Here is a 144,179-nt window from a genome sequence, read left to right as displayed (position 1 = left end):
AGCAAGAGATAACGTCTTATCTCATTTGAATATTTAAAAAGTCTGTATAAATCTTATCATATAAATAACAGATTATGTACAAGTTTACTCTATAAATAGAAGTCCAACATCCACCAAATTGAGTGAGACAATTACACTGAAACCAGTTTGCAATATTTTTCTTATATGCTACCAGAGCTACTCGACATTTGTCCACAGATCCTAATGGCCTCCCCTTCCTCAACCACATCTTCTTCCTCTCCCAACACTCAACCCTCTTCCCTTACCAATCTTTAGCATCTTCTCACACTCAAGTTCACACGTGAAAACTATCTCCTATGGAGAGCTCAAGTTGTCCCCTACTTCAAAGGGCAACAACTTTTTAGTTATTTTGATGGGAGTATTTCCTGCCCACCACCTCTTACCACCATTATTTCTTGAACTAGTCAAACCGATGTTATATCCAATCCTGCCTATAGTCACTAGTGCTAGCAAGATCAAATCATCCTATCTGCTCTTATATCTTCCCTTTCTGAAACTGTTCTCACCCAAGTAATTGGCAAAGAAACCTCCCGTGATGTCTGGCTCCAACTTGAAACACAATATTTTGTCACCTCTCGTGCTCGTATCACTCGTATCTGCATCCAACTTGCCTCCCTTAAAAAGGCAAATCTCTTTATTGCGAACTATTTTCAGCAAATTAAAAATCTTGCTAATATTCTTGCTGCCTGTGGTGAACCACTAAGTGATGATCACATCACCTCCTATATTCTCGTTGGTCTAGGCCTTGAATATGATTCCATCATTACCTCTATCTCAACTCGAGTAGAACCTATGTCTCTTGATGTTGTCTATGGTCATCTCCTTACACATGAACTCTGACTTGCTCATCAACAAAGTTCTTTAGACCTCAGCAATGCAACTCCACCAATGGAGCTCCTCGTTCCATCTGTCAAGTATGCTGAAAAGTGGGCCATGCTGCTGCCAAATGCTACAATCGATATGATCCCTCATACCAAGGATCCTCCACTTCAGATGCTCTTGCTCAAGCCTACACTGCCTTGCATTCCACACATTCTAATCCCACTTGGTATCCCTACACAGGGGCAACCAACCACTTCACTCCAGAATTCAACAATCTCTCACTCTAGTCAAAGTAGTACCCTGGCACAAATTAGATGCAAGTCGGCAATAGTTAGCCCCACCATCTCCATCCAAGCATCCCACCACTGTTTTTCCTTTAGCTTTTGGTGCTTTGCCTCTTCCGCCTGCCAATCATCTCTCATGGCGCTTTAGAAGTGGTTTGGACTGGCTCGCTTGGGTGGCAATGCGATAAGGTTGGGCTTTCGTGGTGGAGAAGACGTTTAGCTAGCGGACAGCTGCTTGGTGTTTCACGATGCACATGGTCAAGTTTTGGAGGTAGTTGTCATGCATGGAGATGACCTCAATGGCTGGTTCCCTCTATGAGGTGGTCTTGGTTTCGTCGACTTGGATATATTATAGAGTTGACATACGGTGGTGTTACTAGTGATGGACGACCATGCAAGGTGGAGCTTCACAGTGTGGGAGAGAATGGTTAGGGTGTATTAAGACTTAGTGCTTTATATTTTGCACACGTCTATAGAAAGTTCGTTACATTATTTCTATTAATGTATTAGCCAATTAGAGTTAAGTAAGGATATGTATATAAAGCAACTTTGTACACATTCTGAAAACAATCTTCTTATGAATGAAATACATCTTTCTAGAAATTAGAGGTCTCAACATTCTTGATAGTGCTTTGCTTCAGATTCTTAAAACAGAGGCGTTTGTGGTTTGCAGTGGCTGTTTGTGGAGGTCGATTTCGTGGTGCACTTCGGCTGGGTCACAGTGGAGGGGAGCCTACAGCTACAATGGCTTCATGGCTTAGGGAGGTGGTCCTATGGTTGTTAACACAATGACTGAACTTGGGAGGAGCTGAGGAGGTGTCGCACTATAGTTTCACATCATATGATGATTTCGACATGGGCTAGAGTGAAACAAATGGTGGCATACGGAGGAGTTGATGGCTGAAAAATTGGTTGCACTTGTGGTTGGTCTTCATGGTTTGTTGTTGCATTTTAGGTCTCCATGAAATGTACGGCAACATGAGGGCTGCTATATGGCATGTTTTGTTGTTGTTGGTGGTGGCATCGTAGCTTTATGGTGGCGTCAATTAGATTGAGCAAGTAGTGAATCGCGGCTTGCAACCAAGAGAGGAGTTGAGAAAGCTTGCACACAGGGCCAGCTGAATGGTAACGCCGTTTAGGCCATTGCCTAAGGCTCCACCTTATGTAAAGCCTCTAAAAATAAAAGTGAGGTATATTTTAATTTTTTTTAAAAATAAAAACTATTTCATTAAATAAATTTTTAAATCATTTTTATATTTTTTAATGTGTGCAAACCCTATAATACTAAATTCAATATTTAATGCAATAAATTATTTATATTTTTAAATAACTTTTTAAAGATCTTGATAAATTGAAGTATAAAATTTACATTGAGGCCTCATTTTAAATTGTTGTAGTAAATATAAATTCAAAAAAAATTATTTAAAGACTTAATAAAATCTTATTTTATTGAAAATTTTAATAATATTTCCTGTAATAATTTATATTTTATTGTATTATAATTACGAATGACTCATATAAATTTTACCCAAGGCTTCAATTTATAATATTTAGCCGGTCCGACTTGCACAACGAGAGGAAATCAACGCTGGTGGTTTTCTTTTCTTTTTGGTGGCTCACATGATCTTGATGTTGTGGGTTGCTATATTGGTGGCTGGTGGTGTGCTTATGGTGCAGCAATGGCTGTGGGAAACGTGAGGGAGAGAGAGAAGTCATGAGAGAGAAAAGAGATGGTGAATAGAGAGATAGTGTTAGGGACCCCGGTCTTGTCCCTAACACTAAGGTCCACTAGCTTACCTTGGTAAAGATGATGACTGAGTGATCTTGCTATCTTGCTTGGCTTTCACCAAAGGAATGGTGTTTGAGTAAGGGAATGATGAAGATGATGCACTTGGGTAGGTTAAGTGTTTAGGCTAAGGCAAATCAATGTGGGTGGCTAGACTTGTTTTTGAGTGAGGTGCCAAGATGATGGAGGCTAGGGTTGAATGGAAGAGATGAGGTTAGGGTTTGTTCTTGGAGAGTGGTGCCAAGTTGAAGGAGTGGTAGTGTTCTAAGAGTTGATTAGGGTTGTTTGATGCAATGGGATGGCTTGGGGGTTGCCCTTGATGTTTAGGCCACTTGGAGGGTGATTAGGGCTGGTAAGGTGAAGTGTAACTAGGGTTTTGTGAGGTGGCTAGGGTGGATTTCGAGATTTAGAAGAGTTGGCTTAGGGTTGGAGTTTAAGATGATGCTAGGGTTTGAGAATGGGATGGAAGAGTGAGGCTAGGGTTTGGTGGCTAAGATGGGTGGATTGAGATTGACTTGGTCTTAGGAAGATTGACTAGATTTGATTAGTTTAGGAGTAGATATGGGAAGTTTGTAAGATGGAAGGAATCTTTGAGTGAAGAGGAGAATTTGAATTTGAATTAAGATGACAAGTCAATAGTTGACTTAGAGAGATTGTAAGAAGAGTGATTTAAGGAATTGAAGAGGATTTGCAATTCCTTAAATTAAGGGATCTGAATTGAGATTTGAATTTGAATTGGAGTTTGAATTTGAATTTGAATTGGGGGGAGTCAAGACTCCTAAACGGAATGAGTTTCCTTATGGAATTTTGAGGTGGACGACTAGGGCTTATGTGGATGATGGATGATTTAAGGATGGCCGAATTTGGTAAGTGGATGGTATGGCTAGGGTTTTATAGATGGGTGACTTTGGTGTGGTTGGATTTGGAAAGTGGAATGGGCGGCTAGGGCAAACTCAAATAAGGCAAGTGATTGCCGAAATTTGAATTTGAATTATCAAGGATCGTGTGTTTCGACTAGGGCATAGTTTGATGAGGCAAACCAATTATGGACAGTGACAAACTTATGGAAAGGATGACAAACAATATGGTAGTCGAGTATGTGGTATGGAATGGATGAACACCAAGAACAAATGAAGAACACGATGAACAAGTGATAAATAATCAAGAACAGAGTGAACAAAAGATAGCCAATTCAACTATGATTCACGAATTGCACATAGATGAAATAAACCTCTTTATTGATGAACTAAAAATAACAAAGAGAACAACAACTTGGATTCACGAATTGCACCAAGTTGCAATAACAAGATAGATTGAACCACACCTATTCACAAATTGTAAGGTGTGATTCTCTTTTAAGGGATTCACGTATTGCACCCCAAAGAGCCCAAGTGCCTTAGCACCGAATGGTGATCTCAAGAACAAATAGTCTACCCACTAGGGAATTTGTCAAAAGATGTAAATGCAAAGACTAAGGGTCCTATTTATAAGGATTACAACTTGGAAACCCTCAATAGGTCCCTTGGAAAATAAATAATTAAATAAAAATAAATAATAAAAAATAATATAGTTGGCATGGGCCAAGTTGACCCATGGCATGCATGAGCCCATGGGTGGGCTAGCCTAGCCCATGGCATGGGCTATGGGCATGGCTAGTAGCTTGGCCATGGGGCACAACACATGCGTTCCTACCAGACGGGCGACTGTCAAAGTTTGATAGTATAAAGGGAGATCCAACCGTATGGCCATGGGCCACTATGTTATTGGGTTATTTTCATTACTGTTGGGTTGAGTTTATATTAATTTAGACTTTAGACTGTAGTTGTAGCTGGCTAATGGGTTTAGGCCATTTAGTACATTTTCATTACCATTGTTCTAATGTTTTTCTTTAGCCCAATGCACATGTGAGGGATAACTAGTATATGTACTAAGTCAAGAGACTTTACGGGGTATGTAAAAAATTAATAGAATTCTCATTTTTCAAGTTTACTTTCTTCTTCCTCTCTATTGTTATGGAGGTTTCTCACCATCGAAGTGAGATTGTTCATTCAACTCTCAGGGATGTGTTAAAATGGTATCTAGACGGACTTTTCTTGGCATCGATTTCCTCAATCCATGGAAATAGAAAAAAATTATTTCATCCTTACTCAACATCAGAGAGTAAGTCGAACAATCACAGCAACGTTTCGATGTTATTTCATAGACATTTAAATATGTCAAGAACAACCTTAAAAATTTTCAGAACAACTTTAACAGAGTTTTCTCAAATCTGAAAGACAACTTTATGCTCTGCAAGAAGAGGAGAAATACACAGTTTCCATAAATCCCGTTAGAAACCAAAAAACCATTTCCACCATTCTCATATCTCCCTTGCAAACAAAATAGCCTCTCTCCGATTTAGAAAACCCGGATTCATGAGGTGAAAATTATGAAATATGACCTCGACATTTTCAAGCACGATTTCCAAGCTGGCATTTCCAAAATCAGGGATAGAGATAGAGAATGGCAAAAGAGAAAAATGAGATGTGATGCAGTTTTGAGAATTTCTCAGAGTTGGAATAGAGCATCACTACTGCTTCAACCTCAAGTTTCACACTCAGATTTTCAGATTCGGGAGTTTGACTTAGGTGGTATCGATTTTCAATGTCTCCATTCCTCACCCTCCTTCTTTCTTTCCCATGAGAGCCAATTTTTGTCCTTACCCCAAAGATCCAGCTATACCATTCTCCAACCCATAAATCTATCAACCTATTCTATGCTTCCACATCCACACCAATCCCATTCATTCATGGTGGACAAGGCAATCCTGTCTGTCTCTCAGTCACCTTCGTCGATGTCGTCGACCGCGCTGCTGGGCCAATCGGGGAGTTACAGAGCCCTACCTATGGGGAAAGAAGTAGCAGCAGCGGCTTCGGCTTCTGCACAAAAGACCCGAGTCTTCAACGGCTGTAACAGAAGACCCAAAATCTGCTGCGTAGAAGATCCAAAAATCTGCAGCAACAACTTCGGTCTTGGGTTCTTGAAATCATTTTTTAATAGGGTAAATGCTTGTGATTGGTGCTCCGTGATTGCAATTCTAGTTGGAGCTCAATCCAGGTGGGAACAAAAGCTTCAGACTTCTTACTTGCCAGAGATGGTTTTTGGGGAGAGTTCCTTGGTTCTTAAACATGTGAATAGTGGCATCAAAATCCATTTTAATGCATTTGATGCTCTAAATGGCTGGAAGCAGGAGGCGTTGCCACCAGTTGAAGTCCCTGCGGCAGTGAAATGGAAATTCATAAGTAAACCCCTCTAGCAGGTGATACTGGACTATGACTATACATTCACGACGCCATATTGTGGAAGTGAAACAATTGGGATAGACACATATTAAGAAAGAGGGAGAATCAGGGCCACCGTTCTAATCAAAACATTGATTGTGTTTCTTTTCTTTTCCTTTGAAATTTTCTTTGACATTGATTGTGTTGTTCTTCTGGGACATGTTTTCATGGGAGGCTCCCCGTGAATTTTGAGAGAATTGTATGAAGGATCTGATCTTGCCTTCATGCTCTACATGGAAGAAGCATTTCACCTTGCGCCTCAGTTGTTTGTGGAAATTTCAATGAAGGCTGAATGTTGTAGTTCAAGTCACTTTTAGTCCATTGTAAAATATGGAGAATCTAGTTTTGTCATAAGCTTTTCCTTACGACCAAAAGGCTCTTGGTGCCTCACAGGAAATGGGCAGAAATTACCCCTCAGTTGTTCATGGAAATGTTAGTTAGGGGTTATGTGGTTTTTATCTTTGGGAAGTTGGTGAGTGAACTCCAAAGAACCGAGGGGATTGATTTTTCCAAGGACAAGCTTGCTTTGCAGAGGCTTCGTGAAGCAACCGAGAGACCTTTATCATGGAGTCACTTTACTTCTGAAGGCAATGTTGAGTTCAAAGCAGTTTGGTTCATGCCACCCAAGGTGCCTCATGATCTATACGAGAATTATTATAAAGTCAACAAATCCAACTTGAATATAATTGATAGGCGCGTCTTCATCCCAAATGAAGTTGATGAGCCTTTGTCGAGGTATCTAAATTTTTTAAAGGGACTTGTTGCTTTTGACAGTTTGCCACCCAACGTAACACGTGAAATGCTTCAACAAAACAGTAGTTTGAAAACAATTAAGAAGAAGCTACTGATTTTATCTTTGGAAACATCTATCATTACTATTCTCTTATTTGGGTTACCGGGTATTTTTTATACGGTAGATGTCATCAATGAGTATGATGTGGGTCAGCTCAAATAAATTGAAGGCTAGAAGCGTGCCTTAGCTAAAAAGAACGGGTTGAAGTATAACCACACCTTGTTGGCAAGGTCTTTTAAAGGGAGAGTATTTGTCACAGTTCGATAGTATCAAGGGAGATCCAACCGTATGGTCATGGGCCACTATGTTATTGGGTTCTTTTCATTACTGTTGGGTTGAGTTTATATTAATTTAGACTTTAGACTGTGAGTTTTGCTACATAACCTCCACCACACTCCACACACCATATTTTTTAAAATTTTTAAATTTTTAATTTAAATTTTTATTTTTTTTTTGAGTTTATTCTTTTTAAATTATTTCAAATTTTCTATTCATTATTCATATAATAAATATTTGATAAAAGAAAAAAAAATAATAATTAAAAAAAATGTGGACTGTAGAGTGTGAGGAGGTTGTGAAGATTTATTCTTAGACCATAGTTATAGATAGCTAATGGGCTTAGGCCATTTAGTACATTTTCATTATCATTGTCCTATAACTATATTATTCAAGTTCCTACAACTATTATTATATTTTTTATTTTTAAATGATATTAAATTATTGAAAGATAAATAATAAATAAAATAATGTTTCAATAATTTGATATTATATCAAAAAAAGTGAAATGATTATATCTGACGCCGCACGCGGACCAGTTCAAGAAAAGCCCATAGTTCTACTTCTACGGGTCGGAACGTCTCTCGGGTTACAAATCGATCGGGCGTTCAAAACTTCAAAGAATCAAAACCGACCTTTTAGCAACCACTATATAACTCACCGACGCCGTATTGCAAGCGGCGACTTTTCTATTCATTTTTCTTCTTGGTGGGCTTGGAGGACGACGTGCCTATTAAGTTGCCACTACCGGCGGCCACACCACTCCGGAGATCCTATCGCGATTGTTTCGCTCTTTCAGGTTTGTTTCTTCCTCGAGTTTCTTTTAGCTGTTAGACCGTTTAGCCGTCGTCTTCAACAAGCTATTGTCGCACCGAGAGTGGTATGACCATGATGGTGATTGAATCCAAGATCATTGGTTGTTGCTGGGGGTGGATTTCTAGGGCTTATCTTTTCGGTTTAATTTCGACATCGTGTGCTGGGTTGGCCGATGGATCGGCGATTAGGTTCTGGAATTTCTCGTCTATTTGATCAGGGATTTGAGGATCGGAATTTTGTGGGGGCTTTCACCACCTTTATTGCTGAAGCTTTCAATGATCGCGATTATCCAAATCCGATCATGATTGGATGCTCGGCCATTAATAGAATTCCAGATTCCTGGGGTGTTCTTTTTCAATTTTTCAAGGACATATCTAGGATTTACTCAAGAATTAGTGGATTATTTGGATTTATAAATTCATGGGATCGATGGTTAATCTTTGTTAAGAATTTTTTTTTATAACCGTGAGTATCCGGGCTAGCTTGCGTGCACCTCGACTAATCCCATGGGGCCCTGAAGTTAACGACTAGGTAAACCTCCAGTGGCCCTAAAGGGACTCGAACTGGTGACCATTGGGGAGCAAACCCAAGGCTGGACGAGCTGAGCTACCCCTCAGGGTTAAGCATTGTTAAGAATTATCCAACTTTATGTGCTTTTGCTCAAGCATCGGTGGCATCGGTGGGATTGTAAATTCAGGGAATCAGTGATCAAGGTTTTATAATCTTAGTCATGGGTTTTTTTGGCTTTATTTGTGATTTTGGTCGATGCTCGTGTTCATGCTATTCAAGAAATTCCGGTTTTTTTGGAATTGCTAGAACAGAGTATGCGCTTATCTGGGATTTTAAAGATTTGGGGTTTCTGATTTGGATCTTGGTTGAAGGTAGAGTCATTTGATTTTGGCTGCTTCCCATGGATTGCTTGTTTCATTTTTGTCCTATTTTTGTTTATAGTATGGTGATTAAGACTGCTAGGAGAGATTCAGAGACAATGGAAAGATCCGGTTTTTTCAAACTCCATGGAGATCCTTCAAACAGCAACAGTATGTGCATCTTTTGGCTTAAAGGTAGATGCCACAGAAACCCATGTCGGTTTGCTCATGGTGAAATGCCACACGAAACCACCATTCCCAGTTTTGGAAAGCAATCCCATGCATTACCTGCAGATCATCCCAGGAAGAGGTCTTACTACCAGACATCCAAGTATACCCTGGTTTTGAGGAATGGAGGAAAGCTCTTAGGCAGTAATGTTGCTGAGATGTCACCAGAAAATCTTCATAAGAAATCCCCTAAAAGTGTTCCTAGGAAATCCCCGGAGAAGGTTATTAAAAAGTCTTCAGAAAATGTTCATAAAGAGTCTCCCAAAGATGATTCAGAGAAGTCCTTGGGAAATGTCGTTGAGAAGTCCTCATCAAAAACTGTTGTTGAAAAGTCTTCACAAAATGATCCAAAGAAGTCCTTGGAAAGGGTCTGTCAGTTTTGGGTACAGGGTAACTGTATATATGGTGATCAGTGCCATAACCTGCACTCTTGGTTTCATGGTGATGGATTTATGATGTTGGCAAAGCTCCAAGGGCACGAGAAGGTACGTGTTAGGTGACTTTGACTCGTCCTTTGTGGTAGGATAAATTATCAGAATCTGGAATTTGATTGAATGTGAACTTAACTCAGTTATGCCTAAGTGAGGCTTGGCTTTGTTTAATTGTTTCATTGTTTGGATAAAATAAACTAGACATGTTGCAAGGTCTTTCCCCACCAGAAAGTTGAGGGTTATATATTCATTGTGTGATATATTCTATGAAATTTTCAGTATAGAGAATGATGGTTTATGGAAAATACATCTTAGAAAAAACAAGTTTTTTGCACTGTGAAACTCTTTCCCTGTCCCAATCTAAACTCTTGAAGGTTTGCGTCTTCCTTTGATATTGACCAACTCAGACAACAAACCAGTAGAGATTCTGTCAGGAGTAGGAAAGTCAAGTCATGCAAGTTTTACTTTATTTTACAATAAGTTGTGTGATATGCGTATATTTTGTTTTATATATATTTATGATCTTACGAATCCTTTTATATGGGTTTTTTTTGGACAGGCTGTCACTGGGATTGTGCTTCCTGAAAGAAGCAACAAGCTTTATTCAGGTAGTAGTGATGGAACTGTTCGGCTTTGGGACTGCCATTCTGGTCAATGTGCTAGTGTGATTAACCTTGGTGGCGAAGTTCGGTCTATTATTTGTGAGGGTCCATGGGTCTTTGTCGGCATGTTAAATGTTGTAAAGGTAAGTGTTATTCTGAATTATGTTTCTATTTTCTCATTGTCTTATTGCTGTCATTTAATATTGGTTTGCTTGGTTTGAGATATGAGCTAGATTTGGCATCTTGGGGTGTTGCAGGTCTGGAATACTGATTCAGCTGCTGGATACTGTCTCAATGAACCTACTGGACAAGTCAATGCCTTGGAAGTTGTTAAGGATTTGCTTTTTGCAGGAGCAGAGGTAAACTACTTTGCTAACAGTTTAAAATTCTTGGGTTCCATAACTAGCTTTGTTCTTTCAAGTGGTCTAACGTGGGCAATGATATTTAGGGTTTTTCTAATAAATTTTTTTAGCTGTTTGAGAATGAACTTATCTCTTGTGAATTTGAAAATAATTTGATGTTTTAAGTGAGATACATGTGCTATTTCATCAATGTTTATGTCTACTTGCTTTTTGCATTATTGTTCTGCATGATGCTCATAGTCTTACAATGCTTATCTGAAGGACGGTGTTATTTACGCATGGAAAGGTAGTTATGAAGCTAATCTGACTCTTCAATTGGCTGCTACCCTTAAAGGCCACACACTTGGCGTAACATCTTTAGTTGTTGGAGGCAAGAGCCTGTACTCTGGTTCTCTGGACCATACAATAAGGGTAAGTGTGTGGCTTACAACCTATTCTATCTGTTAAATCTCCTTTGTTGTAAGTAGTGATTTGAGAAGACAAGCCATTATTGGTTAAGATTCATTGATATTTTCTGTTATATTCACTTCTATTGCATGGATTGCAGACTGTACAAGTTTGATGAGGCCTATGTGTTGGAAACACTTGGTTGGATCCTTATATGGTGGTGTAAACTGTTTTTTATTAAAAAAAAAAAAAAAAAGTCTTGCATAGAACCAATATGTTATATTCTCCCCCATTTTCTTTTGCAAGCAGCCCTGCCATTTTGTTTTTTAGACATGGTTGACTGCATGATTCTGTAACTTTTTTTTAAGGTTATTTGATCAATTAAGTTTTAGTATTTAAAAGAGTCCTTTGCAAGCCAGAATGTATTGCCGTGATGCTGATACAGTTATAATTGCTTGACTATGCGTTCTATAACTTCTTTTCTTCTGTGTGCGCAAGGGTCATATATGATTTTTTTTTATGAAGACAAAAAAAAAAAATCACTAGTTCTTTTCTTTGTTCTTTTTTATTGCAGGTTTGGGATCATGAGACTTTACAGTGTATCATGACACTGAACGGCCATAATGATGTTATAACATCGTTTCTTTGCTGGGACCAATATTTGTTTTCTTCTTCACTGGACTGCACAGTAAAGGTTTGGGCTGCTACTGAAGAAGGCAGCTTGGAAGTTGTCTACACACACAATGAAGAACATGTATGCTCTATAATCACTATTACTTATAAAAAAAAAAATAATCACTATTATTTTAGTTCTTTGTGTGCTTCACTTTTTCGGCTCTCTGCTCTATGATATGGATACATATTTGGCTCTCTCATTCATTAATCTAAAAACACTCATGTTCTCTCATATGCACCTTCATTGAGTAACTGCCAACTCTTCTATTATGAAGGATTATATTGGTGGCCTAAATTCTGTTTCTCATAATTCTGTTTCACCGTCAATAACTGCTCCATTGGGCAGCTTCTATAGATTTTAATGGGCTGAGTTGCATGATTCGTTTCTCTTTTTATATTTCTAGTTAGGTGTTCCTCGTCTTCTCATTTATTTAGGCATTACTTCGATTACTTAAAAAAAAGGTTTCACCTTCAATGCCTTACTTAGCTGTTACTTTAGAAGTCAATTTTATTTATTTATTTATGTAGAGAGTGAACCTTTGTTGGCTCTGATTAATGTTTCCAGAATTTTGCTTTTAATATGTCACATCCTTTGAATAACTTTATTACTCTTAGGTATTGCTCTTGTATATGTCCCGTGTACTTGGACCATGCCTACTTATCTCATCATTAAAATTCTTCGGTTAAAAAAAACCTTTATTAGCCCTTAACCTCTTTTATGCTCTAAGGATAAGGTTTGAGACCATTTTGGGCCTCCAAATTTTCCAGAAAGAAAATACAGAGAAGAAAACTCTATGGGCCTCATTGCCCCCAATAAGTATATCTGAATTAACATTGTTATTAGCAAAACATAGTATGTAGTTGAATATTTGAGATTCCATTAATGGATCCAGTAATGATGATTGTTTTATTACGTCAAAAGTTCAATAAAATATCGAGTTTGAAGCCTTATGTTGCAGTACCTGTATGGATACACTGTTTTTAGGGTAACTTCATAGACCAAATTGGTTGACATGATTTTGTGTATTACAGGGTGTTCTTGCACTTAATGGGATGACTGATACAGATGACAAACCGATAATGTATTGCTCTTGTGCTGACAGTTCTGTGCACCTATATGAACTGCCATCGTGAGTACGCTTTTCCCTTGCAACAATGTCCTCCCTACCCTCCTGGCTTCAACTAATATCTGTTGCTTTAGATTCGTTGACAGGGGCAGACTCTTTGCAAAAGAAGAAGTTGGAACAGTTCAAATAGGTCCAGGGGGCCTCTTTTCACCGGGGATCGGACGGGTTTGTTGACAGTGTGGAAATGGTCAGCGGCGCCCAGAGTTGCAGTGACTGGAAGTTGAGACATGTTGAAGACTAGTCAAGCATTCTTTTTATTAATTTGTGCGAGGATATGGTGAGATGGTGACATGATTTGAATAGTTTTTTGAGGGAAAAAATGTATTGGTGTCTGTGGGCTTTTTGAACTCAGGTTATTATGTAGGAATTTTCATCTTCTGTAAATTGATAGAGGATCCATTCACGAGTTGAAACTGACACAGTGAGAGAATGATATAATATGTATGTGTGGTTTAAGTAGGAGATTCTCTCTACTTGGTCTCATCGTTTTGAATTTAAATGCCTCACTTCTGAGTCGTGCAACTGCCTATAAACTTCTTCAAGATATGATATCGGTTTGATTCCTTAATGGGCTTCTTTGATGAACCAGATAATAATACATACTATAAAATCTATAATTCCAAGCCCCGTTCTGAAACAAAAAGAATTCAGATACTAAAGAGGACAGTGTAAAACGACAGGTGGATAACTCTAGACTTAAGGCACACATTCATGCGTACCGGTGAGAAATTCCATATATAGGCTCGTTGACAACAGTGACAAAACACAAAACTTTGAGAATCATGGGCATTAATTCCATATATAGGTTCCCCATATTTTTCAACATCAAATCTTGCCCTATATAGGGTCATTTTGTTTTCCATTTTTAGTTTCAGAGTGAAGTAAATTAGAGTTACTATGTTGTGAACAGATTAAGATCGCCCTTTGCCAGTTATTTGTTAGATCAGAGAATAACCAGAATCTGGTTCGTGCTCGCAATATGAGAATACTCATGTGGTTGTGCCAATAGAAATGTAGTTTGAAAAATGTATTTGTTAATATTCTTGGAAGCATGATTAATATAATATTGATTTGCTTCTTCGCAATAAAGGAAATGTGGAATTGTCCGTACTCCAAAGATTTCTTTGCCAAATTCGCTGAGGACTTTGACAATGATGATGCATCCCCAACATTTTCTTTGTTATCCGAAGCTGCTTCTTGCCATGGAATCACGATTGTTGGTGGGTGATCTGTGCCTGAATGGAGTAATGGTCGCTTGTATAATACTAGTTGTGTGTTTGGACCTGATGGAAAGCTGAGGGCAAAGCATAGGAAAGTGAGCACTTTAGACATCTAATTGAATTGAGATAATAAAGAGAAGCACGTGTTTCCTACATTGAAATTCTTCAATCACATTCAGAATTCTTGACGGAGAAAGTATATGCTCTTTGCAGATGCATCTGTTTGATGTTGACATTCCGGGAGATATAACATTCAAGGAATCTGACATATTCACTGCAGGAGATAAGCCTACCATCGTGGACACAGGTAGACATCGGGACTCAAACCTCAAATAACAATTCATACACCACAGATGCATATCATCCCCACTTCTGGGAGGATTGACTCTCTACTTTCCTGCCTATCCACCCCAAGTGAATGTGGCTCGGTAAGTAGACATTAAGTGCCACACTAAGAGTTCTTCAAGTTGTACATGGTGTGAGAGTTTGTGATGTAACAAACAAGATTTGACAAGAATACTGTAAAAGCTTACCTATCTATCATTAAGTTCAGCCAGATGATGATCAATGCAGATGCTGGTTGTGTTGGAGTAGGAATTTGTCATGATATACGCTTCCCCGAACTTGCTATGCTATATGCAGCAAAAGGTAAAATCCTTCTGTTGAATTATATGCAGCATGTGATATATACAATAAAGTCGTGGTTGGTATAAATGGCATGCATGCAGGTGCTCGCAATATGAGAAATTATATCCAAATCTCAGGGCAGCAGATAACCAGGTAGGTACTAAAAAATTCATATCTCATCAAAATTCTCTTTATAGATTGATTGCATGCAATTTCCTCTTAAATCGTGAGCTCTCTTTTTACTTTTGTTGTAGTTATTTGTAGCTACTTGCTCACCCTCCAGAGATTCTTGTAGTGGCTATGCAATATGGGGCCAGTACTCTACCCTTGTTGGACCGGTATCAAAGTTTTTAGACTCAAATTACTTAGTTTTTATGAATAATGAGGATGGTAAGGTAAATCAATCACATGCAGTCTGGTGAGATAATTGCTACCTCGGGGCATGAAGAGAATGTGATAGTTGCTGAGACCGATTATTCCAAGATTGAACTCCAAAGGTGGTATATTTCATTTGCTATAATATATTCTAAACTTTAAACTCAGATCCATTTTTCTTTTTTTCTTTTTTTAACAAGGTTATGGATATATGCAGGAAAAGCCTTCCACTTGACAAGCAAAAGCGGGGAGATATTTACCAGTTTGTTGATGAATGTGAAGAACAAAAGCATCAGAAGAATGAGCCATATGAAGAGGAGATCCACTCGCAATAATAGCATTCCTTTGTAAAACCTCCTACTTGGATCTTGGATCTAACTCGCACGATAATTACTCTCTAATGTTTCTGAAACGTTGGTCCTCGGACACCTCATCCACGTTCCTTTGTACTTGCCTTGAAGCATTTGTGCAAGCAGTCGTCATCTCATTACGGGTATCATCTGAATCAACTTAATTTGTATGAAATAAGTTATTTTGTAAGAAAGAATTAAAACTTTATATATTGTAAATAAAGTTTTGTTAAATCAGTGTGGATGATGTCTTACACACTCGCTAGTAAATATACTCGTATATAACATATTAAAGTGACTCTAGCCGACATCATTAAGCTGTGTTTGAATATTAAACTGAGTTGAGTTGAGTTGAATTGAGTTGAGATGATAAAATGTTGTTAGAATATTATTTTTTAATATTATTATTATTTTGAAATTTGAAAAAATTGAATTGTTTATTATATTTTGTATTAAGATTTTAAAAAGTTGAGATGAATTGAGATATGTTTAGTAACCAAACGAAGTAAGGTGTCGTTTAGATAGTGAATTGAGATTAAAGTTGAAAGTTATAATGATGAGATGAGACACTTTTACTATCCAAACGAAATCCAGAGTCATTGTTTATGAATTTAAACTAATTGTATTTTTAAACTAATTAGTTTAAAATTTTAAAAAGGCATGAGTTGAGAAAATTAATAGACATGTGTGAGTCTCCGTCTCACTCCCGCTCCGCCTCTCCAATATATAAAAAATAAAATTTTAAATATTTATTAAATAAATATATTGTATATAGATATATACAATTTGTTGTAAACTTATAGATTGTCTTGGTCTCCTATACCAACTTTTATATAGGAGGTTCAGGTAATACAATAGTCTTACTTAAACAATATAAGACTTCATATATAAAGGTTGGTCTAGGAGGTCAAGACTATACAAAATACAATTCTAATGAATTTAAATTTTTTTTGTATTTATAAATTTTAATAATATTATAATTTGAGTCCAAAATTTTTTTTTTAGAACAAAAATAAGTTTTTAGACCTAATAAGACGGTGGCTTGGACGGAAGGTGGGACGGGGTGCGGTTTCGATCACATCCCCGGCACCGGGGTGGGGGGCCCGCCCCGCCCCTCGGGACGGGTTGAAAACTCTTATTCCGCATTGTGCGAGGTGGGGTGGGTGCTGCAACTAAACACATGCGGGTATCACCCCTTGATACGCGTCAACCTAAACACATATACGTTCATGATAGAAGACGACGACCGGGAAGAAACAGAAACAAAACCCACTGAATATGTTGTCATCTCCGGTCGGACTCCTGAGAGACATTGATAGAAGTTCATGTTACCCACTCGTACTGCAAACCTCCGCTCATATTACGACAGTCCAGGATTCATCACCCACTTCATTCGCGCGAGCAAAACCGTTGGCCAACTGAAACAAACCCACACCGTCTTACTCAAAACCCTAATTAAGACCCACCATTACAACCACCTCTTAACTAGGTTTCTCATCCAACTCCTCCAGTTTCCCGGTGACAACCTCAGCTACGCATGCCTCCTGTTCGATCAAATACCCCACTGTAAAAGCCAGTTCCTTTGGACCTCCCTAATTCGCTCCCATGTCTTCCACGATCATTTTAGCCGATCCCTCTCTATTTACGCTAGAATGCACCGGGTGGGTATCTCGCCAACTGGGTTCACCTTCTCTTCGGTGCTAAATGCTTCCGCTCGCATCCCGGAAATCTCTGCAGGAAAACAGATCCATGCTAGAGTTTTGCGATCGGGTTTCTTGGGAAACAAGTTCGTACAAACTGCGCTTCTTGATGTGTATGCGAAAAGTGGGTTCATCTCGTGCGCGCGGGATTTGTTCGATAAAATGGATGATAAAGATGTTGTGACTTGGACGGCCATGATATGTGGGTATACGAAGGTGGGTATGATGGATGAGGCTCGGTTGTTGTTTGATAATATGGGGCAACGCAATGAAGTTTCTTGGACCACAATGGTGGCTGGGTACGCAAATTATGGTGACATGAATGCAGCCAGGAAACTGTATGATAGCATGCAAGAGAAAAATCCGGTAGCATCGATTGCAATGATAGCTGGCTATGGGAAATGCGGCAATGTAGTCGAGTCCCAAAAAATGTTTGATGAGATAACGGTGCCAGGTGTGTCATGTTGGGCAGCAATGGTGGCTTGTTATGCACAGAATGGATATGCTACAGAAGCCATTGAAATGTATAAGAAAATGAAGGAAGAGAATGTAAAAATCAATGAGGTGGCGATGGTGGGGGCTATCTCAGCGTGTACGCAATTAAGTGACATTGAAATGGCGAACATATTAGCCAAGCATATGGAGGAAGGGTGCTGCAGTAAGTTATTGTGATGATTCTGCTGTCGTTATGAGTTTCAATTTCACATATTGTTATTTGTTTGCGAACGATTGTTTTTTTTTTTTTTTTCTCATCTGTTGAATAATCGCAGATCGGACACTCTTTGTATCCAACGCATTCATCCACATGCATTCAAAATTTGGAAGGATAGACAAAGCAAGGGATGAATTTAACAGAATGAGCGACAGAGATGTGATATCTTACAGTGCATTGCTCACAGCCCTTGCTGACCATGGGAAGGCCCAAGAAGCTTTGGATGTTTTTTCAGAGATGCAGAAAGAAGGAATAAAGCCAAATCAGGTCACATTTATTAGTGTCCTCAATACATGTAGCCATGCAGGACTAATTGAAGAAGGGTGCAAGTATTTTAAGCTGATGACTGAAGTGTATTCCATTGAGCCATTAAATGAGCACTATGCTTGCATGGTTGACCTCCTTGGAAGGGCCGGGCAGCTTGAAAAGGCATATAATCTTATAGCGGGCAATGTAGGTAATGCGGATGCAACTATTTGGGGTGCATTTTTATCAGCGTGTAAGGTTCATGGTAATGCTGAATTGGGTGAGATTGCAGCCAGGCATCTGTTTGAAATAGAGCGCGAAAATACAGGAAATTATGTGCTTTTGGCAAATACTTATGCATCAATGAATAAATGGGATGATGCAGAGAGACTGAGGCAGATGATGAGGGAAAAAGAAATGAGAAAAATTCCTGGGTGTAGCTGGATTTAGAAACTTCCTGCAAACTTATGGTATCAATATAATGAAACATGTGAAGTGTCTTTACCAAGCGATTTGCCTCTTTGATTTCCTTTTGCATAAATCATAGAAGTTACTAGGGCACACTGTAGTGATAGCTTGTCTTTAAACTGAAAACATGTCATTGAGATAACGAAATTATATGAGAGCCCATCAGAATTTGTCAAGCACTGCACATTCTATCATTCATGAAAAAAAGGGCAAGTCATTTTCAAAACTCGTTTCCCTTTGTTTGCCCATATGTTGGACCTCCTTATAATCGATGCTGCGACAAGGGGCGTGGGGATTAGAAATACTCAAAACGGCTAAACCCCAACAGATGATAAAAGAATATAATTTGGAGCTCTTACAAATTACACTGACTTCAACAATTCGAAACAATTAAATCGTGTTCTAATGTAACACGTATTTTAGTTGAGATCAGCTCCTCAATGACGACAGATAATTAAATGGAATTATATATCCATTTTCATTACAATTAACTGATAAAAACCAGGGGTATAGAACCGGGCCCCATTTTTTCCCGATCCTATCCGAAACCTGGAATCTGGGTGTATCCAGCGGTTGAGAGAAATCCGGATCCAGTTTTATGACCCGCTTATCCGTGATCGGGTCCCTTTTTTAAAAAATAAAATAAAAATAAAAATAAATCTGCTTCCATTTAGTTATGATGTGAAGAGTAGTAGCATTGTATTAGTCTAATTAGTTATGATGTATTATTATTTATTTTGTTCTTTGTAAATTAATATTTTACATTGTAATTTAACAACAATATTATTTATTTTGCATTGTTATTTATTTTATTTTAAAAAAAATTAAAAAGTGTTTAAATTATTTTTAAAAAAAAAATTGAGCAATTTAAACATGGTATCATAATTTTTTTGAAAAAAGTGCTATAAAAATATTTTTTAAAGTTTAAACAGTTTTTTTTCAAATAGTAATAAAGCTGATTATAATCCGGATATCAGGATTTATAGCCAAAAAAAGATAAAACAATCCAGATATCCAGATTGAATTCGGTTATCCTCCCGGATTAATGTAGACGGCCCAATTTTTAGAATCCGGATCCAGTTACCCACCCCTAAATTAAAAAGAACAATGGAGATAATCAATGGATAGTGCCAGGATTGAGTCCATCCAAAGCACGACTTTAACGGCCATTTTTTAGTTTCGATGGTTTTGTATTGTGGTGCAAAATATACTCCCAAACAATATAAAATAAAAACTTTTTATGCACAATACGTGGCATTGGCAACAATTAGGAATAATGACTCTAAAAAAGGGGAAAAAAATACTGGGAATTTCGATGGGCATTTCAATGTAGCATAGATGAGAAAGGTGCCATTTAACTCAAAAATGGCTGTAGTCGAACAGTTGTACATCTCACCCAACACAAGAATTTCATCGCAGGGGCTGGCATCAGGTATAAACTTATAAAATGTATTCAGATTCTCACCACGAGGGTGAATGCAGCCGGTTTTTCACCCATAGGATCTGAAAAAATCAAATTCTAAAATAAATTGAATTGTTATTTTCAACCCAAGATTCTCGTTTCCTTTCCCTTGTTTTGAAGATCCAATAAAAACCTTATGAATACAAAATCTGCTAGACTAAGATTGTCATTATAACCAACTGAGAATGGTCTGACGTACAGATTTGAGAACTTCATCATAAACACCTCAAAAATATATCTTCCATGCCATCAATGTAATTATGTCTTCAATGGAGCTTTTTTCTCCCTATCAGATATCCGAGCAGGCGCTGTAGAATGTGACTTAAACCGACCTCTTCCTCCCTCTTCCGTTTCCTGGTTAATGCAAATCACAAATGATTAGTTTCTTTATTTAAACCACACGAGTAATGCTATATACTAAACTTGAATCCCACTTTCATCCCTCTTAGTAATGTGACAATTTCCATCACCCTTGGATCATCTCTTAATCTTTTTTCTTTTAAATAATTCATTGATCCGCAATGTCACCTCATCATAGTGAGATAATGGTGTAAATAAGAAAAATCATGAAAACTGTGGGAGCAGTATTTATTAAAGAATCTCGGGTCCAAGTCCAATGATAAAGCAGCCATGAAGAGTTCGCAAGTAAATATACCTCCCCATCAGACTGCTAACCAAAAGAAATAGCTTTACATATACCTTTTTCTTAACAATCTGAACTACATCCTCATCTTGAAGAACATGACTAAGGCCACAATGCTGTGGGTAGTGCCTCGCACTTGTACCCCAAGCCAGCACATACTTCACATCCTTAACCAAACTTCTGTGTATGTGGTTACAAAAGTCTTCAACAGTGCAGCCACCTCGATCCTGAAATTGCATACCAAGAGTGATGAATTAAAAAAAAAAGGATGAAAAAAAAGAAACTCCAATACATAGATAAATCCACCTATTAAGAGAGATCTGAACAGAGGAGGGTGCAACATACAGCAGAAAGAACAACAGGATCCGCAAAATCAGGTTGCTGGCCTTGTGGCTTTGTGTAAACTCTTACAAGCCCCATTTCATCCCACATTTTTGCAAGTAGTCTGTCGAAGTTGAGCTGCATAAGCAATTAGATGAGCTGTATCGGTTATTAAACCATTCACATAAAATGAAAACCAATATGTAATATAATGCAAAAACTAACTAGGCCTTATATCATTCGTTTGGGCGTGCATTAGATGAGGGGTAAGATGTGTTTTGCAGGTATTGAACAAAATGGGAACAAAAACACATTTTGTAAGGAGAAAATCCACTAATCCACTCAATATCATCGCTGCTGGTATTAGGAATTGATATGCTTGCTCCAAAGTTCCATACTTAAACCACTCAAAACTTAGCATATATTAGAAGCGTAAAACCTACCTTCAGATTGCAACTAATGACAACAGAATTAGGTTGCCGGGCTAATTTGTCAACATCATCGATACCGATAACGTCTATCTTGTTGTAAACATATATACACTTCATGTATTTACGGTTTCCCTCAATGACATCTATAAGATCATCCACTGTGGCATCCTCACGAAATAGCAGCTGCAACAAAATCAGTGAAGAACTTAAAACTTTAAGGTGTGGAGACTTAGTGGATAAAAAGTAATATGCAAGAGAAACAATCATTCTAAACACAAGAAGATCAGACTAAGCTAGACATGTAAACAACGTTGTATCTGGTAACCCCCACCTGCTAACTAGTTCACAATCCAGTCTTCCTCGTTTTTTTTGTTTGGTTAGTACAATCCAGTCTTCCTCTGTGAGGTTTAGAACCACAACCCTTATCTTCTTTCTACATTTTTTTCAATTTTTCCTTCTTTGTTTACTTATTTCTACTTACATATTTGCATATGAGTTACGTGGGATCCAAGAATGGATAGTTCAAAACCGGTCTTTAGACAAAACCTGACAAGTGTGAATCAGACAATTTTTATGGGTAAATTAAACATGCTGAGATAAAAGTAAAGGATGCAAGCAGAAAATCAGAAGAGGAAGTTATATGCGAAGGTGAAATTAGAAGTTGCCATCAACGATAACTTTTTCTCAAGACATGAAGATGCTATAAAAGATACTCCACACTAAAGCAGTTACTCAATTAAGCAATAAAATTCTCCTAAAAATCATTTTTAACACCATTGATGGTGCAAAAGCATGAACATAATTGATCCAAGTTCAAAATGAGTACCTCTGCATTGTGGATTTTGTATTCGTGCAAAATTTGATAACAAAGCTTTTCATCCACATGAGTTAAAGGAAGAGTGCTGTTGAATGAAATGCCTCCAGTTTTTTTCTTTTTGAAGTATATCTGCCAATAAAAGCCAGCCAAGGTTCCAGTAGATGGACAAACAAATCGAAGAGAAGAATCAATGCAGGTGAAAAGCTTCAAATAAAAACTCTTGAGAATGTTGATATTTCATAAACATCCTTTTTTTATCGGTAAGAGAGAGATATTCCATAAACATTCTTGAAAATAACATACTTGAGGAGGTCTCTTGTTAAGACGCAAGCCCACAGCTTCCAGTTCCTTAGTCAATATCTGCCGATGTCCCTCACTCTGAAACATTTTTTTTTTTTTACAGAAAATCAAAATAACATAATCCAAAATTCAAAAGTGCAAAATAGTATAACTAATAGCAGCACAAGGTAGAGAAAAGAAACGAATTTAAATGGAGAAAATTAATGGGAAAAGGTTTAATTTAGACAGTAAAACTAAAGCTGGGAAACTGCAACAGTACAGGAATAAGTACCAAATAGCTGAGTCATATATGTGAACAGGTAACACACAAAAAAAAAGTATATTGGACCCAGTAGAATACCCATGGGTAACCAGTAGATCCCCAAGTTCTGGCAGTATATCTATGGATTCCTCCCACGTTCATAATAGATGGTTTTGAATATCCCAACTGGGGACAAACTTTCACGACTGAACCATATAGGTCGGTCTGCTAGGTGACCTAATCACTAGCACTAGAAAGATACTGACCTTCGAGGCATCAAGAACCATCAACACAATGTCTGAAGACTTGGAAACAGCAATAACCTGAGAGAAACAGTCATCAAATTATTTAATCTTCATGACACCAAGATATATTAAGAAGATTGTAAATGAAAGAATCAAGTGCCCATTAAAAATGTCATCTATATTTGATTTAAGACAAAAAGACAATCACACAAAGCTTATCAAACATCCTTTTCTAGTAGCTTATAAGATTACTTGCATATACAAATGATTCATAATTATCCAAGATAAAAAGCAGTTGAAGGATTTTACCTGCCTCCCACGTCCCTTGCCTTCAGATGCACCTTCAATAATACCAGGAAGATCAAGCAACTGAATTTTAGTGTCATTGTAGTGTATAATCCCAGGAATGCAAGTAAGTGTTGTGAACTCATAAGAAGCAGCTTCTGAATGAGTGCCCGTTAACATGGTTAAAAGTGTCGACTTCCCCACACTGCAAACATATTAGGAACAGAAAGTTCTTCAGACATATTGTTTTTTGATAAGTTCAGAAAGAAATGTCTGTTGAATGTTGTCAGATCCACTAGAAGCATTTGGTGATAAAAACATAGCAAAAAGTTCGCTATCTTCTGCATACATGCATTTGGTGACTTATAGAAAGTTCTGCATACAGGTACGTGAGAGAAAGGGGGAGGGGGGTGACTTAGCTTTTGGCCAAAAATCACAACGAAAAAAGTTGGTCCTACATTACTTTTACGACATTTATTAAAAGATTATATGCATGCCCAGTTCATGAGATGGCAAACCTTGGAAATCCTATTAGCGCAACACGTCCATGTCCAAACTTGGTAACTTCAAAACCCTCTCCACCACCACTAGAACCCTGTTTCATAGTTCAAACTAACAATAAAAACTGCACCTTGAACTTGTTAACAAGCCTACACTGATGGGAAGGCCATAAAAAGTACATGAAATTTAAAATATGAAAGAAACAAAAGAATTAAGGGTAGCAAACACTAAATCTTAAAATTACAAGATGCCACACATGCTAGCATTTCTTCCTCGAACAAGCACAAGAATATAGAATTAAGTGATAATTAATCTGGATTCAACCGCTAACATAGGAAACTATGGGCTTGTTTGAGTGTATTTAAAAAAAAAATTATTAAAAGCTATTTTAAAAGGGAAAAAAAACTTACAATTATGATGTTTTTACTGGTTTTGTTAAATAAAAAACAAAATTTTTCTTCAAAAGCGTTTTGTTTTCAAGAATTATTCTCATAAACAGTTTCTGAAAAGCACACGTATACCGCATTTTGGAAATATTTCTGTTGCCTTTTCTTTTCTTTCTTTTTTTGAGAATTTAGAAACAGGAACCAACCACTAGCATACCTTTGGAGGCTCCAACAATTGCGTCCTTAGCTTTGCTATCTTCGCTTTGAGCTGACCAAGATGATACTCTGCATATTGAAAATTGACCAAAATACATTTTACCCACTAAGTAAAAACATCTTACTAAGAATCTCAATAAGGGTAGGCATAATTAAAGAAAAAAATTATATCAAAGACTGAGATTTGGACAATAGTAATTAAACAAAACGAAACTGGGAAAGACAGACTAACATAACATTAAAGCATGCCCGAATAAAAATCTCAGACTCAATAGTCACTAAGCATTCAATTAATAGTACCCGTGGCTTTGTTTTTTTGGGTCCGAGCCATCTCGGCTTCGATTTCTCGGATCTTTTCAATGATACCCATTTTTCCTGATCACTTCAGCTGTAACCACAAAAATCAATATATAAAAAAAAAATGGTTTAACTTTTAGGGGTACAAAATTACAAATATTCTAGTAGTACTTTCGATAACCAGTCAAGTATAAGTTCACATAAAGTAGTGCTGAGAAATCATCGGAAGGAACAAAAAAAGAAAGAGAAAAAGGCAGCGTTAGAAACAATAGAAGAAGCCAATTCAATTCAATCCTCTTGTTCTTTTCTTGCGATTTCTCAGCAACCAAAGGAACCGTAAATCCTATGGATAAAAAGGAGGCTGATTGGTTTTTCTAAGCAGCTTATGTTAGTTGCATCATCTGGAGCACAAATGAATCGCAGATAGAGAGTGAATAAATTATCACGTTTGGTGGATGACTCACCGTGACTCAGTCGCCGGCGATCTCAGGAGTGGATCGGAGAGGAGATATTTGCAAAATTGCAGTGACACGGGGGAGAAGTGGAAGAGTAGGTCTTGGATTATATGGAAGGGAAAGGAATTGCATGTGGCTATATTAGAGGCCCAATCTTTGGGGCTCAATAACCAATTTCTACTGGGAACATTTTTTAAACCTACCCAATTAATTAAAATAAAAATCCACTCACAGAATTCACACACTAAGTTATTAACGCGAAGATAAATGCTTTAATTATATAAAGATTTTATAAAAATAAATTCTGGATTGTCTTGATATAATATATTTGATTGTAAAATTAATTTTATTATAAAGTATATTTAACGTGTCATATAAAGTCCTGTCAATTTGTATATTTATTTTTATGAAATCTTTTTATAAATGTAAGACTTATATAATATGAAAACTTTATCTTATCAATTTATAAGTAAAACTTATATTTTAATTTTTTTTTTTTATAATTATTCGGATCTTACTACAAGTGATGAGTTTATATATTAGCTTACAAGTAATAGTTATTGTTGGAATGTGTTTCGGGCTCCTATCGTCTTCGGAAACCTACAACCAGAAGATAAAGGTGGCTTGGGTGGTAATTCCGACCGGTATGGGCCTGAAAAGAAGGGAGTTGATGGGAGGCATGGTAGTGGAGGAAAGAAGGCCCAACATTCAAACGGTATCTATTTTGGCTACAAATGGGCAAAACAAAATGGAGGCGAGCCCAAATGTAGTTGGGCCCAACAAAATAGGAGAAACTCAAACTAATGGAAGCCCACGTAAACTAGACTGCTCATTTGGGCCTCAAGTCATGGGGCAGAAAGAAACTGAGAGGCCACCGACCCAGCCTGTGTGGAGAATGCGCAAGGGGAGAGACCCGTGGCCCCCCAATGGCAAGAGCACCGTACCTATGCAGGCAAATAGTGCGCGACCCTTGTGGACAGTGGAGGAACCATCGACGATGGCACAGAAGTTGACGACAATGGTGGATGAGCAGACCGTAGGGGCCCCCGTAAGGGATCTGGGTGTTTCTCGATCACCGTGAGTCAAATCTCCGATGCATGATGGTCAGACACAACTGACGAATTATGGGCAAGCTGGGCCTCTTTCTACGGTGGCACAGAAGTCGACAACGATGGTGGATGTGCATATAGAAAGGACTCCGATAACGGATGTGGATGTTTATCGACCACTGCGTGCTGGATCCTTAGTGTATGGTGGCCAAACGCTGCTGACGAGCCACAGGGAAGGTGTTGCTCCTTCAGCGAAGGCACAAAAACATCCAGATGAGGATCTTGAGAAGGATGAGAACTTGGATACCCACTCTGAAGATTCCCTCCTATCTGGAAGTGGCGATCTTTCGCTCTCTAATGAAGGGCCATCACAGAGGCTCGTTCCGCCAGGGGTGCTACCCACACCATATGGTGCCCCCCTCCCGTTCAACCCAATGACCCATTGGGTCTATAAATTTTTTTTAGACTCAAATTATAATATAATTAAAATTTATACATTCAAAAAAAAATATAAACTTATTATAGTTTTATTTTGGATTGTCTTGACCTCCTAGGCCAACTTTTATATAGGAGATCAATGTAATACAATAATCATACTTAAGCAATGTGAGACTTATACATCATTAACTTGAATTCAACTTCAAGTTTTTAACAAATTGTATATATCTATATACAATATATTTATATAAAGTATTTATATAAATATTAAAAATATTATTTTTTTATATTAAATAAAGGGATGCAAAGGGGGGGCCCGCTGGGGTCAGCCCGCACCCCGCCCCGCTAGGGATCTCCCATGCGGGGGGCCCCACCCCACGGTGCTGGGTAGCCCGCCCACCCACCCATGCTGGGGCGAGGCGGACGAGAGTGAGGTAGCTGGATGAAGGCCCCCTCTACCCACCCCTACGTTCTGGTGCACAGTGAGTCTGTTTGGGAGGGCATAAATCTTTTTGGAGGAGGCGAGGGAGCCTATACCTCTGAATTACATGTTGCCAGACAAGTATAATATTTGGGACTGGGTTCTACACAAGGTGAAGGAAATTTAACATTGTGTGGGAATGGAATGTGAAGACTTTGAGGAACAATTTATGGCTTTACTTATTACAGCCATAGAAGTGGAGCATATTCAGCTCAAGAAAGCCGAATAAAAAAAATAGAGGGAGTTGAAGAGGCTAACATGGTCACTAAATTATGAGGGCAGTTCTAGCCGGGATAGATCCAAAGGGAAAAGGCAAGTATTCCCCTTATGAAGCCTAAAGTTGTGTCATGGAATGTCTACGGGCTTAATGAGGGCAATAAGCGTCTCCAAATAAAAAATTTGCTTCGTGAGTGGAAGGCGAATATAGTATGCTTGCAGGAGACAAAACTGAGATTTATTTCTAGAAGAATTGTGCGAAGTATTTGGAGCTGCGAGCATATCGATTGGGTGTACTTGGCATCAAATGGGGCGTTAGGAGGTGTATTGGTGATGTAAGATAGAAGGGTGGTAGAGAAAATGAAAGAATTCATAGGAGAGTTTACAGTGGCATGTTACTTTGTCTCCTTGTGGGCTTTTGTAGGTATTTATGGGTCGAATTTAGATAGTACCCGAAGAGAATTGTGGGAAGAATTAGCTGGAATACACAATTGGTGGGACCTTCCATGTGTATAGGTGGTGACTTTAATGTCGTAAGATTTCCAAGTGAATGTTCGGGAGATAGTAGATTGTGACCAATAATGATGGACTTCTCTGAGTATATATTTGACTTGAACCTAGTGGACCTTCCTCTCATGGGGGGTACTTTCACGTGGTCTAATAACCATACATGGTCTCGACTGGATAGATTTTTTATCTCACCAGAATGAAAAATTCATTATTAGGATGTAGGTTAAAAGATATTGCCCCATCTTTGCTCGAATCATTTCCCTATTTTGCTAGATTGTAGAGTTATTCAACGATGCCATTGATACTTTAAGTTTGAGGATATGTGGCTAAAAACTGAAGGCTTCATTGACAGAGTCAAACAAGCTGAAAGCTCTAAAAATAAACGGTACCCCTAGCTTCATTTTTATAGGCAAGCTGAAAGCTCTAAAAATAGACTTAAAACTTTAGAATACTCAATCTTTCGATGACATAAGGGAACCTAAAAAGATCAAGTTGGAGGAGATTCAGGAGTTAGAGAGGATACAAGAGGATCGGGTCCTCTCCACGAAAGAGTTATCCCGGAAGACAAAGTTGGTTGCATATTTAGAAAGGATTATCCTATTAGAAGAGATTTCATAGCATAAAAAATTAAGAGCATTGTGGTTGAAAGAAAGGGATCGAAGCATGAAGTTCTTTCATAGAATTGCTAACTCTCATAGGCAAACCAATGCCATTGAAATGCTAAAAATTGATGGAGTGGAATGTAGGGAGGGTGAGGTGATTCAAGAGCATGTTGTGGATTTTTTTGAACAGTTGTTTATTGAACAATAGGGGTGGAGACCAAAGCTTGATGGCCTCAGTTTTGAATCTATTGAGCCACATGATGTATCTTGGTTGGAGAGGCCTTTTGAGGACGCGAAAGTTCATGATGTGGTGAGGAGAATGGTCAAAGACAAGGGCACTCAGTCCTAACGGCTTTTCTATAGGCTTCTTTCAAACATGCTGGGACGTAGTGAAGGAGGATCTAATGAATGTGTTCCATGAACTGTTCTTGACTGAAAATTTTGAGAAAATCCTTAATGCTACTTTTATTGCATTGATACCAAAGAAGGTTGGGGCTTCGGAGGTAAAGGAGTTTCAGCCTATTAGCCTTGTGAATATAAGATAATTTCCAAGATGCTTGCAAATCGCCTTGGAGAGGTTTTGGGAAAGATTATTACAAAACCCCCAAATGCATTTGTAAGGGGTAGACAAATCTTAGATGTGATGCTCATTACCAATGAATGCCTGGACCACAGATTAAAAGATAACACTACAAGGATCCTTTCCAAGTTAGATATGGAAAAGACATACGATCATGTTAACTGTAAATTCTTACTGTACCTACTTGGGAGATGTGGATTTTAGGAGAGATGGAGGTCATGGATCATATGGTGTATATCAACATCAAAATTTTCAATTTTGATCAATGACAACCAAGTTGGCTTTTTCAAAAGCACCCGAGGTTTAAGGCAAGGAAATCCACTATCCTCACTTCTTTTTGTTATTGTAATGGAGGCGCTTAGCAGAATGATCTCGACATTAGTTAATAATAATTTTATGGATGGCTTCTTGATTGGTGACCTCAATATGGGTATTATTAATATTTCTCATTTGTTGTCTGTAGATGATACGTTAATCTTTTGTGAGGCAAACCAAAATCAGGTTCGGGCATTGAAGGCTCTTATACTCTGTTTTGGAGCAGCATCCAGTTTAAAAGTGAATTTTGACAAATCAAACATGGTACCAGTTGGAAAAGTCAACAACATAAGCCAATTGGCTAGCACACTAGGATGTAAGGTTTTTTCTCTTCCCTTGAACTACCTTGGCCTTCCATTGGGGGCTACCTCAAGAGCTATTCCAATATAGGACACGGTGATTGAGAGGATAGAAAGGAGATTGACAAGATGGAAGAGACTATATATGTCGAAAAGTTGCAGGATCACCTTAATTAAGAGTACGCTGTCTAATTTGCCAACTTATTTCTTATCTCTATTCCTTATTCCAACAGGTGTGGCATATTGGATTGAGAAACTTCAGCGTGATTTATTGTGGAGTGGTGTGAGAGATGAATTCAAATTCCATCTAGTTGGTTAGGACAATGTATGCTCCCCAATCTCCTCTGATGGATTGGATATTAGAAATCTGAGAATTTTAAATCAGGCGTTACTTGAAAAATGAAGGTGGATATATAATTTGGAACCGAAAACCCTGTGGAAGTCGGTGATTGAATGCAAATATAGAGGTTTGTTAGGGGGTTGGTGCACTATAGAGGTGAGTGGAGCTCACAGAGTGGGAGTATGGAAGCATATTAGGCGCAAATGGGGGCTTTTACTCAAAACAGAAAATTCGTTTTGGGTGAGGGCTCTAGGATTAAATTCTGGAGCGACTTATGGTGTGCAAACGATGCTCTAAAGGACCTATTCCCTTATATTTACCGAGTTGCATGCAAAAAAGAAGCTTCAATTACTGATCTCATGGTGATATCAGGAAAGCAAGTTCAATGGAACATCAATTTCAATAGGGCGGCTTAAGATTGAGAAATGGACAGCTTTGAGGATTTTTTTTAGTCTATTGTATTCCACAAAACCGAGCAACCATTGAGTTGATATGTTGTGGTGGATACCTGCAGACAAAGGTACATTCTCGGTTCGCTCCTTCTATAAGGCTCTCGCACACTTGGCGAATAATCAGTTTCCATGGAGAATGATTTGGCGACATAAGGCGCCTCTCAAAGCGACATTTTTCATACGGACAACTTCTTTGGATAAGATCCTGACAACAAATAACTTGAGGAAATGGAGGGTGATCATAACGAATTGGTGCTGCATATGTAAGAACTCCGATGAGATTGTGGATCATCTCTTACTACACTGCGAGATTGCTAGAGTATTATGGAATGAAGTGTTCAGCAAATTAGACTTAGCTTGGGTTATGCCCACTACAGTGGATGCACTTTTGGCCAGGTGGACAAATTTAAGAGGCATTAGACAAATCAAAGTGGTGTGGAAAATGATCCTTATCTGTATTCTGTGGTGTCTGTGGTGTCTATGGCGGGAGCGCAATGCACAGACATTCGAAGACAATAAGCGCTCAATAGAGGAACTAAGAGCTTTTTTTATTAGAACCTTATGTACATGGGCCACAGCTATAGGCTTTAATGGCCTCGATTTGCAGGACTTCTTTGTCTCTATTGATTTCATATAGATAGAGCGTACATTTATATATCTTCTTGTGTACTTGGGTTATGCCTATCATTATTTAATAAAATCGTTTATTTATATATATATAAAAAAAAAAAAATTATACAAGATAAATGTCTCCGTTTTGTGGGATTAGATTTCCTGCACGGTTCCTTGCCATCTTTCCTGGGATGTAGTTTATTAGGAATCAATGCTGAAGATCACTGACCTCGTTGTTCGTTACGTCGTTAAATTTTCATTAACACAGCTATTTATGGGTTTCTTACCCTTGCGAATAGAATTTCCATGTTCTTAGCTTTCGCTCGTCAGGCTCATGATTCTCAGGTCCACGGGACTCTGGTTCTTGCAGTCCGGCCCAATTCTTTTGGGGAATATGCGGTCCAACAGGCAACAGTTATACTGTTTTATAAATCCATGTATAAATATAAATATAATTTATTAGCGGATTCATTAAGAGTCCTACAAAAGAAAGTCAAAGTACAAATACGTTTTCATGTTAATTGAAACATGAAAATGAAGCTCGGCATTGATGCGATAGACTTCCATATGAACAATGTGATTAATGTGTTACTAAGAAAGCTTTTATAATTAAAATCATAATAAAACAAAATTATTTCTATGTTCGTTATATATATAAAAGGTTATTTTTTTTTTTACAACCAACCATCCATGCAAAGCATCATGAAAATATGTATCAAGGAACCAATTTTAGAATGCCTACAGATAAAAAGTAACTTTATTTTCACTCTGGAATACTAAAACGGTATCATTTACAAATGTTACAAGTATCCAGACATTGTATCCTGCGAATTTCTACTACCCACAGTCGGTTTGCTTGTGCCAAGATTTGGAGGAACCCGTGCATTCGTCTCAGCAAGCTCTCTCACCCGTTCCAAAATCGGCTCAGGAATGGGCATTGAAGTGGGCTTCCGCGAGTTCATCTATTATTCGACCACACAAACTACATCAGCTAAACTAGCCACAGAGAAACAAGAATAACAACTGCAATGATTCGAGAACTTCAACCCAGACATCCGAATTATATGTCGAAATAATTTTGGTATCAGGTTTTCCTTCAATGAAGTAATTTCAGATCGTTAATTGCGGTGCATTGTATAATGGTCAAGCGCATTCTATCATACAAGAGAGTAAAGTGATATATATATATATATATATATATATATATATATATATATTGACGAGTAAAGTGCATTGTTAACCATGACCCTCTAAATTGCAGTCCTTGGAAGAGGACATCAGCTTCAACACCCACCCACAGCCACAAGCCACTTGGATGAAAGAAAGCATGCGAGAAAAATATGTGTGAATGCTTACCACATCATCTGGAGGTGCCTGTGCGAAGCTAGCTTTTAGCAGGTTCCTCCACTTGTCCTACACGTTAAAATCTGTAGTAAGCCTTGAAAGTATTTGTAAAGGGTAACATTAATTGCCGATCATATCAAGATAACAATGTCAAATAAGTGTTAATTGGGTAGAACAAAATTAAAAAGACAAATTGTACTTTAAGATCAACGGATGTGCGGTATGAATAGGATGCAAAAGCAAGTCGTTTGATGTCAGACCACCTTCCAGCTCCACACTCAGATACACCCTCAACCAATTTCATAACCTCAACAATAGTCCAAGCTCGATGATGCTTCCTTCTCATTCCACCTTTTGCAGTGGGAACAGTTACTACATTATCATCTGACTTATCTCCGGAAGAATTTGCCTGTGTCCTCCTCAAATTCTCTTCCAGTTCACTTCTGCTCATTATAGAATGCTGCCTATCTTTCTCTAGTTCAGCAAAGAACTACATAGGAAAAATAATTATTGTTAACCATAAAAATAAAAATGCAACTGCTTGCAAGAACAAAGATAACATAGCACTCAATTGCTCAAAAGAAATGTCATACCAGGAGATCATAGCAAAATAATCATTTTAAAAAATGCTGCACCAAACTTAATTGATATAGTTAGACCATCTCAATTAATCTCACCTACATATCAAATCCTTTAGTAGATACAAGATATATATCCCCCTTAATGCAGCTGATAGTTGGGGGAGGTTAAAGAAACCATATCGGCTGCTTTATCTCATTATCCACAGAGATTGCTGCCATTACTACAGACTATTTTAACTCGCCTGGAAGGCCTGTAACATCATCCAAAGTCACAGACACCAGAGCACTATACCGTACTTCTATCTCAATACGAGAAACAGAAGACCACGGACACGAGACTTTCTTCTAGACAGAAATTCTCACAACTCCATCAGTAAGTACTTATTATCCAATCAAATTGACAACAAAGATGAAAACATCACGATGTGATAAACTCAAATGTGATCTTACTGGCTGCCGAATCTGATCCACAAAAGATTTCCTTTTCAAAACTTTGCTCCCAATATCCTCATCTGTTTGAGAACTGCGTACACCAAGGGCTTTCTTTACCAGTTTAGTTGCCATGCCCATGCCACTTGGATTGAACTTCTACCGATTGAAATTTAAATCGAATTAGTTTTGTAGTAAGAATATTTTAGTGTGAAAAAATAAAATCCAACTATACCAACAAATTGGATTAAACATAGTTGCATGCTGTTAGTTCTCCAGTCAGCTTAGCCAAATCTAACCCATGTTTTGGTTTAGTATCGGAATCTAAATGTTTAAATTTCCTCATGCAAGTAAACAAACTACAACACACACCCCAAGGTTTGTGCAGTTCTATCACATCCCATGTATATGATATTCAATTGTTGTTGAAATGTTTCTTGTTCTGACACAAGGAAGCACCAGTCAGAGATACTGATAAGTTTCCAAATCGATTCTGTTACATCACTTATAATTATTCCTAGGCTAATTAAGGAAAGCAATGTGTTGCTTAATCATCGCTTGTTTGTTATCAAGGCAAAAGTATGACTTCATATTAGCTAGAAGGTTTGCATGTAGCTCAATTCCTCAAAAAGTTTATGGTTAAGCAAGCACAGAATTTAAATATCAGCAAAAAAATTTAAGACCCAATAGCCAAAAAATAAAGAAAACCCATAGTAAATAATAAAAAAAAATTAATATAGCACAAGATAGCCAAACGAGGTAAAACTTGAGCACATCAGCAGTTAATGCGACATGCTATGTTCTGATTGCTTTCCTCGCAATGCTAAAAAATATTTCATATTCTTTTATGATACTTTAAATACAAGTTCACCTGCTCGTTATATACTTCAAATATAATTGCACCTGCTAGTTGAAAACAAACCCTAAAGTTGACATCCAACAAATCCATTAGGCAACTCATCCGTTGGGTTGTCTTAAATGGAATTTTGGTGAGTAATCTATAAGCAATCTATGCCTGAGCATGATAGTAATATTGTTTCAAGTATGCTAATGTGCTGACCATGAAATTAACTGAAATGAGATCCTTCTAGGTGGCGTCCAATTACCAGCAAATTTATTCAATTTTATTTTTTTTTGATAAGTAATAATTTTTATTGATGTGAATGAAATTAGGCGATGCCCAAGTACACAGGAAGTATACAAAGTGAGACACCTATGATCATTGGGACTGACATGTCTTGAAGGTTATGTCCGTGTTAAGCATATTTAGATGGAATTAGTGACTCCAATCTCAGGGTGTGCTGCGGATACATGAATTGGCTAACACAGAGCTCCTCCAAACTAGTTTCTATTTCCAATTTGCATTGGCTGCTCTTGTTATTATTTAGATTTTTGCTTTCCCTGTTCTGTAAGTCAGTCCAATCATTCTTGTAGTCCTATTTCTTGTACAAAAGCTCCCATAGTATTTCTTTGTTCATGGTAATGGCATCATACAGCACAATGCCCCAGTGGAATTACACAACTTAAAAGTTATTCGAGAGAAAGAAAAAAGCCCTTTGTCATCAACCTAGCTCCAAAATGAATAAAAATATTGATCATTGAAGTATAAGGAAACTATTAAATGACTACCATTTTTACAGAATTAAGTGCAGTACATTTTTTTTTTCTTTTTTTGTTAAAAAAACATCTATAAGCAAAAAATGAACGAAAGTGTGATAAACATGCCAACAGTACTAAATCACAAATCTTCTAATCAGAATTATATAACACGCTCCTTCAAAGAGAACACACTAAAGTTGACACGGGCAAAGAGTCAGAAACTACAGAATGGAATCTGCGATCATTAGCCCATGTTACATGCAGATGCTTTAAGTTCCCTCAATAATCAAGTGGGAGGCATTAGAGATCAGATAATGGAACAAACCAACATAAAAATTGCAGTTTTTCAAAGGAATAGATCATGAGAAGAATAATGAAAATAAAACAGAACAAATAAAAAAAGTGTCAGTGGGGGGGGGGGGGAGAGAGAGAGAGAGAGAGAGAGAGAGAGAGAGAGAGAGCAGAGTAAGCATAAAATATTGCACCTGGAATTTTAAATTACAACTGCACTGTGCACAGAGTGAAGCAATGCCTGACTCATTTGACATCTAGCAGGGAAGGAGTGCTATGAAAGGACTACAATATGCTTAATAAACAAAAACCCAAAAATATAAAATCCAGATAAACAAAGCCATATGTATAGCTCTGGTATAAAAGGTACCACATACCATAAGAGCCATGACATTTTTCCTTGGACGGCTTCTTCGAACCCGAGAAACGTATGGAACATGAACACCAGATCCGCCAAGAGAGTCCAACCGAGTGACAACAGTTCTCCCATCTGACAGCACATTTCTAACAGGCCTAGCAAAAGATCTTGGGGCGATCTGGCCAAGTCCAGCATTCTTAGGTGAACTCATCAACCTTTGGCTATAATCTCTGGAATCTACTTCTGATAGTTCTTCTATATATCGCTTGGTGGGCTTCCGAATTCTTTTCGCTGTTCTCTGTTCTGTATGAAGCTGCTCACTTCCACTATCAAGTTCCACACTATGATTTCTTAATTTCTTGCCAGAACCAATTTGATGATCTTCAGATTGGCTGCCATGGCTACTTGGTGAACCTTTACAGTTTACATCAATTGTTCCAACTGATGGATCATGGGTGAATGAACCATCCACATCCTTGTTGCCTTCATCGTCACCGTTCTTCACCAATTTGTTATCTTTAATCGCGAACATTGTGGTTGATATGTCACAAGAGTTAGTCAATCCCATGGATATCCTCCTCTTAAGCCAAAGCTTGTCTTTGACAGTAGTTTCTCGCCCAAATGTTGCTTTAAACACTTCATGAAGCTCTCTAATTGATAGTTTATCCAAGCAAATCTCCCCCTTTAACTTGGAAAAATCAGGGTTCAAACCAGCACAGACAGCAGCAACTGATGATCCACTTTCCATCATTTTATCCGGAGGCTTTGGGCACCCTCCAATGTCTCCAAATTGATTGATATGGTTGTCTTTCAAACTTAAAGTTGATGAAGGAAAGCATTCCTGCAAGGAAATTCCAAATTGAAGCTTCTCATCAGTACCAAGCAAATTAAAATGCTGAATTGGACATAACATTGTGAACATGCACATTGTGTGTGTCAGTGAGTGTGCGTGGGTGAGCGGATCAGAACATGCACATGGTGTGTGTGCATGTGCAGGTGTGGAGGTGTAAATAACAACAAGAGGAAGTAACTTACAAAGCAGAGTTAATTTCTTCAACAACCTTTGGTGCTAAAAAAAAATGAACAAAATGCGCACAGTTCCTAGTCCGAGCATGTCCATCTACTACACTCCAAAATGTTAGATATTTTCCTATGCATTCACTATAACATTATTTTTCATCTCATCAAATCCCATTGAAAACACAAGCACTCCAATATATTGATTTTTTACCTCAAGGGTAACACGTGAGTTGGTGCCATGAATGCAATAACACACATGAAGATAAGTATTGACAAAGCAGAATGATTAAGCATATCCTTGTAGCATGATTTTTTTTTTTTATATGTCATTGTTGCATAATAACACAAGCTTGCACATAAATTACTTCAATCATCGCTATTTTACTACATTAAAATATTAAAAATAAAATTCAAACAATAAAAAAAGATATGTGTAACGTAGCAGCATTAATGCAGGAATATTCAACAAGTGCTTATGCAAAAAATCATGTGAGTAATGACAGCTAATCAATAACCCAATCAGTTCTCAAACAGAGGAGGAAGCTATATAACTTAAAAAAAAGGCAACCAATACCTCAAGCCGTGCATTTAGCTTACAAGCATCAGCTTCTGAGTTCTTCGACTTCAATAAACCTGGCATATATTGCTTATTCAGATATGAAAGTTACATGGAACTAGAAACATAATATCAAAAACACGTGTCCAATGACTTATCAAACCAAGTTGCTAATCAGGCAATCCAGTACTGAGCTTCCGGTAAGTTGGAAAAATCCATTCGATGTTGTAATTAATTAACAGAACATCTAAGAACTCAAATTCCTATTTTTGTTATATGTAGGGAGTATAATACTCTAATCAACTTAAAATATTTATAAGAAAAAAAAAAAAAAGTATAGATGAACTTCCAAAAATTTAGCCCCTATATACCCAACCCTCTTGTGCCTGCCTAAACATTATCTAAAAACTCAAATTATTATTTTCTTAAATGTAGTGAGCATGGCATTCTAAAACCCAAAAACTTAAATCAGCGAACTTAAATCCAGAATGTTGTAACATTAAGACGCAATTGATCCAAACAGTTTACAAAGTGCACATAATCTGTATCTATCTGCTTTAAGTCGTCGAAACAAATGATGGGTATTAATAAAGTAAAATTGGAAGAATTAGTAAAATGATAACATGAGCAGACCTTCTGAGCTTTCTATCAGAGTCTTCTCAGAGGACAACCCTTCGTTGCACATGCAGCCCAATATCTGCACAGTGTCAGCAACATCATGCATTTCACTCTTGTCATCTTCAAGAAAATCCCCAACCTCCATTAATTCATCATCGGTTGCTGGCACTAATCTCCCATCTCCTTCAACCTGGATATCAATTAAGACTTCAGGTCTTTTTTTTTTTTTTTTGGCCCTTAAGCTGCGTCTAGTTGCATTCATCAGAACACCACATAAATACAAGCCTTTAATATCCGACAATAGTTTCTCATATAAAACAAGAAACAAAGTGCTCTTCTGTATCTACATCTCAACCAACAGCAGTTCAACATTTTTCATGCCAGAAAAGAGAAACCGGTTTCTCATTTTAATTTATATCTAAACAAAAGCAACAGCATCGACAAGATGAATATAAATATATTTACACGTGGAATGCAACTTATACAAGGAAAAAAATGTACCCGGACAAGCTTGTAGATAACCGGATCGGCAATCTGCTTTGGTGAAGACAGAGCAGAGCTACTTTTCTCAACCCCGTTCTCTTCATCCTTCCCTTCATCATTCCACTCAACTCCAACCACTGTTTCCATGGAAAATCCACCACATGCAACTCAAATACACAAACTGAACATCCAAAACAAATGAACAGTAAAAATAAACAAATGATTCAAAGTGATTTTTTTTTTCTTTATTAAAACTTCATCCACGTGCAACTCAAGCATACAAGAATATATATAACAATAAAAAACACAATAATACTATCAATTTCAGTTTTCTATATCCACACAAAAAAATATATATATATATATCCAACGTTACTGAAAACTACTAAGCTTTGCTTTAGATGCTACTGAATCTCAGTGCATAAGTCCACAAAAAACACTTTAAATTATAAAAAATTTGAACAAAAAATTCAATGAAATAGTACCAAAAAAAAGAAGCTGAGAATTACTCGAAAATGTGGAATTTAGAAGCATAATTTGAATTGACAATTTAAATAAAAAAGAGAAACATGGCGGTTTGGGCTTACCATAGGAGTAAGTGGTGACTCTATCAGTTCAACTGAAACGTACTGACTGCTAGTAAGTCGGAAAAGAGCGTCCAGTTGAGAAAACGAGTTGTCGAATACAGCGAGAGGGAGATAGATTAGGCTGACTTCGAGGAGAGAAACTTCTTAAATACGAAAAGGAACTCGAGAATGAATGGATGAGCAAATAATCAGAGAGACAGAGAGAGAAAGAGAGAGAAGAGTCTCTTTAGACCTCGCTTTTCCAGTACGCTGTGTTTCCTCCCCTTTACGGATACGGGTTCGGAATCAGATAAAAAAAATATTCTGATCTGAAATTCAGGGTGGGTTTGGAGTCCGGACAGTGATTGCTGAGGCACGCGAGTTCTGACTACGACTGCCACGTCATGTTAATTTTAATGTAATAAGATGAACATTTATGTAATAAGAAATGTCATGAAATGTAAAGAGACCGCAAGATACGTGTAGTTAAAAATGATGTGCCCCATGATTTTACGTAAGAGCTAGGCAATCTAATTGCTATTGATTTTGGATGGTCGTTTTTCAAGTGCATAAAAGATCCGGACCTAAAAAATAAAAAAAATAGCTAAATAAAAAAGGAGTACAAAAGGCTCTGACCAGTCACCAGCCAAACTGGGTGACTAGCACTCAGGCTGGGCAGTGGGCACCTATCTCCTCTCCTGCACTCATTACACGTGTCTCGACACAAAAAATGCATGCCCCCAAGTCTAATGCCTTCACTTTTGCAAAGTTTCCGTCCTCCAAATGCTTGGTCAGATTCTCCCGGAAGGTGAATTATATCTTCCAGCTTTTCATTTTTGAATGCATCTTTAGCATATTCAGTTTGAAACCATGACAAGTACAGCTACCCTGAATGTTATCACTTCATGGCCCAAAAACACAACAGTCAGCTCTCAGGCCCATCTGTCTCCCCACTTTGCTTCGGCTAACCCACACTTCGACCTTGACCAAGTGGCTTTCAAGCTAGGGGAGCCCTACCGTTACCAAGAAAGAGCCAAGGAAAAAGAAGAAAAAAAAAAAGGAATCCAACTTCTCAAGGCAAAACTGCAATTAAGATACCAAGCTCCAAACAAAGGCAAAACAGTCCGCAGAGAGTCACCAACCCGTAGTAAATGAACAGAACGGACGCACTACTTCCAAAGAAAAAACCATATCTCGAGTAAAATTAGGCAGCAGGCATCTCAAAATGCCTCTCTCTTGTTCTGAACACTACAAAGTTAAAAAAGACTACCAAAATGGGAGGTCCTAATTTAAGCTGCTGCAACCTCTATATCAGTTGACGCCAATGAGGCCCTGATGCTGTAGTCCTCTTCCTCCTTCGGTATGTGGATGGTAACCAGATCAGGCAAGGGTGTTGTGGGGCCTACCTTGCCCTTAGGATCCCAATCAAGCATTATCTTCACCTTGATGCCAAGAACACCCTGCAACAAATTGTGAGCACAAAAACATCAACTGGCAGAAAACTTCCATACCTAAGCATGTTGCTGGCATGCAAATCGCATTTTTCAGTTTTTGAATCAATGCCAAGGGCAAATAAGCTGACCTGTCTAAGAAGCACATGCCTCACAGCGGAGTCGATATATTCCTTGACAGGCTGACCAGAGGATATCATGTATCCATCCTTGAACTTCATAGATTTGGCACTTGAGCCCTGAGTTTACCGCTTATTATAACCTGAAGAGTGTCATAGAAGCTCTAATTACAAAGAAAACAGGATAACATTGTTCATTCATCTCAGAAAATGCAGGCCATGGGCCAACAACAACTTTCTTCACATACCTCACATCCTTTTGCTCCATTCTCCATGACACAAATCTAAGAACACCATAGCAGACCCTAAACACAAGAAGATGAAGAGCAATTCATAATAAGTACACAAACCGTGATGAAGGACAGATATGGTCCCAAGACATCTTCAAGAACTAAGATTATGGTAGCTCAATAATATGTGCCAGTGTTCGTGGTTTTCTAAACTATACATGAATACTATATGCAAAACCGTCGTACAAAAATAAATTTTCACCCATCCCAACTGTTCTGGTTCAGGCTGTGAAGAAGACTTCACAGCCAGTTCAAACTGAAGATTTAAGGTTCAAATACTTTGATATATTTTGGCCTTTCCCAACACTTCGCTAACCAAATTCCACACCCACAATATGTCAAGGCACATGTATGCCTGTGTATGGGGCTGAGGGTGAGGGAAAAATAACAAGAACAAGTCTAGCTGATTCACGAGGCAATAGATTCCCTGAATTTCAGAGAGTGACAGGAATACCAAGAAATTTAGGAGTTCCCGAACTCCAAGAACTAAATAACAGTTCAAAGAGACTAACAAACTCCATATTTAATGTGAGCATTGTGAGGATCCCCTTGACCCTTTATTGTTGGGAAAAGGGAGGAGTATAAACAAATGCTGATTCAGGTTGACATACTGTACTAAGATATCATTTATCCACCATTTAAACATATGATAAATATGAAGAAAAATAAGGCCATTACACTTCAACAAAAGACCCACAGAAAAGTTTCAAAGCCTTGGGTCCCCTATCCCCCAGATCATGATTTGCCTACCCCTAGGGTGAAATGCCCTCACCTTTTTGGTTGATTGTGGAAGAGAAGGGATTTAAAACCAAGACGCTAGGGTTTACAACCATGTTATCTAATCCTCTGAGCTACAAGCCCTACCCTATTTCCCCTAGATCATGTTGAATACTAAATGCAAAAACTGCATACAAAAGTCACTTTTCCCCAATCCCCCAACTGTTCTGGTTCAAGCCGTAAAGAAGACTTGCCCGCTAGTTATCTCACTAATTATTTAAGGTTTAAATACTTCTGATCCATTTTAATCTTTTCCAATACTTTGCTTACAAATTCCAAGCCTACAATATGTCAAGGCACATGCAAAGATGCGTGTGAGCTTGAAGGAGAGGAGAGAGAGAGATAGAGAAAGAACAAATCTTGCTGATTGATGAGGCAATAGATATTCTGAATTTTTTTTTATAAGTAATGATCTTTATTGATAGCAATAGATACTCTGAATTTCTCAGAGAATAACATTAATACCATGAAATTTAGGAGTTCCTGAACTCCAAGAACTATATAACAGTTCAAAGAGACTAACAAACTCAAAATATTTAATGTAAACATTGTTGAGGAATCTCTAAACCCATTCTTTGTTGGGAAGGGGAGGAATAGAATCAATGCTAACCACAAGATATACATTCCAAAAAACATTGTTTTTTTTTTTATGGGTAACATTCCATGAAACATTTTTCTGCAAACCGAGAAGCAATTGACGTACAAGGTTCCACAGATAACACCTCAAATATTATGAAAGAATGGAGCATGCAAACTCCAACCACTAACAGTTCAATGATCTTACAAACTCCAAAAATCCAATGCAAGCATTGTTGATGGTCCTCTCAATTCAACCAAGAAACATGATATAAGTTATCCAATCTTTCTTCCCAAGATTTTCAAGATTGTCAGCCACAAAACGGACATCAGCAGGACTTTCAGGGAATAACATGACAATTTATGTCGTATATGCACTAAATTAGTTTATCAACAAGAAGTGATTTCGTCGAGTCTGAATTCCTAAAGGTGATAAAACTACAACTTTGTACTTGCAAAAATGTTCAACTTTGTGGTATACAGATTAACTGCCCAACCACACTTCATCAATTACAGAAAGAAAATAAAAACATTGCCCCAGTTTCAGAGAGAATAACATTAATATCATGAAATTTAGGAGTTCCCGAACTCCAAGAACTATATAACAGTTCAAAGAAACTAAAAAACTCCAAATATTTAATGTAAGCATTGTTGAGGAATCTCTTAACCCATTATTTGTTGGGAAAGGGAGGAATAGAATCAATGCTAACCACAAGATATACATTCCATGAAACATTGGTTTTTTTTATGCGTAACATTCCATGTAACATTTTTTCAGCAAATCAGCAACTGACGTACAAGATTCAACAGATCACACCTTGAATATTATGAAACAATGGAGCATGCAAACTCTAACCACTAATAGTTCATATATGCACTAAATTAGTTTATCAAAAAGAGGTGATTTCATCAAGTCTGAATTCCTAAAGGTGATAAAACTTCGACTTTGTACTTGTAAAAGAAAAGTTCAACTTTGTTGTACACACATTAACTGCCCAACCACACTTCATCAATTACAGAAAGAAAATAAAAATATTGCCCCAGTTTTAGAGAGAATAACATTAATATCATGAAATTTTGGAGTTCCCGAACTCCAAGAACTATATAACAATTCAAAGAGACTAACAAACTCCAAATATTTAATGTAAGCATTGTTGAGGAATCTCTTAACCCATTCTTTGTTGGGAAAGGGAGGAATAGAATCAATGCTAATCACAAGATATACATTCCATGAAACATTGTTTTTTTTTTATGGGTAACACTCCATGTAACATTTTTCCTGCAAATCGTGAAGCAACTGACGTACAAGGTTCCACAGATAACACCTCAAATATTATAAAAGAATGGAGCATGCAAACTCTAACCACTAACAGTTCAATGATCTTACAAACGCCAAAAATCCAATGCAAGCATTGTTGATGGACCCTCAATTCAACCAAGGAACATGATATAAGTTATCTAAACTTTCTTTCCATGATTTTCAAGATTGTCAGCCACAAAATGGACATCAGCAGGACTTTCAGGGAATAACATGACAATTTATGCCGTATATGCACTAAAATAGTTTATAAAAAAGAGGTGATTTCGTCAAGTCTGAATTCCTAAAGGTGATAAAACTTCAACTTTGTACTTGTAAAAATGTTCAACTTCGTGGTACACAGATTAACTGCCCAACACACTTCATCAATAACAGAAAGAAAATAAAAACATTGCCCCAGTTTCAGAGAGAATAACATTAATACTATGAAATTTAGGAGTTCCCGAACTCCAAGAACTATATAACAGTTCAAAGAAACTAACAAACTCCAAATATTTAATGTAAGCATTGTTGAGGAATCTCTTAACCCATTCTTTGTTGGGAAAGGGAGGAATAGAATCAATGCTAATCACAAGATATACATTCCATGAAACATTGTTTTTTTTTATGGGTAACACTCCATGTAACATTTTTCCTGCAAATCGTGAAGCAACTGACGTACAAGGTTCCACAGATAACACCTCAAATATTATGAAAGAATGGAGCATGCAAACTCTAACCACTAACAGTTCAATGATCTTACAAACGCCAAAAATCCAATGCAAGCATTGTTGATGGACCCTCAATTCAACCAAGGAACATGATATAAGTTATCTAAACTTTCTTTCCATGATTTTCAAGATTGTCAGCCACAAAATGGACATCAGCAGGACTTTCAGGGAATAACATGACAATTTATGCCGTATATGCACTAAAATAGTTTATAAAAAAGAGGTGATTTCGTCAAGTCTGAATTCCTAAAGGGGATAAAACTACAACTTTGTACTTGTAAAAATGTTCAACTTTGTGGTACACAGATTAACTGCCCAACCACACTTCATCAATTACAGAAAGAAAATAAAAACATTGCCCCAGTTTCAGAGAGAATAACATCAATACCATGAAATTTAGGAGTTCCCGAACTCCAAGAACCATATAACAGTTCAAAGAAACTAACAAACTCCAAATATTTAATGTAAGCATTGTTGAGGAATCTCTTAACCCATTCTTTGCTGGGAAAGGGAGGAATAGAATCAATGCTAACCACAAGATATACATTCCATGAAACATTGTTTTTTTATGGGTAACACTCTGTGTAACATTTTTCTGCAAATCGTGAAGCAACTGACGTACAAGGTTCCACAGATCACACCTTGAATATTATGAAAGAATGGAGCATGCAAACTCCAACCGCTAATAGTTCATATATGCACTAAATTAGTTTATCAAAAAGAGGTGATTTCGTCAAGTCTGAATTCCTAAAGGTGATAAAACTACAACTTTGTACTTGTAAAAGAAAAGTTCAACTTTGTGGTACACAGATTAACTGCCCAACCACACTTCATCAATTACAGAAAGAAAATAAAAACATTGCCCCAGTTTCAGAGAGAATAACATTAATACCATGAAATTTAGGAGTTCCCGAACTCCAAGAACTATATAACAGTTCAAAGAAACTAACAAACTCCAAATATTTAATGTAAGCATTGTTGAGGAATCTCTTAACCCATTCTTTGTTGGGAAAGGGAGGAATAGAATCAATGCTAACCACGAGATATACATTCCACGAAACATTATTTTTTTATCGGTAACACTCCGTGTAACATTTTTCTGTAAATCGTGAAGCAACTGACGTACAAGGTTCCACAGATCACACCTTGAATATTATGAAAGAATGGAGCATGCAACCTCCAACCGCTAATTGTTGATATATGCACTAAATTAGTTTATCAAAAAGAGGTGATTTCATCAAGTCTGAATTCCTAAAGGTGATAAAACTTCAACTTTGTACTTGTAAAAGAAAAGTTCAACTTTGTGGTACACAGATTAACTGCCCAACCACACTTCATCGATTACAGAAAGAAAATAAAAACATTGCCCCAGTTTCAGAGAGAATATCATCAATACCATGAAAGTTTGGAGTTCCCGAACTCCAAGAACTATATAACAATTCAAAGAGACTAACAAACTCCAAATATTTAATGTAAGCATTGTTGAGGAATCTCTTAACCCATTCTTTGTTGGCAAAGGGAGGAATAGAATCAATGCTAACAACAAGATATACATTCCATGAAACATTGTTTTTTTATGGGTAACACTCAATGTGACATTTTTCTGCAAATCGTGAAGCAACTGACGTACAAGGTTCCACAGATAACACCTCGAATATTATGAATGAATGGAGCATGCAAACTCTAACCACTAACAGTTCAATGATCTTACAAACGCCAAAAATCCAATGCAAGCATTGTTGATGGACCCCTCAATTCAACCGAGGAACATGATATAAGTTATCCAAACTTTCTTTTCATGATTTTGAAGATTGTCAGCCACAAAACGGACATCAACAGGACTTTCAGGGAATAACATGACAATTTATGTCGTATATGCACTAAATTAGTTTATCAAAAAGAGGTGATTTCGTCAAGTCTGAATTCCTAAAGGTGAAAAAACTTCAACTTTGTACTTGTAAAAATGTTCAACTTTGTGGTACACAGATTAACTGCCCAACCACACTTCATCAATTACAGAAAGAAAATAAAAACATTGCCCCAGTTTCAGAGAGAATAACATTAATACCATGAAGTTTAGGAGTTCCCGAACTCCAAGAACTATATAACAGTTCAAAGAAACTAACAAACTCCAAATATTTAATGTAAGCATTGTTGAGGAATCTCTTAACCCATTCTTTGTTGGGAAAGGGAGGAATAGAATCAATGCTAACCACAAGATATACATTCCATGAAACATTGTTTTTTTTTATGGGTAACATTCCATGTGACATTTTTTCTGCAAATCGTGAAGCAACTGGTGTACAAGGTTCCACAGATCACACCTTGAATATTATGAAAGAATGGAGCATGCAAACTCCAACCACTAATAGTTCATATATGCACTAAATTAGTTTATCAAAAAGAGATGATTTCATCAAGTCTGAATTCCTAAAGGTGATAAAACTTCGACTTTGTACTTGTAAAAGAAAAGTTCAACTTTGTGGTACACAGATTAACTGCCCAACCACACTTCATCAATTACAGAAAGAAAATAAAAACATTGCCCCAGTTTCAGAGAGAATAACATTAATACTATGAAATTTAGGAGTTCCCGAACTCCAAGAACTATATAACAATTCAAAGAGACTAACAAACTCCAAATATTTAATGTAAGCATTGTTGAGGAATCTCTTAACCCATTCTTTGTTGGGAAAGGGAGGAATAGAATCAATGCTAAGCACAAGATATACATTCCATGAAACATTGTTTTTTTTTATGGGTAACACTCCATGTAACATTTTTCTGCAAATTGTGAAGCAACTGACATACAAGGTTCCACAGATAACACCTCGAATATTATGAATGAATGGAGCATGCAAACTCTAACCACTAACAATTCAATGATCTTACAAACGCCAAAAATCCAATGCAAGCATTGCTGATGGTCCCCTCAATTTAACCAAGGAACATGATATAAGTTATCCAAACTTTCTTTTCATGATTTTCAAGATTGTCAGCCACAAAACGGACATCAGCAGGACTTTTAGGGAATAACCTGACAATTATGTCGCATATGCACTAAATTAGTTTATCAAAAAGAGGTGATTTCGTCAAGTCTGAATTCCTAAAGGTGAAAAAACTTCAACTTTGTACTTGTAAAAATGTTCAACTTCGTGGTACACAGATTAATTGCCCAACCACACTTCATCAATTACAGAAAGAAAATAAAAACATTGCCCCAGTTTCAGAGAGAATAACATTAATACCATGAAATTTAGGAGTTCCCGAACTCCAAGAACTATATAACAGTTCAAAGAAACTAACAAACTCCAAATATTTAATGTAAGCATTGTTGAGGAATCTCTTAACCCATTCTTTGTTGGGAAAGGGAGGAATAGAATCAATGCTAACCACAAGAGATACATTCCATGAAACATTGTTTTTTTATGGGTAACACTCCGTGTAACATTTTTCTGCAAATCGTGAAGCAACTGACGTACAAGGTTCCACAGATCACACCTTGAATATTATGAAAGAATGGAGCATGCAAACTCCAACCGCTAATAGCTCATATATGCACTAAATTAGTTTATCAAGAAGAGGTGATTTCGTCAAGTCTGAATTCCTAAAGGCGATAAAACTTCGACTTTGTACTTGTAAAAGAAAAGTTCAACTTTGTGGTACACAAATTAACTGCCCAACCACACCATCAATTACAGAAGGAAAATAAAAACATTGCCCCAGTTCCAGAAAAACAGATGTTTATTGTTCAATTCAAATTTCAAGTTATTTTCAACACAAAATCTATCTGCACAAATATGACACTGGAACTCATCCATAGTTTGGAGACAAAACACCCTGAAAAATGAAGACAACTTCCGTTATGTTTAAGATATACCTCCGAACAGCAAGCCCTCCAAGAAGCTTGTAACACAAAGACTCTGCCTGAGCAATGGCACAGAGCCCTCTGTTGTTCACTTTCTCAGCATAAAGCTCAACACTGTTCTCGGGAAACTTGAAATGCTTCTGAACAATAGATGTGAGTTCCCTAATTCTTTGTCCCTTCTCACCTAAACCACCAATTAAAAGCATAATCAGATAGCTTAACCTCTAAATTGAAATTAACCCTATGTAGCAAACTACACGAAGTACAATCTTTTCCTCTCAACTATTTTCAGCAACCACATGCAGCTTATCAGCGCACACATTTTTACATTTCTAAAAATGTAGCTTATCACCAACTAAAACAGATCGGCTCCATCAATCACATAAAATTCATTGTTTTGTTACACAAACGTTTGATTACTTCGCTATGAAGACATTTTTTCTGATAAGTGCTATCAACACAATGACTTATCGACCAAACAGAGTGGGATATGGATCTACGGTTTTTTCTGATATGTCAACAAATACAGCCCCTCAAAAGAGTTGCAGGAAAAATTTTGGCCAAGCATGAAGCTCAATCAATCACACTCCTTCAACATTCCCAGAATCTTTAACTAAACCAAATAAAAAAGTAGTACCTTTTCTAGCCCATACAGAACCATGACAATCTAACGATGCTCTCTCTGTCTTATAACCTCAAGTACAATATAACCAAACTTCAAAAAAGAAGTTGCGTTATTTTCCGACACCTTCTCGGAAGCCAAACATATACAGAGTAAAAACATTGCATTACCAAGAACGTTCTGAGTCCGAGTGGCCCTAATAACAATCTCGGTTCGCATCGGTGTAACCCTAACTTCGACGCCGGAGTACCCATCCTCCACAAGCTCTCTCGTCAAGACCTCATTCAACTCCGCATAGAACACTCTGTCAGCGACAAACTATGGAAAACCAAAAATAACAACATAATTCAATCCCGAGAAAACGTCAAAATAAATAATAGTCTGTATGGTTGACGAGAAATAGCGGGGAAAGAAAAATAACGGAGCTACCTTTCGCTTTTTGCTGATTTGAGTCGCCATTTTGTTTTCAAGCGAATCGGGTCCAAAAAAGTACTGAACTGCCGCGCCTTCTCTTTCCTTTGTGGTTTTCTTCGGTCTGAAAAGCCCTAGGAAGAAAGTGAGAGAGTAAGAAAGTAATTAGTAATCAAGGAGAGCATTGATCCTACGGTCAATGGCCCAGGGTTAATTTTTTAACGGTTTTGATTAAAAGTTATTAAAAGCGTGCTTTTTCCCGCTTTAAATGGCATTATATGTAAATATCTAGTCTTTTTAGTGTGAAAAAGGAAATGAGCTAAAAGTTATCTTCTAGTTATTCTGGTTATTGCGGGAAGGAGATGGTTGGATGAGATCAACGGAAGAGTCTATCAATGGCGAGCACGACTACTACTACTGTCATTATTCCTTCCTCTCTCTTTCTCAAAACCAGGTCTCTATTTCACCATTATCAAAGCTCATGTTCTTCTTTCAAATTCGACATCGAAAAGCGTGCTCTCGGTCTTTGCTCGGCCAAGAAGAAACCCGGTTTTATGGATCAAATTCTTGATTACATCGAAGGTACTCTTTCTATGAGCTCCTATCTATCTTACGAATCAAAAAACATGGTTAACACTCACCTTTGTGATGCCTGCCTGTGTGTTTGTATAGGGGGTCCCAAGTTAAGGAAATGGTATGGAGCACCCGAGATTCTCCCAAAAGATGCATCCATTGTTGAAGACGATGATCAATCAGGTAGTCTATAAATAGTATTTTTTGAGTTTTTGTCTCTGTGATTTGAAAGAAAACTCAATTATTTATTTGAAAGACAGAAGAAGAAGAAGAAGTTAGAGATGCGGTTTTGGTTACTGATGGAGATAGCGAAATAGGCCAGGTGTGTTTTGCTATGAATGGTATAAAGAACGTTATCTATTTGGAAGAATTTAGGAGGTTCAAAATACCACTTGAAAAAGGCCATCTTATCTGCATTTTAGGTTGTGTTTGGATGTTGAAGTGAGTTGAGTTGAGTTGAGTTGAGATGATAAAATATTGTTAGAATATTATTTTTTAATATTATTATTATTTTGAAATTTGAAAAAGTTGAATTGTTTATTATATTTTGTATTGGAATTTGAAAAAATTATAATGATGAGTTGAGATGAGTTGAGATAGGTTGATGATATTTTCTTTTTTTGGAAATGCCATCATAGGAGTAGTTTCTTGCTTGCTAGTGTACAGAGCTCTTAATAGGCTTACAGTAAATGAATTCTGAGCCTTGTGCTATCTAGCTTCTATAGATGGTAATATTGTCCTTGATTGTCAAAAGAACTCGGGTTAGAGCACTAGTGAAGGATAAGCGGGCTGCTCTTGAAGCCTTTGGAACTTATGTTGAGGTGGGTGGATTCTTTTTTGGTAATTTGGCAGTCACTTTTCTTAATCTTTCTTTTATTTTTCCTATGAAGAATACCGGTTCTCGTTTTTGGTGTTGTGTGCAGTCAATGTCTGGAGATGCAAGTGACAGACCATTTCTAAAGAAAGCTCTAAGAGGAGTTCGCACAATAATATGCCCGAATGTATGCATATCTCGATTGTATCTTCAACAGTTTGATTATGCATAGCTATTTGCTTCTAAATTAATTTGTTTTGGGGCATTCCTAGTTATCTAAGGTCATCTTGCCTATCTACATCTTCTCAAGTATTATTTTTCAATGTTTTTTCAGGAAGGTTTCTTATCAAATGTTGGGGGCTTGAAAGGGGTTGAACATGTAATTCTCTTATCTCAGGTATCTCTCTATGTCTCAGGCGTGCTTGTGTAAATAAGAAACGGTCACCATTCAAGTAAATGCTTGTTTATTATCGTGGTTTTACAAGGTTGCAGTTGTCTGCTTATGGAGGTGCTAGTGGCGTTCAAGCTCTCATGAAAAGCAATGCGCGGAAATTGGCTGAGCAAGATGAATCGATGCTGAGGACCTCAGGAATCCCTTACACCATCATTAGGGCCGGGTCCTTACAAAGCACTCCAGGTGGACAGCAAGGTTTTAGCTTTGAAGAGGTATTATTACTCCTCTCCTTTCTCAATTTACAATATAGAATCAAACCTATGGTACTCAGCTTCAGTGTACTTAAATTGACCAATTGATTGGAAAATAAATAATATGACTGATTCAGGAAGAAAGCTTGCATATTGTAGGCAAACTTAATACTTCTTACCATGCTGTTTCTTGTTTTAGAACGGCATTATATTTACTTTTTGTGCTCAAATGATGAATGTTAAGATTCATGAGAGCGTCTAGTTTCTAAACAAAAAACTGATTGTATGTGTCAAAGTAATTTAGTATCAACGTCCAAAAGTATTTTAGCTCGTCCATAAGCAAGCGGGCAAAACATTCTCATATTAGATGCAAAGATAACGAATTATACAGCGTGTTCTTCTTTTTCTGGTTTGAATATAGTCTCATTTTGATGCATGGAAACAAATTCTATAATCATCTTATCAAACCTGTTTGTTCAGTATTATCTCATGGGCCGGCGAAGTTGTAATTGTGACTGAGAATTTTACGGAATTGACAAGCATTGAAGGATAGAAACAAAAATACCCTACAAGGATAACAATAAGGTCTGATTTCTTTAGTACCAAACTTCATTTACTACTCTTCATGACAGGGTAGTGCTGCGAGGGGAAATCTTAGCAAGGAGGATGCGGCCTTTATTTGTGTGGAAGCTGTTGAGGCAGTCCCACAAAGAGGATTCATGTTTGAGGTTGGTAAACATATACACATCCAACTCCATTCAGTGAAGCTGATTTGTTGGCGATTTTCTTTTGGCATATGAACTAGTTGAATTAATCCTGCCTACCATGTTGCATGAAGTGAACCAACAGTTTCGTCCTAGGTTCCTGCCTAACGCACGCTAACTTTAGAAGTACACTGAGAAACAAAAAAAATGGAGTCATTGCCATGGAATAAAAAAAACCACCACCAAGTTGGCATATAAAACAAGATATATGAACTGCAGAATACGAGATTGACCCATTTCTAAACAACCCCATATTGGTTTATTTTAAGCATATCATTTTCTTGGTCATTTCTCTTTAACTTAGTTTTCAAGTACTGTTCTCTGATTCTTGTGGCAATAGGTGGTCAATGGAGACGAGAAGGTTTCAGATTGGCAAAATCGTTTGGCTAAATTGATAGAGAAAGCAGACCAGAAGCTTCAGTAATCACACCCAAACAACGTACAAAGAGGTGCCACTCGTTTATTTTGACTTCTCTGGTAATGCTCTCGTGGAGTGGTATGCATGTGATGAGAATAAAAGGGTGTAAAAGCGAGTTTGTTTTGAACAGAGCTGCTTACCTATTCATTCACGATAGGTAAGAGTGACGATTCAGAAAACACCACAAGGACTTGTGCTAAATTTCTGGTTTCAAGTAGCTGTCAAAGCCCACCGCACAAGATCTAGCAGGCTACGTCAACCATTTCTTTTTCTTATTTAAACTTAAATGCGTCCCTCTTGTGTCTGAGAAATCATGAATCATGATCTTGTTATCGAGTTTCTTTACGTTCTTTATCATCATCACATGACAGTCCTAAAAACGAAAGCACGAGACTCGAGAGGTAATCTCTTGCAACTATAAGTTGTGTATATATATATATATATATAAGTTGCAACTATAATCATGTCTGAATTCTGATGCTTTCTTTCTTTCTTCTGCTGCTGCTTCTTCTTCTCCTTCTTCTTCTTCTTTTGCGATGATTTATACAATACTTGGTTCCTGAAAATTTTAATCGTAAATAACTAACATTGAGTAGTGATAAGAAGTAGCTCCAATGTGGGTAAGATTAACGTCCCCAGAATTTCCAGCATTTTCTCAGAAATGTGGATGATGAACTTTGGATGGAGACACCCACATGCTCTTCCAATAATCAACAGTGTAGAAGGGAAAAGAAACATGGAAGAAAAAGTGTGTCCGGAAACAAGAGTTACATTTCTTGTCGGATTCCAGCACTTCGTGTGGTCACGATTTGAAACTACATCTTCTTTCCCATCCTTATCAACAAGAGTTGAGATTCCCCAGATTTCTGTCACTTCCAATATCTTAATTCTTTCCAAATAAAACGATCTTTGCTTACTAATTTTGTCGCAAAGTTGTGAAGTAAAACGGATTTAAGCACACGTGATGCTATTGCTATACTATATATACTATTGTTGGAAGAGCAAGTGGCGAATTAAAAAGATTTATCTCTTTTCCCCATTCTCTAGCACCCCAACAAATTTTCAAACTTCAGAGATTACATTAACCAAAGCATACTCATTAAGCCGACAATTCATCAAACCTTCGTGCTTCTGCGATCCGTCGAGTTGAACTGCATTTCAATGTTAGGCTTTGTTTGTTTTGCTTTAAAAACGAATTTTGTAAATAATTTTAATGGTTTAGAACTTATTTAGATAGTGAGATGAGATGAGATAGTTTTATATGAGTTTAATGAAATTAGATGATTTTTGTATTCAAACTACCCTTAATGTTGGATTTGTTGAAAAATATGTCAACAAAAATCAATTTCGGTTAATAAAAAATCCAAATACTTATTTTAGAAATTAAAACGCAAATCTTGCTCAATAGTCATCGAGTCTCAAATAATACAGCATTTTCTCTCTACCCGATCACCTCCCACTCGGGTTTCCTTTATCTCTTTCCCATCCGTTTTTTATTTAATATTTTTAAATCGTTCATATTTATTTTTATTTTTTCAAGTTATAAGTTTTTATGACATTTTTTCTTTTTCTTTTTCTTTTTTTTTAATTGTTTTAATGTGTTTTTAACTTTCAAAATATATTTCTAAATTTTCTTTCATGTGGCATGTTATGTTATTGTATGTAATAGTTTATTAATAGTTTATTAACAAATGTCTGACAAATGGATCAATTTGATCGATCTTAGAATCACAAGGAATAAAGAGACAAGCATTAAAAATCACGCGAATTTGATTTTAAGACAAACTATGGGAACTAATTTTATATTTAACTTTGTAGATACAAAAGTCTAGTTATACTAGGTGACTTAAGTTGATAAGTTCGGATAAGATTAATTGACTAAGATGATAAATTTTATCTTATTTTTTATTTTGTAATTTGGACGAATGTAAAATACTTTGACTTTATCTATAAATATTTTAAATTTATCTATAAGTTATTAGGAAGTGTTTTAGATAAGTCAAGAATGTGAAAATCGAGTTCCAATGGTTCTATAATTGTAACACCCTGCATTTTAGTGTATTTTTACTAAATGATTATTTTTATTTATTTAAATTTTATTCTCGTATTTTAAAATTGATTGGATTTTTAATGAGTTTATTTCTATGATTTTAATTGGTGAAAATTAATTTTTATGTGCTTTCTTAATATTTATTTATTGTTGTGCATTTAAATTGTTTTTCATATTTAATTAATTACTGTGGGATTTAATTATTTCAATTTGACTTTACCATTACGTTTAAATTATTTTATTTAACTTGAGGTTTTGAAATCGTTTCCGTTGGATCATTTTTGTGACCCAAGTTATGAGGATTGGACCTCATTTCTTTTCCCTCTATTTTTCTTTCCTCTCATTTTCTTTTTTTTTTTTTTCTTTTTTTCTTTTCTTTCCTCCTTATTTCTCCTCCCCGCGCGCGGACCCAACTCCCTCTCCCTCCCTCTCTCTCCGTCCGTTCTTCCTCTCCCCAGCCCGCCGCCGTGCGCCTGCGGTGGTCGACACCGCCCGGCTCCCCAGCTCCCCCAGCCACCGGCGACGCCACACCTCCGTTTCCAGCTCCATTCGCGCCGCCGTTAGCCACCACGAGCCCATTGAAGCCGCGACACTCTTTCCGCCGCTGCGCCGCCATCACACCACCATTGGCCACCATCTTCTTACCACATCATCATCGACCTCTTGGCAATCCATTGGACCCAATCCCACCTCCGATCCGCCACCGGTGAAGCTCCACCATCCACATTTCCGATTGGGTGTTTTTGGTCTTCTACCGCCCATTTCGCCGCCACCCACGGCAAACCACCACCACCACTAGCTTCACCGACCTCCCTAGGCCCTACCCTATCAATCTTGGGTCTTCGTTTGCCTCCGTTTGAAAGTTGGTATTTGTGACCCACGGCCACAGTGTATTTTACACTGTGGTGTTGCTCAAACGTCGCCTTTTTCAACTTCGTGATCCTTTGGAAATTGTTATATTGCACTGTAAGTATTTCTCCAAAGAACTTTCGTAATTTAAATGTATTTCTGCACTAACCCATTTCACTGTATTTTTTGGCATGCCGGACTGAGTCCGAGGAGTTCGAGGGTCGGATGGATTTGTGATTGGAGTTGTTTGGTTGAATTTGATTGGATTGGTAATTGTTGGTTTGGATATTGTGTTGGTTCATGTGCATTTCATTATTTCATGCATGATCATGTTTGTAAAAGAAAACTGGGTTTTCGTGTATTGCATTCATGTTCATGTGTTTATGAAAACTGGATTTTCATGTGAGAATGGATTTTTGGTGCGTGTGTATCACGACCCCAAGCCGAGATGGGGCATTAACTCGGTGGAGCTCCTCTGGTTACTCGGGAGCGGAATATACTAAGTAACGTCTCCTGGATTGTCGCCGAACGACAATTGGATCGGACGAGATGGTCTCGTGTCGACTCCGTGGTCCTTCTGCTGGCGGGGACTAGAGGATGTCTGGCCACGTACGCGCTGGGCGCGGAACTGGGCATCGCTCGTTGCGTAGTGTGGGTGCTTGGCCATGTACGCGCTGGGTGCGGAACTGAGCACCGCTACGAAGTCAAGACGTGCGGATGGTCCATAGGGGAGGCCATGGTGCATATGGAAATAATGCATGGTGCATTTGAAATTATTTCACTATTTTCTGGAAAAATAGTGCGAGTTGGATTTCTGGGTAAATCATTTTCTGGGAAAATGTTTTACGGATATTTTGGGCCAAAATGGGATTTTGGCGTGTGTTGGAAAATTATCATTTTCGGGAAAAATGATGTTTTGTGGAAAAATGCATATTTCATCATGTGCATGCATGTTAGTTGCATTTAATGCATTTTATATTACGTTGTTATTTGATGTCATACTTACATGCGATACCATTTTGTGGTAACGCAGATTTTGATGCAGATGAGGAGAAGGAGGGCGAGCCTGAGGAGACGGCTCCGCCTGAGGAGTGATCTGGGATCACTCGTTTGTTTATTTGAAAACTATTGTATTATATTTTTATGGATGACTGTATAACTGCTATTTAAATTTTTACTGATGTTTGATTGTAAATAAATTTTGGTACTTAGTTGACTATCCGCTGCGTTATTTTATTTGTACACTGTTGCATGTACACACACTGGCACTTCGTTGGGATGTGTAACCGTGTTGTCACCATCCTGGCGTCTCGATCCCTGTGTATTTATATAAGGGGGATTGGGGGCGCCACAATAATTATCCAAATAAGAGTTTGAATGGGAAACTATTAATGCTGAGAAGATTGTGTCAGGTGTCAACACCCTGTCAAAAGAGTTCCTCGCGACAAAGTCGCTTCGTCAGTAAAATTTTACTGCAGTTTAAACTGCTTTTAGATTGTTTATTTAATGGACCCTATTGGTTATGATGGGTAAAGATTCAGTTCTGGATATTTTATAGAGCACTTTCCAATAGGGGTGTACACCGATGGTTTCAGCATCGGTTTCGGCTCCAAACCGAGACCCCATTGACGTCTGCCATGAAAGTTCAACACCGGCCGAAACCATTTGATTGGGGGAGAGAAAACCAATACTATCAGCCTCGACGCGGTGCAGTTCGGTTCTTTGGTCTGCCATCGACATCTTTGTGACGGAGGAGGGATGCCGTGTCCATTGTCGAGTGAGAGTAGAAGCTTAGGGTTTAGGGTTGCAAAGGAAGAAGAAGATGCGAGAAATAAGAAGGAGAGGGGGGGTTAATGAAACCTAATTCAAAATGGTGCCGTTTGGTTTAAAGATAAACGTTGTTCTATATATTTTTTTTTAACTTCCACTTGGAAAAAATACACCGTTTTACTAATTTAAGTGAAACAACGCCGTTTTATATACATATATTTTTAAAAAAGAAAGGATCGGCCAGTTCAACGGTTTCCTATGGGTTCAAACCGACGCCTGATCGCCGACGTCGGTTTTCCCTCAAATCCTCTTACCCGCCAACCGGTTCTTCACCGGTTTCGGCTGGTTCCTGAATCAGACTATCGATCCGTGTCAGAGACAGTTGATCCAGCCGGTTCCTGTACAACCATGCTTTCCAGTGCATATTTTGGTAAGAAAATTCTTTGAAAATTTTTCATATTGTTTCTCTCAAAGAGTGTAATTGTTGATCTAAGATTAAGATAGTGTGATCATAATTCAGCCACTGTAATTCTAAGAGAAAAGTTAATGTTTGAAGATCGTCAGAGGTTCTAGTTGCTATTGCAGTAGAGACAAACGAGTCATTTATTTGGTAAAGTAAGAGTGTCAATTGACAAAGATTTTATAATTGAAACTTGCTAGTAACTAATTTTCAAATAATAAAATTGAGGTTTTACCTTTAGAGAATTATTTGAAGAGTTTCATTTCGTTACCAATCTTGATGTTATACAATTTATTTATTTTATGTTATTGCTTTATTATTAACTAATTGCATAGTTGAATTGGTAGATATTTGCATTTCAATATCGGGACATCTACGTAATTTTAAACTTTATTTTAATAAAACAACTTCTATCATAAAACATGGATACATCCAAGCACAATGCATAAACCACCTGTTTCCATTTGATTTACATTACTCATTCCACTTAAGCTATACTAATTGTGGAAAGAGAACCAGGTGGTCAAAGAGTAAAGCTATATACAGTTTAAGGATATACAAGTTTCGTATGCTTCTATTGAAAAAAATGAGATTCACCATTAAAAAAATATTTTTTTCATATAGATCTCTAATTTAACTATTGTTTTCAAATAAAATGTACAGAAGTTGCAGACCTAAATATAGCAAATATAATTTCTTATGGTCAAATTCTGAATAAGAAAGGCCAGTACACACGGAAAGCAATCACGCACATGGGTCGCTCAACCATATCTCAAAGCAAATAAAATGTTTAAAAGAAAAAAAAAAAAAAAATCAGGAAGGGGAGTGATTTGAAGTTTCTAGGTCCACCAACAAAAAGCAGAATCAAATTCTGTGTGGAGATAAGCGTGATGGGGGAGAAAATGCAATGTTAAAGGCATTTCCACAACATTAAAAACTTGGGAGGATGTCAAATCAGTGTGTATGAAGGAAGCAAAGAATCTAAATAAAAGACAAGCAAGTTCTACCAATTCAATCTCTTCAAAAAATCACTCGGCCTTGCTTTCTTTTAAACTAACCAAGCTACCACTTTCCTTTGTAATATTTCAATCCCTTAATCCATCGTTTTCAGATTAAGAATATCCCAAGAAAATGCCATTAAGTAGGACAAAATATTAGTCAAGAAAATACCAATCCACTACATGAGATTCCAAACTAAAGACATTTGGATACAAACAAATACATATCATCCAAATTTCTTTCTTCAATTGCCTCTTAAACCCAAAATCTAAAAATTCTCAGCATCACTGCAGAATTGCATGCTATTAGTACTAATTACTGAGATCTTGCCATTTTGGGGGGTAAAAGTAAAAGTATATACCAACCCTCCACCACAATCCTCAACCAGGTAAGGGTACTACAAGGAGTTCCTTTTGACAAACATGGGAAAAGAATAAAGTGGGCCATTCAAAGTCTCCATCAGAAACAGATTGGATCAGAAAATGATGATGAAAACAATTTACTAATACCAAAATCAGAAGGCAGCCATTCATTCAGATAATCTAAAAGATAAGTGGAAGCTTTATGCCCCAAAATTAGCCACTTTTTAGCAATCAAACTAGGTTCTACTGATCAATGATTGATGTCACACGGTACAGATCCAATTAACCTAACAATAAACAACTAAAAAATGGAGCAAGTGAAGAAAGAAATATTAAAACTACCCAGCATATCATACCCAAACAATCAGTGATTCAGTATAGGCACCAAACTTGAAGATTTAATAACAGAATACTGGTTTAATCCAATGAATTAAAGATGTTACATAGAATATTAGTTGCAAATTTGGCACGTTCTTATTGAAGTGATCCTTCTATCAAAACTACAGAAAATGTAATTTCAAAGAAAATTGTGAGAATTAAACTGAAGCAAAAAGTCTCAAACACATTTTAAATCACATAGAACCATAGAAGAGTAAGACAATCTCATCATATCCTTTTCCTTTTTTTTTGATAAGTTCATCATATCCTTTCCTTCTGGTACTGAAATACTCATTCTTGTTCCACAATGAAAGCGTGAAGCACTGATACAAAGCTCAACAAAAACAATTATCCGGACCTAATTCTCTTCTGACTGGCTTTGCCATTGGATTTAAAGCTCCCACCTGATTCTCCTTCTGATGAAGCATCAACTGACTTGGTAAAAGAGCTCGAAAGATCGGCATAGAGATCCACAACCCTTCTGATATTGTTATTTAGCTCTCTAATCAAGCCCACGTTTCGGCTCAAGTTATCAGGGATCTTTGACTCATGGTTTTGGTTGATTTCATTGATTAGCAACCTGTTCTGGTCCAAAATGTCCTGGACTTGCACAAAGTTCTTCTGAAATGCCTGCAAAACCTTGCTATCTACTTGGGTTCCATTTCCTATGCCTGAAGATATATCACCTTCCATTTCAATTACACTTAAATTCAATCGAAACCAACCCCGGGCCTGCATCAGACAACAGCCAAGTGAAAACAGAAAAAGAATAAAGCAAGAGACAAGCTCAAACGACTTTGAAATTTAATGGATTACCATATTTGTATTTGGTTTCTGCATAATTTTTAGGGGAGAGAAAAGAAGTAAAAAGCAAACGTGGGATAATTGTTTAGCCTCTCATTGGTTGGAATAAAATAAAATAAAATTTCCGCTACTCAGAATCCCATTGAAACTAAATCCCAAACCCAGTTATGCCTAGGAAGAATGTGGCTTTATCTCATCTGTGTAATATATAATACCAGGGAAACCTACAGAAACCATAACATTCAAAATTTATTTCTAAACTTAATTTCCTCCGTTTTCTCCGCAACCAAACAGTAGCTTAGAAAAGTGGAGCACAAGAGATCATGTAAAAAGAAGAAAATCAGACATGGGCATTAGTTTGGTACGTAAAAGCAGACCTCTTTTTCCACAAAAAGCAGTCTTTTCTTTTTGTTTCTCCAGAAAAAAATTCCCATGCTATGATTTTTAAAGTGGAAAAGAATTTGAACGACCCCAAATACCAAGTCAATGCCACACAGCTTAGAAGAGAAGTCCTCTCAAAGAATTTTTTAAAGGGATTAAATTACGTCAAAACTACGGAAAAACAAAATGTTGCAGAAAAGCTTCCTGTTTTCTGCAGAAAACAACGTTAAAAAGGGACGAAATTGATAACCAGAATTGCAAATCGTACACTGCAAAACAAGCATTTTTTTTTTTAATAGAGAGATTTTTAAAGTCGTGTCCTTTTTTCTCGGTAAGAGGCAAAAAAGCCAGTATCCTTTGAGGCAGATAAGGAAGATATCTCCATAGAAATCTAAATTGTAAAATAAAAACACACCAAAATCATTGGAATTCACAGAAGAACAAAGGGAGGTCTTTCTTAACCCAGGTAGACAGAAGCGCAAGCATAAATCTACATAAAAAAAATTCCACATTGAAAAGAAAAAAACAACATCATACGCATTCTCTTCCTCTTACCTTGAAAGCATGTAACGTTTCAGGAGGGAGAGACAGATAAAAGATTTTCTCAAGAAAACGGCTCTTTTTCTCTCGAGAAAAGTATAAATGGGAAAGGAATCAAATCCCGTTCTGGAGCCGCTCGAAGGAGGCCCTGAAATCATGGAAGAAACATAAGAGAGTCTGTGCCGAGATTTTATTGACAGTACACGACGCAGGCACTGCACGCCAATAACGTCTCTCTCTCTCTCTCTCCCTCCTAAGCTTAGAGGAGTAGATAATCAGATATTTCTACGTCCTCGTTTGTGAATCCTCGTTTGCTTCACAGATGCAGTACTTGCGGTTTATTCATTGTCTGAATGAGGAGAAGATTTGTATGTTGTGCAGAACAGAACATGTTTTCTTGTGTACTGTATATGATGATACATACATACATACATGGGAGGGCCCAGTTATAAGTATTTGGAGATGATCCTGGCTGTTCATGTGCAGTCATTTGTCATACTAGAAGCGTTGGATCTGGAGTCCGTACTTGGTAAGTGGACATGGTATTACCAAATTGACCCTAGTGTATTTATTTTCCAGAGATTTAGAACTTAAATTATAGGTATGTCAGGTGGGCTACTAACTTTGCTTGATCAGTTGATCTGTAAAGAAAATTTGCTATATTCGTGGGAATTCTTGTTTGAATCTTATAATTTAGATGAAAAGAGAGGTAGATGCTTCAAAATAAATTTAAGTATTTAATGCATTTATATAAATTGTATCATATGTATTTTTTAGTAAATTGAAGTTTTTTAAAAGTTTTTTATCAATTTTTTTTTATTATTTTCAATAATTGACGATTACATAAATAAAATTATAAACATAATATTGTAAATCTGCGATTCTGCTAAAAAAAAGAAAAAGAAAAATGCTAGTTGAATCTATAAAAGTGACTGATGAAAATGATCAATTGATTTTTTTATTTTTATTTTTTTTATTTAATGCTTAAGAAAGTAAATATTAATGAATTGATATTTTTTTTATTTTTAAAAATATTTAAAGATATATAAAAAATATTAAAAAAAATATATATTTATACTTATAAATTGTAATTTTCGATTGAATTATCGGTTCAACAAATGAATGAGTGAAGAAAGGATTCGAATTCGTTGAAATCACAACCAAAACCACGTGACGTCGTGACTACAAACTCTGAAACAGCTTTGCCAAAGAAAGGCCCAATTCCGAAACCATCCCCACCAAAAGACAAGCCCAAGCTCGTCTCACCCACAAACACCCCCGCTCTTCCTCTCTCTTCTTCCTCTGCTCAGCCTGAACAAGCCCCTGTCCCGCCATGGCCACCCCCAAGAATCAACCTTAATTCTCAACATATATATCCCATATAGAAACACTCACGCGCGCACACAAAAATCAAGCATCTTGAATACATAATCTACTTTCGAATAAAATCCATCTTCTTACTATGCTTTTCCATGGACTCGATCATCAACTCAGCGCTCGAGGAAATATGTTCACAGGGCCAAAACGGCATCGCTTTACCGACCCTCTGGACCCGCCTTCAACCTCTCCTCTCGTCCTCGAACCTAGACCTTTCCCCGGGCGTCAAGAAGGCCATCTGGGCCGGACTATTAAGCGTCCCGTCCCTCCAATTCCAAGCCCCGAATGCCTCATACAGTCCCTCTGACCTTTCAATTCAGTCTTTGGAGGATGCCCAGAATCTGAACTTGAAAATAGTTGCCAAAGAGCATTTGAGGGACAACTTTGTTGGGCTCTACAATGTCCAGTCTGCCAATGCCAACATGTCTTCCCCACAAAGGCGTGCCCTTGAACGTCTCGCCATCGCTAGGTAAGGTCTAGTTCCCTAAACCTTTGTGTGTGTATACGAGTAAAGATGGTCACTTTGTTGTATTTATGCTTGTGTATGTACTATGAAGTGAGTTTTCTGGATGTCGATATATTAGACAATGCGTGTTTGTAATGAAACAGCTGTTTTTTTCCCCTTTGCTAATTGAGTTGAATGGAAGTTAGTTTCTCTGGTGTGGTTCCGGTGCCAAATTTGTGGCGAATCTTCCTGAAAATACCACGTTTCAATTATCAGAATTTTGCATAGGATCGAGTTGAAGTGTAACCAAGACTCTGTGTGCTAGCCTGTTCCTTTTTCCTTAAAATGAAAAACTTTGAGACCCGTGGTTGTAGTTGATTTTTCATTTGTTTTTATTAAAAGGGAGGATAGGGAGGAAAACATTGGTTGGCTAATTAGGTTGAAGAACGAACATTAACACCTTGGGTACCTGCAGAACAAATGGAATTACCCAAAGTCAACTTGGCAAGGAATTTGGCATTGAAGGGAAGAACTTGTTTTATGTAGTGAGGAACCTTGAATGTCAAGGGTTGATTGTGAGGCAATCTGCAGTTGTGAGGACGAAAGAGGCTTGCAATGAAGGGGAGCAAAAAAAACTGTCCAAGTGTGACTACCAATTTAATGTACTTGTATCGCTATGCAAAAGCATTGGGGTCTGAACAAAAAATTGAGATTACTAAGGAAGAACGGGCAATAGAGAGTCTTGGTAATGTGGATGAAAGTGCTACAAATGGAGATGGTTCTTCAGGAAAATGTGTGAAAGAGGATGTGTATGTAAAGGATTATCTTCCAGCAATGAAAGCTGTTTGTGATAAACTTGAAGAATCCAATGACAAGGTCAATTGTATTCAAATTTGGTTGTCTTCTCCATTCACGTTATTCCTCTTAATGCTGATTTTGTCTCATGCTATTCTTTTATTGAAGGTTCTTGTTGTCTCAGATGTAAAAAAGGATCTTGGCTACTGTGGATCTCCTTCAGGGCATAAAGATTGGAGAAAAGTAAAGTTTAACTAAACTAGTATAAACCTAAGTATTATTTCTATTTTATTTTGGACCTGTGATTGCTTTTACCATATTGTATCCTGCACAATGTGCTACCAGATTTGTGTCAGGTTGAAAGATGCCCATATTGTGGAGCAGTTTGACGCCAAAGTGAATGGAAAGGTAGGCTTAAAATTTTCTTTTCAAATATTGTACTTACTTGATTTCCTGTTCAAATAGTCTTACCTTGAATTTACCTTGGCCTTTTTTCTTGCTTTTAGACCTATCTATGAAAGTAGTTTATGCATCCTTTGCTGATTAAAATTAATTTCTCTCTCTCTCCCCTTTTTTATAACAGTCATTGTTGTGTTTAGGTGCAAAATCTTCGTATTTAACTATTGGACTTCAGACTGTTATGCTCTGGTTTGAATATACTCACTGTTTTTTTGTTTGTCAGGTTGAGTCTTGCTTGCGTTTGCTGAAAAGGTTTTCTCCTAAGAATTTTGAGCCAAAAACTCTTGGACATGGAGATGATGATCTTGAGGAAGAACAGCAACTGAACTTTGGAAAGAAACATCAAATCACTGATCAACTTGTAGAGCTTCCAATTGAGCATCAAATTTATGATATGATCGATGCAGCTGGATCAGAGGGCCTGACTGTGATGGAGGTGTGTGCATTAATTTCTTGTCTTCACTTGGTTCCTGTTGGTGTTGCTTCTACGTTTATATGAGCTTTCTATTTCATAATATTTCTTCGATTTCTTTTTTTTTTTGACATTTTCCTATGCAGTAATTTTCTAATCCTGCCTTGCAGTTAAAATTGTGTATTGCTTTGATATTTGTACGGATTGCTTGTTTGCTAAGAGGTTTTGTAGAGAATAACTGAAATGAGATGCTTATTCCTTACTTGCTAGGGTACATAGAGACAATTACTTCTATTGTGGTGATCGAGAAAAGTTGGTTAGTGATATTTTAGATACGGGTCTCCTAGTTTTGGGATTCGATGAATATGATACCTAAACAACCACCCAAATCCGTGGATACTTGCTTGATACATATACCATACCCCATACTCCAGTTAATCCAGTTATGCCTCATTGTCCCACGATGTTAAGTTGCAAGTTTAAAACTGCATTCATAATTTTAATGTCTGTTTGCTATTAGTAGTGGCATGAGTGAATTTTGTAAACTAATTCTGTTGGAGTACATATACTTCTTTTGGTTTGCTTTCATAGCTCCTCTTTTAATGGTGCTTTTATAGAGCTTTTTGCATGCGATGCATTCTTACAAATAAATGTTGCACTCCAACTATTAATTCTCTTGCATATTCATATTTGTTCACTCAGCTATGCAAGAAGCTTGGGATTGACAACAAAAAGAACTACAACCGGCTGGTTAATATGTTCTCTAGATTTGGAATGGAGCTGCAGGCAGAAAATCACAAAAAATGTGTGGTATATCGGGTTTGGACGTCGGGGAATTTCAGTTCTGGACCTGCTAATGCTTTTTTGAATAAATCAACAAATGTTTTTGATGAAAATAAAGTGTCCAATCTCCATGTTGGCAATCTAGATGCTCCTAAGAGATCTGCTCATACCTTTTCAGAGTATGATCCATCAACTTCAGAAAGTGTTGCTTGTCCTGGAAAAATGATAAATATAGAAGTTGATACCGAACTCTCTCAGCAATCCCCGAGGGATGTTGATGCTGACCAAATGCTTCTCTGTCTTGGCAACCCGCTTGATGAACCAAGAACAGTTTCCAATGCAGAACTTAAGATGGTGAGCACAGGGATGGAAACGAGTGTTGCTTCATTAGAAACACCACCTCCCTCTGTCGTGAAGCCTCTGAATTCTGGATCATATCAGAGATATCCATGCCTGACTTTGACTGTGGATGGCGCTCGAAGAGAGCAAAGAATACTTGAGCGGTTACAGGTTTTTATCACCATCCACTTCTTAAGGCTTTCTTTTTGAGGGGAGGGATGGAGTGGGTGACTTATTTTTATTTGTTATTTACTTTCTACATTTTAATACCTATAACCAAGGTGTCATTGCTCTTGTTCAGGATGAGAAGTTCATTTTGAGAGGTGAGCTGTATAAGTGGCTTGTGAGTCTTGAGAAGGACAAGTGCACAACAACAGATAGGAAGACCATTGACCGAATTCTAAACAAACTTCAGCAACAAGGGCACTGCAAATGCATACACATTAATGCCCCTGTTGTCACAAATTTTGGCCGTAGCCGTATCACTCAGGTGGTTCTGCACCCATCTATTCAAAATTTATCTCCCGAACTACTTGGCGAAATTCATGATAGATATAGGTCCTTTGAAATGCAAAGTCGTGGCCAGGGTTCTTCTCGAGGAAAGCATGAGAGACCAGTTCCCGTATTGAAGGGTGTTCAGAGGACTCAGAATCATGTAGGTTCTGATGTCCAAGCTATTAGATCAGAAGCCATGCGTGCTAATGGATTTATATTGGCAAAAATGGTTCGTGCAAAGCTACTCCATTGCTTTCTGTGGGATTACCAGAATGGTTCAGATGGTTCTACTGATGCTTTATCATATGAGAAACGTGTCTATGAGCTGACTAGCCCTCAAAGTAGTAGCAAATTGTTTTCACTAGAAGCATCAATTAAGGACATTCCAGTTGAGCTGTTCTTACAAGTTGTGGGGTCTACTCAAAAGTTTGATGATATGATTGAGAAGTGTAAGAGGGGATTGCTTCTCTCTGATCTTCCTAATCAGGAGTACAAAAATCTAATGGATACACATGCTACTGGAAGGCTTTCATTAATTATTGACATTTTACGACGGTTGAAGGTATATATCTTGACTGTTTTTAATATAGTTTCTTCATGTAATTTATACCTATCCTTTCAAAATGTCTGCTGCATTTATCCTTTAAATTGAACGACCATTATATGCTTGATTTCGAATTTCTTGCTATGGTAATGCTATAGAAACTAAGAAGTTGGGATATGTTCCCTGCAAATCCTGCAACTGACATATTAGTGTCATGTTGTGTGGAATCTTTGTTTGATTGGGATTCCTGTTTGCCAAACACTCTCACCCATTTGTATTTGTTTTTAAATATTAGGTGAATGATGTTGCAAGCTGATCATTATGAAATTTTTACATAGCATCATTCATTTGTCTGTGGTCAGTAGTTATCTTAGTTAGGCGTATAAGGACTATTGTAGTAATTATCTCTGCAGTTTATGCGACTATTTAGGGTTATAAAGAGGTAGAATGCTGATTCAGCAAGATCCAAATATTTAAATGAGTATCTGGATTTGGATTCAATTAAATATTCAAAAATCAACTTTCAGTCTGGTTGAATTCAGATAATTTCCAATTTTTCAGCTCTAGCTGCCATAGATGTAGTTTTGAACAACTTCTTCCACATTCCCCTTGTGGATTAGAGTTTCCTTTGTAAAACAATATTTTTAAGCTCCTGTATTGTAGGGTGATTATGCCATCTTGTGTAACAGCTTATTTTTTTTGATGCAGTTGATTCGGATGATAACTGATGGACATTTAAAGGGAGTTGGGATTCCACAAGCCAGTTTTACGCATGCAATGGAGCTTAAGCCTTACATCGAGGAACCACTTTCAAAATATGCAACGTCTTTAAGTTTTAGAGCTCTTGATCTTCGCCCACGAATGAGACATGACTTTATCCTGTCAAGTAGAGCAGCTGTTGATGAGTATTGGCAAACTTTGGAGTATTGCTATGCTGCTGCTGATCTTAGATCTGCTTTACTTGCATTCCCTGGATCTGCTGTTCCTGAGGTATGCGTTGTGCACCCAGGGTAGTGTTTTTTGCCATTTCTCTGTAGTATCACTTTCTAGCTCCTAACTTGTAACTAGGTGTTCTCTGATGTATACTTCCTGTGTACTTGGGCTTTGCTTATTTACTTGTTTCAATTAAATTTTACACTACTTGTAAAAAAAAAAAAAAAATTGTCTACATAGAGTAGTGTGTTTTACCTATCAAAAATAAATTGTCTACATAGAGTGATTTCAAACTTTCTTCACTGTAAACTTTGAAATGCATGCTATCATCTTTGAGCTAAAATATGTCACTGACTGGTTTAGTAATATATGATTATATCTTTTAATTTGTTCAGCCTGCTTGTGTTTGTAGTTTTTAGGAATTTGCAAGGTATATATTACCTATCAAATGGACTGCTGTCATATCGGTTCAGGGTCAAGATGGTTCTAATTGTTTTAAACTTTATTTCACAGGTTTTCCTTTTTCGGTCTTGGGCCTCAGTTCGGGTTATGACAGCTGAACAGCGTGCTGAGCTCATAAAGCGGGTGGTACAGGATGACCTAAGTGAAAAACTTTCTTATAAAGAGTGTGAGAAGATTGCAAAGGATCTTAATCTAACCTTAGAGCAGGTTAGTTTATCTTCTAGTTTGCTCGAATGACTCCAAACATTTTCTTCCCTATATCATTTCCAAATTTTAAAAAAAGAAGATAGAGGGAGAGCATAAGATTTAGTTGTTTGATTTCAATGCATAAAACTTTGTAAATTGGATAAGATCACATTTACTTGTAAAAAAATGCATAATATATTTTTTTCAAAGTTTGAGTTGATTGATGCCATCGATTATAAGATTTTGACCAGAGACCTACGCCCTCCATTTGAATTCCCTTCCTGTTGTGCTAGCTAACTGAAGCAAAATGTGGCTCTATCTGCCATCTATTATCATTCAATGAAATTTGTTCTTTAATCTGGATTTATGATATGCTGTTTTGGTCAATGATGGGTATTTGTCAAGCGGGATCTAATGCAGTCACACCTGCCTGATAACTTTAAGGCCTGGTTTGTATTCGCAAGTCATCTCAACTCATTTCAACTCATCTCAACTCATCTCACTACTATTCATTATTATTCATCAACTTTAACTCACAAATCTCACAATTATTCACAACTCATCTCACTACTATTCACAATCCATCTTAACTCATCTCAACTCATCTTCGAATCCAAACGATACCTAAGTTAGATGGAGAGGCCATAATCTTTTTTGGTTTACATTTCGAGCACATACTAGGTATTCATATGACATTAATGATATTCTGCTACCTTTAATTATTCAGACAAGACACACACACACACATATGTATATGCATATTTATACTTATACATATACTACATCCATGTGTGCATGTTGGGTATATAACTATATCTATTCTAATAATAAAAGCGCGCATCTCTCAATGAACAGTGTGAACAGTAAATTTCGTTTGACGTAGAGAATTACATTTTACCCTTTTCCCTTTGGTTGGTGTGTTGATGGCACTATGCACGTACGTAAAGGGTGCACGGTAATGTGCACCTAGGGGGCTTACGGGGGCAGGCATGTAAGCCTGCCACCCCGGCAGACGGCCAGGTAGTGGTAGAGATGGCAGGACCTTTCCCACCGTCCCTCATCTCTGCGTGCGACAAGAGCTGGCGGGAGGACCCCGCCAGTAGGTCCACCACCACCCAAAGAAGACCGTGGGCAAGCGCTGCGTAGCTCGCCACTCATCGTGGCGGGAAATGAAAAGGAAACGGCGGGCAAGCTTCGTGGCCCACCATAGCTTGCCACCACTGTGGCGGGCAACTATCCCACCAACCGAGAACGCCTCGCCATGGCATGCAACGAGCCCTCCACCAAAGGAAGACAGTGGGCAAGCACTGGGCAACAAACCCACCGTGTATTGACCAATGCGTATGGGATGAGCTTACTTTAGGAGATGAGTGACCGACCTTGGCGTTGAAGCCCATTTAGGTCTCAAGGTCGCGGTGGTTGTGGCCACCAGACGGAGAGAGAGCCGTCGAGGTGGGTCTGAGGAATCTCTCAAAGATGGCCATGACCAAGAACATGGAGATGAGAACGGCGGTAGCAACGAAGACAAACGACACAACATTGACCGAATTGTTAAAGTGCCTCCAATGCTCCTTTCTCTGCACATTGTTCAAAGGAGCCCCTATTGGTGCCCATGCATAGCCTTGTTCCGCCATTTCCTTACTTCTTTTTCTCTTTTTTTGATTTTTTCTTCTCAACTCCCAACTCTAGAAGGGTTTCCCCATGTTTACGTGGTTCTTCTAAAGTCTTGGCAGTGCAGTTTCAGAATGAGGGGTTTGGACAGAAGTGAAAGTTGTGGTGGTACTTCAGGCTTTACATCGTTACCAAGACTTTCGTTGTTGGAGTACTTAAAAAACTTGTGATTTAGGCCTCCAAAAAGAGAACTGTGCTCAGAGAGAGAGACTGATGTGTGTGTGTGTGTGTGTGTGAGAGAGAGAGAGAGAGAGAGAGAGAGAGAGAGAGAGAGAGAGAGAGAGAGAGAGATGTGGGCTTTGGACTTTGGAGTCTGGACAGCACTTTAACTACATGGGGAAGAGGGGATTTTTCTTTTCTCCATTTTATTTTGGCCAGTAGACTGAGTGTAACTACTGGAAATTAGCACTTCTGCTCTCAAGATTTTCTTCCTATTTTTTCCTCGTCTTCACACAAAGCAGTGGAGTCTCTTGATCTGTCCCTTATAGTTGTGGCATCCCGGTAAAGACTTGAAAAGTATTGTTTTAAAAGGAAAACAGAACAAAAAAGGGTGGAGGGTAGTTGTAGAAATTATGGTTTAGACGAAAAAACATAAAATAGTGTTAGCTAATGTAGCTCAAATGCTGTAGCTTTAAATTATACAATTGCTTTTTTTTAAATAAATATGTAAGCCCAAAATTTATAATGATTTGGGAAGAAACATCTAAGATGCAAAGTTCTAGGATTTTCCCCTTTTCCTCTTTTTGCTACTCCATTTTACACGAGGGCCACGAGGCACGATGCTTCCATTAGAATCTTTGTTCAATTATTCTGGCTTTGTGTTCAAATCAGAATCTGACCAAATTTAAACAAGCTTTGCACCCATGGTTTCACCATCACAACCTACATTTTATCATTTTATAACTTTATGTAATCTCTTTAACATAAAGTTATTAGACACACATGCAAGAATCCAAACAGTACATACACAAGGAATGTCTTTTCCCAGCAAATTTTTCTCCCTTTGCTTTCCCTGAACAGACCATTGAATAACTATTTTTTTTTTTTTATAAGTAATCAAAAAGCTTTATTCATAATAATAGGCAAAGCCCAAGTACACAGGGAGTATACATGAGAAGTACCTAGCTATAATTTACAATTGAAAGAACTGAAAGAAGAAAGTCATGGACATTAAGTCCATTACAAACAATAGCCCCCACCCAAGAAAACAATGTTTAAAAGAAAAAAACTTTCAGCCCCTCCATTGTTCTCTCTTGGTTTTTGAAGCTTCTATCATTTCGCTCCCGCCAAATACACCAACACATACATATGGGGACCATTTTCCATATTGCTGCAACTTGTGAAATTCCTCGAAGGCCTTTCCAACATGCTAAAAAGTCCACCAATCTGCCGGGCATAACCCATGATAAACCAAGCCCTGTAAAAAAATCAGCCCACATGGTCCTGGCCACCTCGCAATGTAAAAAAAGATGATCAACTGATTCACCATATTTCTTACACATGTAACACCAGTCCAATACCATTAATTGACGTCTCCTTAGATTATCTGTGGTGAGAATTTTGTCCAAAGCTGCTGTCCAAACAAAAAAAACTGCTTTTGAAGGAGCTTTGGCCTGCCAGGTGCTCTTCCATGGGAATGTGAGCCTACTTGGGTTCGATAAAACTTTGTGAAATGATCTGACAATGAATTTACCTTTCTTGGAAGGGCTCCAAAACATCATATCCATAGTGTCCTCGGTCATATGTATGGGTACAGTGCTGCATAGAAGTCTGAAATAACCTCCAACTCCCAATCTTGGGCTGTCCTAGTGAAAGTCCACATTCCATTGAGGGGAGCCACTAGAAAAAGTCAAAAGGTCCGCTATCAATGCATTCTTTACTCCTGCTAACTCAAATATGGCGGGGAAGGTGTCTTTGAGACAACGTTCACCACACCATTTATCATGCTAAAATTTGACGCGAGAGCCATTGCCCACAACAATATGTGTATTTCTCTTGAAAGTCTCCCAACCCTTCCTAATGTTTTTCCACAAACCCACCCCATGTGAGCGGCATACCTCATGGGAGCACCAACCACCCCATGCTTCCTCAACTTGTGCATCAATGACAGACTTCCACTGGGGCCCCCTTTCTTGTTGGTACAGCCACAACCATTTACCCAACAAGGCTTGGTTGAAATTCGTGAAGTTACGAATACCCAATCCACCCCCAGAAATGGAGTGCACACCATGGTCCAATTGACCAGATGGAACTTGAACTCATCCCCCAAACCACTCCACAAGAAACCGCCTTGTAGCTTCTCAATACGGTTGACAATCTTTGCTGGGAGCGGGAACAGAGACAAAAAATAGGTGGAGAGGTTAGAAAAAGTACTTTTAATCAATGTGAGCCCACCACCTTTCGATAAATACAACCTCTTCCAAGATGCCAACCTACGCTCCACCTTTTCAATCACAAGATTCTAAATCTGCTTTGATTTGAAGGAAGCACCCAATGGTAATCCAAGATACTGAAGAGGTAAAGAAGATACCTTACATCCCAAGAGAGAGGCTAGAGCCGCCGCTTCGGGAATGTTCCCCATGGGCACCATTTCAGACTTTGAAAGATTAACTTTCAAACCTGAGATGGCTTCAAAACAAAGAATTAGGGCCCTCAAAGATTGGATATGCCCGAGATTTGCTTCACAGAATATGTCATCAGCAAATAACAAATGAGAAATATTAAGAGAATCAAAGTTTCCATCCCCCACCGAGAAACCGTAGAGAAAACTACCTTCCACAAGGCCGACAATCATCTTGATGAGGGCTTCCGTGACGAATAGGAAGAGTAAGGGAGAGAACAGATCTCCCTGTCTCAATCCACGAAAGGAGTAAAAAAAGCCCGCCGGTGAACCATTCACTAAGATAGAGAAGTGGACTGTTGAGATACAAAACTCTATCCATTTCATCCATCTCTCTCCAAAACCTCATCTTGCAAGTAAATAAAGCAGAATTTCCAATTAACATGATCATAGGCTTTTTCCATATCTTGTTTGCAAATTAACCCAGGTTCTCGAGATTTGAGACGTCCGTCCAACACTTCATTTGCAATTAGAACCGAGTCTAGGATTTGTCTACCTTTGACAAATGCGTTTTGTGGCTTTGAGACTAACTTCTCCATCACCATACTTAGTCGGTTTGCTAGCACTTTAGAAAGAATCTTATAGGCCCCAGTCACAAGGCTAATAGGACGATAGTCTCGAACATCCACTGACCCCACTTTTTTTGGTATGAGTGCTAAGAAGGTGGCATTGAGACTTTTTTCGAAGCTAGCATAATAATGGAACTCTTGAAATACCCACATAAGGTCATCCTTGATCACTTCCCAATAGGTTTGGAAGAAGCCCATGGTAAAACCATCAGGGCCTGGGGCCTTATCACTAGCCATGCCATGAACGACTTTGCATACTTATTCTTCTTCAAAGGGCCTCCCTCTCCAGCCACCTTGGACACTGTTGATCTAAAGCTGATAAAGTCAACCCATCTACTAACAGTCTCCATGGTTGTTGTTTGGATAGGAGATGTTCGTAGTACTGTACAATGTGATCCTTAATACTTGGTTGATCCGAAAAAACTGCTCCATCAACCATTAATGTATCTATAGCGTTGTTCCTCCGACACGAATTAGCCATCCTGTGAAAGAACTTTGTGCATCTATCTCCTTCCTTGAGCCATAAAGCCCTAGATTTCTATCTCCAAGGGATCTCTTCCATCAATAATACTCGTTCAAGATCTATAACTACCTGACTCTTGCTTTTTCAGATTCAGTGATAATTCTTGCCTCATCCTCACCCTCCAAACCCTGTAACTCCTCCATTAGGGAACGTCATTGTAGTAATATATTGCCAAACACTTGTTCATTCCATAAATTCAAGTCGTCTTTTAGCGCTTTTATCTTTCCTGCCAGAATGAATATTGGAGATCCTTGGAACTCATATGAGGACCACCATTGCCTGACCCTGTCTACAAAACCGTTAGATTTAAGCCACATATTTTCAAATTTAAAATACCTTCTACTTCCTTGGATGCCTCCACAGTCCAAAAGGATAGGGAAATGGTCAGAACACACTCTAGGTAGTCGTCTTTGAGTTACATCAGGAAAATGTAATTCCCATTCTGGAGTTAACAACAATTTATCAAGTCTCGACCTAGATGGGAGTTCTCGAGTGTAGGACCAAGTATACGAGCCTCCCGTTAGTGGGATATCTATAAGCGCCTATTCTGAAATGAAGTTAGAGAATTCCCTCATAGCGGAAGTGATGTGGGGTGTACCTGACCGTTCACTCGGGAAACGAAATACATTGAATTGAACCCATATTCTATATTTACAAAGGAGCACGCCACAATGAATTTGCCCACACATCCCTCTACTCTTTCCACCACCCTTTTATCGAACATGATAAGAACATCACCCGATGCACCTTTAGAAGGTAGATACGACCACCTAACATGATGCCCTCTCCACAAACTATGAATGATTTACCTTGTGATTAATTCTAGCTTGGTCTCTTGCAAACAAATGATATCACCCTGCCATTGTCGGAGTAAGTTTCTGACTTAGAGCCGTTTGGCCAGCTCGTTCAGCCCCCTTACATTCCAAGATAGAATTTTTGGCTTCATATTGGAACCATTGTTGCCCTTCACTTAACATGCCCCTGGCAAGAGCTTCGCTCCCCTCTCTCATCGTTCATAGCCCACGTAAGCCTCTTGAGTTCTTTCTCTCTTTTTTTGTCCAAGATAAGTGAGGGGACAATTTTAGCTTGTGCATGTCCAGCTTCAATAGCTGTGAGTAACGCCAAAAATTCATCTTCAAAACCCTCGCATGTGATCCCAACAAATTGTTTGATCTCCATGGCTTTTTGAATTACCCAATCTGACACCCTAGGATGAAAAGAGTTCAATGGAGTAGGTTCTGTCCCCTCAACAGGGCACCTGCCCCTCACTGCGTCCTCCCCCCCTTCGACCATCATCTCCACTCAACTTGTAGACTCACATACTACCAAAGTCCCTTCCATTACACCTTCTTTTGTCATGGTCATCAAAATTGGGTTTCACGGTAGCTAAATATGATGATGGCACCATACATGGTTTCTGTGCAGCTGAGGACTGCACAGATGGCCCAGAAGTCACTGCTGGCAAGTTTTGTGGCTTCTCGCAGTGATCCAACCCACCCAACAGCTCACCCATCCTCTCCTTTGTAATCTCTTGCAGTATCATAGCAACCGTCGGCGACGTTGTTGTCGCAACCATGATGGCTGGAGGTAGCTTAGAAATGTACATCGCACCCTTCTATGCCTTTCCACTGGTCATAGACCCTCCCGATGACACACCCTCCAGTTGCTTAGCCTCCTCAGATCGCAAACACTCTCTCGGCGCAAGGTTTCCGATACAAAAGTTACCGGAAGTAGCCCCTGAAGATGACGACGCCGAACCATCGATGTTGGGCTATTGCCGCTGGATGATGAACCTTTGCCGACGACGGCGTAGTCCCTCGCAAGCTTTTGTTGTGTAGCCGTTGTTAGGCTAGCAGCTCACTCGACCTAGCAGCTGGGAAGCCCTTCTCAGAGGAAGGCCCAACCCTTTTGAGGCGCCACCTCATCTTGGGTTGGGCTTGGCGTGTTCGGCCCAGGCCCAGGCCCACCTTAGCTTTTAGCCTTGACCTAGACCCAGGATGACCCAAGCCCAATCCCAAGCCCAAGTCCACATTTCCTATAAGAGCTTCAATAGCCTTCTTCAAACTGCTGAGTTCTCCCTTCACGCCACTCAACTCCTGCTTTATTTCCAAGAGGGCCTTCTGCCCTTCACTTTCCCCTGCACAAGCAATGGACAGACGAGGTCCAACTAAATTAGCTAAGGAGTTTCGACCAACCCTCCTTGCTAAAGGACACTCCCCTGCACCCCCTCTCTCTTTGTCCTTTTGTCCATTTTGTGAAGCCATAATCTGACACGTACTACCATGCACCGCCACCCTATTGCCTACTAACCGCCACCCGCAGCCTCAACTTAGGACCTGGGTTGCCCACCCACCTCTTTCCCCTTCCCACCACCCTGACCCACTACGGGAACCTTGGGGAAGCAATTGAATAACTATCTTACTTGAAGCAAGCAACTTCTTGAATAGTCTGACCAAAAATTTGCGTGAGAATCTAGCCCTTGTTTGGGCTCATCAAGCAAGGCCAGTCCAACCGACACATTGCTCAGAAATCCCGAGCATTGCAAGAAAATAAACCTTGCTCGGGATCACCAGGCAAGTCCAGTCTGACGAACATATTGCTTCGTAATTTCAAGCGCCACAAGAAATAAACCTTACTTGGGATAACCGAGCAAGGCCATTCCAACTGACACATTGCTCAGTAATTCTGAGCATCACAAGAATTTAACCATTGCTTGAGATCACTGAGCAAGGCAAGTCTGACTGACACATTACTCGAAAATTTTGAGCATCACAAGAAAATAATCCTTGCTTGAAATCACAGAGCAAATTGAGTCCGACGGACACACTGTTCGGAAATCCTGAGCATCACAAGAAAATAACTCTTGCTCGAGTCCGACAGACATACTGCTCGATTACGCCATCTTCAACCGGGCATACGTGCCTTGCACGTGGTATCTATACTAGTATGTATATATGTATGTATATAACAAGTTCAGTTTTGATGTTGGAAAATGTTCTTTCTCAGTTTTCTTTCAAGTCCTATTTACTTGTTAGTATCAGGATTGTTACTTCACTTTCTTAATCATCCATTTACAAAACAGAGCTGGATTTTTCTGTTCATTTATTTATTATTATTATTATTTGCACTTCTTTTGACATGATGTCTATTTGTCTCTTTAAATGTCACTGCAGGTGCTTCGCGTTTATTATGATAAGCGCCAACAACGGCTTAATAGATTTCAGGATAAAGGCAATGAGTTCCAACCAATAAGAAGGAAACGCAGTTCATCTTCTCGGAGAAGGGAAAGATCTCCAGAAGCAAGGTCAAGAAAGCGCACCAGAGTTGATACAGAAAATGGACAGTTGGACCAGCAGAGATTGAATACATTACCTGATGCTGATAACCAATTTGTGGAAGAAAAAAATCTTTTGGACACTCATTCAGAAGAGCATGACTTTCATTTACAAACAATTAAGGAGGATGATCACCTAGAAACTGGGGATCCGGGACCAAACGAAAATGAGTGTTATTCCTTTATCAGTCGGTGTGCCTTCTCAAAGAATAATCCAACCCGTCAAAGAAGGTTTTCATGGACAGATGAAGATGACAGGTAAAGAAATAAAGATGTAAAAAATACTGTGGCTGACCATGAGAACAATTTCCCCAAAGCATAGCGGAATGGTCGATTACATAAAAAAGGCATGGAAATCATAGGGATCATTCAATAAAGAATTTATGTATAAAATTCCATGCCAAGTTGGCCAATCATTATTGCTGTTGTGATGATAAAGAACGTGATAATTATAGGAATTGATTTTTAAAAGCACCCAAATCCCAAGGGAGGCCCAAACCGCATCTAGGCTCATACTCCAAAAGAACTAGTTAGTGGTACAATTGGTGCCCCTTGAAATCGTTATAAAGAGCAAGAACTTCTACCTCCCAAGCAATGTAGGATTCCATTCACCACCTATACGCACTCAATATGGGGCATCATATTAAGCATATATGCCATATATGTACTTCTACTCAATTGTCTATTTGATCTATCGGGTGATAGAATTAATTCCTCAACAACAAAAGTGAGAATTAGATTCATTACTTAAAAGTGTTAAGGTTTTTACCTTTGTGAATTTTTCCTAAATCAGTATCTTCCTTTTCAGGCAATTGGTGATCCAATATGTAAGACACCGTGCAGCTCATGGGGCAAAATATCATCGAACAGATTGGGCTTCGCTTCCTGACCTTCCAGCACCTCCAAGTACCTGTAAGAAAAGAATGGCATCACTGAACAGGAACAAAAATTTTAGAAAAGCTATAATGAGGCTCTGTAATATGCTCGGTGAACGGTATGCTAAACACCTGGAAAAAACTCAAAACAGCTCACTAAATAAAGATGATTGCAGACTACTACTGCGAAGTTCACCAATGGAAGGTCTTAACCAAATTTTTGCCAATGGTGATGAACATGCTGGAGGGGCAGGTTGTGAGGAAAAATCATGGGATGATATCAATGACAAAAACATAAAGATAGCCCTTGATGAGGTTATCCGGTATAAGAGGATGGCTAAACTGGAGGCCTCCAAAAGAGTTGGTTCTACATATGAGGAGTGGTCGGATCTCAACAAGATTTCTGAAACATATGTAATGCCCCAAGTTCTTCATTCTCTTTTATTGATCTTCTGTGTCAATTACTTCAAAAAAAGTTATTTGTTCTCTTTTATTAATCTTCTGTGTCAATTACTTCAAAAATATTTAATTTGAGGCTTGAAAGTACAGCCTATCTACTTGGATTGTGAGCCCTTGGAGCTTCTTTTTAGTATTAATTTGTGAAAAGAGTAAGTTTATCTGAAAGAAGACTCGAATTTAGTTAACTTTAATGTCTTGAAGATGCCAACCTGGTTTCCTTCTCTCTCTCCCTCTCTCCCCCCCCCCTCCCTTTCTCATTGATGTCCATGTGCACTGTTATTGTGTCATCTGCCAGTTACATCAGTACCCCTTGCTGAGTATAAATACCAATATCTTCTTCATCTTCGTATTCATGCTTTTGAGTAACTTTTGAAGCTAACTGGCTACAATATATCTTTTCTTATTGCAGTATTCTCAAGAATCTGAATTAGATGTATCAAATACTCCTTGTCAGGATGTTCAGAACCACGGTGGGATGCTACAGAAAGCTGTTGTCCGCAAATCACGTCATCGCCTTCAACAGAAGTTTATTAATCTTTTGAATGAAGGGGCTAATGTTAGTAGACGAGTATATGAATCATTGGCTGTTTCCAATGCTGTAGAGCTATTTAAGCTTGTCTTTTTGAGTACCTCAACAGCACCGGCAGTACCGAATCTGCTGGCAGAAATATTAAGGCGTTACTCACAGCATGATCTTTTTGCAGCTTTTAACTACCTTAGAGAGAATAAAATCATGGTTAGTTCTGTTTATTATTTCTTTGATTATACACATTCTATGTTTAACCGAGAGATAAAGGACGAGGGGCAGCATGCATGGGCTATGCTATTGAATTCAGGTCCTAGTATGGGTTTTTTTCGTGATTAATTTGATTGTCATCTATATGGCCAAAATATGCACTGTAGCTGAGCCACTGTGTTCATATCTTTACATGTTTCTCTAATCAGGCTTCATGCAGCGTGCATATTTATCAAACCTCACCTGTTAGGGTGCAGCCAAGTGGTCAGTGGGCTTGGGATGAGCTGTAGATTCAGACTTCCTGGGTTTGGTTCCGCCTTGGATGGCCTTTTACAAAGTTATGACAGGGGTCGCGTATGCAGAGTTTTTCTCCAGGGGTGGGTCCACAGGACCTGCCTTGGTGAGGTTCCATGTCATAAAAGAAGGTTATCAAACCTCTATTGGACCTTGAACTGGCCAAGGGAGTTTCTCATTCTTGGATTGACAACAAATTCTGCATTCTCAAACCTCTTTCCACATTTCTTCCCTGTACAAGGTTTTTGCTTGCAAAAGAAATAGAGCAGAGACCATGTTTTCGACTCAAAATAGTTTGATGCTTTACACTCTCCAGACTTTCCATCTGCAAGATCTGCAGTTCCAGTTTTCATATATCTTTTTCATATTTAAAAGATTGGCTTCTGAGAAAGCCAGTTTCTGATGCCTTCAGGGTCTGATGTGGAGCTAAAAAAGATGGCTTTCAAGCTAAGGGCATTGGTCTTGGGGGTATGTTCCCCTTGGTCTAAGGTTTGAACCTTGGATGCAAAAAAATTCTAGTGGCCATGTCCCATCGGTGAAAAGTTGATGATTTACTTTATCTAGGTGATGTGGGCGCGTTACATGGGTTTGGGGTGTAACAGGATAAAAGACATGTTGCGTTTGCATGATGTTCGGAGTTCCCAGTCATAAAAAAAAATTTTCTTTCTTAAATGCCTAGACTTTATCAGTGGTTCTCTTAATGTTTTATTGTTTTTAATATACAAGTAGCTGCTATATACTGTTTGCATTTCTAGTAATCTAATATGAAGTTTCTGCTTACATTGCCTTCTTATCCGAAACTTTGACGTTGTGGCAGGTCGGGGGTAATGGTACTCAACCTTTTGAACTTTCACTACAGTTCTTGCATGGTGTTTCTAAGTCAAAATTTCCGGTTCATACTGGAAAGAGAGCTGCTAAATTTACCAGTTGGCTCCGTGAAAAAGAAAAAGATCTTATGGAGGGTGGGATAAATCTTGGTGAAGATTTACAGTGCGGGGAAATTTTCCATTTGTTTGCTCTAGTTTCTTCAGGTGAGCTGTCCATTTCTCCACACTTGCCAGATGAAGGTGTTGGAGAGGCTGAAGACTTGAGAACCTTGAAACGTAAAAGTGAAAACAATGAATCTTGTGTTGGTGATAAGGCTAAGAAACCGAAAACCTCGGTAGCAAGCGAGGGTGAAATTGTTTCTCGCCGAGAAAAAGGTTTTCCTGGCATCATGGTATCTATACGCCGTGCTACAATTTCAATAGCCAATGCCGTAGAATTGTTCAGAGATGAGAACAGCTGTACTTGTGAGCAGCTTTTTCTTGATGCAATTCATCAGTCGAACATTACTTTGGGTCAGAGCAGTAGTTCACCTCATGCTGACCATATGAAGGAAGTTTTTAATTCAGATGCCTTTATCCCTGTATCTGGGAGTCGTAATGAATCACCTTGGGAAGCAATGGCAGGCTTTGCTGAACATTTGATGCCATTGCCTTCTGATCAGGAACAAGCAAGTCCCATCTATCCTGAAGTTTTTAGGACTGTTTATGCTGCCATTAAGAAGGCCGGTGATCAAGGTTTGAGCATTGAAGAAGTTTCCCAATTCATAAATATACCAGGTGTCAATGCTATACCTTTTTTGTTTTCATGAGTTTGCATGTATCTGCTTTTAATTTCAGGAAAAAGGATAGGTAATGTGTATGTTTCAGTGGATTGATTATTTCCTGTTGTCCCTTTTTAGGAAAAAAAATGCCTGAATTAATCATTGACGTGCTACAAGCATTTCACCAAGCCTTAAAGGTTAGATCCCTCCTAAAGCATCTTGAATGTCATGTCGTCCCATATGCGCTATATATTTTCCTATCATCCTGTTTAATGTTGTTAGGATTGGAAGTTCACTCATAGTTGGATGTGAAAATTATATGCAATTGTAACTCGTTGTGTTTTGGCTTTTTATACAGGTCAATGCTTATGACTCTGTTCGTGTTGTTGATTCTCTGTATCGTTCCAAGTACTTTTTGACCTCAATATCTGATTTTTGTCAAGATCTTAAATCACCCTCATCGATGAAGTCCTCGGGAAGAACTGGCAATGACCATTCGATCCTCCTGCCAAAAAATAGTGTTTTTGGTGATGCTAATTCACAAAGAGAAGTTAACTTGAGTGCTGACAGTTTGCATAAAGTGACTATTCTTAATCTTCCTGAAGAGGATGCCAATCCCTCAAACGAAAGTCAAACAAACAACATGCAGGGCAAAGCTGTTTTACCAGGAGGAGATAACGAGGATGGGATCTTTGCAATGTCTTCTGATGAAGTGTGTATGCCAATATTGCCATGGATAAATGGAGACGGGACCATTAACAAGATTGTTTACAAGGGACTTCGACGCCGTATTCTTGGAATTGTAATGCAAAATCCCGGGATATTGGAGGTAAGTGCTTTTTTCATTTGTGCTTTTGTTTTACAAAAATCCATTGTAGTTCCTTCTCCCATTGCGAAATTTGAAATCTGCTTTTGGTCTGACTAGTCTTGTCAGCTTGAGTTGGCAGTTTGGGAGGCATTAGACATTGTTTTTTATGTTTTCTCACTTTTCTTTTTCCATCTTTTGTTAGGGTGACATTATCCGTGAGATGGATATATTGAATCCCCAGGTAGACTTTTTAACTCCTCTGGACATTATATTGGAAGTATGAAGTCTAGAAATCTTGAGTTATTCTGCCTTGAAAAAAAAATGTTATTTGGGAAACTTTGTCCCTTTTATCAGTCGAAATTATAAGTTTTATTTTCTGAATAATTTTCTTCGCTCATCATGTCGGGATTATCAATTATGCTTGTCATTTCATGACCATGATGCATATCTATGGACTGCTACTTGCACATTCTTTGTGAATAGAAGCTAATGCAAGAGCTCTAAATTCCTTACAGAGCTGTAGAAAATTATTGGATTTGATGATCCTGGATAAACACCTCTATGTGAAGAAGATGCATCAAACTACATCCAATGCGCCTCCTGCCATTCTTGGAAGAAACCTCGGCATCACAAACTTATATTTTCGTGAGCATTTCTTCGCAAATCCCATGAGCACATCCTTGCTATAGAGAAGCTTTAGCTTGTTAATATGATATTAATCAGAAAGTTTCCGGCTGGGCTCGCTTTGGTATGGTGCTTGGAACTACTTCAGCATTCCAAAGTTGGTTTTTTGTGCACTTAGTTGTGTAGATTTCCTGATTTAGGGATAAGGGTAGCACTTAAAAAGTGTAGATTTCCTGTACAGTGTGATTGTAGGATAGAGCTATTGAAAGATGAAATGCGGCTTTCTAAAGATGAAATGCGGCTTTCTTTTTGTTAGGATGTATAATAGCTTTTCCATTTTGCGCTCCTGTTTCCTGGGATTTCTATTTTTAGAATGTGAGAAAATTCAGACCAATGTAAAGGAAAGATATATCTCTCTGTCAGGTCGCTAAAAAGGCTGAAAAGGAGAGCTGGCTACTGCAATAACTAATAAGAGTTTGAGAAAAGTAATGAATATTTATTCAACCTGTTGCAGCGAAGTTCATCGACTTTAAATGGTTGTTTTTAGACGTTTTCCGTTTTTGTTATTCGTTAAGTTGCATCGAAGTTATTAAAACATGCCGAAGAAGTTTATCATGTCGACACTGCTCTCCTTATTAATAACACAATAACATGATATAACCTCAACAATCAAACAAATTAATGAAACCCCGCCGCCGCCACCTTCCCTAAAAGGCTAAAAGTCCACCCCAACCATATCCTGACTATAACCAGACAAACATATATAATAATAAACCTGGGATACTTTATTTAACTAATTTAAATTATGCAATAAAATATAATATTTTCAATTAAATTAATAATTCTTATATAAATCAGTAATCTTTAGTTTTTCTATACCCTGTTTTTTTCCTTTGAATTATGTCCTTTTATTTTGGGATAATATATATATATATATATATATATATATATATAATGTAGTTTTTATGCATATCTTCGCTAAAAGTCTGGTTTCCACTTTGGAATTAAGGGAAGGTGTAATATGGAGAGTAGGTTATGGTTGTCTAATCAGAATTTGGAAAGATGGATAGATCCCTTCAAATGCTTCTAACTTAGTCACATCTCCTATTTCTATACTGGAGGAAGAAGCCACTATAAATCAACTACTGGATGTAGTTACTGGCTCATGGAATCGAAGATTACTTTATCAGATTTTTAATGAGCAAGAAACTAGGATTATCTGTAGTATACTTGTTAGTCAGTATGGAGCTGAGGATTCAATGGCTTGGAAGGACACAAATGATGGAAATTTTAATGTTAAATCTGCTTATCACTTGGAAATGAAGAGAAACTACCAGCTGAAGGGTGAAACCTCAATTATGGTTGATGATGAGCAGATTTGGAAATAGATATGGAAGCTCAAGATCCCTGGTAATGTGCAGCATTTCATTTGGAGAGCATGTCATGAATTATTACCTACTAAATCAAACTTATTTCTTAGAAAGGTAGTTGAGAATCCATTGTGTCCTATATGTTAAAGAGATCAAGAAACAACCATACATGCACTGTGGACTTGTCCAGGAGCTTCTGATGTATGGGGAGAAAAATCAGAGTCCATTTAGAAAATGACCTTCACATTCTAATGATTTTTGGGAATTATGGAAGTAGCTGACCAGTAAGTTACAGATTGAAGTGATTGAATATGTAGCAGTTATCTTAAGAGGTATTTGGATTAGAAGAAATGCTTCTATCTTTGAGGGCAAGTTCGATAAACCAGATCAGGTATTATATAAGGCTCTTAAAACTGTTGAAAACTACAAAGAAGCTCAATTAAAATGCTAGCTGTTACCTATTTCTGCAACTCATAGAAGTCTAGCTCGATGGAGGAGACCTGCTTTGAACCAGCTAAAAGTGAATTGGGATGGAGTTGTGGACTCAACAACAAAGACATCTGGATTAGGCATCATCCTCAGAAATTTAAATGGGGAAGTACATGAATCTCTTTGTGCAAAAGTGGAAGCTTCTCTCAAACCTTTAATTGTGGAAGCTGCAACTTTGAGGAAAGCAATGATTTTATGCATGGACATGAGCTTTTCTTATGTGATCTTTGAGGGAGATTGTCTGGATTTAATTACTGCAATCTCTACTAACAATTCAAACTACTCAGAAGCCTATGCAGTGATCTACGATATCAAACTGTTCTTATCTAATTGGGTTGGATGGCAGATACATTTCAATTTCAGAGAAACTAATTTTGTAGCACACTTGTTGGCTAGGCATGCACTATCCCTTGAGGGAGAATATGTTTGGATGGAGGATTGTCTCATTCATGTATTAAGTGCAGTGTTGCATGACAAATGTAACTGAGTTTTTTTTATCAATGAGAAATACGTTCATCTTCAAAAAAAAAAAAAAAAAAAAAAAAAAAAAAAAAAAAAGAGAGTGAAAGATGGGAAACTCAACTAAAATTTTGAAGATAAAAATGTCAACATTAACACTCTTCTAAAGATTTTTAAAATTTTTTTTTTGCTAACTTCTTTTAATTTTTTTTATTATTTAACAAACTTATATATTGGTGCACCTCGTGCATGTTTACGGTGATTATGTATAATGTGTCAAATATGTGAGATTAACTACAAACAAATAATATATAATGATCATTTTCATGTATTTTGATAAATAAATAAATAACCCAATTAGAGATAACAAGTTTAGAACAAAAACAAGATTTTTAAGTCAAGATCAATATAGATAAATTCGTAATGACTAATAAATACCTATATATATATATATATATTTTGTAAGCAATTATTTCTTTCACATAACCTATATTGTAACCCTCAAAAGAAATCTAAGGGTTAGTTTAGGTAGTATGAGAATACTCCACTACTATTTATTATTTTATTATTACTTTTCATCTACTTTCACTACTATTCATTACTATTAACTACTATTTAATATCTATCATTACTTTTTTACTACTATTTACAAAATATCTGAGATAATCTCACTATCCAAACGCAACCTAAATCACATATGGGCCAATACTCAAAACATACTAGTGAATGGTACAATTGAAATCTCACTGGAACTATGTACAATTGAAATTTCATTAAAAGTGAAATGGAGAGTTTGAAGGGGAGTGTCGTTTGAAAACTTAGAGAGAGAACCTCTGCATTCTCTCTAGACAACTCCATTTCTGTGAGAGCTGTTGCCGTAGAGGAAGGTGGAGTTGTGCCTCTCACCCTCATCTCTTTCTCCTTTCCATTTCCGCATTGTGTATATACTTTTAAGGTAGTGTTTTTTCCCTCCTCCCTTTGCCGGTTCGGTTTTGGTTAGATTTGCTGTTCTCTGGCCACCATCTGCTTACACGCGCCCCACCACCCCATCTTAGAGCCGCCGATCTACTGGGACAGAGCGGAGTCGCACCAAAAAGCTCGGTGTGTGGCCCTCACGCGCAGCTTGTTTCCGTGCGTGTTCCTCACGCGCAACCACGTAACAACGCTTCTGACGACTACACGCGTCGTACCAGCAGCTTCGTCTCGTCAATATCTTCCAGATCTAGGCTACCCTGTCTCCATCCCACCGGCGCGTGGCTCTCACTCGCCATCACAGGCCCGCAGGAATGCAGATGATCACTGGCCGCATATCAGTCCACTCGATGCCTGATTTTTCACTATATTATCCCTTTCCCTAAACCGTGATCCCGAAGAATGGACTACAGATCTCTCCAAAAATTATCTCAAGGCAACAAGTAACAATGTACCTGCCACTCTCATCGCTTTTAGCAAAGGTTCCACCGTTTCCAGCTGTGGTTCCATTGTTCGTAATTTTTTGCGAACAGCTTATTTCCGTCTTTTAAGACGGTGTCCTCTTCATATGATATGGGTGAAGACTAAGAAATTAGTCTTAAAAACCTTTTTTTTTTTTTTTTTTTTATCCACCACTTTGCACTGTTGTTATTGTTCTAGGATGTTTATTGGAGAACCCTACCCTTTTTTCTTGTATCATCTTTTCTAATGAAATATACTTGCTTGCTTAGAAAAAAAAAAAGTTGAAAAAAAGTTGGGATACTATTTGTCATGTCCTAGCCCTACCACATCCGGCACATTTCTATTAGTTATTACTTTTATGTTATTTGCTTAGCTGTTTGGCCTTATTTTAAAAATAAGGTTCGAAAATAAAATATATAATAATCTCTTTTTCTAATACAAGTGGAACGAATAAAAGAACAAAGAAAAATAAAATGGAAAAAGGGGAAAGGAAAAATATTAAATTCAATAAAATGGATAAAATAAAAGCTCACGAAAAGTAAAACGGGCCCCTCTCACCGTATCACTACTCGATCCAGTCCACCCAAATTTATGTTGACGCTTACGGCTTTCGTAGCCAAGAAGTACACGTGTGAATCATCCTCCGGCCTTCCATTTTCTGACGTGTACGGCCTAGATTCAACCCCCTCTCCCGTCCTTCTCAGTTTTCTTCGGCTTCGATCCTTTTCCCCTCCGCCCCTCTCAGATATCAGATTTCAGAACCTGAAATATGAATTAGGCAGAAGAAAAGTACAGAGACCCATTAACCCAATTTCTCAGAAGAAATGGCAGAAAGTGCGGCCGCAGCAGCATCGTCTCCAAAACCCCTCCAACCCGCAAACCCCATTGACCCAACAACAGCGACACCACCAGCACCAACGACAATAGCAACACAAGCGCCTACGCCCACGCCCACAAATTCCGGAATTGCTCAAAATCCATCAAATTCTTCATCGAATCCACCACCAATCCCTTCACCTTCTCCCCTTTCACACTCCCACTCCCCTTCCCTTGACCATATCTCCTCCCCTCCACAAATCCCTCTCCCCAACCACAACCGCAACAACATCAGCAGCTCACCCCAGCCGTTGGATTAGATTACCAACAACTGAAGCTGCAACAACAACAGCAGCAGCAGCAACAATCCCAACAGCAGCAATCTCAGCAACAGCAGAGTTTGACCCAGAATGTCACCGCCATGTCGAATTATCAAATCCAGCAAAGCATCCAACGCTCATCGTCCATGTCGCGGTTGAATCAAATTCAACAGTTGGGGGTTATGAGGCAGCAGCAGCAGCAACAGCAACAGCAACAGCAGGGGATTTATGGGAATGTGAATTTTGGTGGGTCTGGTGGGATTCAGCAGCAAAATCAGCAGCCATTGGGTACTGGTGGGAACTTATCCCGTTCAGCGCTGATCGGGCAGAGCGGCCACCTGCCCATGTTGTCAGGCGCAGCCGCCGCCGTGGCTGCTGCGCAGTTCAATCTGCAATCCCAGTTGCTAGCATCGGTAAGAAATTGGATTCTCGTTTAACTCTATTGTCGTCTACATAGCATTTTTACGTGCTTTTTGCTTGTCTTGGAAGGTAAAAATTTGAGTCGGTTTTAATCTTTAGAAGCTGGTAAATGAGATTTGGAATTGTTCATGGATGGCACCTTAGCAAATGGTCCATTTGAGCGAAGCGGGGAAAATGCCTTTTTGCACAACTATGTTATTCTTGCGCTGTACAGTGAACTATTAGAAATGTTTATGATTATTTCATTGGAATTCCAAGCACTTCTTTGAGTCGGTTTTAGTCTTTAGAAGCTGGTAAAGAAGATTTGGAATTGTTCATGGATGGCACCTTAGCAAATAGTCCATTTGGGCGAAGCGGGGAAAACGCCTTTTTGCACAACTATGTTATTCTTGCGCTTAACAGTGAACTATTAGAAATGTTTATGATTATCCAATGAATTTGAATTCCCTGGACACCAAGCACTTCCTACGAAATGTTACCTAATTGTATAGTGAAGTAGACTCGATTACGTTAGGAACACAATTAACGAAATATATGTTACAATATTAAATTTTGTATTAATATCCTGCTTGGTTATTTTCAAGCATACGGTACATGGCAATTGAACCCCTTGCATTTTTCAATTGAAAATCATTTCTGTTTAAGAAAAAATGTGAAATATTGGATGCAGCCAAGGCAGAAAGCTGGACTGGTCCAAGGGACTCAATTTCATCAAGGTAACCAACTGGTCAAGCTTTACAAGGAATGCAAGCAATGGGGATGATGGGCCCACTTAATTTGAGCTCGCAAATAAGAGCGAGTGGGCCCCCAGTTATGCCCAGCGAATTAACCAGGGTCAGATGAGACAACAGTTGCAGCAGCAAAGTTCTCTCAACTCTGCACAGGTATACTGTTGCCTAATTTATATTCAGTTGCCGAATTAGGTTAACTAGTGATGGTTATACACTTACAATTTTTTTTCTCTTCATCTATATGTTGATATATGTAGTTGTCCATTTTTCTCATGTTATAAATTTAAGTTTCTATGTCTTTAGACAATCACACATGGGTGTTGCTCTTGTATATGTCTCGTGTACTTGGGCTATGCCTCTTCTCATTAATAAAGTTTATTTTTACTGAAAAAAAATTAAGTTTCCTTTGTGGGATATAGATGTTATAGTTTTTTTCTATAGCTAAAGGCACATACTTTATTGAATCTGAGAGATATTTGGAATTATTTGTAATCTGAACTTCAGAAGCGAGACAGCATCATAGTTTGAAAATTAAACTAAAGAACACAATCCAACACTTCTTGGATACACTTTGAGGGTTTCTGCAATAGTTGGGGTCAAGCATCATGTTGTGGTTGACTTTCTCCTTAGTGGCTCCAAATTCAACAACATTCTGGAGATTTTCCAAGAGTGGAATTGGGAACTGAATCACTAACTCTTTTTTTTTTTTTTATAAGTTCTGAATCACTAACTCTTTAATTGGGAAATTTGCTTTTGGTCCCCTTGATACTAAGGGGATGCTTGGAGAATGAGATAGGATGAGAATTTTGTGAATGGTAGTGAGATTGTTTGAGTTAAGTATTTATTGAGTTATGGGAAAGGAGAGAAAAAAAGTTGAATAAAAAATATTATAAAGTTAAAATATTGTTAGAATATAATCTTTTTAATATTATTTTTGTTTTGGGATTTGAAAAGTTGAATTGTTTTTTATTTTTTGTTTGAAAGCTTGGAAAAGTTGTAATTATTAGTTTGAAAAAGTTGTAATGATTAGTTTGAAAGTCTGTGCTTGAATGATGTTTGAGAATGAGATGAGATGAGATGAGATGAGATGAGATGGGGTGAGATGGAAATTATTTCCAAACATTCCCTAAATATAATCTCATGAACGATGTTAATTGAGTAAAATCATGTTATAACACCTTAGGAGTATTTGGAAGTCACCCTTTTTTTTTTATTAGTAAAAAGTAAGTTTCATTAATATGAATGAGTATAGGCATAACCCATGTACATAGGGAGTATACAATAGAAAACACCTAAATACATTCTCAAAACGCTAAATTAGAGACAAGAACTCATGTACACTATTTCCATTAAGAACAATGGCCGAAAACCATAGGAGTAAAGTGTGTATGAAAAAATTCTGAAGCTCCGCCATTGTGTGCTCCCTATCTTCAAAGCACCGTGCATTCCTTTCCATCCAAGTACACCACATAATGCATAACGGAATCATCTTCCAAGCTGCTGCTACTTGAGAACAACCTTGTAGACCCTTCCAACAAGCAAGCAGGTCAGCCACCTTTGCCGGCATAATCCACGCGACATTCACTCTACTAAATATCCCGTTCCACAACTCTCTCGTCATCTCACAATGCAATAATAGATGGTCCACTGATTCTCCATGTTTTTTGCACAAACAATACCAATTCATCACAATGAGGCCCCTCGTCCTTACATTATCCATGGTTAGAATTTTTCCAAGTACTGCAGTCCACACAAAAAAAGCCACTTTGGAAGGTGCGCAAGACCTCCATATACTTTTCCATGGGAAATGTACATTACCTTGTGATGCCAGAACTTTATAATATGTCTTGACTGAGAACTTCTTGCTGCCCCTGCACCTCCATTGTAACCTATCACCATGTGCTGTTAGTCTTCCTGATGAGTATATCAAACTAAAAAATTCTGAAACGGTAGACAATTCCCAATCATGGTTATCCCGAGTGAATAAAATATTCCACTGATAAGAGCCTTGGGCAAACACAAGCAGATCCGCCACCGAAGCCTCCCTATTAGCCGCAATGTTATAGAGAGCTGGGAAGGCCCTCTCCAGAGAACGCTCTCCACACTAGACATCATGCCAAAACCTAATGCGAGTACCCTGTCCAACCACAAATCAAATATTGTTTTCAAAGCATTGCCATCCCCCCCTTATATATCTCCACAAACCCACACCATACCTCCCCCCCGCCTCCTCACTTCTTTAGTGCACCAACCCCCCCAAGCACCACCATGTCTAGAATTTACGACTTCCTTCCACGTGATACCTCCATAGCCATATTGCGCACTCCCAATCCTCCACTCGATTTGGAAGTCCGTTGCAGACAAGTCATTGTATTATGTACCTTTTTCAGTTAGTCGTATTTTTTTTTTAAATTGTCATTGATGTCATTGTTATACTTGATGGACACAGCTGTATAGAATATTTCTCAGGCTTCACAATCTTATGCGATGCTGTTTTGCTGGGTTCTATTTGCATGTTTTGCATTTAAAATTTTATCCATGATCATGACATTCACTCTAACTTTACAAACTTGCAGATTCAAAGCTTACCCAGGACGTCATCGCTGGCATTTATGAACTCTCAGTTATCTGGTTTGTCTCAGAATGGACAGCCAGCCATGATACAAAACTCTTTATCACAGCAACAGTGGTTGAAGTCAATGCCACCAATCTCTGGCACTGGTTCAGCTTCACTCCGTCTTCAACATCAGAGGCAGCAGGCCCTCATTCAGCAGCAGTTGCAGCAAAACTCGATGGCCTTGAATCAACAGCAACTATCCCAGCTGGTACAGCAGCAGCAACCAATGGGGCATTCACAGCTACATCAGCAGCAGCAGCAGCAACAACAACAGCAACTACAACCACCTGTACAACAACAATTGCAACAACTGCCTTTGCATCAGCAGCAGCAGTATTCTCCCAGGGTGCCTGGACCCACAGGCCAGAAATCACTTAGTTTGACAGGATCACAACCAGATGCTACTGCATCTGGTACAACGACACCAGGGGGGAGTTCCAGCCAAGGAACAGAAGCGACCAATCAACTTCTTGGGAAAAGAAAAATACAGGATTTGGTTTCACAGGTCCTTACTGCATGTCCACTCTGTTTATCCTGTTCATATCCAAAGATGTCAGTTTTTCTTTCTTGCTTTTCATCACTCTAATGATATATTTTTCGCCTGGGATTGTGCTCAGGTCGATTCACAGGGAAAGCTGGACCCTGAAGTTCAAGATCTTCTTTTAGAGATTGCTGATGACTTCATTGATTCTGTGAGGCTCTCTACTGCTGCTATTTATCAAATATAATTTTTTAAGATGCACGTGCATGTCTGTCTACAAGTCCAAACAGACCCCCCCTCTCAAACTAATTTTTCTTCAAATTTCTGCCAGATCGCCCTTTTAAGTCTCTGCCAGATTCTACTTATAAAAAAAAAGTCTGCCAGATTCTGTGCTCTAAGATAATTTTTTTTTATAAGTTGGTAATCAAAATTTTTTGATCATCTCCTTATCAAAAGAAATACTTATCTTAGAAGTTAGAGCACATATTCTGTACTTACAAACCTAAAAATCCTAGTTTGAACTTCATGTTTGAGTTTGAATGGTTACCATGGATGTAGTTGGAATTAAGGTAATTGTGATGTATAAAAAACGTCTAACATCTCACAATGAACCGCAAAGTACAGAAATAAGTCTAGCTCCTTCATTTGTATCTCAAGTTTGAATTTATCCGGTTGGATTGATTTAATTGTCTTAATATTACAGTAGGATATTTGAGATCTTTTTGTTTTCTGCTTTAAGGAAATCATCTGGAGTTGGGATTAACCTATAGAACTGTGTTTGAAGTTTTGCCACTCTCATCCATATACCTTGTATCCTTTACTCTGTAATGACAGTTGTGGTTAATGATATTTGTGCTTTAGGTGAGATTATGGTGGTCTTACAGAAAGCAAGTTGTATCTATTTGCAGGTGACTACATTCGCGTGCAGTTTGGCAAAACATCGGAAATCATCAACTTTAGAGTCCAAGGATTTACTACTACACCTAGGTTTGTACTGAACTACAACATATGTCATCAGCTGATTTATAATAATACGTATAACATAATGGTTGAGTGTCGCAACAATTTCATCACTGATTTTGTTAGTTTCTCTGACTGGCTGAATTTTCGCAAAAATAATCTCATATGATTTGCAAAAGCTCGTCTGGAAAGTTCCTGATTCTGGAAATTGATTTTTTTTTACTACTGTTGTCAAATTCCACATTCGTTTACTACTGTGATTTTGGGTTGAACCGATTTAAACTTTGTTGTTGAATACTGCTTTTGTTGACAAAAATTACATAGAAAATACCTTCTTACTTATCAATAGAAAATTCCTACTTGAATACACAACAGATAACAATTTCTCAGTTTTCAAAGCCTTTGGTATGTCAGCACCGCAGACGAAGATGGATGGTGAATGATTCTCCACCTTTTGCACCATCTGTATACCTGTTTGTCTTTTCATTTGTGTTGAGTTAACATATAGTGCAAAGGAAGATACGGCTTATATAAGTTTTATTTTTTCACCTGGTCTATGGTGTGATTAACAAAGACTAAATAGGGGGGCTTCTGAGATTGATCTCAGGGGTATGTTTGCAATATCTATGGGAGCAAACTTCAAACAAACACGAAATGCATGGATTGAAAGTATAGCATATCCACTTGGGACTTAATTTATTGATGATACGGGTTTGCACTTAAACTGCACTGATTCATACTTATAAAAAAAAATAGCATTGATTCACTGTTTTCTTTATATCCTTTTTAGTAGAGAAAATAGGACCTTAATAACTTTAACTGACGGAAATATTGTTCAGAGAAGAATTGGCATTTGAACGTACCAGGATATTCAAGTGAAGAGCGGAAGTACCAAAGCAAACCTGTAAGCATATTACATTTGTTTTTGTTTTTGTCAGATTGTGATAAGATGATGGGGGAGTTAAAGGATTCCTTTTTTAGTTCTCTTCTCATTGGATGACAGCATACATATGTTCTTCCAGCTTGAGTTTTCAGGACTTTATTGATCTTTTTGCTCTTTCTAACTAGGTGTATCTACTGTATATACTTATCCAAAAAAAAAAAAGTGTATCTACTGTATATACCATGTGTACTCGCATAGCGCCTTCTTGCTCAAAAAAAGATGTTATGCACAACTTGGTGTGACAAATTGGGTGTAATTGTATTAAAGAACTATTTAAAGATAAAACCCAGGATCTTTTAATAAGAACTCTCTTACCAAAATGAATGTTCATTGCAGATTAGCCTTAGAAGCATGTCATTGTACACTTACGTCTTCATTATTCTTTTTTTTTAATAAGTAAATAGAAAATTTTATCGCCAAGTAAATAGGCATAGCCCAAGTACACATGAAGTATACAAGAGAAAATACCTAAATACAAGCTAGGAACTAGAAAATGCTAAAAGGAAATCATGAAGATTATCTCCATTCAATACAAGAGCCTTAGCCCAAATACACAAAGTACTAAAGAAAAACTCCCTAAGTTCACCCATCGAGTATTCTCTATCTTCAAAGCACCGCCCATTCCTTTCCAACCATAAGCACCACATCAAACACAAAGGGATCATCTTCCGCATGGCAACAATACGATGTCTCCCCTTAAAACCTTGCCAACATGCAAAAAGATCCACCACTTGCTTAGGCATCACCCAAGCAATAACCGTCCTACCAAAAATCTCATCCCCCAAAATCTTAGCCACCTCACAATGAAGAAATAAATAGTCAATAGATTCACCATCTTTCTTACACATGTAGCTCCAATCCACGACAAATAATTTGCGCTTTCTCAAATTATACGTGGTCAAAATTTTTCAAAGAGACACCAACCGGCAGAAAAATGCCACCTTACTAGGTACCTTAGATCTCCAAATGCATTTCCAGGGGTATTTATTGACACAATGACAGGTTAACGCCTTATATAAGGAGCTAACCGCAAATCTGGAATTTCCAGAATGAATCCACCACAGACTATTCTCCCCTGCTTGAACAATCTTCTTATCATATAATCTTCCAAAAAAATTAGAGACTACATTCACTTCCCAATCATTGCACAGATCTAATAAAATTGACATTCCACTGAAAATTAATATTTAAAAAAAATAAAGGAATCAGCCACTGTAGCGTCTTGATCTCAAGCAATCCTAAATAGGGAGGGATAAACATTCTTAAGAGCTGAATCCCCACACCATATATCATGCCAAAAACTAATCCTTGTCCCATCCCCCACCTTATATTTAACATGATTAACAAATTCCCCCAACCCATCTGGATAGACTTCCACAACCCCACCCCATACACTCCTCTAACTTCATTAGAACACCAACCCCCCACATCCTACCATATTTAACATCATCAATATTTCTCCATAGTGCATGCCTCTCAAGATGATACCTCCAAAGCCATTTTCCAAGAAGAGCTTTGTTAAAGAACCTCAAATTTCGCACCCCAATCCTCCTCCACACAAGAAACCGGTGAACACACCTTCTTCCAACTAACCAAGTGAAACTTTCTTTCCTCCCCATTACTTCCCCACAGAAAATTCCGAAAGATCCTCCCAATTCTATTTGCCACCCCTGCTGGCATAGGAAAAAGAGAGAGGAAATATGTAGGAAGATTAGACAATGTACTCCTTATCTTTAGATAAATATAGCTTTTTCCAATCAGCTAACCTCTCAATCTTCTCAATCACACCATCCCAAATCATTAAAGATTTGTGAGGAGCACCAAATGGAAGACCTAGATATCTCAAAGGTAAAGAAGATACCTTACACCCCAAGATGTTAGCCAAATCCAAAATATATAGAACAGAGCCCACTGGAACAATTTCAGACTTATATAAATTAATTTTAAGGCCAGAAACAGCTTGAAAACAAAGCCGAAGGGCTCTCAAAGACCGAAGATGATCTTGATCGGTCTCGCTGAAAATTAAAGTGTCGTCTGCAAAAGGAATGATACTTTTGTACTGCCCGAGCCTCATCTCCCACCAAAAATCCCGATAAGAATCTACCATCCACCGCAGCTTATATCATTATACTCAAGGATCCATAACAAGAATAAAAAGCAAAGAGACAAAGGATCCCCTTGTCTCAAGCCATGGGAACTATTAAAAAAACCAGCCGGGGCGCCATTCACCAAAATAGAGAATCTAACTGTCGAAATACAATGGTTGATCCACAAACACCACTTCTCCCCAAAATCATATCTCCCAAGTATAATAGAAACTTCCAGTTGACATGATCATATGCCTTTTCCATATCCAATCTAACTAGAATACCATCTTCACCCAATCTAATTCTGCTCCATTATTCTTGAAATAATTAACAATTCAAAAACATTTTTTGATTCCTTGAGCTTAAATCTTGCAGCTGTCAACTGATCTCCACAAGAAGCGTCTTGATGTTGTAAGTTCCTTAATATCTGTACCTATGTTGGATCTAAATTATTCTTCTATTTGGCAATAATACCTTGTCTTTTTATGTTAACAACTTGGTCAGATTCGCACATTAATGGAATCCCCGCACCCTGAAACAAATACAAGTAATGCTAAAGAGATGATAAGACAGGGACTGACTAATCCAGTTGGTGCCAACTACTTGGTACGACCTTCCATTAGTCCAGAGCAGTTGGTTTCCCAATCTACTGGTCCCCAAATGCTACAGCAGATGACACGGTTTTAACACATGTACTCTGAATTCTTATTTGATCTTCATGCTGGCTGAGGATGACTTCATGAACACCGTTGGTAAGTTTTCCTCAGCCTTCAGACACTGAACATATTGCCTATGGTTGCATGACAGTTTTATATAGGACCTGAGGTTGCACGTTGTGCATGTAGGTTAAAGGGACCCATATCGTAATTTGTTGCATGATTTATGTTATTTGTTAAGATGATGCATTGTCGAGAAGTCAGGATGGTGGTATGGTGCTACATGGCCACAAGAATGCTTCCGAGCGAGTATTTTCTTGATTAGTGTTAAACTACCATCTTGTGTTTGAAACTTTGATGGTTTTTTTTATTTTTCTAGTATGCATTTTACAATCCTTTCCTGTCCAGCTAAATTTACTATTTTAATTGCTGCTGTCTCACAGGTTGGAAGAATACAGATTGCCGATAGCAAATAACTGTAATTACGTAGCAACTATAAAAAAACATGAACGTTAGGTGGAAGAGATCGATCGCAGCAGTGACCATCTTCTATATTTACGATTATAGGGTTGAGATGACAAATCATCGCCCATACGATGGGGCAGTGCCCTCCTCCATGAAGCTCGATTACCAACGGCATTAAAGAGATGGGAGGGGGGACTTGGGTTTGCTTGGTCGTCTTCTACTCCATTGATTGATTATTAGAGACGGGATTTTCTTATGTTTTGGACTCGAATCTATTTTGTAGCTTAATTTGCAAGTTGCAACTGAGTCGTGGTTAGAAGGGCTTTGTTTTGTTTTTGTTTTTCCTAAAGAAAAAAAGAAAGAGGACGGTGGTTAGATAGGTTTTGTGTTCTTACGGATAAATGCTTGCGTTTGGTTCTTTTACTGACTCGAGCAACTTTTAACCATCAGAAGGCACATGTCATATATATTATTGATCGATCCCTTTTGGCTTGAAGAGCTGTCGGCTTTCTAGTCTAGAAAACTTGGGGCATGCAAAAATGTTTTGGAGTTTGATTTCTTGGATCAATTTTCCAACAATCGATCCAAAAATGTTTAACAAAACCCACTCAATTAAAACGTGTTCTTAACAACTGAATCCTAGAGCAGAGAGATCAATCCGTGAACAAAAAAACAATGGGGAGTATATGTATACACACATATCTGAAGTGTTACACTCATTAAAAGTAAATCAATAGATATGATTTTATATAATATATTAGATTTATTTTATAATAAAAATAGTTTTATAATCTAACGTATTTTTCTAAGGCACGTCATTTAATTAGTTTATTTTTATGTATTCCTTTTAAATAAACATTTCCCACGTACATATACTGCATCCAAAGAAAAATGAGAACAAAAAGAGACACAAACCCACAGCCACACACACACACATATAGATATCTTTGATCGATGAGATCTGACCACGAAACTTGCTCCTAGCTAGCTTGCGTGATGCATGTCCTCCAATGTTAATGGCAAATTAAGATCTATGATCAGGATCCTTGGAAAAAGGACCGTAAATTTTTAAAGAATCTTCTCCTTAGTCAAGTCAGAATATTAATTTTTAAAGAAAAATGATAAACACACGTCACTTTTCACAACACATTACACAACTATATTTTAAAATGAAAGGTAGTTTAGAAAAATACTTTTATAAAAATAGCATTATTTTACAAAAATACCTTCACTTTTAAACATGTGTTGTGAAATATGTTGTGAAATGTGTTATGTGGATATCATTATTTTAATTTAAAATGATCAATTGCCTCAAAGTTCATTGGCACACCACGTGACTTTAGATATACGCTATAATTATTAGGATCAATATATATAGCCGGCCGATCGATCGATCGATCGATCGAAACATTTTTTTGGGGCATTAGTACTTTTTTCCTTGGATTTAATTCAACAAACTTTCAAGAGAGTGTGTGAGAAAGTTAGCTCGAAATAAAAATAGAGGTAAAGGTTAAAGGTATTTGGAGCTATGATCATCACACATGAATTAATATATATAGTACGAAAGCACAGCTACACCCCCACACTTATTTTTTAGAGATTTGTGTTAAGGATAATATAAAGTACAAATCGTAGGCAAAACTCCAAGAGGATGGTCCCCTAATTAACGTGCAACCATCGATGGACTTATAAATCTGGGTTCCTATATATTATCCTTTTTTATAGTCTGTTCAGAAACGCGCGAAGCACACCAAATCACAAAACACATCTCCTGGAGCATAGTCCAGATGCTTTTTTTTCACTGGCCATGACCGTCGGAAACACATCTCCTGGAGCCTTTTTTTTTTTTTTTTTTTTTGAAATTGGATTATTTGAACTCTGTGAAAGAAGCTTTTTGAGCAATAATATAAAATGATCTGTATGAGCCCTTCTTTTTGACCCACCGAGAGATGAGATCAATGCATTGATGTCGCAGATATCATAGATTCATAAGGTATGATTGTGTGTTTTAAGAACCATACAAGAATAATATAAATTAATGTGTACTTTAATTATAACGAATAAATATTTTAATTATAATTAGAATTAAAATAAATAAAAAGGAGAAAATCAATATTTTAATAGAATAGATCAGGGTTTGAGTAATGAGAATATCTGAGAAGTGTTGAGAATGTTTATAAATAGTAATGAAAAACTAATGAAAAAGTAATAATAAAATATTGAATAGTAGTAAAAAGTATATAAAGTGAAAAGTAATTAATGGTAAAAAAATATGTGAAAATTAATAATAAAATAAAGAAGCTAAACCACTGTGAATGAAAAGTACATGGCTAACTAAATTTATAAAAATAAATTTCCTAATCAAAATTTGCTAAAGATTGAGTAGGTCACTGCTAATGCTATAACGTCTCAACCGGCCTTCTGCGTAGCACTAATATAAATAAGAACATCAACATGAATCCCCATCTTCAAGCATAGAGCTCATGAGTACTCTCTCTCACCGAGTCACGGACCAGAGTAAACCACTGGAGATAAATTAAGAAAGAAATCAGGGCGGGGATTTTTGGGGCTGGGACTAGTCTCAGATGGGAAGGAATCCAGCTGCTTGTTCAAAGGAGGGCTTGAATAGGGGAGCATGGACAGCTACGGAAGACAACATACTAACAGCATATATCACAATGCATGGTCAAGGAAAATGGAGAGACCTTCCCAAAAGAGCAGGTTATTATATAGACAGCTAGCTTAATTTCTATGAATTATATGTCATGAGAACAATATATATATATATATATATATATATATAAATTACGAGTGTACGTTTTCTTTTTCTTTTCCATTATAGTGGTACACTCATGCAAGAAAGAAAACCGTATATTTTTTTAATGGGGTTTTCAGGGCTTAAGAGATGTGGAAAGAGTTGCCGACTAAGATGGATAAATTATCTTCGACCTGATATTAAGAAAGGCAACATAACCAGTGACGAAGAGGAGCTCATTATTAGGCTTCACAATCTATTGGGGAATAGGTCCGTCCTTTTACGTACCTCGTTTATTTATTTATTTATTTTACCGATCGAGTTGATCCAATATTTCAGAGAATTGCAAATTCATCAATTAGCACACGTCAGTACAACTTAAGTTCAACAAATCTTTACAGCAGGATGTTGATGAGAATCATCATGTGTTGCTGATTGCAGATGGAGTCTGATAGCAGGGCGACTTCCAGGCCGAACAGGCAATGAAATCAAGAACTACTGGAACACCAAGTACATTAATAATGGAAAGAAAGTCCAAGATCATCACCCTAAGTACCCTGCCTCTGAACGGACACCGTCAAAACAAGCGCAAGAAGAGTCAAATCTGGGTCCAGAATTAGGGTCAGCTGGAAAACCAACTGAAGCAAATACAGGCTCATCAGATGTAATCTGTACCGAGGGAACTAGGTGCACCAAAGTTGTCCTAGCCTCGGGGCAAGAAGAAGTTCATGATGAGGATCAACTTGACAGTAAACCAGTGGTTGAATCTTTAGGCCGTCTTCATGAACCAGTTGAGTTTTCAAGATTCATTTTGGAGGAAAATAATCCGCCCAACTTCATGATGGATTTTGAGATGGATGAAATCTTCCTTTCGGATTTTCTCAATATGGATTTCTCGCAGCTATGTTGTTTTGAAAATGAGGGTGTTAATTTGATGCTGTAGTACTACTAGATCGATGTGCTTTACAGCTGTACTGTTAATCTTGTTTGTGTAATTATGTCTTTGTACGTGTTGCTGCATTATTATTGTATTAATAATATGTATTATATATAGCTAGCTAGCTATTGCATGCATGAGTACGCGGTAATCTTATGCGTTATATATATATATATATATATATATATATATATATATATATATATACATACTTGGATCCTCTTAAAAACTACTTGTCACAAAGATCAAGATTTTGATCGATCGGGACATCCGCTCAGAACTTCTTGGTTTCTGAATTAGATAGCTAGGCAGCGTGCATGTTCGTATTTTGAATCCAATGCATGGCTCCTTCGATTGAGTACGTTTGAGTTGAACAAAGGTCGTCTAAATCAACGGCCTTAAGTAAAAGTATAAATACTTTTTAAGTCGGACCAAAACAAGTACTATTAGATATAAGTAAAAGTAGTTTTTTATTAGTAGGTTCTACATTTTTTAAATGGGACAGATAAAAATAATTAACCCATGTGAAATTCAACGTCTATGGGACTTTCTTAAAATTATGTTTAAGTATATATAATATGCTACACAGGACAAAAGTATGTATGTACGTACATGATCATATCACTTTTTTGCCGCCTCATGGAGCTTAATTATATTCTCGGACTATTGTCTAATTTGTTTAATGGAACTCACCCAAAAAAATAGAAAACAGATGATATTGATTTCTCGGACTAGGCTCAACAACATGCAACACAAATAGAGTGGTGGCTCGGGATTATGGGTAACTTTCGATGCTTAAGTCAATATTATTCTTCTAATTTTCTGGAGAATTTCAATAAACAAGAGAGCATAATCGTAATTCTGACCTGGTGGTTGTCTTTTATACTACTAGTCGAGGTGGTCTCTCGTATCCTATGTTAGAGAGACATGGGTTATGTTCTCGAGGCGAGTGTGGGCATCGCTGATCCAGTGTGCTTTTGTCAATGGCAAGGGGTCGCATTATGCACACTATTGGGGGCAAGTTGCCTTACAATGACCTCTACCAGTGTGTGTACTTGCCTTTTGACAACGTGGCCGTATCATTACATGCGTGTACAAGGTGGCATGCATTAGGAATGTCAGCACCCCGTTACCTTAGACCTGTCTCTCTCTAGGCTCAGGCCTTGGGCTTCTTCTTGCTTGGGCCCAAGGCCTATTATCTTTTACACAGTCCATATAGGGGGTTGATGCGTGGAGGGCCTTTGGTATGGACTCGGTGTTGTATTTATTTGTAAATAGTGGACTAGCATTAAGATTTAGTCATTGGGCCCATAATAGGATGAACTATTTTAATAGACACATATGGAGGCCCCTACTCTCACTCCACTTAAAATATAACTAGCCCATTGAGTTCTATTGTCTTCTTACTCTTTCTCTCATCTCTCTTAGGATAAGAAGTAAAATAAAAGAAAAGATGTAGAAAATAGTTCTCTCCATAGCATGAAGTTTTTCCTCTCTTTTTCATGAACCCTAAAGCTCCATTAAAAATCCATCACAAGCTATGGGAGGTATGAACTCTCAATTTTATTGAACACATGCTTTGATTATGGGAAGATATTATCACATCTTGTGATTTTAATAATTGGTATCAGAGCTACCTTCTTATTTTTTATGGCTGTGTTCTTTTATTTTTTATTTTTTGTTCGCTGTTGGATTTGTGATTTGCTGTTTCGAGGAGAAAGGCATGAATTTTCAATAGTCCATGCTTGTCTCCATTATTGAAAAGCTTCTATTTTTCTATTTGGATCTTTGTCGGCATTTGGGTGGAGATTTCTTAAGGGCATTTTGTAAATCACTGCTTTCTATTTCACATGAGGTGATTATGTCCTTATTCTATTTCACATGAGGTGATTGTGTCCTTATTCTATTTCATATGAGGTGATTGTGTCCTTATTCTATTTCACATTAGGTGATTTTGCCCTTAATCCATTTCACATGAGGGGGTTTTTCATTGGATAATTGTTTAAACTTTGAGCATTGACCAGAGTTTATGGTTTTCATTAATGATTGGCTGTTTTGATACAATCTTGTATTGCAAAATTCCTCCTTTTATGTGTTTATGAATTTTGTGATATTGCTCCATATTTGTTAATGGAAAAAATGAATAAATAATCCCTTTTGAGATAAATAGATATTTTGTTTATGTGGGTTATGTCATTTTGTTGTAATTCCGATGGTTTGGAGTGGCTATGTACCCACCTCTCATGGGACTACTCATGATAAATTATCAGAGTTGTCATATTGATCATGCTTCCGCTTAATGACATTATACTAAGATCCATATTGATAGTGAATTTGCCTCGTCGGCAAACCATTATTTGGTAGGATGCTTAGGACGATAAAGATAATAGTTAAGTGCTTGGCACTTGGTGGCCTAGTCCTATTCTCTCGGTAGTGGGTCATTTTAAGTACTTATATTTAATTATTTTACTTTATCATGCGTAAGAGCCTTTTATGTATCTTGGGCTCTAGTATAATGCATAAGAGTCTATTTTGAATAAGACTCTAGTATGGATATAAGATTGCCTAATGGAAACATTTATGGATGCATGTTTCTTGTTCCACATACATAATAAATTTTGTTATATTTTGCTCAGCTTATGGCAATGCAACTCTGTTTGTCTCTCTGTCCCATCAAGAATCTAATAGGAACCAATTATGAGGATTGGTATTTGTCTCTCACTATTAATTTGGCTATTATGAATTTGGATTTCGCCTTGAGGGTCGATGCGCCTATTGATCCCACTAGTGAAAGTTCTATAGATTAAAAAACTCGTTATGAGCAGTGGGTGTATTCTAATAGGACTTGTCTCATGATTATGAAGTATACTATTGACAAGTCTATCAGGCAAAGCATAGCTGATACAGATAGTGCTAAAGAATATCTTAATGCCGTTGGGAAGAGATTTACTAAGTTTGATAAGGTAAAAAATGGAACTCTGATGAAACTTCTTACCACCACAATCTATGATGGGGTTAGTGGAGTCCTAGAGTACATCATGAAACTTACTCAATTCTTTAACAAACTTAAAGGAATGAAAGTTAAATTAGCAGATAACTTTCTTGTATGGCAAGTGCTTGAATCTTTGCCTCCTCAATTTGATGCACTCAATGCCACTTATAATACTCAGAAAGATGAATGGAGCTTGAGTGAAATGACTGCTAATGTAACTAAAGAAGAGGAGATGATAAAAAGGGCCAAGTCTCATGCTGCTTCCATGGTAAATGTTGATAAAGAGAATAAGAAGAAATTCTTTAAGGGTAATAATAACAATTCCCACAAGATGAAGAAATCTAGGAGACCTACTTAGCAAGCTAGTGTGAGTGTTCCAAATGGGCCTAAGAATCAAGGTTTTAAGAAAATGTGCAACTTTTATAATTTGTTTGGGTATAAGAAGGTTGATTGTAGAAAATTTAAGGCTTGGTTAGACAAGAAATATACACGTTCGCTACTAGTGTGCTTTGAGTCTAATCTAGTCGATGTGTCTTTTGATATTTGGTAGCTAGATACTATTACAACCATACATACTACAAATTATTTGCAGGAATTAAGGAACCGCAGAAGACCAATTGATACAGAGTTAGTAATAAATATGAGTAATAGGGTGAAGGTTAAAGTTGAATATATTGGTATAGTCAGACTTATTTTGGATTCTAAGTATATTTTGAACTTGTCTGATACTGTTTTTATACCTTCGATCAGAAGAAATCTTATCTCTGTTTCTATTTTGGATAAATGTGGATATGTTTTTCATTTAGGAAATGGAAATGCTACAATCTTTTATGACTCAGTACACAATGCCTAGAACTTCTGGACATAATAGTATTGCAGAAAGAATAAATCGTACTCTTATGGATATAGTGCGGTGTATACTTAGTCATTCCATTTTGCCTAAATTTTTATGGGGTGAGGCTTTGAAAACTGCTGCATATATTTTGAGTCAAGTACCAAGTAAGTTGGTTCCTAAAACTCTTCATGAGTTATGGTTAGGTAAGAGGCCTAGTTTGCATCATTTTCATATTTGGGGTTGTAAAGCAGAAATAAGATATTATAATCCTTAGTAGAAGAAACTTGATTCTAAAACCATTATTGGTTATTTTGTTGGCTATTGTGTAGGATCAAGAGACTCTAGATTCTATTGCCCTTCAAATGTTACTAGAGTTATTGAATTTGATTGAGCTATTTTTTTTTAGCATGTTAGTGACAATGGGACTTTCGCGTCACGTGAAGTTATATTTAGCAAGGAGCGTGTTGTTATACATGTTCAAGTTACTCCTTTATCAGTGGCTGCACCATCATTGACTGAGAGAACCAGTACTATTTTCCAAGACTCTATTGTTGACACTATAGTTGATGTTGATGTTGATGTGGTGACTGATGATATTGTTTTGAGGAGATCACAGAGACTTCGTAGACCAACAATTTCAGATGATTATATTGTCTATTTGTAGAGCATGACTTTAATACTGATATGTCTCTTGATCTAGCCTTTTTTAAAGAAGCCATTGATAGTCCTCAATCTTCATGTTGGATGGATGTGTACATTATGCAACCAGATGGTTTCCAAGTGGAAAGAAAGGAACACATAATGTGTAAGCTTAAGAAGTCCATTTATGGGCTTAAGCAGACATCAAGATAATGATACCTAAAATTTGATGAAATTGTTACCTCTTGCGGTTTTAAGGAGAATCTTGTTGATCAATGCATATATTTGAGGGTCAATGGGAATATGTATATATTTCTTGTTCTTTATGTTAATGATATATTATTCGCCGCAAATGACATTGAGCTTCTGTTTGAGACAAAACGCATATTGTCATCTCATTTTGATATGAGGGATCTTGGTGAGGCCTCTTATATTTTGGGCATCCAGATTTTTTCGTGAGAGATCTAGAGACGTTCTTGGATTGTCTCAAAAAACTTATATTGATCAAGTTCTAAGTAGGTTTAATATACATTTTTGTTCTCATAGAAAATCACTTATTGTAAAATGTGATAAATTTTCAAAGTCTTAATGCCCTCAGGACGATAGTGAAAGGACTCAAATGCAAACGGTTCCTTATTCGTCAATTGTGGGTAGTTTAATGTATGCTCAAGTATATACACGACCTGATATTGCTTATGTTGTTAGTGTACTTGGGAGATACTTGAGTAATTCTAGTTTGGCTCACTGGAAAGTTGCAAACAAAGTACTTAGATATTTGCAAGACACTAAAGATTCAGTGCTTACATATCAACGATCTGACATTCTTGATGTAATTGGATATTCTGATGCCGATTTTAAGGGTTGTTCAAATGAGAAGAGATTCACTTCTGGTTATGTTTTTATGATGGCAGGAGGAGCTGTTTCTTGAAAGTGTCAAACAGATACTTACCGCTTCCTCTATAATGGAGGCATAGTATATAGCTTATTATGAGGCTACATGTCAAGTTATATGGCTGCGGAACTTTATCTTGAGGTTAGATATTGTGAACACCATTTCGAGGCCGCTGAATATATTTTGTGACAATTTTACAGCAGTTGCTTTCTCTCTAAACACTAGGAGCTCGTCTTGCTCCAAGCATATTGAGATTAAATATTTGTTTGTTAGAGAAAAAATAGCCGAGTCTTATATTTGTGTTGAGCATATTTCTGCAGAGCATATGTTAGCTGACCCACTAACTAAAGGTTTAACTCCAAAACTATTTCAGAAGCATGTGACTCATTAGTGATTGTTAAAGTCTTCTGTTGTATTTAGTTAGTGGGAGTTCTGTGATTATTGACTGTTTGACTATATTGTTTATGCTCATATTCTGTTTTAAATATAATAATGTCAACGAATGCCTGAGTTACGTGCATTTTGAATAGGGCGTACTTTATGTATTGAGACATTGATTAGTCTCGTGTCTGGGTCACGTGAATATTGGACAAGGCAAAATTTGGGTATTGAGACATTTTGATTAATATCGTGCCTGACTCACACGCATTTTGAACATAGCGTACTTTATGTATTGACACATATTGATTAGTCTTGTGTCTGGGTCACGCGCATATTGGACAAGGCAAAATTTGTGTATTAATACATTTTGATTAGTCTCGTGCCTGAGTCACGCGCATTCTAGACAAGGCGTACGTTATGTATTGAGACATTTCGACTAGTCTCATGCTTGAGTCATGTGCATTATGGACAAGGCGGATTACCTACAAGAGACAATCTATTTTAGTCTATACCTGAGTTAAGTGGTTGTGAGTATAAGTTTGGTGTCATATATCCTGTCGGTATAGTCACTAGACTAGATGTTGCAACTGCATCTTGGACAAGGCCTATTGCTTTAAAGACATTTAGATTTGTCTCTAGAGCTTCTTATGGAAATGAGTGTTTGTCACTCTTTTGGTTATTTTCATACTACACTTGCATCTCATCGGCCTGAGTTATATTATTGCAATTATTGGTCATGTGTCGTATGCCCTGTCGGTGTATCGTTCACTAGCTTATACTTGAAGGCACATTTTGAACAAGACTTTTGGTTTTAGGATGCTTGTTTGTGTTTATGTTGTGATTAAATGTAATGTTGTCCAAGTGAGAGATTGCTACATTTATTTGTAAATAATGAATTAGCATTAACATTTAGTCATTGAGCCCATAATAGGATGAAGCATTTTAATAGACACATATGGAGGACCTTACTCTCACCCCAATTAAAATAGAACTAGCCATTGAATTCCATTGTCTTCTTACTCTTTCTCTCATCTCTCTTAGGATAAAAAGTAAAATAAAAGAAAATGGGTAGAAAGTAATTCTCTTCATAGCAGGAAATTTTTCCTCTCTTTTGCAAGAATCCTAAACCTCTATGGAAAATCCATCACAAGCTATTGGAGGTATGAACTCTCAATTTTATTGAACACATACTTTGATTATGGGAAGAGATTATCACATCTTGTGATTCTAACAATTGGCTCAACCCGAGTGGGACATAAACATCTCTCTTAATCGAGTCCAGTCCAACAATGGGTTTTATTTCCTCCCTGATGATGATGATCCAAAAGTATCTTTAGTTCCTTGCTCGATCTTTAATTTCAGACGTTACACTAGAACCACATGCTCGATCTAATTCACACGATGAGTCACTGAAATATATGGTGTTATATATGTTAGATTTACTGGCAATTAAAGTTGTGCAACTAGGAGATGAATGCAGAAGTTGACTACTAGTTATATCCTATGCGTTGTCTTATGATCATCATGATCTCTAGATTGCTTAATTATTATGATTAATTATATATTTTGAGTACTAACAAATCTAATTGGCCCAATAAAGAGGAGCTAGTCATGACTAGTTCCATCAAGATCATTTATACCATGCAACAACATACAAAGGATCGGGCCAGGCCGTTGTTTGCATGCATGGACGTTGGGCTATCATGCATGCATGTGTATATATATATATATATATATATATATATATATATATCTCTACTATATATATAAACGTGAATGTTGGATGAACAGTATTTTTGTTTAACATTTTATTTTCTGATTATGCCCCTACTTGTATTTCACACTACCATTCTATTGATTTTTTTCTCTTCTTTTTCTGACTACTTTTTTTTTGTTCTTTTTACATTTCTAACATATGTCTTCTCTACTCATTTCTTTCTAATTTTGTCCCTGATTTTATAAGCAAATAGAAGCAGTTGTCGTCTAACACTTTTCTACCAATTTTGCCCCTGCTTGTATATTTATTTTCTCTTTCTATCCTTGATTTCTGTTAACTTCTATTCGCATTTTACAGTTTTACCTTTCTTTTTCTTTTTTTGCCGTCTCTATCTTTCTTTTCCATTTTTATCCCTATTGTTGTTATTAAATTCTCATTGATTTTGACTTTTTTTTTTCACCGCTTCCACTGAATGTGTATATCTACAAAATCATTTCTGTTATGAAAATACCCTTTGTTGTTTCAGTTAATTGCAAGTGTTTTTCTTTGTTCCTATTTCTTGCTGTCAGGCTTTACTATCTTTTTCATTTTAAAGATTATCCCGTTTGCAGCCTTCTCTTTTGTTTTAATTCATCTTTGCGATCACAATTCTTGTCTCTTTCAATTTACACTATTGTGGATTTGTGCAAAGGTTCAGAAGCTCAAGTTTCTGAAATCTGTTTCTTTGTTGCTCAATTGTGAAATCACCTCGATATGTTTTCATTTGCTTTTGTTCTCATTGAAATATGATTTCTTCTATACTTTCCTTAAATAGCTCATACACATATGCATCTTTAGGGGTGATAAACGATCGGTCCAGACCGAACAGACCTACAATTTCGATCTGGATTGGACCGGACCAAGACTGAGACCGGTCTGTCTCGATACACGTTTTAGAGGACCGAAAAGTTTCGGTCGGGTCCACGGTCTAGGGTTTTTCCGGACTGAATGAAAATAAAAATAAAAATAAAAATATTTTATATATTTTATTTATATAATAATTATACAATTAATAATATAAAATTTTAAATATGTTATTAATACATGTTAATATTCTATAAATTAACAATATTTTATATATATCTTCATCTAAGCTATCACTATTAACAATATAAAATTTTAAATATATTATTAACACTTGTTAATATTCTATGAATTAACTAATATATAATATCAATTAGTTAATTATATAGTAATTATATAAATTGATAATGTAATTTTCATCTAATTTATTATCATTGACCATATAAAATAGTTTTTTATTGAGTTTGTTACATAATCTACATTAATAAGTCACTTAGTTTAATTTAGTATTTTAAATAAATTTTTTTATTAATTTATTTATAAAAAAAAAAAAGGGACCGAATGGATTGACCGGATTGATAGCTACCGGTCTGGTCCGGTCCCGATGGGTGTTCAGTCTGGTCCGAAAAAATGATGAACCAAAAATGTTCGGTTCATCGCCGGACCAAACCAGATGCATGTTAAAAAAGTTATAAATTCCAAGTAGTAAATAAATAAATAAATAAATAAAAAATTGCACCTAAATAGAGTTGATAAAAACTTTGGACTTTGATACTTTCAGACCTAATACTTACATCCAAAAGATATTTACATAATTTCATAATAGAATAGACAAATGCATGAGAAAGAAAGTAGAAATTACAAGTAAGGAAAAAAAATTAAGCCTAAACAAATTAGTCACCAAGAACTTCCAATTTTCATATCGTCAGACCCAATATTTACATGTAAAATATAAATAAATACAGAAAAGCTACTTACGACCGGCCTTGCGCAACCTTATGCAACCGATGCTCCTTTTGATGAGAACTTACCCCCAAACAGACTTCACGTGAATTATTCTAAGATTCAAAACGTGCGAAAAAGAAAATCGTCCCCAAGTCAACTCCTCTATAAGACCAACACTTCCACCCGTTCACCTCTGCACAACGCAACTCTACGCTGCCACCAAAGCTGTGAGCGGCCCCATGCAGTGCACCCAACTCCACAACCGTGCACCTGCATCCACACGAAGCTGAGAACCACTCAAAGCACCGCACGTCCTCTTGGTGTTAACCAACACCACCACCGTTTGAATCTGCGCAGCCCAAGCCACTGCAAACGCTACACTGCTTCACACACGGCAGCACCACCACTCCATCACCCTTTGTTTTTTTTTTTTTTTTTTTTTGTCCTTTCCAAACTCTATATTCTCAGTAGTAGTGATCAAGGAATAATTTTTATCAGCACCATGACACAATAAGTATACTTATTGAGGGGGAGCCCATTAAAACTTCAAAAGGTTGCCCTAATAACTTTCTTTCTTCTACACAGTCCATTCCCATCCTTCCCCTCTCACTGACTCAAAGGTTTGTAGGTAGCAGTAGAAGAAAGGTTGGTACGGACCTATGCGGTGAAAGGGAAGAAGCGGAAGAAGAAGGAAGAGGTATATGACAAAGAAGAAGAAGAACAAGTAGCAGAATAGCCAGTGCAAGATGCAAAGAGAGATGTGATAGAGAAAACAAGAAATAGCGAGGAAGAAACAGAAGAAGGAAAAGAAAATGAGGTAGTGAATGAACTTCAGGGTATTCCGATTGCCCCAAGCCAGCAGAATGCCAACAAATCCAATTTCATCTTCATTCTTGAAAAGGCTTCTTTAGAAGTTGCAAAAGTTGGGAAGAGTTATCAGCTTTTGAACTCAGAGGACCATTCCAATTTCTTACAAAAAAATAACAGAAATCCTGCTGATTACAAGTGTGAGAAACTTTTGCATGTGATCAAGAACCCTGTAACCCAGTATCTACCCATCAATTCTCACAAAATAGGACTATCACACGCAATCGAGCATGAGGTACCCAGCCAAATTCAGCAAATGCATGAAAATATTCATATACATCCAATCATGAACCAATCGAGCAAGGAGGTACCAAGCCAAATTCAGCAAACGCATTCCATCTTCGCACAAAACACTTAAATTATTTCATGGGGTTAATTTTTTTTTTTTTTTTTTATATAACATGTATAAAACATAAAAGCGCTTCAAATCTGTTCTATGTGCGAGTCTGGTTCATGAAACTTGCACTGGCAATCACAATTAGAACCTCCTGTGGTCTATTTTTTCATTTTAGTTGCATTATGTATAAGTGCACTTCATCTCCAACTCACAAAAGTAGCCCATAGTATACGCAATGTCCACATGAAAGCCTTGCATCTGCATTCATTATCATTAGTATTTACAGAAGAATGAAAGAGCACAAACAAACGCGCACTAGGGTTTGCAAAGCAAACGCTATGTCTGCTGTAGCACAATCCCAAATAAGCGAAAAGAAACAAACGAACAAAAAAGAAACGAAAAGCAGCCGAAGTTCTGCAGAGAATTTGAAGACTGTTCTTGTTACACATAACCTTGACTATCAGACGTTTCACGTTCTCGACAAAAGCTCGGGTAGGATCCATGGCACTGGGTGACTAAGAATCCGGCGGGCAACTTAAAGAAGAGCTACCATGCACTAAGAGAGGCACGATGGGCTTTGGTTTTCGCAGTGATTACTTAATATATGAAAACTAGAAGTCGTGAAGGAGTTGACTTTGGGACTTTTTTGAAAGTTTCAAATCTTAGAATAATTCACGTGAAGTCTGTTTGGGGATAATTTCTCATCAAAAGGAGCGCCGGTTGCATAAGATTGCGCAAGGCCGGTTGTAAATAGCTTTTCTCAAATAGATATTTATTACTTTTCAGTTAAATATGAATTTCTCAATGCTTTCATGAAATAGCTCATAGGCATATGAATGTTAAAAAAACTAGAAATTACAGTTGCACCTAAATTGAGTTGATAAAAGGTTTGCACTTTGATCAATGTTTTGAATACTGTACCGGTCAAGGCATTGGAACGAAATATTTCGATATCGATACCATTTCGTGTACTATTTCAGGATACTCGATATATGAATAAATTATACATATAAATATACAAATTGTATTCTAAAATAATAGTCTATATATGAATAAATTATATATAAATACATATATATAAATTATAAATAGTATAGTCTAAATTGAAGGTAAAAAAATGAGCTTGTAGTTTGAAAATGTAAAAAAAAAAATCAAAGGCCGAAATATCGGCCGGTACGGGCCGAAATATAGGCCGGTACAAAATTTATTTAATACCTGTACCAAACCAGTGACTGGTACGGCATATTTCGATTGTACCGATAGGTACGATACGATATTTAAAGCAGTGACTTTGATACTTTCAAATCTAATACTTACATCTAAAAGATATTTACATAAGTTCATAACAGGATAGACATATGCATGACAAAGAAAGTAAAAATTACATGTAAGAAATAAAAAATTAAGCCTAAACAAATTAGTCATCAAAAAGTTACAATTTTCATATCTTCAGACCCAATATTTACATCTAAAATATAAATACATTTTTATTGTTTCTGAGTTAAATCAAATTTCTCTATACTTTCATCAAATACCTCATAGGCATATGCATGTTAAAAAAAAAAATAGAAATTACAGCTAGAAAAAAAGAATTGTAACTAAACAGAGTTGCCAAAAAATTTGGAGTTTGATAATTTGAGACCCAATAATTACATGTAAAAAATAATTACATAAATTGATAAGAGGATAGGTATATGCATCACAAAGAAAGTAGAAATTGCATATAAGCAAAAAAATATTAGGCCTAAATAGATTACTCACCAATATTTACACACAATTAAAGTAAACACCAAAGAAAAATGTAAAACATTTACATCGACAAATCTAAATCTTAGGAAATTGTAGAATTGTAAATAATAGAGTAAAAAAAAATATTAAGCCATGTACATCGATGGGTCTAAATTTTAGATCTAAATTAAAACTTCTCAAATGTAAACTAAAATTAAAACTTCTAAACTAAAACTTCTAAAATGTAAACTAAAATGTGTACATGTCTCGAAGCTTCTAAAGATTAAAATAATAATAACAATAATAATAATTTAAGCTATCAAAAGAATATGTAAGACATGAAGATGTAAAGAGGGAAACTTCTAACAAAATTTAAGATTTCTCGAGAGTCACATCTTTCTTCATAGCTAAAACCGAGAACTTTTTCTAGAAAATGAATATTTTTTTTTAACAACTAGAAGGTAAAAATCCTAGATGTAAACAATACACAAGAAAAAATAGATCTAGGTAAATAGATCGACAGATCTAAAGTAGAAAATCTCGGATATAGAATAAAACGTCTAGATCTGTCAAAGTTTGCAAAGAACAAAAAAAAAAAAAACTTTTCCCCAAAAATAAAAGGTCAAAACTGTAGATCTAAACAATATATAACAATGAATAGATCTTTAAACTTTCTGGACCTTGACTAAAACATGTACATCTGTTCAAGTTTACAAATAACAACAACTTTTTTTTTTTAAACTAGAAGATACAAATCTTAGATGTGAACAATACACAAGAAAAAATGGATCTAGGTAAATAGATCGACAGATCTAAAGTACAACCTCTCGAATTTAGACTAAAACGTCTACATCTGTCGAAGTTTGCAAAGAACAAAAAAAAATCTTCAAAACTAGAAGGTCAAAATCGTAGATTTGAACAATATATAAAAATAAATAGATCCTCAAACTCCTCGGATCTAGACTAGAAGGTGTAGATCTGTTGAACTTTAGACAAACAAGGAAGAAAGTTTTACCCATACACAGCAACACCCAATGGATCCCATCTTTCTACTGACCAAAAACATGAAGCTCAAAGAAAGAGCTTTCAGGAGAACCAAAGACAGAGATAAGGAAAAAAAGGAAAATATAAAAATATCATACGGCTAAGAGGAAGGCGAAACCATTGTGTGTGCCATGGTGGTGTGGATGTGAGACAGAGAGAGGAAGAGAAAGAATGGAGAAATCGGGAAACCATGAGAATGAAGAAGCCTCTAGAATGTGCTTCTTAGGCGCCACAGGGGGGAGAGAGAGAGAGAGAGAGAGAGATGAGGGAAATGAAAGTGTTGGTCCTGAGACAAGAAGAAATAGAGGAGAGGTAGGGTTATTTTTTCCTTAAACGGTGCCGTATAGATGGGCAGTTTTGGGCACACATAAATTGGGCTCAGCTTTTCTTTTTGGGCTTGAAATGTGAAAAAGCCCCATTGTTATGTGTTTGTGGACTTACTTATTAGTTGATAGTTTGTTTAAATTTTTTCACTTAATATACGAATTGCACATAAAATTGTATTAAAAATTAAAAATTTAATTTAGTAATAATCATAACATTTAAGAGCTTATACATTTTGTAATATCCTATGGTTTGTTTAAATTCTTAAAATTTAGATAAACTCACATATCTATTAAATTACTTAATGCGTTTGATATAGTTTTATATAATATGATTTTTTGATAAACAAGTTTGATAATTAAAAAAACTATTATTCATATTGATTAATATAAGAAAACAATATATAAAGATATAAAGAAGAAAACACCAAAATTTTCAGACCTAAAAAAATTTTAGATAATTTTCTGTAGTATTATATTGTATTTAACTTTGAATTTTATAAATATCCATTCCATTTATTGTATTTATCATTATTGTTAATGTGCAATTATAGTGTCATTTAATAAATGTAATTTTAACTTTGTTATATCCTATTTTTTATATTCTCTTCCAGATAAATCTATTGGTTGTACTTTTTTCGACTCCACGTGACCTCGCTTGCTGTTGATTTTCTACATTTCCACTATTTTTTTTATTTGTCCTCTACTTTCTGGTATGTTCTTATCTCTCATATGAAAGATGTTTGTGCTATTTACTTTGTAATGATTACTCTACTTATTCATAGGTTATATTTGACAAGCATATGAATTTTTAATTACTAATTATAATTAATGAATGACTGTTATATGCAAATTTAAACTTTGACATGAAAATTGTGCTGAAACTAAATGTTTCTTTGTTTTGATTTAAATATAAATACTACCAATGATAGTATATTCTTGTTCCTTATAAATAAATTTCTTTTTTTTGTTTGCAATTATTTTATTGTATTATCCAAATATTAAAGAAAGAATTTCCTTTGTTGATCTAAATCAGCACTTCTATTACATGTCTTGCACAAACTTTAACAAAGCAACCAAGTATGACTACAATGAAAATTTTCAATGTTACAGTTGCAAGAGCATGACTGTGTTGAGGCCACAGTAAAAATTCTCTTCCATGTTTTGAAATTATAGATTCTTACATGAAAATTAGAACGTACTAAATGTGAAGACTAACAAATAATAATATCCTTGTTAATTTTAGATGTCAAGTTTATTAGAGGTACATGATGATAGCGAATCTACAACAGTCGTAACGTTCGGAACAACCGCAGAACAAATCATCAATTGCATCACAATGGATCTCTTAGAACATGAAAACGAGGTAACATGTGTATTTATAAATCGATTTTAAAAATTTGATACATTACTTATTTATATATTTTCATCATTACCGGATCGCCATCCATATTTTTAGATTATAACAGCTCAAATTTCAACTAAAGAATAGATGATTCTGTTGGACGCATAGATAAATGAATACGACTAATTGTACCAAAATAAGCTGAATGTACTCTTTGTTAATGTTGTTTCCGAGACAGTAAATTGAATGTTTTAAATATCTTCTTTCAAACTTATCACTCTTGTAATATATATTTTAAAAATATCTATACATAGTTGTAACTTGATTCTTGTAAATTATTGTATTATAATTATAAACATTATGCAGCCGTGTGTAGAATGTGTTGTAAACATGAGGAAAAAAAATCTAAAAATATAGACAAATTTCTGTCTGTTTATAGTTAAAAATTTAAAACATAACAAAATTAGTCACACGTTTGTCCTTACTAGTCTCTGTGTGAGTGCGTGTGTGTATATATATATATATATATATATATATATAGGTATAATAGATATCTACTCAATTATTGAAAGACGCGACAGGCCGGCCGGGATATTTAATTTCTTATATGAATGTTCGATCTGGACTACAGGAATATTATTATGTTTTGTAACTTAATTTGCAACAAATTCATGCATGGTCGTCTGATGGGCTTTACTTTAATCTTGACTTGATCTAGTTTATTATATATGGCTAAGAAAAAAATTTATTCGTCATCTTAACTTCTATTATCTTTTCATTATTTTATGATGTGCATTAGATGATAAATTTATAAGTAAAATATAATAAATAATTTTAATTATCTAATAACACATCATAAAATGATAGAAATATAATAAAAATTAAGATGATAAATAGCATTACTCTATAGAAATGATCCGGTCCCTCGTCAGGTGGCATTACCAACAAGGCTGGCTTGGGATAAAAGACAAAACATAAAATTTTTATTTTATATCATCGTATTATCACATATTTTTTAAATTCTGTACAAAATATAATAAGTAATTCAATTTTTTCAAATCTCAATTCAATTTTTTTAAATTCTAAAATAACAATAATATTAAAACATAATATTTTAAACTTATAAATAAAATACAAAATTCTCATCTCACTCTCTAAACCTGCAGTTACGTTTAAATGTTGAGATGTGTTAAATTAAATTGTGAATAATAATATTTTATAAATTATGCTGATATGTGTTTAACTTTTTAAATTGAGATGAATTTAACTTTTTAGTTAGTTTAAAATATATAAAGTAGATTAATATGAGTTTAAGTTTTTTATAAAAAATTGAAAATTAAAATAATAGACCTATTAGTTTAAAATGAGTTGAGTTAGGTTGTTAATTACCATTGGCCCACCAAGTGCAATATGTTGGACATCCCCGGCTGGCTCTCGATTTTGTCTCGTATGTGCAATTAAATAAATAAAAGAGTAATGTTAATATACCGCACTTTAATTTTACTATCTAATTAAAATGTAGTATTTTTATTACTTTTAAAAGATTCTTTATTTCTTCTAAAAAAATATATATAAAAATAAATGTCTAATGCTACTTTACCGTAATAGAATAAAAATGAAATGCCAGTACTATAGTGTATAAAACTACCAGTATTCTATTTCTCTTGGAGCTTTGCTTGAATGCATGCGCCTCCTGGACACTTGGCCACTCCAATATTCACTTCACTCCAAGAAAATAAAAAAATAAAAAACGTTAAAATAGAGCCGACAAACGAAATCTGATCTGTCCGTGTTCCACGATGACGATGAGCAACTTTCAAGCTGGAGGGTTATCTCGTTGAGCGCACCATGCATCGACTAGCATTACGTACTGATGTACGTACGAACGGTGTCGCCCGACCTATCCAAAGTTAAAATATCTCGGCTGGATTTTATTCATAATTCTAAAATTATAAAAAATAGTAAAAAATTTTATACTCTTAATATGCTCTCCAAAACTTTTTAAAATCAATATATCTAATAATGCCTTTCTCAAAATAGTTGTAAAACCTCATTCCCTCTTTATCTTTCTTTGGTAAAAAATCGAGGACTCTAGATTTAATTTTTTTTCGGAGGAAAAGGAGACATTGGCTTCCATCTCCTCCTCCCTCTCCTTCACTCATTCTTCTATTTATCTATCAAGATTTATTTTATTTTATTTTTTTAAGATCTAAAAAAATAGATTTGTAGTTTTCCAACAACTCTTGAGAGGTACACGCAACATAAGAAGATTCACAAATCGAAAAATCGTATAGAAAAAATTTGTGGTTTTGTAAAAATCACCACACTTTGTTCTCATGCGCCGCCCACGTCTGCACACGCGTGGTCCTCACACGCCACCCTTTTCGATAACTCTTCTCGACACGCGCTGGATCATTGGACTCGCCACCACGAAACCTTTCAGATATGTCCTTTGTGGCTGAAAAGAGACAAGTGTATTGCCTTCATAGGTCGTCACAGATTCCGAAGTCTACCAGAATTCATTGAAATTGTAATCTGTTCTTTTTCGCATTTATCTTACTGATTTCATTTTTTGTTTCCTTATTGTTAATTTAAAAAAAAGTTCATCTCTCGAACTTTTGTTTATAGAGGTTGAGTCATCTCTTTTTATGAAATGTGACGTTAAGTCTCAATTTAGGCAGAGAATGTTGTCTCTTGGACATTTGTCTGTAGAGAATATCAACAATAATGAAGATCAAACCAATCACAAAAGGAAATAGTGTACTGGTGGAGCTTCAAATGTATTATTTTGATTTATGATGATGTCATGTTTAATATGAGAACATCCTAGAATGTATCCGGTTATGTATACTTTTTTAATTTATTTTTTATATAGATTTTTTTACACTTTTAAATATTTTTAAAAAATAAAATAAATTTAAAATATCATTAAAAAATACTTCCTTAATTAGAAAGTAAAAAAAAACTTTATTAATCACGAAATATTTTTATTCTATTTCATGATTAATGAAATATTTTTTAATAATATTATAATTTTTATTGTAGCCTTTAAAATATTAAAAATTATTAAAAATATCTATATAAAAAAAAAATTTTAAAAAATAGATATAAAAAAACACTAGAGCCCAGCGACAGCTCCCGCCAGCGGGGGCATCTAGCACTTTCCTTTTAGTTTTGGCAGACATGCATATGCAACCTCATCCATCCAAATGGGGTTTGTTTTTTTCTGATACATTATTGGAACCGACGTTAATTCGCTTTCGACCTGTTCATGAGGTCCATCATGCAACCTCAATTAATATGGTTGTCCTGACTCCTGTCCCCGCAAACGTCTTTATATTCATTTATGACGTTTCAACTGTCCCAGTACTGTTTCAATTAATTATTCGAACTATTATATGTTATGTGCAAATTGGGTGGCGCTGCTCAAATTTTGTCACATTGGGATTTAAGTGCTGTCTTTCCCAAGCTACTAAATTAAATGAGCGGTTCTACTCTATCGTTTAAGTAGTACTGTTTGTTTATACAGTTTATTATTTATTATTTTTATATATTTTTTTAATATATTTAAATATTTTTTAAAAATAAAAAAAATATATCAATACACTTAAAATTATTTCTTTAATTACTTAAAAAAATATGTAAAAAATATATATTTTTTTAACAATAATACACTAGAACGGTATATTTTAGACGACATACAAGCTTTTCTCAAATTAAATTTGCAAGAGAAATTATCAGATAATTAATATTTGGGGAAAGAAATACAGACCATTCGATCGAGACCTTATAAATATGAAGAAAAGAAGGCATATACTATATATATATATATATATATATATATATATAAGTAAGAGTACCATAGAATGAATGAAAAAAAAAACATTAATCACTCAAAAGAGTCTCTCACTTATAAAGAGTTAATTTTTTTTGAAAAGAAAAACAATATTCTTCTTGGACCTTTTAGTTATTATTCTTTTATTATTTTTTCATATAGTATTAAATGATTGGAAAATATATAAATAAAAGATAATAAATACCATTTTAATGATCGATGTTACTGAATTATTAAATATCATAACGTGAAATCGTGGATTATGATTAAAAAAAAAAAAGGACGGAACCTCCAAAATTGGCAAGTCCCATTCACTGTTTAATGTTGTTCTTTTTTTTTTTTTTTTTAGAAAATATATTAATTCTAAGGTCTCAATATAAGATGATAGAGGGGTAAATATTCGCTAGCTGCATGGACATTAATGCATGGGCCAGATGATCTAGCGAGTCGTGTAATTAAGCTTAAACCCGAATGAATGCGCGCATGATCAGTTGTTGAAGTTTTCATTATTAAATAGTCCGAAATTTATTTATTTATTTTTATCTTGAATCATTATTATTAATATTGTTTTTAATTCAAAGTCTAATAACGTCAAAATTTTGAGTTGTAGGTCCATATAATATTAATTAGAATCTCTCCATCAGCTCGAACCCAAATATATAATATTATATATATATATATATATATATATATATATATATACAGTTACTTGTCCAAGTACTGCTGCATTAATTCATTATAATATTCGAGGACAATTGACCTATAAATATGATTAAATAATGTTTAAAATATCGTTTCATGAATAGATAAGCTTATAATAATTAATTAGTTGTTAAGCAAGTACAAATTACTGCATGTCAAATGAAATATAAAATGGATTGTTGGACATTAATTCCATGGTTTGATGCTCAGTTTAATAGTACTCATGAGGGCAAAAGATCAGACAATAATTAGGCCCCGCTCAAAAGAGTCCGTAACGTTCTTGGATCGGGAGGGGCAGAGATCGACATGCGTGCGTGGGTACGTCGACCTTAATTAATATATTTTAAACATACTATATGAATGATCTGTCACATTGATATGACCCATAGTGCATGACCCTTAATTAATTTTCCGAAGAAGATCACACACACATATATATATGTATATATAATAGAGTTCATTATCTTTTTCGTTTCTAAATTAACTTATTCTACTAATTAAGAGGCTATATTATATGGATGTTGAATGAATAAAGGCAGGAATTAAGATGATTATTATTATTCCAAACTTTGTAACAGTACTATACATGGAAATGATCAATTATTTAAACACCTCCTGATCTGCCACGTACCTTCAACATGATCAGATATTTCTGCCAATTATATACTGATATATATGGAGTCCCATGCCATACAAGTCACCCTATATATATATATATATATATATATATATATATATATATGTAATATATATATATATATATACATGTATATACACTCAAAAAAATTCAAGCGTACACGGCAATTGCTTTTGACTACTTGTATATATCATGACAACGCTGCATATATGGTAAGCTATAAGCAGCTGCGCGCATGTGTCAAGATCTTGCGCGCATGGTGGACGTGGTTGAGTAGAGTGCTACTCATTTGCAAGCTTAATTGCAATTATATATATAATGGTGATCTGTATCAAGTACTACTGATCATGTCTACCTAAACTTGATGGCTGATCATAATATTGTACGTGCATACGCTAAAGTTATTAAATTATGAAGATAAATGATGGTACAAGTTTCAAATAGATAAATTTTATATAATTTTTTTGTAATAAAATGGATCTCACTTAAAAAAAAAAAAAACTTATTATATTTTAATTTAATCTATTTTTTATATAAAAAACTTAAATAAAATTTATTTACTTGAAATTTGTATCTAAAATTATTATGAATGGGCAGGGGGTATTTTATCTACGAACGGGAAAATGCATATTGCTTCGTTATCTTCAGCAACTCTGCATACAGCATGTAATTTAATTATATGGTGCCGTACTAATGTGAATAATTTCCAGATTTAAAGAAGCAAATGGACGTGGCTAACTAGCTGAGATATATATTTGCATTACTAATGTGTCGGTGATCAGCTCCATGCATGCACTCACATGACCTATAAGAAAACTGCTTATTTGCGATCAGTTAATTCAAACGAAATGACTGTAAGCCGTATCAATTAATATTGGGTCTTAGGGTTTTTGATTTCTGAGTTTTGATCTTTATGCCTATTCGTAATCCCCATTTATTTGGTTGTAACTATAGTTTTTTCTACAAAAAATGAAGGTTATTAATAAAAGTAGGGTATTGTCCTTTTCTTTTTTTAAAAAAAAAAGCCGTATCAATATTAATTCAACTACTACTTACACATATTTGGATAAGAGTGTGATCAACTCGAGGAATTTGCATACTATTCCTTATCTGGATTATGTTAAAATATGATGCTAGCTAGCTTGTTTGAAAATAATAATAATCCATCTATTTGTGACAAATCGTATCACAGTTACAAAAGATTGAAAAGGAAATGTGTGTGTGTATAATATATATATATATATATATATATATATATAGTTATTTAGGGCATACAAAGAACCAAGTACTTCTCCTTGCGTGCCGTTTAAGTTATTTGGTAATCTAGTCCAACAATCTAATAACAATAATAATTAGTTAATGATATTATTAATGAAAACGAAGTATCGTGAAGTCGAGGGTTAAGGTACGTACGCACTCATGTTGTTAAGAGGTTATCATGAGTTTTTCAGTTTTTATAGATATATATGGTGTAATAGTTTAGAACTATATATATATTTTTGCAATTAATACATTCAATTGGAAGATGAAAAAAATCTCTTCATCAGGGGATCATTCTTTGGGAAGATCAAACATAATTAACAATGTCTAACGCCTTTATACGTGTGTGTGGACCGGCCGGAAGGGGATTAGGTGCAGCGCCGTTTCATTATTGAAGAACTTTGACTAGTTGAAGCCCTGCATTATCCTTTCTGAGTTATACCTAATTATCTCTTTACAATCAGATTCAAGCTTTTTTATCAGCGAGTTTCCAGAACAAAAAAGCTGGTAAAAAAAGTCTTTTGGTTGGCAAAAGGTTGGTAGCCTGTATCTAATACAATGGCGTAGACGATTTTACAAGTACTTTAATTATCTTCTATACCTAAAAAGAGTGATCAAGATGTGTGCGTGTGTGTGTGTATATATATATATATATATATATATATATAGATGTTTTTCTCTTAAAGAGGAAAAAAGAAAAATTAATTAGTAGACTTGCAATGGAGAAGGAAATGAATTAGATGGAATATGGATCAGGTATGTACTGAGAGATCAATCAAATCAAAGATCGATGTGGGTGACAGGAAGGTAGCTTTAAACACTACGTTATTTCAATTAAAAGAAAAAGATAATTTTTTTTATTTGTGTTCAATTATTTTTAATAAAAATAATAATTATTTTTATTAAAATTAATTTATTTTAATTGAAAATAATTATCGTTATAAATAATCTGTCATAAATACTTTTCGTAGTCAATCTTTTTGTGATGTCTCAAAAATTAAATAAATAAATAAAAGGGCTTCAAAGACATGATAATTATAAACTACGCACAAATTAAGAAACAAGTACTTAAAAATAATAGGCCCTTAGAATTAATTTATTAAAAATTTCATGTTTATAAGATTACAAGATCATGATGTCGCTTTGACAAATTAAGCATTAATTCGTGTATTACAAGAGATTTATCATGTCAAGGTCAGTCATGATCCATTGACACGTACGTTAGTGCCCAAGCTAGCTCTTATAATATTATAAGGCTTTTATCGTTAATCCACCTCCTACCCATCGCATATTATATATATATATAGTCTTCACTGGGAAGTGTTTGTAAATTGTAAAGATGACTTTATTGCCTACCTTATACGATGCCAACTCTCCTCATGAGTTTATATCTGTGACCTAACACATTTAAAAATAAAAAATAAAAATAAAACCTTTAATTCCATTTTTTCCATCTAACAGATTATCATTTCAAAAAATTTATAAACTTCATTCCAAATATTTTATATATAAAAATATTCTATTTTACTTTTTTGATTTTTCATCAAATCATTTACATAAATTTTAATGAAAAATAAAAATAAGACTTTTACAAAAACAAAAATTACACTAAAAAAATTGTATTCAATAAAAACCCAATAAAAAAGCGCGCACTTCTTAAATATTTTTAAACAATTAATTCTCAAATATTTTCAATTTTCTTAACTAAACTGCATATCCGAAGATTCAAGATTATTTATATGTATTGACGGATTGAATATTACATTTTAGGTTTATATATATGCTATATATATATATATATATACGGTACAAAATCAAACAACTAGATGATCTCCAAATATTGAAAAAATATATGTATATTGGAGCCTTAATTTATTACATTAATTTAAGTCTATTTATCGAATTACAATACTTGTTGGTATGGTTTCGCTTTAAAAGCTCTCGCTATACCTGCCGACAAGATCGTATTATACTTTGCCAAAGCAATTATTTGTCAGCATCGCATTGTCAGCAATTATAATTGGCCAAAGCAATTAATTATATATATAATTATGAAGTGTATAAACATCGCGTAATTGATTTGAAAAAAGGTAAGATTGACTATTAAAAAATTAATTTTTTTTTTATATAGAATTCATGTTTTATTTACATTTTTCAAAACGATTATATGATAATTATATAAATCACGATTATAAATAACTTTTCTCTCATATATATATATATATATATATATATATATAAAAGCTCTTGGAATTGCATTTTTTTTCTTACTCCCCGCCGGTTAAAAACGAAAGTTACAGAAATATTTTTTAATTTTTAATTTTTAATTTTAATTATTACCTAATTATTAAAATTTTTTTAAGCATAAAAATAATAATAATTTCTAAATCTTAAAATAAAAATTAGATTCAAACAATTTTTCAATTTTATAATATTTTTATTTAATTTTCTTTTAAAACATAATATATAAAACATTTTAACTCAATTTATTTTATTACTATTTAATCATATACTGAAATACTTTTAAGTATTTTGATCTCGAAACCATGAAACGACGTGCATGTTGCTAAGTTGCCTTTTGTTTATAGTTTTTTTTTTTTTTTTTTTTTTTTTTTTTTTTTTTAAGTTTCAATCGGTAAATTGGATTTGAGTCCTTGACTGCTGAGTCCACTACTTTACTTTACCGCCAATTAATGCTATGTCATGGGTCAACTAATAGACCCACGAATGCATGCGGAGGATCATTTCACCGGAAGTTGAAAACGATTATTGATGCTAATTTCTATACAAATATCATCACGTGTTTTTCCATTTTATTTTTAATTTATTTTTTGGGTTATTAATTTTGTATTTTTATATATCGTTGAACGGTAGCAGCCGCCGGCCCTATATATTTTAGTTTTTTTTTTAAATAAAAAAATATATACATATATTTAAAATTATTTTCAAGAAAATATAAAAAAAAAAAAAAAATTCTACAGCTGTACATAGAACGGTACATTTTGGACGGCCTTTTCTGATTCTGGACTGTAGCTACATATTGCGTGGCACGGAAAGAGCCCATCATGATGGCATTGGCCGCCCTTCGATATTGACTGATCTAGCACCAAAGGTCCGAGAGAAGGTACCTATAAAACTCAAAAAAAGGTATAAAAAAAGAGATATATAATAGATACAGTTTCTCGATGTTACTATATATCATTTTCCATATCCAAATCTTTACTCGGAACAATATTTTCCAGAACCCATACATATCTGTCACACATGGGGCTGTCGGGAGGCACATGGGTTCTGCATGCGTTAATTTCGGTCGATTGATGATCTATAACATCGAGTGTTTTACTGATCATCGGGTCTTGGAATAACAAGTAGTACTCATGACAACCACTCGACCCAATTTAAGTACAGCGTTTATGTATATGGCTGTTTATATAACAAAAGGAAAGACAAGTAAGTACGTACAATGCAAAAAAAACAAACACAGACAAGCTGCTAGGTAGCGACAAGATTGTATATCTTTCGTTGATCATGAAATGTGGTATATATTTGAGCAGCTTTTAAACCTGTTTATCCTATATGTTTTGCGAGGGATACAATAATATACATGTTGACGGTCAATTAGACGAGGATACTTGGCAAGAAAACGAAGATATAGGCAGTAGAGAATCTTCTGATCAAATATATATTAGAATATTCAAAACAGTCCAATGATTCAAAGTTTAGTACTGCTGCATGCCACCGTGTGACGTAATAATATACATAATACAAGTTGTGTTAATGATCTTGTACATTCTAGTGACTTCTATGCTAGCTGATCGAAACACGAGTGCCATAAAGTACTATTATATATATATATATATATATATATATATATATATATATATACATAGTCCGTTCATTTTTAAGTTTTTTTGGAGCATAGCTTCATGATGTCTCTTCGTGAGATTCCAACAAACTTTCAAGAGCATGTGAGAAGGTTAGCTTGAGAGAAATTAGCCGCCATGAGAGGAGGAGCATGCTGCATGATCAGTACTCTAATTAATAACATATATTGGTAGAAGGGCAGGTGCGTGTATTTATTAGGACGTTTTATTATTATTAATTATTATTATCTTAAAAAAAAAAGCAAATATATATATATATATATATATATATATATATATATATATATATATATATATATATAAAGAGGCCGTGACATGACTATGAAGGTATATATCCCCATCAGCATACAAGTCTTCGTGGACAATTTTGTAACTTAAAGTCATGAAACATAATGCCATAAAGATAATAAGCCGTACATATTTTTGGAGCATAGCTCTCTGATTCGCAGCTGTAGAAATTTCAACAAACTTTCAAGACCGTGTGAGAAAGTTAGCTTGAGATGGAGAAAGCAACCATGAGGGTCTTTGCTTCATGAGGTAGAAGGGCAGTTGCAAAATCATGTATTAATTATTTATGGGCAAATCGATGATATTCCCGATATAATGGTCGATATATAGTACTCATGATATTCCTTACGCTCGGAGGAATCTCATCACCACGCACCAATACAATATTATGTAATTAAATTATCAATGAGGTGGACAAATCGATGGTCCCCTGATTCACATGCAACCTATTACATACTATAATTTTGGAGCTCTTTAATCTTTAATCTATTTATTTTTTTCTAAACTCTCAAGATGGGGACATGGTAACGTTATCAGTGGGGGCCTTTAAAGGTCATGCCCTCTACCATTCTACGTGACAATATAAATTAAAGCATCGATCTACTATCCCTCATCTCCAAGCTTAGAGGGCCTCGCAGTATTCTCTCTCATGTCCAAAGTAAATTAACCAGTACTGGAGAGAGAGAGAGATCAGAGAGAGTGAGGCCCGGGGATTCTTGGAGATTGACTTGGAATATGGGAAGGAATCCTTGTTGTTCAAAGGAGGGCTTGAACAGAGGAGCATGGACGGCTATGGAAGACAAAATACTCAAAGAATACGTCAGAATTCATGGCGAAGGAAAATGGAGAAGCGTTCCCAAAAGAGCAGGTTAGATAGTCCTGCGAACGAAAAGTTCTTTATGTTCTTTCCAATTATAAAAAAAATATAGGATTTTTTTGTTTCTTTGTATTTGGTTCAACAAATTAAAGAAAAAAAAAAAACTTTTTTGGTGAGTACTTTTGCAGGGCTTAAGAGATGTGGGAAGAGTTGCCGGCTAAGGTGGTTGAATTATCTGAGACCTGATATTAAGAGAGGCAACATATCCAATGACGAAGAGGAGCTCATTATCAGGCTTCACAGACTCTTAGGGAACAGGTTTGATGAAATAATTCGTATTAATTAAACAGTTAACTAGGCAATTAGACGTCAGTACAAAACACAAAAATTTGTGTATTTTAATGAACTTGCTTTAACAACCCCCCACAGTCTCCCCTTAAATATAATGTTTCAAATTAAAGCGATCACATCTTAAATAGCAAGCATGTCGGCAGAAACATCCATCCTGAAAATGTGTGTGTGGCTGATATATACTGCAGATGGTCTTTGATAGCTGGGCGGCTTCCAGGCCGAACAGACAATGAAATCAAAAACTACTGGAACACCAACATTGGAAAGAAAGTCCAAGCTCACTCCAACCCCACGGCCTTCAAACGGAGACCATCAAATCAAGCACAAGGAAACCTAATTCCCGCTAAGGAATTAGCCGGCTCAGGCGCTGCTCCACCTAAAGCAATTATAGGCTCAGGTAATGTTATACGTACCAAGGCAACAAGGTGCACCAAAGTTGTCCTCACATCTGGACCACAAGATCAATCGGACGGTCATGATCATCAACTTGGCATTAAGCCTCGTGTGCTTGAACCCAGCAGCAGCACTTTATTAGGTGATCACGACAGCTCAGCTGATTTTTCAAAAATCAATTTGGAGGAAAATAATTCGTCAAACTTCCTGGAGGACTTTGAGATGGATGAAAATTTCTTTTCAGATTTTCTCGACATTGATTTCTCGCAGCTTCCTTGTTTCGAAAATAACGAGGGTACTGACAGTATTATTACTAACACCGGTGACAAAGACGAGCCATCACCAACATGTAATCATCAGAGTACTACTACCCTTTTGGTTCCTGAAGAAGATCAAACGATTCATGGCTCGGATTTTCAGCCTATGGCTCCTCTGACTGAGTCCGAATTGGATTGGATCTAAGACACATACGAAACTACTTTAATTAGTACTCCAAGCTAATTATCTAGTACGTACGTAGCGAGTGGCATGAATTTATATATATATATATATAATCCGAATTGGAGTACTGCGCCCAAAATTGCATCTAATTGGGCTTGTAAACTATGTAATTAATCTGTCATGATCTCCTTAAAGTTCTTAACTGGGGCGCATGTGAATCTTGGGTATCCAAAATAAATCGCTGTGCATTCCAAACATGTATATGCCAGCCAAGTCAAGGAATTGTGTTCCTCCCGTCATATATATAATACAAGAAAATAAATAACATGTATAGGTATGAACGCAAGATATAATTTATTTTATTACACTTAATATATATATATATATATATATAATATTATATTATATAATCGGGGTGGATCCATAATAATCATGACAAAGTGACAAAAATTGATGTTGAGGGACCGGTTTCCATAATTGCACGAGCTCTTTCGAAATTTTTTCAGCACTCAAAACTTGTCGCGTGCATGCGCGGTTACTGATATTTTTTGTTATCTATGGCACTACAGCCACCATGAAGGATTCCCCCCGTGAGGTAAATTGTCTTTTTCTTTTTCTTTTTTTTTTAATATTATATTATATTTTTTATATTCTTAATTTTAAATTAACAACATCAATAAAAAAAAAATTTAGTGTGTGCAAACAGAGCCACCAGAGAGAAGATTAAAGAACAAAAGATGAAAAGAAACAAATTCCGTACAAAATTCCATCTAGTTTGTTTTCGTAGATAAAATAAAATGAGTTAAGATTGAAGTTAAAAGTTAAATAAAATATCGTTAGAATATATTTTTTAAATTTTATTTTTATTTTAGAATTTAAAAAAGTTAAATTATTTATTTTATTTTATGTGAAAATTTAAAAAAATTATAATAATTATATAAAATAAGATGAAATAAATTAAAAAGAATTATAAAAATAAAAAATGCCTTAATTAAATTTCTGTTGAGATCGATCGTTTCCTTTGGATTGGTCCTCGTTCCTGGAATATGGTGTATTACTATTACCTCATGAGTTGAAAACTTGAACCACATGCGTTGTCTGTCTTGGATTTGGAACCGTAAATCACGTGACGAGAGCTGAATGAGTTGGTGGTTGGTTTTGGGGAAGCACGTGATTCCTTTCCCGGGGTAGATCCGAATAGTCGATGTATCTGACGTCCTCTCGCTCTCGCATTGGTCCTTAGTCCTTATCCATGGGTTGAAAAATGCACGGCACTTACAGTTGTAGAGCAGGGAAAATAAATTAAAATAACAACATATTGATTAATTAATCAATAACTCGTAAGTTAACAACCACCTGTCACGTTTAAGCCCATTGAGTAATTAATTGCCTTGACAATTACAGGTTAATTAAAATGGAATACATTCCTAATTTATTAATTCAAAAAATCACGACAGAGGAATATCGCTTAATTATTGAATTTGTTTTTTTTTTTTCTATTATCTCCATTCCGACCTAACATTAAAATAAAATAATTTGAGAATAAAACAACGATAATATATAAATAATTGCAACGAGCACATGATTCATTAGTTTAAAAAATCTGGATGAATTTATATATTTTCTTAATTAATTTCAGTGCGACATAAGATAGATACAATTAATTTATAAAAGCAGGCCCCACCAATTACTACGAATCAATCACATGAAGTTTAAAGATATTATATCTCATTAATGGCAATAATTTAATAATAATTGACGACAACGGAATTTCACCTTACGGGGTCAAAAAGTTGATACAATTCACATTTTGATTTCGAAAAATGTTACTTGCAAGCGCATCGTGTTAACGGCTTGCAATTGGTCATCAGTGTTTTCATTTTCCTTCTCTATTAATTTCGTTCTCTCTCTCTTTAGAAATTTCATTCTATCTCCACCTCCTGCCTCCGAATGACCGACCGATCCCTCTCATTTCTCTTCTAACCAACCTCTCCGTCTCTCTCTCTCTCTCTATTTCGTTTCTCTTTCCCTCTCTGTATAAGCAGATAGCCACCATTCTAAACAAATTTCAATTACTATTTTTTTTAATAAGTATCTTGAATAAATCTACGGAGGTGCGAAAAAATACGACAGCTCGCTATTAGCCAAATAGAAGTAGGTAGGATTAGCGAAGTAGAAAGCAAAATTAGATATTCTAGAATTTGATCTTGCATGAGGATACGGTAGATTTGGTTTTTTTTTTTTTTTTTTTTTTTTTCCTTTGTCTTGACAAGGGGAGTGTGGTTATGATTCTAAATTTTTGACTTTTTGCAGCTGGAGTCAAGCGCCTCTTTTCCACTCATTGGCGTTGCCGCTTATGAGTTTGATGATTCTTCAGAAGAAGACCGCCCTTCCATCTCAAACTCGAACCCAACTCATTAGACTCACACTTTACCAGATTTGAATCTTTCTCCTATGGAAGAAGAGTCAAATTACAACCTCTATAACAAAAAAAAGGTGCATTGCACAACATTGAAAAACAAAAGCAAGAGATTTCAAAATCTCTTATGGGGAGTGCTATGGAATAATCTTCGAATGTTGCAAAGTCCGGCCACCATAGAAAAGAGAGAGAGAGAGAGAGAGAGAGAGAGAGAAAGGTAATTTTTTTTAACTTTTTCTTTTTTGCTTTCTATTTTATTTTTTTATTCCACATAAGACCCCAATTACCTGCCGCTTGCATGCCCCGCTTGTACCCAGCAGAACTGTTTGATTTCAAAAGATAATTTTGTTCTCACGTGACGGGGTGAATCCTGACTTTAGTAATATTAGCTAGGAATCTTAATCAAATAAGTCATATATAAATTTTTTGTAAAAATGTGAGTCTTATTAAAAAATAATAATTTTTTTTTTATATTTTTTTTAATATGAGGTCTACTTTTTTACAAAGATTTATGCAACATTTGTTTGTTTAGGACTTATACAAATCATTCCTATTTCTCTTATGTATCTTTCAATATTAAAATAAAAAATATCAGCACTGATCAATTTTCTAGACTCTCTGTGTTTTTGGACGAAATTACTGAATAACTAATTATATATAAAAGGAAGTAAAATTACATAGGCATACACTACCTTTTTAATAATTCTTTATACAATTATATTTTAAATTAAAAGTATTTTTATAAAATAATTTATAAAACATCAATTTCTATATATATATATATATGTATATATCTTTATTTTAAAACATTATTATATATGTGTGTGTATTATTTGAACAGGAATTAATTTACATCCTATCATGATTTCTCCCCTTTTCATTTCATTCATTCTCAAAAATATTTTTTTTTTAACAAACAAAAAAAAAAAGGGGTAAACGAACGCTAGATATTTAAAAACAAAGAAAAAATTTTGCCCATTAATTCCACCTTAATTACGAGACAATTCCAATATCCATTGTTTTTCTTTTTATTGTCGAAAAGATTGCGAGATAATAATACATGAAACAATCCCACCTTGTCAAAGGCTATGCCCCCACAAAGACAAACGTGCATTAAAAACGGGGACCTACGTACCATCTCGTAGTGCATGCTTAATTTGCCATTGACAAGAACGGGACCTTTTCATGTATTTCTCATATGATGTTCCTTTCAAGACTCAACGCCCCTAAAAGTACTCTTCCTGAAATGATTCCACATGGCTATTCCCATGCACCTGTTCTGATCACAAACCTACCTATCAATCATAGGTATATCAGTTGAGCATCACCACAATAATAGTTGAATATTTGATTTTTATTCAAATATTAGTTGAACTTCAATTTATCATTGAACTAAGTTTTATTTATGCAATCCATTCACTTGTGTTTTGAATGGGCACGAATTCAACTCGTTCACGTCCTATTATCGGAAGCTTTTCTGAACTACTGAATTATGTTAACATTATGACGTTTAGGTTGAAAGTTTTTTTACAAACTTCAAACACAAGTGATTGTGAATTTATATAAGAAAAATTATATTTTTAAGTAAAAAATACTTAGAGCATTAGCAGTAGTCTAGTTAAAGTTTGGCTAAATTTTGACAAGAAAATTCATTTTTATAAATTTAGCTAGCCATTTTTCAATAACACAAAATAACAAACTCTCCAAATCTATCATTATTCTATTTGATTTTAATATTTTTATTTATTTTAATTCTAATTATAATTGAAATACTTATTCATTATTAAAAAAATACACATTAATTTTCTAACGTTCATATTATTCTAATAGATATAATTTTTTAATGATATTTTTTTTTACACGACGGTCATGTTCTCACCGAAAAACAAAATTCTAACCAAAATTCTTTCAATCCATATACCATAACCAAAAAAAAAAAAAAAATCATGTATGCTGTTCAAACGACATGCACAAAATGCTTCAATATACACCCATCAGAGCATCGTTGATCATGCCATAAGTTAGCACATTCACCTTACACTCTGCCTTCACCATCCTTCTATGCATCTCCAAAGCTCGACCAATTTTGTGCATTTTACAAAATCCATCAATAAGAGCCCTATATATGATCACACTTTCTCCAAGTCTCTTCTCACACGGTTTATCAAAGAGATGAAGCGCACAATAAACCCTATAATCATTACACAAATCCTTAACCAAAGTACCAACTGTCACCATATCCGGCTCAAAGCCTATCTTCGTAATCTCCCCAAACAGTCTAAATACATAATCTACAATATTCAAGTTGCAACAAAAATTAATCAAAAGAAATGACCACCAAAAGAAACGAAAAAATTCTGATAAAGCCCAAGAACGAACATTCAAGTCGGACAACATTCAAAGTAGACACTACCTTAGAGAGGAATGAACTTATTATGCTTGTGTTTTTTTCATTAGTAGTGAACTGATAAAGCTCAAGGACCACCGAAAGAAACAAAAAAAAATCTCGAATAACCAACAGAACCTCAAGAACGAAAAGGCAAAACATGGTCAACGGTGGAAATAGAACCGAGAAAGAAAAAACAACCAAAAGAACTGGAAAAAAAATCTAAAATTAAAAAACATATGGAAATAGAAAAGGGTATGAAAGAACAAAAAAAGAAAGAAAAAAGAAGGGAGAGTCAGTGACGGTGTGGGCTTACCGAAACAGGCTGACAACGGCGATGGTTGCAAGCAGCGACAGTGGAGACTTCAACATTGGGCTGACAACGACTGTTTTGGGACCAATTTTTCCATTTTAAAAACCGGTCATAACGGCCGGTCCAAACTCGATTTTATCTTTATAATTAATTTTTAATATTATATCTAATTTTTATAAATTATAATTATATATGAAATAATTTTATATTATAATTTATAACATAAAATTTTAATTTTAAACATGAACATTTATTTGACCATGTGTTTTAAATATAAAATATATATTAATTATATTTTATGACTTAATAAATTCTCAACATATTCCTTTTGATAAATATATTAGTAATACTAATTTACATTAGTATATTAATTATTATATTATCACTAACATATAATAATAGTACTATACCAATAGTATTACTATATACTAATAGTATTAATGTATTACTAATATTTATATTTATTAATATATATACATAAGTATAAGAGATTAGAGATTTAATATATATTAAAAATAGGAAAACCAGACCGAATCGGATCGGAATCGATAAAACTGGAAGTACTGGTTTAGAAGGGTAGCTGTTGCAGTATCAGTTCTTGAAAATGTAAAACCAGTGTATACCAGTTCAGTCCCAAAATTTATCCAAAATCGGAGATCAAACCGACCGGTTATACCCCTATTTGGAAGCCTTTTCCAGAAGATGCTTTGTGGTGGAAGAGCCTTTTGCGCACAATGAACATACAAGCGGGAAGCATTTTTTTATGCATGAAAATTTATTTAGCCAGTAAAAAATAGGAATGACCAAATTTACTATACATTTGTTGAGTTTAGTGTAGTTGGTTTTTAAGCAACTTAGCTAAATTTTGGCCAAAATTTGACTATAGCTATCTCACTACTAGTGCTCTTACATGGTATAATTTGATTTGTAAGATTTTAAAATTTAAATCTTACAAATCAAATATTATTATTTAAATAATGTGAATGATGTGCTCTATACACTAGCTTGGAAATATAATAACTCCTTCTATAAATATATTCCAAAAAATCGTTTATAAATTTAGACATTTATATTGAGATCATAGTTATAATGACTTAAATAGTATCGCATCAGTGGTGGATCTGCGTTTATCTAAGCCCCCTAAATTTTTTGAAAAATCAAAATATACCTTATTTTTTAATCATAATTTTATAAATATAGAAAATAGCTCCCAAAAAACAAATTAAAATCCCCATATACTCTACAAAATTTTACAAAATTCCAATATATTTAGAAATGTCTCTCCATACTTAGAAATGTGTTATGTAAGTGCTGCATACTTATTTTGAAAATGAGTGTAAATCCTAGGGGTGAAAATCGACAAATGCAGTTCGGTTTCGATTTTTTGATTGAAATTGAATTGGCTAATTTTATACATGCTTAAAACAGACTGGTTAGGGGAGAGAAAACCGGTGACGTCGGTTTCGGCATGATTCTGGCTTGTTCGCCAATTTTCAGTCGATTATGCAAACACAAACATAAAGTTACAAATCCAGAAAACGATCAAGGTCCAAAACAATCAGCAGTGTATCACGATCCCTGATTGGTAACAGAAGCAACAAATATGGAAAACTTCAAAAAGTATACTATATATTCATTGATTTATATTGTAAAATTTTATAAGAAACAAATTCAAAAAGTCAAAATCATACTGACATAGATATTCGCCAAGTGAGAGAGAGAGATCGGACGTGAGCTATAGAGATGACATCGAGGTGAGGTGAATCTCACTGGTGGCATGAAAGAGGAGAGAGGATGTGCAGCACTACGGCTGCCAGCTTGTGCATACTGTGTGAGAGAGGAGAGAGAGAGTCTGAAAAAGAAACTGAGAAAGAGAGAATCGGGAGAAGGAGGAGAAGGGGAGGGAGGTAATAAACCCTAAATCCAAACGAAGTTGTTTGGTGTATTAAACCAAACAATGTTATTTTTTATTTTCTAAATTACAGGTATAAAATGACGCCATTTAACTCACTTGCATTAAACAATGTTGTTTTACGTAAGATATATGTATATAAAAGAATATATATATGCTATCGGCATGTTCGGCAATTTGATATTGGTTCAAATTGGGACTGAACCGGCTGATGTCGATTTTAGCAAATTCCTATTGCCAGTCGACCGGTTTTTCACCAATTTCGGCCGGTTACTGTACAACCTAGTGAATTCCATATTTATTCACCCGAACTCTATGACTAAAATATAAATTTATATTTCCCTCTTTCTGAAGCTTTCGCCATTTTTCAGCAACTAAAAAATGGAAGCAACCAAAAAAGAAAGAGCACGACTTTTCCTGTGGAACCATTACCGAACCAACTGAGAAGAAAGAGAGAAAAGACCTACATGAAAAGCCCAACTTACTTTCAAATGCAACCTGAATCTTATTTTGTGGAAGCCCAATTTGGAGGACTTCATCAAAGATAGCGTTGCCCTAAAAACAAGGAGCGAGGAATCCTACCGTGGCGCGGTACGGCCCAAATAATAGCCATAAATAGCCCAGAAACTGTGGAAGCATCAGTAAATGCAGACTACAGTTATCTCCGACCCCAAATTCGGTGTTTGTTTGTTTCAGAAATTAACGATGGCCGCTGAGTCGCAGTCTCCAAGTTTTGCGCGGAAAGGTGAGCAGCCTAGCGCTCCATGAAAAAAAACGTTAGTAACTGCTTCTTAGTTAGGGTTTTGATTGTTCAAGCTTTGATAGTTTTTAGTTTTGAGCTTTGTTAAAGGTGTTTTTTTTGGTTTGTGGGGTTTTCAATTTTCTGCAGTCGTTGTTCATCTCAGAGCCACTGGCGATGCCCCTATACTCAAACAAGCCAAATTTAAGGTATTTCTTGAAAGGATTTTGTTTCACTCAAAACTTTATCCACATAATATGGTGGCGATTTGGACGTATTCCATGACGCAGATATCTAAGTCTATAATCCAAAAGAATTAGTCGATATCATAATTGGAACTCCTCGAAATCATTACAAAATACAAGAACTTCTCCTGCGCGGGCACTATGCGATCCCATTTACCACCCTCATATACCGAAGTGGGTCTTTACAGTCCCTCGCTTTAAATATCCTAACTCTAATACTATTTGTGACGATCCAAGTAAACTATGTCATTTGAGCCTATACGAAAAGAAATAATCAACGCTACAATTGCAGTCTCCTGGAATCATTATAAGGGGCAAGAACTTTTCCTCCCAGCCAATGTAGAATCCCAACCATCATCCCCCCCCCCCACCACACCCCCCCCCCCCCCCCCCCCCCCCCCCCCCCCCCCCCCCCCCCTCCTCATATCTTTCAAGTTTCCACCTTCGTCAGCTTCACTAGTGTATAGAATCAAAAGGGTAGCATGCCTTCGTTCAAAGAAAACTATGGTATGTATATATTTTTATCCTCTTTACTTTTTATTTGTAATTTACACGCAATAGGATTTAAACTTATGCTATTGATATAATGTGCAAATAAAACACACATATAGAGACTTTTGCCCCGTCTGTGTGGCTTTGCTATCACATTCTTTTTGAAAATGTGTTAGCAATGGATAGAAACTTTTTTCGTATGAGCTGGACCCTTTTCTTGATATCACTTATAAATCTCAAAATGGCTTGATTTGAGGCATAAGAGTTCTTTCTTTTCTTTTATTATTCTTTGTTTTGTAGTATCTTATGAAAAAATATTTGTATGGGTAACCCCTAGGGGTTGACTCAAGTGGTAAGGGCCTTGATCTTAGTGGTATGCTCCCTCTCGATCTAAGGTTCAAATACTTTGGTACAAACAATCTTTAGGGGCCACGTCCCATGGGTGAAAAGTTGATGAAGTACCTGATCCATGTGATGGGGACGTCCGTGATTCCTTGTCATCAAAATATTTGTTTATTTTCATTTTTGTCTCATTTAGAAATTCTAAACCTTACCTTTTGAATATTTCTTCAATTTGTATATTACAATTTGAAATCTTGGTATTCACATGTCAAATATTCTTTCTATGGCAGATACTTGGAACTGAAAAGTTTGCAAAAGTGATTGACTTTCTTCAGAGGCAGCTTCATCGGGAAACATTGGTAAATGCTTGTGGTGTTGTTTTCTTGTATTTGTTATGATCCTTGGGCTTCAGAGTAATGTTTTTCTTTTTTTAGTTTGTTTATGTCAACAGTTCGTTCTCACCAAACCCAGATGAATTGGTAATCGATCTGTATAATGTAAGGTCCTTTAACTTTATTATTATCTTTTTAATAAAATTTACCTTTTTTTTTAATTTTGGGTGGATATATGTTTGCTATATTGGGATTTTACTTCATTGTGTTTCATTCTTATATTTTTTATATTTTCCTTCACCAAAGTAAAATATCTACTATTCTATATTTCATTTATGTTGAAGGATGGCGCAAATGCATTATAAATGCATTGATTTATTTATTTTATGAGTGTGAATGCATTGATTTATAATAGATATTTATAATATAACTACTCTATTTTGTGGATTTTAATTTCTGCTGTCTGTTAGATTTAGGAGGAATTTGTTCATGGAGTATTTTAACACTCTTACCCTGCTGCATGGAACTATATAAAACTTAGGAAGAGGAAAAGGGAGCTGCATTTGGTGCATTGCACTAAAGGTTGTTATCTTTGCAGACAACATGCTTAAAATAGCCATATTTTGGGTGACCACAAATGGACTGAATCTGTCTGTTGGCATGTATAATGTCAACAGTCAATTCATTTTCCTAATAAGCAAGGAGCTGAAATCCTAGTTATTTTGTATATTGTTTTAGTAATGTTAGTAATATTGTCTTTCCCTGAGATGTCACATTTGACTGTGAATGTCCAATTTAGTTTATGTGCTTATCTATTAAATGTTCATGGCTAGTGTACATTTCACCATGACTCAATTATCTTCTTGGACATTGCAGAATTTTGGAACTTTTGATGGTAAACTGGTGGTCAATTATGCTTGTTCCATGGCATGGGGTTAACTCATGCTGATGGGTCTGCTGTTGTAAAATTGTTCATATGGTGAATATATTTGCGGAATGCACTCAATGTCACTGCCTCTTATTTCTCCTTCATTTGATGGAGCGTGAGGAATATAATATGATTCAGATGAGCCCCTGAGAGCAAAGCGAAACAATGGAAAAAAAACAGTAAAAAGAGAACGCTCCTTTTTGTTCCTCATCACTGATTTTTTTTTAATATATATATATATATATATATATTGGTAATCAAAGTATTTTATTCATAAAAACAGGCAAAACCCAAGTACACATGAGAAATACCTGATTAGAGTTTACAAACGATAATAAAAAGTCATAGATGCTTAGTTCGTTACAAACAATGGCCTACCACCCATGAAAACAATGTTTTAAAGAAAAAGACTTTCAGCTCCTCCATTGTCTTCTCATAGTTTTTGAAACTTCTATCATTTTGTTCTTGCCATATACACTAACACATGCAAATAGGGACCATTTTTCAGATTGTTGCGACTTGTGAATCCCCTCGGAGACCTCTCCAACTAGCTAGAAAATTCACTAATCTAAAAGGCATGACCCACGATAGTCTTGTAAAAAAATAGTCTCACAAGGTCTTTGCCACCTGCAGTGTAGAAATAGATGGTCTATTGATCTACCCTCTTTCTTACACATGTAACACCAGTTCAACATCATTAATTGACGTTTCCTTAAATTATTTATGGTGAGAATTTTGTCCAATGCTGCTGTCCAAATAAAAAAGATGACTTTGGAAGGAGCTTTCGTCTGCGAAATGCTCTTCTATGGAAATGAATGTATGCCCGAACTCGTTAAAACTCTGTGGAGTGATCTGACAGTTAATTTACCTTTCATTGAAGGGCTCCAAATCCTTCGATCCACGATACCCTCAGTCATACATACAGAATACAAAGCCGCAAAGAACTCTGTGATCTCTTCCAACTCCCAGTTTTGAGCTATCTTAATGAAATCAACATTCCATTGAGGGGAGCCACTAGAAAAAAGCAAGTGGTCCGCTATCGCTACATCCTTCACTCGTGCAAGCCCAAATATGGCAGGGAAAGTGTCTTGAAGACTTCTTTCAGCACACCAGTTGTCATATCAAAATTTGACACTAGAGTCGTCACCCACTACAATAAGTGTATGTCTCCAGAAGAACTCCCAATTTTTCCTTATGTATTTCCATAGACCCACCCTATATGGGCCACATATCTCATTCGAACACCAACCACCCCAATCCTCCCCAAACTGTGCATCTATAATAGTCTTCCACAAGGCCCCTCTTTCTTGTTGATACCACCACAACCATTTACCCAATAGAGCTTGGTTGAACTTCATCAAGTTGTGAATCCTCTGTCCAACCCCATAAATTAGAGTATAAACCATTGACCAATTAACCAAATGGAACTTGAACTCATCCCCCAAACCACTCCACAAAAAGTCGCGTTGTAGCTTCTCAATATGGTTGGCAACTTTTGCTTGTAGCGGGAGCAAGGACAAAAAATAGGTGAGTAAGTTGGAAAATGGTGCTTTTAATTAAGGTGAGTCTACCACCTTTAGACAAATACAACACTTTCCAAGATGCCAATTTGCATTCCACTTTCTCAATCACTACATTTCAAACCTGCTCAAATTTAAAAGGAGCACCCAAAGGTAAGCCAAGATACTTCAAGGGTAGAGAAGATACCTTATATCCCAAGAGGGAGGCTAGAGTTGCTGCTTTGGGAACAGTCCCCACCAGTACCAATTCATACTTTGAGAGATTAACTTTCAAACTTGAGATAGCTTTAATATAGAGAAGTAAAGCCCTCACAGATTGGATATGTCTAAGATTTGCTCCGTAAAATATGAGAGTATCATCTACAAACAATAGATGAGAAATATTAATAGAGCCATAATTACCATTCCCCATTGAAAAACTGTAAAGAAAACCACCTTCCACGAGGCCCACGATCATCTGATTGAGAGCTTCCATAACAAATAAAAAGAGTAAGGGAGAGAGCGGATCTCCCTGTCTCAAGCCATGTGAGGAGTTAAAAAAACCCACTAGAGAACTATTCACCAATACAGAAAAGTGAACTGTTGAGATGCAAAATTCTACCCAATTCAATCATTTCTCATAAAAACCACATCTTGTAAGTACATAAAGTAGGAACTTCCAATTTACATGATTATAGACTTTTTCTATATCTAGTTTGCAAAGTAACCCCGATTAGATTTTGGTAGTCCATCCAACACTTCATTAGCAATTAAGACCGAATCCAGGATTTGTCAAATGCCTTTGACAAATGCTTTTTGCGGCTTCGAGATTTACTTTTTCATCACCGTATTCAATCGGTTTGCTAGCACCTTGGATAAAATCTTGTAAACCCCATTCACGAGGCTTATGGGACGATCGCCTTGAACATTCACTGATCCTGCCTTTTTGGGAATAAGTGCTAAAAGGGTAGCATTTAGACTTCTTTCAAAACTAGCATTACTATGAAATTCTTGGAATACCTACATAAGACCGCCCTTTAGCACTTCCCAACAGGTTTGGAAAAAGCCCATTGTGAAACCATCAGGCCTGGGGCCTTGTCACTAGCCATAACTCGAACGACTTTCCATACTTCTTCTTCTTCAAAAGGCCTCTCAAGCCACCATGCACTCAATGGATCTAGTATAGAAAAGGTCAAACCACCTACAATCGGTCTCCACGGTTGTTGTTCGGCTAGTATATGTTCATAATATTGTGCAATGTGATTCTTGATGATTGACTGATCCGAAGATACTACTCCATCTATCATCAACATATCAATAGTGTTGTTCCTCTAGTGCGAATTAGCCACCCTATAGAAGAACTTTGTACACTTGTCTCTCTCTTTGAGCCATAGCGCCCATGATTTATGTCTCCAAGAGATCTCTTCAATTAATATGACTATTTCCAATTCTGTAACTATCTGCCTCTTGTGAGTTGTTTCGGATTCAAAAAGAGTTCTAGCCTTCTCTTCACCCTCCAAACTCTGTAGCTTTCTCTAGAAGGGAGTGTCTCTATAGACCTACATTGCCAAAGATTTGTTCATTCCATTGTTTCAAATCTTGTTTAAGTGTTTTTAGGTTTTTCGCCATTATGAAGTTTAGAGAGCCTTGGAAATCATAAGAAGATCACCATTGTCATATATTGTCTACAAAACCGTCAGTCTTAAGCCACATATTTTTAAATTTAAAATACCTTTTACCTCTTTGGATGCATCCAAAGTCTAAAAGGATGGGGAATTGGTATCAGCATATCCTAGGTAATCTTCTCTGAGTTACCTTCGGAAAATGTAACTCCCATTCTAGAGTTAGCAAAACTCTATCAATTCTCGACCATGATGGGAATTCACGAGTGTTAGACCAAGTATGCGAACTTCCTGTTAGCGGAATATCCATAAGTGTTTGTTCTGAAATGAAGTCAAAAAAATCCCTTATAACAGGTGTGATGTGGGACATACTTGATCTCTCACTCGAGAAATAAGAGACATTGAAGTCGCCCCTATGCAACTTGGTAACTCCCACCAACTAAGAAGTCACGCCAGTTCTTCCCACAAAGATCTTCTTTCTGCATCAATATTAGGGTCGTAGACTCCTGCAAAAGCCCATTGGAAACCATCCTCTACATTCTCAAAGGAGCATGCCACGGTGAATTCACCCACACAGTCCTTTAACCTTTCCAGCACCCTTTTATTGAACATAATAAAAACACCCTCGGATGCTCCTTTAGAAGGCAAATACGACCATCCAACATGATGTCCCCTCCACAAACTTCGAACTATTTTTCTTGTAATAAATTCTAACTTAGTCTCTTGTAAACAAATGATATCACATTTCCATTGGTGAAGTAAATTTTTGACTTGGAGCTGTTTGTTGTGCACATTCAGCCCCCTTACGTTTCAAGATATTATTTTTGGCTTCATATATGATTCATCGTTACCTGTCCCTTGAAACGCCCCTAGCTAAAGCTCCTATCCCCCCAATCATCCTTCATAGCCTACGTTACTCGTCTCTTTCTCTCTTTTTTTTGTCCAAATTCATAGAAAGATCCGTTGTATATTGCGCACTTCTAGCTTCAATAGTTGTAAGTAACACAAAAAATTCTTCCTCAAAACCCTCACATGTTATCCCCACACAATGCTTGATCTCTATGGCTTTCTTAATAATCCAATCTGGAACCCTCAGATGAAACGAATTCAGTGGAGTAGGCACTGCCCCCTCAACAGAGGACCTGCCCCTTTCGGCGTCTACCCGCCTTGCAACCATCATCACCTCTCCCCTTGTGGCCTCGAAAACAACTATAGCCCCATCTAGTGCACCTTTCTCTAAATTACCTGGGCCTCCCACACTGTCTTAATTCACATAAATGGGTTTCTCAACTGCCATACCATTCTTGACTGGAGTATTTATGGCTTCTCGCTGTGCTCCAACCCTCCCGACAAACCTCTTGTCATCTCCTCTGCAGAGATCTGAGATATCTTCTCCACTGGCGCCAAGGACAGCACCTTCACAACCGTGGTTGCGGGATGTGACCTAAAGAGGGCCAGTGCATTGTTCTGTGTCTCCCCTGTGGGCAATGTCTCTGTCGTTGTCAAAATCACCTCTTTCGCAACCTCCTCTGACGTCGATGGCCCCATCGGCGCACTGACCCCATTGTAAAGATGGCCGGGAACAACCCCAAAAGTTGCCGGCTACGAGGTCCCGTTCTGGAGATGGACCAGCATAGCAACGAGCCCAATAAAGGGCATGGAGCCCTTCTCAAATAAGGTTCCATTTCTTTTGAGACACCATTTTAGCTTGGGTTGGGCTTGGCATGTTCGGCCCATTTGAATCTTGGCTTTCCTTTTATCAGGCTTGAAGAGCAGTCCATTTCCTTTAGACTTACTTAGATCCAACTGACCGATGGCCTTGTTCCAAGCCTAAGGCCTGGCCTAGCTTCATTCTAATTGAAAGAGATTCTACAGCCTTCGTCAATAAAGTGATTTCTTCTTTCAAACCAGTAAGGATTCCCTTCATCTCCCTTTCCACTGAGGCAGCATGGAACAAGCTGCTACCACCTTTTTCAAGTATAGTCTCTCGACCATTCTTTGCCACCCCCATCTTTTCTTGTTGCAGCAACTTCAAGGAGTGGCCTGAGCCACCCATTACAGCCACCTGTTTCCCAGCGTCGCCCCTTGTCGCTATTGCAAACGAGATTTCCTACCACTCCACCCCATTTCATTTGTCTGTTGTTCTGTCCATGGATGTAGCCGATGTCGGCTTCTTATTTACTAGAGCGTGCTTATTTAGAGTATGTTTCATTTCCCTGGAGAGGTATTTCCAACCCCCCTTCCATTCCTTCTGGGATTACGAGAGGATTATTACGCCCACTGCCGCCATATTCAGTTACTTCTAAATATTGTCCGAAATCATTCGAGTGACAATGTACAAACCAAGCCTTCGTACCATCCCAATACAACTTGTAGAAGTTCTTGCTTCTCTCTAATGAGGTGCATTCTTCCACTGAATTGGCCAGTCACTGGGCACTGCCTTGAGGAAAAACCATCTCTTTGGTGGTCTTTCGACTCCTCTCTGTGATACGAAACTAGTTCGCCCCCTAATGATAATACAAACACCTTCAGCTCTATTAAAAGGTGTTTTATAAAAACCCATCTTAAAACGAATAACGGCTAAAACCAGTAGAAATCTTATGGAGTAAAGTTTCGGCGAAGGTCACCAGAGCGATTTTCCATTGTAAAAGTATACGAAGAGAAAATTAGGAATACATCTCATCACTGATTTTAAGAGGGTGCATGTGTTTGCAGAATTTTGGATTGCTACATCCGTACATGCAAGTAAACAGGATTTGCTGGTAAGTTGAAGGTTATGAATATGATATGAACTGCGTGATGATTTGAGTTGGGCGATAATTGTAACTGCGTAAGCTATGGGTATAAAAAGCTGTAATTTTCTGTTGATTGCCATAATCTGACAGCCGAATAAACATGATCTGATATATATGGCCGAAAGAGTTGCGGTAGCAATTAGCATGCCAACTCTAACCTCCACTTTCTTTCAGAACACTAAGTGACGTTTAGATAATAAATTAAGATAAGATGAAAGTTAAAAATTTAATAATATATTGTAAGAATATTATTTTTTTTATTATTATTGTTTTAAAATTTAAAAATTTTAAATTATTTATTATATTTTATGTAAAAATATAAAAAATTTATAATGAAGATATGAGATAAAATGAAACAATTTCATTATACAGACATGGGTAATTATTAAGGCTGGTTTTTCCTTGCCGTGTACTAAGCCGAGTTTGAATGAGTAGTAGATAGTCAAACTTTAATTTTATTCAAAGAAGAGTTAAATTTGTGCTTATTATCGAGTTATAGTTTATGTCTATGAGCAGCTCATTTATTTTCCGAGAATTTTTTCACAAGCTTACAAAATCTAGAAAGAAATTAACAATTTATATCATTTCGTATAATTTTGCCTA

The 144,179-nt window shown here is 36.4% G+C and overlaps 11 protein-coding genes, 1 non-coding gene and 1 pseudogene across 21 annotated transcripts; 9 read left to right on the top strand and 4 right to left on the bottom strand.

Annotated features, from left to right (window-relative positions):
• The first annotated feature begins 717 nt into the window (after positions 1-717).
• On the top strand, positions 718-856 carry LOC121243434. Its single transcript, XR_005936139.1, has one exon. It is a non-coding gene; the product is annotated as a small nucleolar RNA Z247 (small nucleolar RNA).
• A 4,040-nt stretch (positions 857-4,896) lies between these two features.
• On the top strand, positions 4,897-6,944 carry LOC121260619. Its single transcript, XM_041162559.1, has one exon. The coding sequence runs from the start codon at positions 5,342-5,344 to the stop codon at positions 6,206-6,208; it is 867 nt and encodes a 288-aa protein (XP_041018493.1). The 5' UTR covers positions 4,897-5,341; the 3' UTR covers positions 6,209-6,944.
• A 991-nt stretch (positions 6,945-7,935) lies between these two features.
• On the top strand, positions 7,936-13,258 carry LOC121259352 (zinc finger CCCH domain-containing protein 48-like). Its single transcript, XM_041160906.1, is given in 9 exon segments — positions 7,936-8,101; positions 9,070-9,700; positions 10,206-10,391; positions 10,506-10,607; positions 10,872-11,021; positions 11,572-11,751; positions 12,705-12,802; positions 12,874-12,941; positions 12,944-13,258. Coding segments are annotated over 8 exon segments (1,494 nt in total). The 5' UTR covers positions 7,936-8,101; position 9,070; the 3' UTR covers positions 13,024-13,258.
• A 3,317-nt stretch (positions 13,259-16,575) lies between these two features.
• On the top strand, positions 16,576-18,537 carry LOC121259084 (putative pentatricopeptide repeat-containing protein At5g37570). Its single transcript, XM_041160578.1, has 2 exons — positions 16,576-17,729; positions 17,842-18,537. The coding sequence occupies exons 1-2, from the start codon at positions 16,697-16,699 to the stop codon at positions 18,477-18,479; spliced, it is 1,671 nt and encodes a 556-aa protein (XP_041016512.1). The 5' UTR covers positions 16,576-16,696; the 3' UTR covers positions 18,480-18,537.
• Positions 18,538-20,037: 1,500 nt separating this feature from the next.
• Positions 20,038-25,264, bottom strand: LOC121259908 (developmentally-regulated G-protein 2). The gene is made up of 12 exons (XM_041161715.1): positions 25,107-25,264; positions 24,646-24,733; positions 24,347-24,414; positions 23,761-23,837; positions 23,267-23,447; positions 22,979-23,035; positions 22,475-22,549; positions 22,181-22,300; positions 21,367-21,537; positions 20,948-21,061; positions 20,659-20,829; positions 20,038-20,313 (listed from the first exon to the last, which is right to left on the bottom strand). The coding sequence occupies exons 2-12, from the start codon at positions 24,713-24,715 to the stop codon at positions 20,218-20,220; spliced, it is 1,200 nt and encodes a 399-aa protein (XP_041017649.1). The 5' UTR covers positions 24,716-24,733; positions 25,107-25,264; the 3' UTR covers positions 20,038-20,217.
• Positions 25,265-31,733: 6,469 nt separating this feature from the next.
• On the bottom strand, positions 31,734-38,967 carry LOC121258721. Of its 5 annotated transcripts, none has more exons than XM_041160274.1 (10): positions 38,858-38,967; positions 38,289-38,451; positions 37,803-37,977; positions 37,188-37,246; positions 35,613-36,434; positions 35,430-35,492; positions 33,367-33,504; positions 32,535-32,825; positions 32,348-32,418; positions 31,734-31,953 (listed from the first exon to the last, which is right to left on the bottom strand). In XM_041160274.1, the coding sequence occupies exons 2-9, from the start codon at positions 38,415-38,417 to the stop codon at positions 32,383-32,385; spliced, it is 1,713 nt and encodes a 570-aa protein (XP_041016208.1). In that variant the 5' UTR covers positions 38,418-38,451; positions 38,858-38,967; the 3' UTR covers positions 31,734-31,953; positions 32,348-32,382. The 5 variants fall into 5 exon arrangements, with proteins under 5 accessions (XP_041016208.1, XP_041016199.1, XP_041016204.1 ...); XM_041160265.1 differs by having other exon boundaries at positions 32,348-32,404; XM_041160270.1 differs by lacking the exon at positions 33,367-33,504 and having other exon boundaries at positions 32,348-32,404.
• Positions 38,968-39,278: 311 nt separating this feature from the next.
• On the bottom strand, positions 39,279-49,155 carry LOC121260946 (annotated as a pseudogene).
• Positions 49,156-49,316: 161 nt separating this feature from the next.
• LOC121260504 lies at positions 49,317-52,664 on the top strand. 3 transcript variants are annotated; one of them, XM_041162420.1, is made up of 9 exons: positions 49,317-49,560; positions 49,651-49,734; positions 49,812-49,873; positions 50,277-50,372; positions 50,475-50,552; positions 50,700-50,744; positions 50,858-51,031; positions 51,643-51,738; positions 52,115-52,664. In XM_041162420.1, exons 1-9 carry the CDS (start codon positions 49,374-49,376, stop codon positions 52,196-52,198), a joined length of 906 nt encoding a protein of 301 aa, XP_041018354.1. In that variant the 5' UTR covers positions 49,317-49,373; the 3' UTR covers positions 52,199-52,664. The 3 variants fall into 3 exon arrangements, with proteins under 3 accessions (XP_041018354.1, XP_041018346.1, XP_041018361.1); XM_041162412.1 differs by having other exon boundaries at positions 49,318-49,560; positions 50,700-50,762; XM_041162427.1 differs by having other exon boundaries at positions 49,411-49,560; positions 49,808-49,873; positions 50,700-50,762.
• Positions 52,665-59,062: 6,398 nt separating this feature from the next.
• LOC121261881 (protein ELF4-LIKE 4) lies at positions 59,063-61,131 on the bottom strand. Its single transcript, XM_041164290.1, has 2 exons — positions 60,801-61,131; positions 59,063-59,792 (listed from the first exon to the last, which is right to left on the bottom strand). Exon 2 carries the CDS (start codon positions 59,751-59,753, stop codon positions 59,409-59,411), a length of 345 nt encoding a protein of 114 aa, XP_041020224.1. The 5' UTR covers positions 59,754-59,792; positions 60,801-61,131; the 3' UTR covers positions 59,063-59,408.
• Positions 61,132-61,986: 855 nt separating this feature from the next.
• Positions 61,987-82,510, top strand: LOC121257652. The gene is given in 18 exon segments (XM_041158780.1): positions 61,987-62,631; positions 63,083-63,248; positions 63,250-63,483; positions 63,571-63,645; positions 63,748-63,810; positions 64,085-64,297; positions 64,976-65,566; positions 65,697-66,452; positions 67,143-67,424; positions 67,881-68,036; positions 76,572-76,990; positions 77,541-78,021; positions 78,476-78,802; positions 79,914-80,700; positions 80,823-80,881; positions 81,043-81,513; positions 81,695-81,733; positions 82,008-82,510. Coding segments are annotated over 18 exon segments (5,667 nt in total). The 5' UTR covers positions 61,987-62,257; the 3' UTR covers positions 82,182-82,510.
• Positions 82,511-86,582: 4,072 nt separating this feature from the next.
• On the top strand, positions 86,583-96,395 carry LOC121258674 (transcription initiation factor TFIID subunit 12b-like). The gene is given in 12 exon segments (XM_041160220.1): positions 86,583-86,957; positions 86,960-87,417; positions 88,095-88,146; positions 88,149-88,226; positions 88,229-88,308; positions 90,732-91,277; positions 91,390-91,464; positions 92,162-92,240; positions 93,053-93,117; positions 95,619-95,654; positions 95,748-95,995; positions 96,343-96,395. Coding segments are annotated over 11 exon segments (1,917 nt in total). The 5' UTR covers positions 86,583-86,692; the 3' UTR covers positions 95,931-95,995; positions 96,343-96,395.
• Positions 96,396-98,819: 2,424 nt separating this feature from the next.
• Positions 98,820-127,841, top strand: LOC121260434 (transcription factor MYB1-like). 4 transcript variants are annotated; one of them, XM_041162323.1, is made up of 4 exons: positions 113,517-113,538; positions 126,245-126,418; positions 126,556-126,685; positions 126,907-127,841. In XM_041162323.1, the coding sequence occupies exons 2-4, from the start codon at positions 126,286-126,288 to the stop codon at positions 127,571-127,573; spliced, it is 930 nt and encodes a 309-aa protein (XP_041018257.1). In that variant the 5' UTR covers positions 113,517-113,538; positions 126,245-126,285; the 3' UTR covers positions 127,574-127,841. The 4 variants fall into 4 exon arrangements, with proteins under 4 accessions (XP_041018264.1, XP_041018239.1, XP_041018257.1 ...); XM_041162330.1 differs by lacking the exons at positions 113,517-113,538; positions 126,245-126,418; positions 126,556-126,685; positions 126,907-127,841 and adding exons at positions 98,820-99,085; positions 99,260-99,389; positions 99,561-100,114; XM_041162305.1 differs by lacking the exons at positions 113,517-113,538; positions 126,245-126,418 and adding an exon at positions 98,839-99,085.
• Positions 127,842-134,908: 7,067 nt separating this feature from the next.
• On the top strand, positions 134,909-137,764 carry LOC121261919 (ubiquitin-like protein ATG12). The gene is made up of 5 exons (XM_041164336.1): positions 134,909-135,327; positions 135,472-135,530; positions 136,691-136,759; positions 136,835-136,897; positions 137,609-137,764. Exons 1-5 carry the CDS (start codon positions 135,228-135,230, stop codon positions 137,669-137,671), a joined length of 354 nt encoding a protein of 117 aa, XP_041020270.1. The 5' UTR covers positions 134,909-135,227; the 3' UTR covers positions 137,672-137,764.
• Positions 137,765-144,179: the final 6,415 nt, after the last annotated feature.

This window comes from Juglans microcarpa x Juglans regia, chromosome 1D, assembly GCF_004785595.1.
Source record: "Juglans microcarpa x Juglans regia isolate MS1-56 chromosome 1D, Jm3101_v1.0, whole genome shotgun sequence".
Taxonomy (NCBI): Eukaryota; Viridiplantae; Streptophyta; class Magnoliopsida; order Fagales; family Juglandaceae; genus Juglans; species Juglans microcarpa x Juglans regia.
The sequence above is the reverse complement of the archived record's forward strand: the minus strand, read 5'-3'. Positions and strand labels throughout refer to the sequence as shown.

What these genes read in the sequence shown, in the direction of transcription:
- LOC121259084 (XM_041160578.1), top strand. Translation starts at nt 16,697, where the DNA reads ATGTTACCCACTCGTACTGCAAACCTCCGCTCATATTACGACAGTCCA. An exon ending in TATGGAGGAAGGGTGCTGCA is followed by an intron (nt 17,730 to 17,841) that starts GTAAGTTATTGT and finishes GAATAATCGCAG; the next exon opens with ATCGGACACTCTTTGTATCC.
- LOC121260434 (XM_041162305.1), top strand. Translation starts at nt 98,950, where the DNA reads ATGGGAAGGAATCCAGCTGCTTGTTCAAAGGAGGGCTTGAATAGGGGA. An exon ending in AGACCTTCCCAAAAGAGCAG is followed by an intron (nt 99,086 to 126,555) that starts GTTATTATATAG and finishes GTACTTTTGCAG; the next exon opens with GGCTTAAGAGATGTGGGAAG. An exon ending in CACAGACTCTTAGGGAACAG is followed by an intron (nt 126,686 to 126,906) that starts GTTTGATGAAAT and finishes TATATACTGCAG; the next exon opens with ATGGTCTTTGATAGCTGGGC.
- LOC121261881 (XM_041164290.1), bottom strand. Translation starts at nt 59,753, where the DNA reads ATGGAAGGTGATATATCTTCAGGCATAGGAAATGGAACCCAAGTAGAT.
- LOC121258721 (XM_041160265.1), bottom strand. Translation starts at nt 38,417, where the DNA reads ATGGAAACAGTGGTTGGAGTTGAGTGGAATGATGAAGGGAAGGATGAA. An exon ending in AGCTAAATGCACGGCTTGAG is followed by an intron (nt 36,435 to 37,187) that starts GTATTGGTTGCC and finishes ATTTCCTTGCAG; the next exon opens with GAATGCTTTCCTTCATCAAC. An exon ending in TGGATCAGATTCGGCAGCCA is followed by an intron (nt 32,826 to 33,366) that starts GTAAGATCACAT and finishes TTTCCTATGTAG; the next exon opens with TTCTTTGCTGAACTAGAGAA.
- LOC121260619 (XM_041162559.1), top strand. Translation starts at nt 5,342, where the DNA reads ATGAAATATGACCTCGACATTTTCAAGCACGATTTCCAAGCTGGCATT.
- LOC121260504 (XM_041162412.1), top strand. Translation starts at nt 49,374, where the DNA reads ATGGCGAGCACGACTACTACTACTGTCATTATTCCTTCCTCTCTCTTT. An exon ending in ATGTAATTCTCTTATCTCAG is followed by an intron (nt 50,763 to 50,857) that starts GTATCTCTCTAT and finishes ACAAGGTTGCAG; the next exon opens with TTGTCTGCTTATGGAGGTGC. An exon ending in AAGGTTTTAGCTTTGAAGAG is followed by an intron (nt 51,032 to 51,642) that starts GTATTATTACTC and finishes TCTTCATGACAG; the next exon opens with GGTAGTGCTGCGAGGGGAAA.
- LOC121259908 (XM_041161715.1), bottom strand. Translation starts at nt 24,715, where the DNA reads ATGGGTATCATTGAAAAGATCCGAGAAATCGAAGCCGAGATGGCTCGG. An exon ending in TGGTTCTTGATGCCTCGAAG is followed by an intron (nt 22,550 to 22,978) that starts GTCAGTATCTTT and finishes AAAATGTTTCAG; the next exon opens with AGTGAGGGACATCGGCAGAT. An exon ending in TCATTAGTTGCAATCTGAAG is followed by an intron (nt 21,062 to 21,366) that starts GTAGGTTTTACG and finishes TTGCTTATGCAG; the next exon opens with CTCAACTTCGACAGACTACT.
- LOC121261919 (XM_041164336.1), top strand. Translation starts at nt 135,228, where the DNA reads ATGCAGACTACAGTTATCTCCGACCCCAAATTCGGTGTTTGTTTGTTT. An exon ending in TCCAAGTTTTGCGCGGAAAG is followed by an intron (nt 135,328 to 135,471) that starts GTGAGCAGCCTA and finishes AATTTTCTGCAG; the next exon opens with TCGTTGTTCATCTCAGAGCC. An exon ending in TCAAACAAGCCAAATTTAAG is followed by an intron (nt 135,531 to 136,690) that starts GTATTTCTTGAA and finishes TTTCTATGGCAG; the next exon opens with ATACTTGGAACTGAAAAGTT.